Source organism: Xiphophorus maculatus, chromosome 5 (genome assembly GCF_002775205.1).
Source record: "Xiphophorus maculatus strain JP 163 A chromosome 5, X_maculatus-5.0-male, whole genome shotgun sequence".
NCBI classification, from domain to species: domain Eukaryota; kingdom Metazoa; phylum Chordata; class Actinopteri; order Cyprinodontiformes; family Poeciliidae; genus Xiphophorus; species Xiphophorus maculatus.
The window spans coordinates 886,159-1,028,943 of NC_036447.1; the positions used below are offsets into that span (position 1 = coordinate 886,159).

Genomic DNA, 142,785 nt, shown 5'->3' on the forward strand with positions numbered 1-142,785 from the left:
CTGGTTTTATTGTCTTGCATCAAAGCTCACAGCATCAAGCTGACAGTTTCTGTTTGCTGTGTGTGGCTGAGCTCTACTTCCTGTTGTAACAAAACTTCTGTTCCTGCAGAAACAAAAACCCTCCAGTCTGCAACAACTATGACTTTATGAAGACTCTCCGCCTGCAGGGCAATAAAAACATAATTAAAGCTTTTATTGCAACAACAAAAGGCTGGAAAAACTCTGGAAGGAGAAACAAACCATGTGACATATAACCAGGTTATAAGAGGGATGAGATAAAAACAGACCAGATCAACACCAGAAGTCAGAATATGAGTAAAGAAAAAGATAAAGATCTGAACCTGAGCTGCAGAAATCAGCAGCAGATCTATCACATCGAACATCTACGCTTAGAAACTAAACATGAAGAAACAAGAGCAGGAAAACAGGCATGAGTTCCTTCAGTTCTGTTTTATAACTGAAAGAGTTTCTCATGTTTTCATTTTTCATTTCACAAAGTCATCATGGATTCTGTTTTCAGTGTCAATAAAGCTCAGAGTTCAGGGTGACCTTTCCTGTGACCTTCCCTGTGACCTTCCCTGTGCAGCAGGTCTGAGGTCTGGATTTGACTCCAGATGTTTCTGATCTCTGAGGTTTGATGATCTGGATTGACGGAGGCGTCGCCGTGGAGATCAGCTGATCGTCCAGGATCATCATCATCATCACTGCAGACGCTTTCATCACTACTGATGATCGAAACCTTCTGCACACATTTCCTCTCATTTTCTCTCTGGACGTTGAATCCTGATTAACATTAAAATGTCGGTTTTGTACCTTTTGTTCAACATCTGGTTTTATTTTGTATTTTTAATCTTTGAGGTATTTCTTAGCATTATAGTTTTAGTTTCACTTCTTAGATCTTTTTCCTGTTTTATTTTGATCATCTCTGTCAGGATCTCGTTTTTTTCTGGATTTATAATTTTGTTAATTTCTTATTTGTATTTTTGCTTAGTTATTCTTCCTTTAGTTCATTCTTGTTTCAGTTCAGTTCATTTCTCTCTCTCTTCCTCAGCCTGTCTCCTGCTCTGCCCTCACAGCTGCGCCTTGTTTTCTAATCATCACGGCTTCATTGTTCGGTTCTGGTCTGCAGAATCTAAACCAGGGACGTCAAACTCCAGTCCTGGAGGCCCGCTGTCCTGCAACGTTTAGATGAGCCTCTGCTGCAGCACCTGAACAGAATAATCAGGTCATTAAGGTTCTGGAGAACCGGTCCACACCAGGAGGAGGTAATGAAGCCGTTTCATTCCAGGGTTTTGTTCCTGTGGCTCATCTGAAACCTGCAGGGCAGCGACTGGAGGCCTGGAGTTTGATACCTGTGATCTAAAAGATCCGACCGTCTCTCCTTTATTCATTCCTCTTGGATCGGAGCTTTATTTAAATATGTAAAATATTTAAATATTTAAAAATATTTAAAAATAAACCACTAAAGTTTTATTTAAATATTTCAGAATATATTTACTGTCAAAGACTAAAAAATGTTAGTTTTGTATATATTAGAAGATTTTGCGGAACAAAAGGCTTCCTGTTCCTGTTTGCTGAAAGTTTCGTTGTTTAATTGGTTTTTTAAAGGTCAGTTCCTCCTTTAACTGAACGTCTGTTGGAGGAAATGAGAAGCAGATCTTTGTTTATTGAGCAGAGCTGGATCCAGACTGGAGACGTTAAAAAGAAGATAAATAAACCATAAAACAGAGAAGTTATTAATAATCATCATAGAGTCACATGTTGAACTTTAACCAGTTTGGCAGGTTCACAACATGATTTGCTTAGATATAATATTTGCATAAAGGTGATTATGATCAGGGAGTTTATTCATGATGAGTTTGTCGGTTATTTAATCTGGAAGCAGCCAGAGGAAAAGATGCAGCAGAAAAACTGAAGTCATCAGATCCCAGCAGCTGGTCAGGATGGAGGAAACCTGAACTGAGCTCAGATGAAGCTTCAGATTTAAATGAATTAATTCATTTTCTGTTGCAGAGCTGCTGATTCTGCTGCTCTAATTTTACTTTCACAGTTTTAGTTTCAGTTCATCACATTTGAAACGCAGCGGTCTGAACTTCAACCAGAGTGTCGGAGCGTCTGGAGCCTCCAGGCCTTCATGTTCACAGGTTCACAGATTGTGGTTTGTCTCTATGATGTCTGAGTTAATATGGTGAAATGAAATTATATCATAATTATGCAGGAAAAGATCTTCAGATCTAAAACACAGAAAAGATTCAGACGGTGAATCTGAAGCTTCTGAATCCATGTTGGTCAGATCAGGAAGTTTCTGTCATATTTTCAATCTACTTAATATTTTATGGTTATATAATTTCTGCTTCCTGTTTCTTCTCATATCCATCCATGTTATTGGGCCATGAGTAAAGTAAAGTAATCGTTCTCTCTGATAGTTTCCACCTCTGTGTTGGTGGTGAGAACCGTCTGCTTGTTTTCCTCAGATGTTTCTGCTTCGTGTTTCGGTGTGAAACCTGAAAGCAGCTCTTCGTCTCTCTGAGGGTCTGAATGATGGGAGGAAACTTTGAGGTCAAACCTGAAACCGGCTCGGCTCAGTCAGGTATTGTTTCCCCCGGCAATGTGAAAAGAGACGTTAGCATGTTGACCACAACCACACAGACCCGGTTCTGTCAGAGAGCCGAAGCTGTTCATCTGTGAGGAAACAACTTTTACTCAGGTGCAGGGCCGCCGCCAGGAATCTGGGCCCCTGGCAAAAAGTCAGATTGGGCCCCTGCCAGCTGCTGTTACAATGTTTGAGTCTATTTGACCCATTAAAGGTTTAAAAGGTTTTCTTTGGTCCAATAATCAATCTCCTCCACCTGCTCCCTAAACTACTATTGCTAGCTAAAGTATTGCAACGCTCTGACCAAAACAGCCAATCAGAACCAGGAGGAGGGGCTTAGCGCTGTCAATCAACCTCATTCACTCACTGCTAAATGTGCTAATGGTGGAGAAACAACTGATCATAACAGGAAAAATGTGTATCTGCTATCACTGGTAGCTATGCTAACTAGACTGAGCATTCACAACAGGCTGCGCTAGCTACAGCATAGGGATGAGCAGCCACATGAGATTGATTGACAGCACTAAAACCCGCCTCCTGCCTCTGATTGGTTGTTTCTCGATGGGAGAAAGCAGAGGAAATAGATTTTTAACAGATTATCTGTCATCCTAAACTGTCACAATATAATGACAGTTTTAACAAATATGTGAAAACATTTTTCTAAAAGTTACAAACTGCAGCTTTAATTTCACTCAGGAGGTTTAGAGCTGCTGCTGACTGACTCACCTGTTAAGTAGTAAAAGGTACAGAGACACTTTAAATATATGAATATCTTGGTCATTTCTTTCCTTAATTCATTAAATGCTAGTGGAAAGGAAGCAAACAGTCTGTAGCTAAGCTAACTATGCTACTACCTCTCAGAGAAAAACTGGGTTATAAATTGACACAATTCTCTCTCTGTCTATTTTTCATTTTTTTATATTTTTCTTAGCAGCTTAGTAACACTCACAGTGGTTCTTGTTTTCTATTGGCTGCTGCTGAACATCGTCACCAGGAACCATTTCCTGCAGATCCAGGAGGTTCATTAATTACATTTTTACTGCTAAAACAATCTTCGAAAATACAATATGATTAATTTTGTAATTGACAGGGCCCCAATTTATTTATTTTTTGAACAATAAATAAATTGTGGAGGGCCCCTCTACTTCGCTCCTGTTCTGGTGACAGTCTGGGTTTCACACACAGACTGATGCATGAACAGTTAAACTTCTGTTGTCTTTTAAACTCAAATAAATAATTTTCAATATGTGTATTCCTCATGCCGCTTCTTAGACGTTAGTCTCTTCTTCCCTCTGGTGGACAGGAGGAGTACTGCAGGCAGCAGCTGCTGACGCCAGATCAGATTTATCATTATGTCCTAAGTGGCTGTAATTAGTAGTAGAGATTTAATGAAGTATAAATGTTTTTCTTTTTAAAGTTGCAGTTAATATAATGAAATTAAAACTCTTTAATAAAGTCATGCAGCTGCATTAATCGTCTGTTGGGTGGATTTGATCACCAAGCAGTTTCACGTTTTCAACTTTCCACCCAGTAAGAAACGGATCAGAACCAACTGTTATAAAATAATCTGCTGATCTGTTTATGCCTGATATGACGGCTCCACAGTCAGAACTAATATCAGAAAATCTTGTGATATTCTCTGATATCCAACTGTTTTCTTCTTTCCTCTTTGAGCTGAAAAGCAGGAATAATCCCGATTACTGAACAAGGAGCATAAAACTGAATATTATCACAATGTTAAGGTGGAAAAACAAAATCAATGATTTTAGAAAACAAACTTTAATGTCGGAAAGTTTATAATGTTTTTTCAACACCTGATGTCCATAAATCTGCTGAGATGAAGATGAATGGAAAACATGTCAGCTCAGGACAATAATAATAAAATCAGAATAATTTATATCAAAGTCTGAGCATTACTGAGAAAAACAGCTTCATCTGAGCCTCTTCAGACCAGATCAGCAGGTTAAGTGTCAGAACAAGTAGAAAAACGTTGAACAAGTTTGATTTGTTGGGAAGGAAACAGAAATCATTTTCACAACTTGAACTGTAAGTTGATTATAGACTATAAAGTCCTGAAGTGATTAAACAGTTGAAGCAAAACAAACTTTTTCAGTGCAAACTGAGCATCAGCATGTTGTAGCATGAGATTAATCTGTTAAAACAATTATATCAAATCCATAGCAGAGCTTCTGTCTAAAGCACGTGGCGACTGAGTTTAGATTCTTATCAGAGTTTGACAGAGAAAAACGTCCATGAGATTCTGATTTAACTAGGCAGCAAATCTGCAGAAAACTGGAGCATTTCCTAAAGACCAAGTCTTCATAAATCTATTAATGAAACAAAATAATTAATCAGGTTTAATAATATCTGCATGAAATCAGACACTGCTGTACAGATCAAAGTAAAAAATTCTCCAAACTTCTTTATTTTCTCTGCCACAGAAAATGCAAAGCCTGCAGAACGAAAATATTTTAGTCATACAAACATTCATCCATAGAGCTGAACCAGATATTTTTACACTGAATGAAAAATCACATTTCTTTCTCTGTCAGTTAGAGTCACCAGAATTATTTCTATTTGCCAAGAGCAAAAATTCATGGAGAGAAGACCCATAATAATCAATTTATATCATTTTTAGTTTCCAGATGATTTTTAGCTTTATTTTCTAAGATTAAAGACACAACTGTAATTCTTCCACTGAATCTGCACCATGAAATAAATCATCTAAATGGAAAGTAAACCGGATCAGTTCTTAATGTTACAGAACCAAGACATATTTTAAGGTTCTTAATAATATATCTTATGGCTTTAAAAAAAAAAAAAAAAAAAAAAAAAAAACCTCAGATACTTTACAGGAATCAAATTCTAGAACATTTCAGAAAAAAAAAACAAAAAAACACTGAACATAAAAAATATCTAGTCGGTTTAAAACTGACAGTTCAGGTTGATCATTTCCAGCTCCTGATTCTGATCGTGACCAGCAGGGGGCGTCTTTTTAAAACAAGATGCACCAGAACACGGAATAGTTCACAATATTTTATTTAAACAATTTCATTAAAACATTTCTTTTTAAAAGCATGGCTCTGGCCTACTACTGTCCCTGGAGAGGAAAACGGATCATGTGAAATAAAAGACAATTTGAATTATTCCAAAAAAATTAATGAACAAACAAAACACGTAATGTAAAGAAAACAAATTAGTAAATCAAAACAAATGAAAGCAAACTCATTAGTAATTTCAATAATAAGCAAAACTGTAAAAGGAAAAAACACAAACACTTTAAACGGTGGAACAAATCGTCGTTGTCCAATTTCAGTGCCTTTCAATGGGCCAGAGGAGTCGGTCCCGCTCGCTCAGCCGGTCCAATCAGCAACAGGTTTCCTTCAGAGCGGCCCAAACAAACACCAGCAAGACAAGACAACAGAGCGTCCAAGCGCTGCAACTCCAAGACAATCCCAGGAATAGCAGCACAGCCGACCAGGGAGAGAGAGGATCAGCAGGCTAGATGGAAGCAGCAACAACCTCCAGCTGCAGCCGCTAACGCCAGCAGAGCAACGCTGCAGAAACGCACTGCAGGTATAGATGGCACCAGAACCCAACCACAATCCCAGCCAGATGGTACAAAATGACACTTACGATTCAGATGAGCGGATCAAGCACACCAGCCGACATGTAGGGAAACAAAGACACACACCTGGCAGCGGCCTGCTCAGCTATAAAGCTATCTGCCCCGCCCACCAATCAACTGCACCTGGTGCACATAGTTGGGAGGGTGGAACACCATCCCACCACATGATCTTTCTGTATAGCTGAGTTCTGCAGATCTCTGTCTGGTTCTGTCCGTCACAGTAAGCCCAGTTCGCTGCTCAGATACGGGTCGTTGGAGCAGAGGGCAGAGGTCATTCTGGAGCTGGCCTCTGCTCCTTTCTTCCTCACCGAGTCAATCAGCTCTCGGGCTTTTTCTGCTCTGGGTTTGGTTCTGATCTGGTCCGCTTCAGCATCTGATATCACCCTGCAGTGCTGCAGCTCGTCCAGCAGCTTGTCCAGAACCGGGTTGGACACGTGATCGATGAAGTCCGGTCGGACGCTTCTCAGCTTCTCCTCCGCTGACAAACTTTCCCCGAGCCGCAGTCGCCTTTGGTCTGCCGGACCAGGAGAGGCTGGAGCTGCAGACAGAAACGAGACGACAGGAAGCAGAATCATCCAGAAATATTCAGAATCATCCAGAAATATTCAGAAATATTCAAAAATATCCAAAAACATCCAGAAATATTCAGAATCATCCAACTCTGATTTTCCACTGGAATATTACAAATATAACTTCATCTCCAAACATCAGAATGTGATGAAATATTCTGAGTTTTCTGTCCCTCAGTTCAGAAAGTAAAACGTATCTATTACGTAGATCTATTACACACAGAGTGAATTCTTTCCCATCTTTATTTCTTGTGATGTTGTTGATTGCAGAGAATGAAAATCCCAAATGAAATGTCTCAGGACATAAGAATATTACATCAGATCAATAAAATATGATACTTTTAACAGAAATGTCAGCTGGGAACATTTCTCTGGTCTGGGCTCCTTTTACTTCCTGCATCTGTGCAGCATGGCATGGAGAGCAGCCTCAGGTTCTGCTCAGGTTCTGGAAACCCAGTCTGCTCTGACAGGACCTTCAGCTCATTTTCTCCTAATTCTCCACAGATCCTCCATCAGGTTCTGGTCAGGAGAGTTTTCTGACCGATCAAAATAAAATAGTCCTCAGAATAAAAATACAGTTTTCTTTTTTAAAAGCATTTCTAACAGACTTTCACTGTGGATTCAATCATATTTATTCATGATGCTGCTTAGTTAAAAACATTCATTGTTAGAATTCAAAGATTCAGGATAAATGACGTGATTACCCTGCAGAGCCAGGTGAAGTCCAGCAGGGGGCAGACTTTCTATAGAAAACAGCTGAATGTTGAAACCAAACAGCTTCAGTTGGGTTTTCTTTTTACTGCTTCTCAGTTCATATCAAGATTTCGTTTTTCTTAAGTATCACTTGATTAATTAGTACCAACACACAATTAATATACATTAAACTGAGTAATTACAACAAATCCTGATTCTTTTCTCCGTTTAGCTGAAGCTGACAGCATGAAGCCTCTCCATTAAACTAGCAGACGGTTGGTGTACCTGGCAGGTGCAGGGCGTAGTCCCAGACGTTTTCCTCTTCCGGACTCTGGACCTTCACAGTCACGTCCTCCGCTCTCGTCGACAGCGTGATCTCAAACGTGGCGTGGTAATTTGGCCCGTAGTTCTCAAAGAACTGAGCTGTCTGCAAGAAGACGGGAGTCTGAGTGTATTTTAGCTCCAGTGGAACCGGATGGCGGGTCTGAAACTGACTTTGGGTTGGATGGTGAGGCCCGCCGGGTCACTGTGGAGGCGGTAGGTTTTCCCTTTGTGGAAGGAGCAGAAGGATGGAGCCTGGATGAACTTAGAGCCGCTGTGCTGCTCTTTCACCTTCAAATCAGAACCATGTGTTAGTTTTAAAAGAAACAACCTGGATCAGTTTTATCCTTTAAAATCTCGGGTTAAAGATTCACATCCTGCAGAGGAACGTTGCTGGGCAGCAGAATCACACTGAGGATGCTGAGAGGTCGCTGCAGCTGCCTCAGGAACAGCAGAACTTGGCCCCGAATCGGCTTGGTCAGGAACTTCTTGATCTGGTCCAACACGACGCCGAAGCCAGAAAGGTGTGAGACGCTCAGCACCACGTGGGTTTCTGTGACCCGGAGTGGCGGAAGGACGATCATCCCATCATCAGTGATGTGGCCGACAGAGAGGCAGTCAGGCTGCTGGGCTGTGGGGTGACAGAAGCAGAGGTCCATCAGAGAGGAACCAGGGATCCGGAGGAACCGGAGGAACCAGAGGAACCAGAGGAACCAGGGAACCAGAGGAACCAGGGAACCAGTGAACCAGAGGAACAAGAGGAACCAGAGAAACCAGAGGAACCAAAGGAACCAGGGAACCAGAGGAACAAGAGGAACAAGAGGAACCAAAGGAACCAGAGGAACAAGAGGAACCAAAGGAACCAATGGAACCAAAGGAACCAGAGGAACCGGAGGAACCAAAGGAACAAGAGGAACAAGAGGAACCAGAGGAACCAAAGGAACCAGAGGAACAAGAGGAACCAGAGGAACAAGAGGAACCGGAGGAACTGGAGGAACCAAAGGAACCAGAGGAACCAGGGAACCAGGGAACCAGAGGAACAAGAGGAACCGGAGGAACCAAAGGAACAAGAGGAACAAGAGGAACCAGAGGAACCAAAGGAACCAGAGGAACAAGAGGAACCAGAGGAACAAGAGGAACCGGAGGAACTGGAGGAACCAAAGGAACCAGAGGAACAAGAGGAACCAAAGGAACCAGAGGAACCAGAGGAACAAGAGGAACCAAAGGAACCAGAGGAACCAGGGAACCAGGGAACCAGAGGAACAAGAGGAACAAGAGGAACCAGAGAAACCAGGGAACCAGGGAACCAGAGGAACAAGAGGAACAAGAGGAACCAGAGAAACCAGAGGAACCAAAGGAACCAGGGAACCAGAGGAACAAGAGGAACAAGAGGAACCAAAGGAACCAGAGGAACAAGAGGAACCAAAGGAACCAATGGAACCAAAGGAACCAGAGGAACCGGAGGAACCAAAGGAACAAGAGGAACAAGAGGAACCAGAGGAACCAAAGGAACCAGAGGAACAAGAGGAACCAGAGGAACAAGAGGAACCGGAGGAACTGGAGGAACCAAAGGAACCAGAGGAACCAATGGAACCAAAGGAACCAGAGGAACCAGAGGTTTACCTGCTGCAGGCTGGCAGTGCGGCAGCTGCAGCTCTGTGATGCAGCCCTGAGGACATTCGATGCTGAACAAAGGTCCGCCTGGCAGCTTGTTCGCCGTCTGCAGCAGCTTCTCATCCCAGATTTGAGTCTTGTACGTCAGCTCTGCCTCCCGGGTCACTCCGAACACCAGACCAGTCAGAGAACACCGGAACAGACCTGAACCAGGAAACTGGAAGCTGAAAGAGACCCATCATCCATCCATCATCTCCAAGAAAAAGAACATTGTCTGATGTTTCCTCCATATCTCGAAGCCTCCGCCTGGATTCAGTGTCAGCATTAAGGGAAGAAATGTTAGATTAAGATGATTAATTTTCCTTACATGATTATTTCTCCTACTGAATTAAATGGTTACTGATCTGGTAACTAATCACAGAAGCATATAACATTTTGAGGAGTTGTGGACTTTTGCTTATTGTGTCTCTGTAACCTCATGTCCTTCAAACGCAGCATCCATGGACAGAAATCCTCTGAAGACCCCTCCCACCCCACAGCTATGAACTCATTTAGTAAAATCTACACACTTGCACCAGCTTCAGTTCGGTGGCTGGTTCCAGACATTCATGTTAAATCTAACATGTCTGAAGGTTTGACAGACATGCATGTCAAACCAAGAAACCGTCTCTTTAGTTTGGAGGTAAAATCCCATTTATGGGAGCTAAAAAAGAACAAATACATTATTTATATCCCTGGACTCCTTTTGGCTGGATCATAACATCGGCTGCTGCTAAAGTCCTTAAGATTAGCTTCTGGTCAAAAACTATTTTGATTACCAAATTTGATTGAAGATCTAAGAAAACCTTATGAAGTGCTTGTCTCACCTGTAAGAGACACCGATCGTCTCTCTGCTCACCTCAGGTGTGAAGCCCAAGGGAACCTTGAACACAAGAAGGTCAAAGTGAAGAAACTTCTCAGAGCTGCTCAGCCGTAGTTCAGGTTCAATAACACGAGATTCACTCACATGGTCTGGTTCCAGTTTCTCAACAGTCAGCAGAGTCAAAGAAAAGGCCTGAACGGTGAATGCTGGGTAAACAGGCTCAGTAAAAGTTGAGTGGAAGGTGTGAAGCAGAGTTCTTGTGTCACCAGACAGCCAGTAAAAACACAGAATACCTGCTGGCCAGTCCAGAAACAGTCCAACTCTCATGGGTCGGGGTCGGGCCACGAATTCTTGGTCATCAATAAATGTGATCGGAACGTAGACTTCCTGATGCCCGTGGCGAAACGTAAAACCATGCAGTAAATAGTTATGTAACATCCAGGTCTTATCGCTCCAGTCCATCTGAAAGTCGCATCCTTTCCTCTGAACCTCCTTAAAAGCCACTCCCATGTTTTGGACTGATGTCGCCTCCACCTCCCAGTAACGGCGTCCAGTCAGAGCTTCTCTGCACATCACCTGACCCTCATATTGAAACCTTTCTGGGTGATCAGGATACTTCTGCTTTTCCTGCATCAAACTAACTGTTCTGTTGCACTCAGACAGGATGAGGTATTCATTGGCAGTATTGATGTCAAAGGTCAAATCACAGGCGTCTGAAAAAGAAATAACCAGTTGCAGTGACAAACAGCAACATTTTATTAAGCACAACAAGCCTTACATTTGTTCAGAAGCTGTGGGTTGATCCAATAATCTTCATCATGGTCCAAACTGAGAAGACAGGAGCAGCAGGAAAAACTCAAAAGAGGAATTTCTGAATGATATTTTATTGTAAAATGTTAGAGTCACTCCAGACGGTGCATGTCTGCATGCGATTAGTGAAGAAGCTGTCGCTTTATGTTGGAGCTAAGTGGTCTGAAGTCATTATTATGTTTTAGCCACATGGAGATGGACAGTAGGATGCTGGCCGACACGAACTGCTGCAGCTGTACTTCTCCTTTAGCTTCGTCTTATGTAGCATTTTAGGAGAAACAGAGTCTAGTGAGCAACCAGACCCCATTAAACTATATTAATAGTGGGATAAACTAAACTGAGCGTTTAAAAAACGAACCATCTATGTAGTGTGACCTTCACTCTTTGTTTTGGTTGAATTCTAGATATTCATGCAACAGCTTATAGTATATTGTTCCATTCATGATGCCACAAACTCTATCAGTATTCATGTATAAGAGCATGAAGTGTTAACCTTATTTAAACAATCATCACTGATGCCCAGGATGTTGGACCAAATAAAAAGATTTCTTCAGGGTACTTTACTTCTTTTGTCAATGAGTGAAATGGAAGACTGTATTTCAGAGGTAAATAGAAAATAGGATTATTCCACAGAAAATGTAAAACTCTAATAAACATTTCTGTTAAAGTAAATACATCATTAGTGCAAAGGCTACAGAGGACTAACTTGAGTTTTTCCAGTCTGCATTTTGGGTCCTCCAGTCTCTCAAGGAGCATCTTGACTCCAAGCTGACCCGGGTGGTTATAGCTAACGTCCAGCTCTATTAGATGGACAGGGTTGGACTTCAGAGCCGAGGCCAAAGAGGCACATCCTTCCTGTGAGATCCCACAGCATGACAATCTGCAACACAAAACCAGATTAAATCTCTCACCAGCTACATCTGAGAAACTCTGAGGAAATGACAGGCAATAAAATTTCCTTCCTGCCAGAACCTGAGACTGCTTTAGCATCTCCTCTTGTTGAAATTCCCCAAACCCTTCTGAAGAAAGATAAAACAATATATGGCAAATTATAGTGCAATACATTAAGCAATGAATTCCCATATATGAGATTTATATTTTTATATGTTCTAATATATTGCAATTTAAGCATAGACCATGTATGTTAATAAAGATAAATATGTAGCTATGCAGACCAAAAAGGGCTCTGTATTTTTACATGTAATTTATATGTTACAACATACTGCAATGCATAGTGCAGTAAGTTTTTTATATATATGACAAAATGTAATAACTGATTAACATAATAATTAGAACACCCTTGAAGTCTTCCACCCCTTTGTGATACCGCCCTGGGCAACTGCCCTTATCGCCTTATCATAAACCACCACTCTATTGTGCATGTGTTCAAAAAATGTTGAGAAAAAAAAAGCTTTATTGTCTTAAACCAAACATGTCTGAAGATTCTCAGTTCTCCAGGTTTTATATTGAGGAAAACCTTTTTGTCGGGTTTCTTTGAATCTATCGAAAACTGAACCTCCAGGTTTGCTTTTCCTAAATGTCTCTGCAAACATCATCGGAGCAACAACCACAGCTCTGGTGTGATCAACTAATCTTCCATGTCATGACAACCTGAGCAATGGGGAATTATACCACAAAGATATAATGCATGACTAATGTTCTTTGTGATGTGTAGAGGAATCATCACCTGAGAGACTCCAGCTGACAGTCTGACTCGCCCAGACCAACAGAGAGGAGCTGCACTCCCAAATCCTGGATCTGGTTGCAACTCAAATCGAGTTTTCTCAGCTGGCTGTTGGAGCTCAGAGCCGAGGCAAACACCTGACAGCATCCACTTCTCAAATTACAGCTCTTCATTCTGCAATCAGAGGAAATATGTGAGCATAATGTTAACAAGAGATGAATACATGAATACAATGATCTTCAGTTTATTTACCCAAATTCCTTCAGTTTGCAAAGAGGCCCAATCAATCCGGTAGAAATCCGAGTCAACGGAGTCGCTTCGTCAATAAAATCTTCATATTTTTCCTTCTTCTCATGTTCTAAAATATTCCCAGAGTAATTCTTAACATAACTGTAAGTACAGTTTGTCAAGTCCAATGTTGTCAAGTTGGATTGTTTGGCTTGAAGCACGGTGGCAAGTTGGCGACACCTCATGGAGTCCAGAGGGAAACCAGACAATCTGTGAAAAAACCAACCCTGTAAGTAAACAGCAGGTTCAGTGCTGAAGCAATACTAAATTAATTCATTAGCTCAAATCAGACCAAACAGTTTGTAGGACTGACCTGAGGGTCTGCAGTTTACACACAGGCCTTTCCAGCACAGCGAAGAGTTCAAAAGGAAGAGCCGTCTGTACGGTATGAGAACCATGCAGACACAGTTCTTGTAAGCTTGAATCTTCTGACTGAAGGATGGACAGCAGTATGTGGAGGTTAAAGTCTAGCACATGTCTGCTCTTCAGTCTGTGGGATTTATACACAACAAGTGGAGTTAGGGTTAGGGTTTTCATGTCCTTTGAATGAATCTGTCTGTTGGTACTCACACAGCCTTCTTGCAGTTCCCTACTAGCTGAAGAAGCTTCTCAGTCCCAGAATCCAATATACAGCATCTCGTCAGATCGAGCTCTTCGATCACTTCACCAGACATCTGCAGCAGCGTTGACAGCACTGAGCAGTCAATGGTTGAGAGTCTCACTCCTAATTTCAGATACTTCCCAATGTCATCCTGAAATTCTCTTTCTTTGAGCTCAAACTTGCAGAGGAAAAGATTAATGCACCTCTCTGTTGGGATGTTATCAGCATGAAAACTCCTTATGTAGGCTTTTAAACTGTCAGTAGTGTCTGAGCTGCTCTCTGTCTGGGGAAGCAAAATTTGAATCATTTCTTGATTTGGCCTCAGTGAGAGTCCAAGGAAGAAACAGAGAAACAGGTCTAACTGACCCTTCTCACTCTGCACAGCTTTATCTACGACCTTTTTCTGCAGCTCCAGGAAACTCATATCTGTAGGGTCAACTCCCAGGAATGACCTCAGAGGACCGAGGTCGTTCGTCTTGCAGCAGTGGAAAACATAAACAGCAGCTAGAAACTCCTGAAAGCTCAAATGCACAAAACTGAACATCTTCTTTTGGTACAAACCAAATTCTTGCTTCAAGATTTCTGAGCAAAGCCCACAAAACAAAGAAGCGTCATCAGCATCAATGCCACAGTCTGTCAGGTCTTCCTCATAGAAGATGATGTTTCCTTTATGAAGCTGCTCAAAGGCCAGTCTGGATAGGTTTAACAGGAAACCAGTGTTCTGAAGATTTGATATTCTCTTTCGGGATTCTTTCTTGGAACTCTTTGACTCATATTTCTGTGTTGTTCTTTTGGTTTGGATCAGGACATAATAGATGTACAACTCAGTCATTGTTGTGATTCTTCGGTCACTCCATCCCTTCTTAAATACCTCAGCAATAACCCAACAAAACACAGGTATATGTCCCATTAAATGGAAGCTTATCATCCCTCTGAGACCTGACAGCAGTTCTTCAGCCTTCTGGACAGAACTCAGTCTCTTTCTGAAGTACTTGTTCTTTTCTTGGTCGGTGAATCCCTGCACTTCTGTCACCTGGTCAATGTATTTCGAGGGAATCTGGGAGGCTGCAGCAGGTCTGGATGTAATCCACAGCAAAGCATCAGGCAGCAGATTGCCTCTGATCAGGTTGATGAGCAACACATCAACCGTAGTTTTCTGATTTATATCAGTCACACTCATGGCTTCTTTAAAGTCCAGTAGATATCGATTTTCATCCAGGCCATCAAGGATGAACAGGATTTTCTCGTTAATTAGCCGTTTTGCATCTTTGAGTGGTTTGAGCTCAGGGTAGAAGTAAAGGAGGAGCTGCAGCAGACTGTGTTCCCCATCTTTAATCATGTTCAGCTCTCTGAAAGGGAGGACGAAGATTAAATCAATGTGCTGATTGGATTTGCCCTCTGCCCAGTTTAGAGAAAAGTTTTGGACGGCAAACGTTTTCCCGATACCAGCAATGCCTTTTGTCATCACTCGTTGGATGGATTTACAATGTGTTGATTGTTGTTGGAAATGTTTTTTTCCTGGTTTAAAAATGTCCAGACTGTTGATTTGCTCATAGTTAAACTCTGTATGTGGTGATTTTTCATCAGGGAGCATGAAATGATGCAGAATCTCATGTTGGACGCAGCCTGGTTGGTCAGCCTGTTGCACAATGAAGAGCTTTGTGTAAACATCCTGGAGTTTGATCCAACTGTCGGACGTTCCCTCGTATGTCCAGGTAAATCTTTTCTGAAGACTGGCTTTAAGATTTTTTTTAATGATGTCCATATGTTGGTCATGTTCCATGTTTACAGGTCTTTCTCCACTCTGCTCTGTTTTAGACATGGAAAGAAAACTATTAGTCTTAACCTGCAAATAAAACAAGAAAGCATTCAAATATTGTACAAGTGAAAAAATATCCATAGGTGTACAGTAAAACTCAGTAGCTGCTTCAGTTCTCTAAGACAGGGGTTTTCAAAGTATGACAGTGTGAGCCCCCCTCCAAGGAGCACAATGCCTGCTGCCCCCCCAATAATCAACCCACACAAACAAATGCCACTACAAAAACTTCTAATTGCTTTTATTTTAGAACCATCTCATCTTTTAAAATGACACTTTATCTGAATGAAATTTAACACATGAACATTTTAAAACATTTCCTCCCATTTTAATTATTTTATCAGGGCCTTTGTATGGTAAATACGCCCTTTTTTCATTTTCCTAATGATAAGAACAACCCAAACTCATTTTTAACCGTTTTCTCAAACAAACGTTACATCTGAGATTCTGAGTTTAATGTTTGAAATGCCAACAGTGTTTTCACATCTTAACAAAAACATTTCGATCAGATCTCTGGAACACATCTGTAAATGTTGCACATTTCCTTGAAATTAAAAAATAAATCAAAAATCTAAACAGTTGCAAAATCGTGGAGGTCTTTTTGTGGCTCATCTAAACAATTTATCTGGAGCTAAAAGAGCTGCTGTATGAAAGAGCGGAGGCATACAGAGGAAAAAACGATTACGCACGCTATGCGCACCCTTTATTTTTCTATCACGGTCCTGAATCACGTGCAACTCATTTTATTTATGATTTTAACTAAATTGGCAACATTACTGTTCAGCTCACCTTAGTTTTAGTGGGAACAACGTGCTTGTGCTTTTGATGCGCGAATCCGGTTAAGCTTCTTTCCCGGTTTATTTTTTCCCTCGCACCGCGCCTCCCCTAAAGTGCTCTGGCGCCCCCTAGGGGAGGCGCGCCTCACACTTTGAAAACCGCCGCTCTAAGACATTTCACTCCACATTATAAAATGTTACAGAACCAGATGAACAGAACCCACAGTTACTGTTTCACAATTATACAGGAAGTCAGCTTGATGGAGCAACAAATGAAGAAATCATGTCAGAATGTTTTACTGCCTCTTGATTACTGAGAACATTGTTACTAAGGTGGCAATTAAAACCTGATCTATATAAAAATATTCTCACTATAACAGCCTTTAGTTACTAGAAGCTAGAAGAATACTAAATGAAGCATCAATGCTGTATATTGTTTCATATTAACTTAACATTGAAAAGACAAACTTGCTCCTCATGCTATGCTTAATCAAACTTTATATCTGGTTGGTCAGTAAACTTTATATCTGGTTGGTCAGTAAACTTTATATCTGGTTGGTCAGTAAACTTTATATCTGGTTGGTCAGTAAACTTTATATCTGGTTGGTCACCTGCAGAACTGAGAACCTGCATGTTTTAGACCAGGAGCTCCAAAAATATCAGACTGGAAACTGGAAACCACCACAGGCAGCCGGCAGAAATATTTATATTATTTCCTAATATTTATTTAAGAACAAATATATAGAATAAATTTAGACATATTTTTAAATTTATTTCTTTTATAAATGATTAAAAACCATATTATTTGTTGTAGTGCACATTAGATAATGTAGCACATTAACTAATGTACATTAGATAATGTACATAGATAATAGACATTATCTATGTACATTATCTAATGTACTACATTAGATAATAAATATTAGATAATGTAGTACATTATCTATGTACATGTATCTAATGTACATTAGTTAATGTGCTACATTATTTAGCATGTTGTTGCTACATGTATGTTGCTTTAAATTTATTTTATTTTTTACACTTTGTGACCCTGGTCTGTGAAAAGCGCTATAGAAATAAAGTTTACTGACTTACTAGTAGTAGTAATACAATTTATACAGTATCACTACATAAATAAATGCAGTAGTGCATTTATTTATTTCATGATATATTTATTTAATTTTGTCCCTCTGGACCACATATACCTCAGGGTCACATCACTGTAATGCTGAAAATCAGAAATATATCATTTCTGAGTGATGTTAATCGCTGTTTTAGACCAGGACTGCCAAAGTCCAGTCCTGAAAAGCTAATACTTTCAAACTTAGATGCATCTCTTATGAGGGCTGAACCCAGCAGTCAGTCTCTCGGCTCTGCAGGTTTCAAACCTGCAGCTCTCCAGGACTGGAGCAGAGCGTCTCTGGTTCTGAATCCCTGAATCCGTTTAATGTCTCATTATCTGCAGAACCTGATGAGACACTTAGGAGGTAATTCAGTCATTTATTCAGCTATTTTATGTTATGCGATTCTCTAATAAGTTGCAGAGTTTAACAGTAAAGCTCAGCTACTCCATCAGCACCTTTTTCTGTTTTATCATTAAAGCTAAACTTTTCTCTGACATGTTCTGCTTTTATGAAACCTCACTGAGTTTTCTACTAAGCAATGAGGTTTACATGGAAAAAAGCTGCACAGTTGAACAAAACTCAGACACAAGTTTAAATTAAAATCTGAGACAGAGAGACAGCAGTGTGTTCTGCTTTCTGTCTCTCGTTCCTCAGGACAGAAAATGTTTCCACATAAACTTTAAAATGACAAAATGACTTGAAACTGAACTAAAGCTGAACAGGAAAATTTCTGACTGTTTTAATGAAAGCAAAAAACAAAAAGGACAATAGATTTAAACTCTGAGTTAGAAACAAAATCAGATGAGTGACTCACCGGATGTTTGTCATTCCATCAACATGTGAATCCTTCAGTTTTCAAATCTGGACATTTGACAGAGAAGCAGTCGTTAGCTGTTGGCTCAGACTTCCTGTTTCCATCCACTTCCTGTTAGACTTGGACCTCAGAACAAATCTACTGTCATCTAGCAACAACTTCACTTAATCACATTTAAATTACAACCATGCAAATAATTACTAAATGTATTCTGCTCATTCATTATATGCAGAGAAAAGTTGTATTTTCTTAAATATGTTTACTTGAGTCATTGTTTGAAAACCGTTACCTTTACGTGCCGTTTAGTGTTCATGCAGATTGTAGCAAGTTGGGATAAGTTTTTATATGAAATTAGGAAAAGTTGATGTTTTTCTGGACAAATTTTCTTTGAGGTTTTTGTTTCTCTGGATTACGTGTGTGATGTACACTCACTAAGGAAAATATTAACGTGTGTAATATTCTAATGATGTGGCTCAACAAATCACAGTTTGGTTAAAAAATGCTTTAAATATAAATTGTGTTTTATTTGGTCTGAAATAATGTCTTTTTCTGTAGACAGAAATTAAAATCTGTCTACAAATGTTTTATCTATGTTTGGCTTAAAAACACAACATGGAGGCACTGAGTCCCTAACATTAACATGTCATCACCAGACCAGGTAGGATTACTGGAGGTTTTTATGTGTTTCCAGTGTGGAGGGTGAAGCTCATGCTGTCAGGATCCTGGGTGGTGTGTGTGTGTGTGTGTGTGTGTGTGTGTGTGTGTGTGTGTGTGTGTGTGTGTGTGTGTGTGTGTGTGTGTGTGTGTGTGTGTGTGTGTGTGTGTGTGTGTGTGTGTGTGTGTGTGTGTGTGTGTGTGTGTGAAAATAACTGCAGTGTTTGTTTTATTGTCACTTCTGGGTGTTTTTGAGGGTTTTATTCATTAAACATGTTGCTTTCTGATATTTACAATCTTAAAATAACCAGAAAGGCTTTAATCATTCATATCTTTTTATCAAAATATACAGATTTAAAACCCATAGCACCTCTCTGAACCTTATGATTTCATCAAAATGTTATTGATTTTTTTCTTTCTAAGTGTCTTTAATGGAGGCTCTATACACCAAGCAGAGAGCAGCTCTGCTGCTGGGCTGATTTTCCACAGAGGAAATCTTTTAGCTCCTCCCTCGTGTTCCAGTAAACAACTTTCTGTTTGTCAGAGTTTGTTTTCCAGTCCAGCAGAACAAGATCTCTCTGCAGGTAGGAGCATCTGCATGCAGTTTACTGACTAATAAATGTGTTTTTCTGCGACATGCAGTGCTGTGATAAATGTTCGGTGTAAAGTTGGACCCAGTTCTCCAGTTTCTGCAGTTTGTTTTCAGAGCTGTCAGTTTCCCAGGAGTTCAGCTGTCAGCTGATCCGGTTCGCTGCAGGGACAGAACTCAGAGCTGAAGCTGCTGGTTTTGCATTCATGCAAACAGATTTGAATGTTTGATGGAAGAATTATTGATGATTCTAAGTTTGTTAATGTTTTGAGCTGCAGAAATTAGTTTTTCAATATGTGGTTTTAAGTTTATGTTCCTTGTTTTGGTTCTGCTGTTGGACAATCAGCTGGACTTCGACCTTGTTTTTCTTGTTTGCTGAATGAACCTCTTGTTGTTGCTGAGCTGCTCTGGGATTGGTCCAAACCTGCATGAAAGAGAGACTCTCATTGTTCCAGCCATGGGAAAATAAGATCAGTTATTATTCCTTCAGAAGGTTTTATATTTACATGTTGCTCTGTTGCTCTGTTGCTCTGTTGCCTGTTGCCTGTTGCCTGTTGCCTGTTGCTCTGTTGCTCTGTTGCTCTGTTGCCTGTTGCCTGTTGTTCTGTTGCTCTGTTGCCTGTTGCCTGTTGCTCTGTTGCCTGTTTCCAGGTTTAAATTCGTGTTTCTACCTGCATGTTGTCTGACAGGTTGGGCGGTTTTATTTCTTTGGACTTTTATCAGGAGATTCTGCTGACAGGCTGTTTGCAGAGTTCTGTTAAACTCTTCTCAGCTTTTTATGAATTTATCTTATGCGTTGTGTCTTGTTGGAAATATATTCATGTTTGTGAAGTTTTATGTCACTGATTTTTCTTTTCTTTTTGCTGAGATCTCCTTGATTCTGTCTTGGAAAACAGGAAATGTATTTTCTTGCACAATCACTTTCTCTCTCTTCCTCATTACTGTCAGAGTTTGTTTATGCATTAGAGAAGGAAATGCCTTCCACTAGATGGCGCTATTGTCACTGAATGTTCCTGCAGGCAAATCATTACTGAACAGTAGTGAAAAAGAACCATTCATGTTTTTATTCATGTTTTTATTCATGTTTTTATTCATGTTTTTATTCATGTTTTTTTCACTGGAACATAAAGGAAGTCATAATTACCACCAAGGACTGTCCTTCATTTTTCTACTTATTAATAGTAAATCAGATTGAATCCTGGGTGAAGGGAGTCATGTTGAGAAGAATCTGCTTTAATAGGTTTTAAAGGTGTTTCATGTGGAACAGAGTGACACTCAGGTTTCCTAACAGACTCAGAAAAACCTGCTGTTCTTCCATCCTCACCATAAAAACATCTTTTTACAAAGATATAATAAATATTCTGAGTGATGTTAAGCTTTACCTGAAGGTTAATTTGTTTTCTCAAACACCTGCTGACTGACAACATTAAGAAAATTCACTAAAGCTTCACATGTTAAGCTGTTAACAGCTTCATGCAGAAACTCAGGGATATAAACTCAGTCTGCTGATTCTGGGTCCACTTCTAGAAACGGATGGAGAAACTAAAACATCCTGCAGAACCTGCAGATTTAATGTTGATTATAATTTGCTTTGGGGGAAAAATGTGTTTGTTTTGTTTAGAAGTTATTTAAAATAACCACATTATCAAAAACTTTGATTTATAAATGAAAAAATAGAAAGAAAAAAAACACCTGTCTGAATATTCTTCAATCTGTGCAGCCACCTGCTTTGTTCATTTGTTGTTAGAATATTAATCTAATAAACTCCCAGATTAATTCCTGGGTGGATGAGGGGAGGTGGAGTCAACAAGCTGCTTCAGGTGATTCCAACCTGTGACGTGTTCAGAGTCCGGATGGCGAAATACGTTTCACTTTACTGTCAGGACAGGATTCACATGCAGTCTAGTGTTTCATTATTATTATTATTAGTTTTCAGGTCTATATTAGTATGACTAAATGACATGACGAAAACATTCAGAGCAGTTTGGTCAATTAGCCACTAGATGGCGCCATTGTTTAATCTCAAAATAATCTTCAATTTATTTCGTTATTTGGTCGTAATATTAATTTAAAGGTATAAAGAAGAGCATCTTATAATTGACTGTTTTTCTGAAAGGATTCATGTTATCAATAAAACTCCTGTTTTGTTTCGTGGGTTTGTTTTTGTGCTGCTCTGTGTCTTTATGACATAAAGAGGTCAGGAGATGAAGGTCATTTAGTGGTCAGAGCACTGAAACTTGTTAATGAGCTGAATGACCAATTAAAAGAAAAGGGGCTTTATCCAGCTTTAAAAGTTACATTTTTCTTTTTTTAATAAACTCATCTCTCTTTACAGGAACATAAAAATGAAAAACTTCCTTTATGTTCCTGTCGTGTTTTTCCTGTGTTTTTATTTGGAGTTTCTGTGTCTCTGAGTTTCCATGTTTCCTGTCTCCCCTTGATTGTTCCCAGGTGTTTCTCGTCCCGTAATTACCTCCTGTGTATTTAATGTCACCTGTGTTTCTGCGTTTTTGTCGGATCCTCGTCTCGTTTGGCGTCTTGTCTGAGGTTGTGCTCAGTCCATTCATGTCTCTTTGTCCTGTGAAGAGCTCTGGTTTCCGCTCTGCAGTGCTGCCTTGGTTGTTGGACTACAATTTTGGATCATTTCTGTCATTAAATATTCTTTATTTCACTTACCTGGATCTCCTGGCGTCTGCCTCACCGCTTCCACCACAACAGTTCATGACAGTTCCAGTGAAAAACATGAATGGTTCTTTATCGCTACTGTTCAGTAATGCATTGCCTGCAGGAACATTTAGGGCAGACAGTGTTATGATTCAGGTCAAAGGCCAGGCGGCCATTTTGATTCTTAAAAATGAACGGAGCAGAAAGTCACACTTTTTACTTTCACCTAAATTCCCCAAAGAAGCTGTGCTACTCAATCCGTTTTCAGCTTTTAAATTAAAGTTTGCAGCTTTTTGTAAGTTAATAGGATGATGTGAAAGTTGGAATCTGGAATCCTGGAAACTGTCCCCCCCCCCACCTGCCACATGCTAACGCTAACAGGCTGCAGCCTAAAGGCTTTTCAGTGGAAACGGATCGTCTGTTTATCAGATCTGCTTCTGACTAAAATCACTTCCCTCTGTTTGATTTAAGGTTTTGATCATTTGTCAAGAAAACTGGCATAGGGTGTGAGATCTTTCCGGGTGCATGCAGAAAAGGTGCATAGAGGCCTGAGAGAAAATAAGTAATCTTGTAGTTTGATTAAAAGCTAATTAAATTGAATATGAAGGAATAGTAAAATGAATACAAGTAATCACATAATAACCTTCTGAAATGTATTATCTGAAATATGATCTGTAATGATTTCTGTAATGAATTAACTGTGGAAAGATTATGGTTGATGAATTATAATAAGTAAGAGAAGTGATTGATTGTTAACTAAGGATCAAACTTGTGATAATGTGAAGTTGTAATCATTTGAAATTAATTCAAACAGGTTTAACAACAGATTTAATGTGTTTAAAGAGCTATAATACATAATAGTGGGTTATAGAAAAAGAGAGGAATACAGCACAGTCCTGAAACAGGAAATGTCGCAAGCAGTTCTGAACAGATGGTCAGAGCGCACAGGATGGTTGGAGTGTTGAGTTTGGCTGAAGCAACGGAGAAAGGGGAATTACGGGACTTTCCACCATGGTCAGCAGAAATAGATTGGGCAATGTGAGGACTTTTTCATGAGATACAGCAGATATGGAGAAAGTCACGTAGACCAAACCTCCCCATACACACACATGGTGGAGAGATGCATAAAAAGGGGCTGAAAAGAGGAACCAGCTGTTCCCAGTCCGACGGCGCAGAAGGAGAGACAACTTGCTGAAGCAGATTGAGCCACGGACCGCACTTCAGAACCACGGGAGAGCTCGGACTTCACACCGCCAAGGAAGGACTGGGTTCCATCGCCCCATCTCTGGTTCTTCATTCGATCGTCGGTCTCGCCTCAGCCCAGCAATTACAAACTCTGCAACAAGACTTGGAGGAAGGACAAAGCTCCCTCAGGGATGAGGAACTGGGTTTTGCAAAAGGATTCGGACCCGTTCTGCTTTGTTTCTTTTCTAAAGAGGGTTTTTTCCACACAAGGCAAAGACCTCAACCAAGGATGCTAGAAATTCCTGTTGCCAAAGATCCACCATCGTCTGGGTATGAGTTGAATCTGCTCATTGAAATTCCATCTCAGAACTTGCGACTTTAGTCAGGGAAAAGAGGACAGGGTAGTATGATTGTACATGTAAATTTTATTACACTGTTTTTGAATTATTTACGATTGATTATTGATTTGTATGTCGCATATCCTTGCTTAAGCTTGCTTAATAAATTTATACTATAAAATTCTAAAGAGGTTGGTGGACATTGGAATTAATAGAGTCATTTAACCTTCGTTCAGTTCTTTTAATTAAGGTAAAACTAATGTACATGATTCCAGTAAATAGGAGGCTTCATAATTTCCTTTGGTGAGAATAAATAATGACCCTGGGACTTACATCTAAGTCACTAAACATAATCTAGCCGGTTCCAAGTGCAAGTTATGATTTAGAAAGTGGGCTACCGTTAACAGAAGTGGTTATTGGAATTATGCAGCTGTGAGGGCTACTCAGCTGATTGTTTCTTAACTGTAAAGGGTCATAACTTCTGGATTGGAGGTAGTTAGAGCTAGACGAATCACTTTCGCCACCAGTTTAAATAGATTATCTCTTACAGAGTACTTTTAGGGTAATACCCAGGTCTCAGAGATTTTCCGGACCCGTTAGACAGAGAACTGGTCAGTAGGCAGCCCTGGGTAGTAGTGAGGAGTGGGCGGGGCTGACTATTGCAGGATAACCTTCACATTGAAACTAATTTCAGTTTTTCTTTTTTAAGAGAAGCAGAAAATTCATGTGCAAATTTAGGAGTGTTGTTTCGGATGTTTTATTATCATTTTATTAACTTTCAGCTGAGCTACAGGGAGTAAAAGAAAACTATGGAAAATTTAAACTGTGAGAAATGAGCTGATGTTGCATCAGAGCCTGAATGAGACGCATCACTTCCTCATGTTCATAATTGATCCTGTTATGGGTTTTTCTGTTCCTCGGTTTGTTTTCATGCTCCTTAATTTGTGCAGTAGATAATTTCAAGCCCAAATAAATGTAAACTGTTCTCTTATCTCAGACATATCAGCATTAGAGTCTATAATTTTTTTATTTAGTTAAAAATCTGTCAGGTGGAATGATTCCAGGCAGGGTAATTTAAAATCATATCTAAAACATCTCTGTGTTTCAGTATTAATATAGTTTCATAGTGAAATAATCTGAGGAGACGTGACAGCGCTCACTGCTCCTCTGGGATTAAACCGTCTCCTTAGCAACAACAAACCATAACAACTCAAAGGTTGGGATGATTTGGCTCTGAGTTCAGTCAGAAATAAAGAAACGAAGGTTTTCGCTGTCAGCCGTTGTTCTGGTTTCCAGGTTTGACCCGGATGAGATGAGGAGACAGAAACGCTCCTGAACTGAAACGTTAAAAATGTTTCTGAGAAGTTAAACCTGAGGAAGAGGAAGTGATGCAACATGTTCTAATCATGTGAAATACAGGAAAAGGGATTCATGTTTGTTTGTTAAATGTTTAATATCAGCATATTTTAGTTACAATTCAGACATTTTACATTAAAACCAAACCTAAATGATTTTTTAATGATTTAATAACCATCATCCTGCTGCGACATGTGAATGATCAGGTTAGTATTTTCATACTGAATGATTTTCCATCCTCTGACTGAAGGAAGCAGCTGAAATGTGAAAGTTTTCCTTTTCCTCTGCAGCTGCAGCGTTTCCTCCTCTTAACCTTCTAGAAATATGACTGAGGCTTTTTACGTGTTGTTGTGTCTGTAGTTCCTTAAACTGTAAGATCTGGAGATGAAAACATGAAAGTTGGAAGGATATAGAGTTTTCTCACCAAAACTAAATAGTTTTCTGTTTTTCATCATTACATGTGAATAAATTCTGCCACAAACGTCAGCAGCTTGGTCAACTTCCTGTGGCGAACAGCGTCTCCTGAAGCAGCAGCAGCCATTTTGTTTGCTTTTCATTGTTTCTCAGTCAGACGCTTTAAACCCAGAACTGTCTGCAGCTCATCTGAGATGTGTCCAGGTCAGACTGGTTTTAACTGGTTCAGGTCTGAACTAACTGGAAACCGTCCAGTTGTAAATGAATTCATGTTGATGCTGCTCTGCTAGAGCTCTGCTTCATTCCTGTGGTTTAGCAGAAACTCACTGAAGGTCTGAATCCTGCAGCTCTTCAGTTTTCTGCTCCTCTGTTCACATAATGACACATTTTCATGTTTGTTCATAAGAACTGATTCTGTTTCAAACAGAGGATGTTTAAGACAATAAATAATCTCACTGTACATTTTAGAATGGGGTTAGAAATTACTTATTTATTTTCTATTATTCCACAATAAATAAAGACTTATGTAACAAAGCTCACACTGTAAAACAGGAAAACAGAAACTGTTGGAATGAATCAGTTTGAAAATTACATCCATTTGTCACAGAATCTCTGTTTTCTAAAAATATTAATTTTGAAAAAAAAAAACAACTTCCTGAACTAACTTCAGGAAGTTGTTCAGTTTCAGCAGCAGAGCTGCAGCCTGTTAATCTGGTGGATTATCAAACATTCAGTCTGGAAACAAGTTCTGCATCGATTGCAGTTTTCTGGCTGATCCTTGGTTACTGATCTTGAAATATTCTGACCTGCCGATTCTGATTTTGGCCCATTTAGATCGTTTTGTCTGAAATGTTGCTAATTGTGGCCAGAAAGTCTCTGATTCAGAGTTTTGTTCTAGTTTAGGATGTTTTATAAGAATGTGACGACTCTCAGATTCCTCTGGTTGTAATTAAAATGCTCAGAGGAGGAATAAAGCAGTAAATATTACCGTCTTATGGATTTATTAATGAAATATAACATCTGCTGGAGGAGTTTGGATTGTTCACGTTCTTTTCTCCGGATGAGTGGAGGTCATTTAAACATGTTTCATATCTGCACATGTTTAGTTAGATCAACACAATGACACTATTTACACTCTGTACACTTTCACCGCCCTGCAGTACGTAACCTCACAGGAGCCGGGGAAATTACCCACAATGCCTCTGACTGTAAGCCGCAGAGGTCAAAGTTCATCCACAGGAGCATTAATCAGCTGCAGCCAAATGTGGCTCATTAAGTTAAGGAGGTAAAAACTTTTTCACCCAGCTCCTTTCATTAATAAAGACAATCATCTGAAAACTGCTTTTAGTTTTTGCTAAAAACGTTGATATTCTTTTTAAAATCAGTTTAATATTTATTTGATATGAACTTGATTTTAATATTTATTTGATGATCTGAAACATTTAGAGAAAAAACAAAAGGGTGTAAATACTTTTTCACAGCTTTTTACTTAATAGTTTTATACTTCGGTACTGTAGATCAATTTTCACTAGTATAGTTGCAATGTAGATGACTGTGGATTTTTTTGTATTATTATTATTATTATTATTATTAATGGATTATATGGAGTTAATTGCAAATAAAATCTATTTTACAAACTGTTGATTTTTTATGCACTTTATAGATGTGGACATTTGGCCTCTTGAACTTTTTCTATAAGTTTAAAGGTTTGTCCTGAAAAGTGCCGTAACTCTCCTTTGTTCTGGAGAGTCCTTTAATCCGGTTCTGCTGGTGGGTCCAACAGTCGAATCCAAACTCTGTAATCATCATGGTCTCCTGACGCCTGCGGCGCCCCAGCGGCGTCTCAGCGGCGCCCCAGCGGCGCCCCGGCGGCGCCCCAGCGGCGTCTCAGCGGCGCCCCAGCGGCGCCCCAGCGGCGCCCCGATGCCTCGGCCTCCAGGACAATAACTGGAGCCAAAAGGCCGAAGAGTCACTGAGGGGAGAACATGTGACCTTTAACCTTTAGCTACATTTAGAAATGATCGGATCTTTAAAGACTCCATAAAAATCTGGATCTGTTTCTTCAAAGAGGCTGTTTATGGGTCACTGCAAAACCCTGAAAAACTGCCAACATTTATTTTTATGAATGAACAGAAAGACAAAATGTTCACAAATCTTCAGGTTCTGGCACAGCAGCTTTGAGAGGAGTATGGCTGGTTGCCATGGAAACAATGCCATAAATACACACTGCCATCTGTGTGAGGAAAGTCCTAAATCCTGAACTCATGACTCAAAACTAAAACATCAAGTTTTAGTTTTTTTTCTGAAACTTGAAGCACGTGTTGTTTAAAAGGATCAATCCACTAAAATGTAAAGTTTAAATGTTTAAATGAGGCTCCGGAGCTGCAGCTCTAAACCATTTTGGTTCAGTTTGTCGCTGCTTCCTAAAAGGAAACAGTTTTATCAGAAACCTGAATTCCTGATCCAGGACCTGATGAGGTTCTGTCTGTTTGTTTTGGATCAGTTAGATGTAGGCAGCTGATGCCGTCTTATTAATTATAGCAAAGAACAAAAACACAGGCTGCACAAATATGTCAATAACTGGATTCAGATATTTCATATCTAATGCAGCTCCAGTCTGATTTGGAGACTGGGATCGACTGGAGTCTGGGCCGTTCCCAGTCTGCTGTGGAGTTTTACCCCCTGCAGACTGGTGCTTCCTAATCTGCCTTTAATCATTTAATGAACACGGCTGAACGCAGAAAACGTTTTCATAGAAACAGTGAAGTCATGTTCTTACTGATGAGAAGAGGATAAATAATTCCTGGGATAAGAAACTAGAAACTGGCTGCTGGTTCTGCTGCAGTTCAGGCTGAAACCCTGAAAGACAGAAATCCCAGTGTGATAAAGGCTCAGAACCAGTTCATGTTCAGATATTTAACTGAGTCACAGACAGAACTGGACCCAGAGGCCCGATGCAAAAACAGAAAATGTATGAATCCTGAACTGTGAATTCCTACTGAAAAGGCAAATAATTACACATATCCAACATGAAAATAGAAATATTGAAGCAACATTTATACAGCAAATATCTGAATTCATGACTCAACTAAGTTATTAATTACAGGAAGTGGAATTTAAACTGGAATCAGTTCATAAATATTTCAGTTTTATCATAAACTGATCCTCTGCTGCAGAAAATCCTGAAAACATTTTAACTGTTTCTATTGTTCATTAAATCCTCAAATCTGATTGGTTAACCTGCAGACCAATCACCTTTCATCACTGCTGAATGATTTCAGTTTGAGAAATCAAATAAATTAATGAAAAGAACATGAAATGCAAAAATAATGAAATATTTATTAATAAAATGGTTTAAATATGTTTTGTAAATCTAACCAGATAAATATATGTGATGGATGTTTCTGCATTTTGATTGAATTGTACAAATATTTTAATGAGCAATTTTTATTCTTTTAAATATTTGTGGTCTTTTGTGCTGGAACCTGTTTCTGGTTCTGGAGCGACGTGCTCAGGTTGGAGCCGGACCTTCCCGGTTGAGGGAACCGGTCCCTCTGGTTCCCTCAACACAGGCTGAGGAATCCGTACCCCGCCGCCCGAACGCTGGGAGTCCTGCCAAACGTAACCATTTGGAGATCGTTCTGGTGATGACATCATTCATCACCAGAATGATGTCATCATGTGGACTTCATGAAATCTCTCAGGAGAAACTGTTTATGGGGATATTAATCCCATCCATGATATTTATGATTTCTGTGAAGGTTTTTCTGGATGAACTTTCATCAGGATGAATTCAGAGCTGATTCCTATGAAACCCAAAAGTTTGGAAACAAACAGGAAATAGTTGCTTTTCTGAGAATTTGAGAATATTCAGCTAGTAAGTAAGTAAAGTTTATTTATAAACGCTTTTCACAGACATAAAATCAGAAAGTGATGTACAATAGAAATCAGCCTTAAAACCTTACAAAACATAAAACCAACATAAGAAACAGTGAAATAAAGAGATAAAATCCTGGGAAAATAAAATGTTTTTAGTTGCTTTTTAAAAACCTCCAGAGTCAGAAAACGGAGCTGGAAGGACAAACGGTTCCACGGCCTGAACGGCCCGGTCCAGTTCAGTTCTTCATCATGTTTCTGGAACAACCAGGAGGTTAAGAGTTTGAGAACGAAGACCATGAGCAGCAGAACCTTTAGTTAAGAGCTGAGAAAGATAATCAGGAGCCTGATCATGTGATGCTCTGTAGGCTGGATGAACGTTGAACAGGAGGGATATGAACTGGGTTTACTGGATCTGGAGAGAAGTCTGGCTGCTGTGTTGACTGGAACCGTGAAGGCAGTTAAAAAGGCTGTTACAGTCGTCCAGACCAGATGACACAAACGCATGAATGATTTTCTCTCAGTCAACTCTGGAGACCATTTGTCTAATCTTAGAAATGTTTCTTAACTGAAAGCTAAAAGCTGCCTCCACCCTGTTGGTCATTAAGCAGCTAGCAGCAGGTACAAGCTGAGAGTTCCTGTTTTTATGAAATGAAGTGAAAACATATTTATTTCTTTTTCAACCATCTTTAAAAAGGTGCTTTAAGGGGGAACATCTAACCGAGGACAACAGGTAACGTTTGTTTCTCCTCGGTTAAAACATCTTTAGCTTCACAACTGGTTTTTACGCTGTAGTTATGGACATTTTATTTGAGTGATAAGTAGATGTGTGTTCTGGCTGTGGCTCTGGTTGAGTCTGCGGTTTCTGAAGCAGCTGCAGAGCTGCAGCCTCCTTTAATGGAAAATGTGCTTCTTGTGGTTTACGGGGCATCAAACATTCGTAATAAGTTTCCTGTTCTCTGCAGGACTGCTGTGCTCCCATCTTGAGTTCTTTAAAAATGAGATTCAAAACATTTTCATTTTCTGCTGCCAACTCTTAACACAGTTTTTACTTTATTTCACTGGTTTAGTCTAAATCTGTTGTGATGTGTTTTATCTTAATGTACCTGGTTTTTAGCAACAGAAGTTTATTTACAAGTTAGTTATCAAATGATCAGGAGAGTCATTGTTGACGCTGAAGGTCCGCTGGCCCCTGGGGCCCCTGGGGCCCTGCATCCTGCTACGTCCATATAAGGACAGGAGCCACACCTGGGCTGAGGGGTGAAGCATGTGATCCTCTGAGCTGCTGCCACATGCAGCAGGACTTTCCTAAACAACAGAAACACTTTCAGTGCTCAAGTTTATCTTCATGAATTCAGGCTGGCCTTTTTTAAATATGTATAAATATGTACAAGTTAGCAGTTCAGAGAAAACAGGAAGGAGTTTAATGAATCATCACTGGACTGCAGGTTCAGTCTGAGTTTCCATTTTCTGCTTCCTGTTTATTAATCCTTCAGGATAATTGGAACTGAGGCTGAATGTTAACAAGGAGAGACTGTAAGGGATGTTAAAGTCAGAGTAAATAAATTAGATGTTCAGAGTTTTTAAACTCAGATTTTTCTCTGGATTTTAAACTGATTAAGAAACTCAATACTATTGTTGCCAAATCTGTCATCCACTTTTCCTTCTTCTTGACCTCACATGGAGCTAAAATAAAACTTTAGGCCAGAGGAGAGGAAGTATTTCCCACACTAGTCTAGAACTCATTCAGCTTTTATGACGAATACATTTTGATCATTTCTTTTATTTGGTGTCAGTAGGTCTGCTCCCAGACATAAATATGAAAATCATTTCTAGATTTGCTCTGTCAATTTAGCTTAATTTATAAAGCATTTATGAGAGCAAACAACCAAACTATACTGAAATGACACTGAATGAATTAAAAGAACCATGTAAAATTAGACACAGCATATTCTGTAAATATGATTTTCCAAAAAATAAAACATGATCAATCAAACCAAACAATTGTTCAGTATAAAGTCATGTACAATATGATCTGAACAAGTTCAGATTCACTTCATCACAGCAGAATCCAAACTTACAGACTATCTGACAACAGATAAAACTCTAATAGACTAAAATTACTATTCAAGTGATGTCAAAGGTCAGAGCAAAGAGATTAGTTTTATTATTAGCATTAGGCCAGTGGAGACAAGCTAACAAGCTCATATTCACTGTGTGAGTTTTCTGTATTTAACCCTCTGGAGCAGGTTCAATCGCTCCAGACGGTTTATCTAATAAAGTGCAGAAATAAACCAAAACATGAATTACAGTCTCAACGTGCTTCTGAGAAAGAATTTTAGCCAAATGCCTGAAAATAGGAAAGCTTTATGTGATAACTGTCTAATCTGAATATATTAAAGCAGTGCTGCTGTTAGTAAAATGTTGTGGCTCTACCCTCCTCCACACATTACAGAACGGTTTACTCTGAGTCACCATGTCAGCAGGTCAGTCTGTCAGTAAACCTGAGCTTTTCTAGCTGAGTGAAGCTGACACCCCACCCACCTCAAAAGATTCAGCAAACAGTCTGAGTGGTTAGCGCTCCGTTTGTGCAGGTTTGTGCCGTTAAAACGGTCGTTTGTGCAGCTTTGGTTTCTGAAATATTCAAAGTTATAATTTTGGCCGATGACATCATCATCCCCCCATGTTGCTCCGAAACAAACCAAACTGGGCTACTGCTCATTATGAGATATTACATAATTTTCTTTCATACACCAACTGACTTCCCCTAAACTGATGACTGTGTCCTGCTCTGGACATAACCACACAGCAAGCAGTTATTAATTTTGTATGTTATTGTGTAAGTTAAATTCTGCAGATTTTCAGCTGTTGTACAATGTGTTCCTTCTTTTGTTTTCAACTTCAATAAAGATTTAGAACAAGAAGAAATTTGTCTCATTTCAAGAAATGTTTTTAGATAGTAATGTTTTCTCACCAATATAACTTTCTCCACACATCTATCCGTGCTACGGCTGGAAAATCTGACCAGGTAGCACAGCTAGTCAGAACATCGGAGCAAAACATGGGCCAATTTCAGGGAATTGGACTAGGCCAGTAAAATCTGTCAGCCTGCTTGATCCACTTCTCGCCTCCCGTTTGACCAAAGTTATGAAATTTTGACTCGAGTTGGAAAAAAAACCCACAAATGTGTGATGAGAAGAAATGCAGCAGAGGATGGTTTGGTTTCACTGACAGGCTAATGCTAATGCTAACATGATCTGCAGTTCTGATCCAGGGGGTCGTGGATTAAAAAGCTTTTCCTTCCTGGGTAACGTCAGACCTCAGCCTCACACTGTGGGAGGGCAGTGAGGAGGTCAGGGGTCACAGTCACCTACAAAATACACAAGTAGGTGAGAATTTGTCTGAAAACACTTTTAAAGGCCTATTTTTATGGCTCAAACAACAAATATCTCCTGATAGGCTGTAACACACAGGAAACCATCTTAGTGCCACACAGAAGCAACATTCACATCACTTTCTGCTCTGGACTCCAGCCGAGCAGCACCAAGGAAACAAAATCTGGACTTTTGACAAACAATAGGTAAGGTTCTAACTTTACCATTAGAACTAAAGCTCCTTAGTGACGTGTTCAGGTTTGAGCTGAATCTTCCCTCAGGTGGAAACGTAAACCTGTTCCTCCGCTCTGGCTCAGAAAACCTTCATCAAGATGAATTGGAGTCGAACCTTCAGAGCTGATAATTCTGAGTATTTGAGAATATTCAGCAAAAGTTACATCACTTCCTGTTGATTAGCTTCAGGCTACATATTGTTTTGCCCCTTAAACCTTCTTTAAAAAGCTTCTTTTTAAAGAAGTTGACGACGCCACGTTGGGGATTCGCCCAAGGAAATAAATCGCCAGTAAGGCACTTCAGGTTCAGGGCCAATGAGAACAAGACTTTATTCTACCACAAAGTAGCCACATTTTATTGTTTCATGTTTTAAAAGATAATTAAAATGTAAAGAACCACAATGGGAAGGGAAGTGCAGTCCAAATGTGGGGAACTGGTTCCCAAAACAAATGATATCCAAATGAATCACCCTGAGCACCGGTCACTGGCACAGGTCCAGTTCCTCTGGACGCCCCCCCACCGCCTTCAGCTCTCAGCCTGGAGACAAAAGGGTTAAACAGAGCAAATACTAAAAAACAAGACACTACAATTTAGACATGAAGTGCTAAAATGACCTCTAACCTCTGACATCCAGTCATTAAAAATCAATGTTTTAATTAAGTAATCTAAAAAAAAACAGTCTGCTGCCCGCAGCCAGAGGACACACAGAACGATAGAATAACCCAAAAACAAATTTAAACAAAAAGTACAAAACTAAGAAACCAAACAAATAGTTGGAAAAAAACAAAGCAGGAAATAAAACCAACAAAGCAGCTTTTGTCTCCAGCAGCTTTCTGTCAGAGCTGGATCCTCCATCCACTTCAGGACTTTCTTTATATAAATATTTGTCATTTTGTGCTATTGATCTGCATGGATGCAATAAAAAAAACATTTTATGTTGCCAGCTGAACTGGGGAGGCTAAATTACAGTCAGACCCCAGAAACAAGCAGGAAACTTCAGGCAGTTTCTAAATTTAAACAATTTGAATTGACCAACTAAACCTGCAGATCTTATCCTGGAGGAGAAACATTAGAGTTATAACCACTGCAAGCTAAGCAAGACACCTTCCTGCTGAAGAGCCACCAAATGCAGGCATAAAGAAACCAGCTGAGTTTCCCTTCATGCTCAGACATCATCAGGTGATCAGCTGCCAGTTTCCCTCAGTCCTGCTCAGGCTTCATCCTGCTACATTCACTCAGTTTTAAAGTCCAACATCCCTCTGGGCTCTGAGGTGGAGCAGGAACAGCTTGATTTTACTCGTTTTAATGCTGTGCTGTAAAAACTGCATTAAATGTCAGTTTATGTTTAATATTGTATGAATAACTGAGATGATTTAAATACATCTGTGTTCTGGGTGAGACTTGTCTCTGGTTTCTGAAGGTTCAGCCTCGCTCCATTCTTTATCCGCTGGCCGTTTGAAATGATCTATGATTTTTAGTTCTTGTGGTTTAGATGGAAAATCTTCAAAACATTTCCTGGATTTTGGCCTGTTAGGATCAGCGGCTCTCTGTTGACGGAGTAAAGGTTTATTTCTGACTGTTTTCTCTCCTCTTGTTGTGTTTTCAGTTTTGTTCATATTTATTTATGTGAATTTGATTTTCATTGCTGGATATTATTGCTTCTCTTCCCCAGTTATCTGCAGGAAAAGTGACAGTTTAATCCTGATGATTTGTCTCTGGCTGTGGTTTTCCGTACAGACGGATGAAGTTCTGCCCAGCGGCTCGGTGAGGAGTGTGTGTCTGCTGCTCTGATCTCTGTCAGTGTGTTGTTCAGTTCCAGCGTGTGGGAATGTGAGGCTTCCTGGGAGGTTCTGGACCTTGTGTCCAAACTGCAGCCTGAGACCAGAACCGTTCATCCAGAGGACACATGAGCACTGAAAAACAAAATATTCTGTTTAATAAAACATTTCAGTTGAACTTAATCAACTTGTTTGCACTCAACTTAAACAGATGACTTGAAGTTTTGGATAAAAAGAAATGCTTGATAAGTTAAGCCATTTCAGTTGATTCAATGACAGTGAAATATTTGACAGTGTGAGGGTTTGGATTGTGAAGGGTTAATGCTTATTAACCAGGACATGTCCAGACATGAGCCCAGACAAGCAAACTGAGGAAAAAGTTTAATACGACTGACTGTTGTGGTGAAAAATAAAATGTAGGTTAGGAAACAAAATGCTGCTGCTGGTGTTCGCAGATTCCCCAGCTTTCTTCCAGTTCTGTTATTTTTGGGTCTGATTGTGGAGCTGATTTGTGACTCACACACACGACCAGAACCTCCAGCAGGACGGCCAGGAAACTCTCTCCTGTTTCCTCTGTCTGCGGTTATGTTGTTCTGATTCTACCGTCCAGGATCAGAGTCAGGAGAAACTGGCTTTGTGTGAATTTAAACCTCTTCCAGTTTATGGCTCCCAGCTGGTTCTGGTTTGGTGAGATTTGAAAATAGTTTCTATCTGTGATCATCACATCCTGATGTCAGAATCAAACATCAGTCTCCTCATTAAGTCAGAAAATTAACAGTTTGATTTACAGTAGATAATTTCTGTTATCAGTTCCACATTGTTCCAGTTTTACTCCATACATTGAAATGTTTGTTTTACAGCAGAACTCAGTTTTACTTTGGAAACCTGCAGTTACAGATTAAACGGTTTTGTTTTTACACCTGAAATCATTTTAGGATCCGTTTCTGATTGGTTATAATGTGTGCCGTATATCCAGTGGGCTGGTTCTGAGCCCGGATCGGACGGATTAAAGAACTGAGTGAGGGAGCAGAGGGGTTCAGTAACTCAGGAATGGTTCTGATAAACGGACCTCAAAGACGGAGGAAAACTGGGTCAGAAACTCAGAACTGCTGCTGCTATGGAGGACAAAATTCTGCACATGTGACCTTTGACCTTTCTCACCAATGGCTTCAAGTTGACCTTAGATTGAACCTGAGATAAATACCTGAGAACAGATGTCAAGGTGAAATTTCTAGTTAGTTTTTTCTGACTGGACGTTTATTTTGTAGTTTTATAAAAGAATAAACTGTTAGGAGGAGTGTGTGTCAGTAGATCTGGAATGAGACTCAGGTTCTGCTCCCAACAGAAACCCACAACCACCGCCATCACACACACACACACACACACACACACACACACACACACACACACACACACACTGTCAAGAAAACCTGAGCCCACCCCACTTCCCCATGCTGGAGATTTTAGTTTAACAGTAATAATAAATAAAGTTATCTTTAAAATGAATCACTCAAGTGACATCAAGGCCCAACAGTAGACTTAAATGTCAATAAAATAAATCTGGTTGTGTGTGTTGTTTTTGTCTCCTGCAAACTTTGCTTTAATTTTACTTTTTTCTATCTAATCATCAGAAATCAGTCAGTCAGTCAGAGAGAGTCATGAAGCAGGAAAAGCAGGTTTCCTGGAAAAAGAGGAAGTAAGTTCCCAGCCTGCAGATTTATAAAAAATAGCTGAGACTATTCCTTATTTTAAAGCATGAAAGTTTAAAGAATGAAATCTAAACATTTTGAGTAATTGGATAAGATTCAAAGTAAAATACTTATATTAATATTGGTTTACTTGTAATAATATTTACAGTTACATTTGTGGGAACACTTACAAGAAAAACAAGTAACTGTAACTTTAGTATTAAATAATTAGAATCATGGATTATTCTTGGTTTCTTTTCAGAAAAACATCTGTAATAACTCACATTAAGATTATAATAAGAGTAATTAATAAGTTATGGTTATAAAATCATAAATGAATGATAAATCAGAGAAGCTAAAGAAAATAAATGTGATTTTGACATTGAACTTGAAATGGTGTAAAAGGTGTAACTGCAATTAAACATCACTGATATGTTGGAGGTAGATGGTAGGTGAAAGGTCAAAGGCAACGGACACAGGAGGTTGAGCAACCCTGAGACATTAGCACAGACATCAGGACATAATGTCTGTAAGACACTGATGGATATGAGATCATCTGTCTGAGCAGTCAGCCAATGAAACAAGCACAGCATCAGTGCTAGCCAATGCAAACGCACCAAAAGGTGGATAAACCCTATAAAAGGTGAGTTAAAGAGGAACCTTTGGTTGGATCCTCCGGGCAGCTTCAAGCCAAGATCCAGATGGACAAAGAACTCTGCAGCTGAAGAAGAGCCGGGGCCACGGAGCCGAAGACTGTCCTGCTCATGGGGACCAACCCGTCAGCCCTACAACCTGTGGCTTCAAATCGCACTTCTCTCATCGGCTGGGTTCAGACCCCAAAGACAAAGATGAAGACAAAGACAAAGGCAAAGACAAAGAAGAAGAACTGGTGCCTTTTTTCCTGCCAGCACCAAGTCCTGTGTGACCTCACCATCCATGCGGAGAAGAAGCTCATCAGACCTACAGAGATCATGGCCTTCATCGATCAACATCTTCCTCCTGCTGCAGCACCTTCTTCATCATCAGGCCAGGTCTGGGGTTCGAAACGCCAAACTCTGTCCGTCTCTCTCAAAGGTTCCTTTTTTAGTTCTCAGTGTCAGCAGTAGGGAAAGACAGACTAGATGACTGATTTTACTTATTTGATTATTTCTGCTACTGAATTAAGCTGTACTGACCCTTGCAAAAATGCCTTACTAATAAAATATTTAGCATAAAGAAAATCTAAAAGATGTTGTGGACATTCAGTTAATGAGTCACCTTAAAGTTCTTTGATGGTTGTAAAATAGCTGTGATGTTTGATTCTGGAGAGGAAAAAGTGGAAAATGTTTTATAGGTTGCTGGTAGCCCAAATTTAAAACGTCATCCTTGGGACTCGCCCGAGTCACTAAAACCTACCTGGTTCAATAACAAATGCAAGTTGTAAAATAGAGAACGAGCGACCATTAACAGGTGTGCTCTGTGAAACTAGTTGGCTGTAGGCTGCTCAGTCTGGCTAATTCACAGGGGGAAGAAGGGTGGGACACCTGGATGTAGGCTGTCAAAAATCAGGTGAATCGTTTCTGGAAACCAGCTTAAACAGAGTTTACTTCAGTTCTGGACAGGGTAAATCCCAGCAGATTTAGGAAACTCAATTAACCCATTAGAAAGAGAGCTGGTAGCACATCTCCCCTCTCAGGAGAGGAAGCAGAGAGAGAGAGAGTAGAGAAAGGAAGGGGGGTGTTGGGCAACAACACACACACACACACCCTGTCAGAGCTGTTCCCTAACAGGGGGGAGTCTTAAAAGAGGAATGTGAATCACACAGAAATGGAAACGATTTATTTGTTTAGTGCCCTGCAACAGGAGGAAGATGCAACACACTTCTTAGGTGCTTGTACTATTTCTTCTGCCGGTTCTTTTGGACCTGGTTCTGGACCCGGTTCTTTCTGCCTTCATTGAGGCTGTCATGGCATCTTGGACTCAGATTTTTATTCTGGTTCTGTCTTCAGTTCTGTGTAAGTAATAATCTCTCTTAAAAAAACTGAATTCTTACTAAAGGTTTCTGATTTGATTGAAGTCCAGAATGTTTTAAACAAGCAGAAGTAGAAAATTATTTAATATATAAGTAAAGTCTTCTAACAGTCTGTTGACCATAATAACCTACCAAATCATGAATTCATGGATAGTGATGATGATTTAACCTGTTTAACCTTTAACCTGTTTAACCTTTGTCCAAGATGGCGGCGCGCGTAGACGCAGCGGCTCTGTGCTCACCGACTCGAAGTTCGTCTTTTCCACTTCGCGCGGTTAAAAACACCTAAAACCGACAACATTTACTGGCCATTGGTCAAGCAATCGGGGAAAGTCTGTCACTGGAGCTTTTCCGTGTCCACAACAACATTCCGGTCGATGTTGCTCGGACACCGGGCTCTCCCTGGATTACAATCCCAGTATCTATGACAGGGCGACGGCGCAGAGATGTAAACAGAAGAGGGGGCGTCGCAGCGGCGTGTTAGCGAGGCTCAGGAAACGGCCACACAAACCACCGCTACCAAGCATCTTTCTCTCGCTAACAAACTGGACGAATGGAAGCTGTGGATTGCAACTGACAACCTCATCCGGGAATGCTGCGTCCTGTTGATCACGGAGACGTAGTTAAATCCAACCATACCGGACCGGAGATCGAGCTAGCAGGCTACACAGCACATCGACAGGACCGATCAGCAGCTCCGGTCAGAAAAGAGGAGGTGGACTATGAGTTTATGTAAATAACAGCTGGTGTACGAACTCCACACTAGTTGTTAGCCACTGTTCTCCAGGCGTGGAGTTCATCACAATTAAATGCAGACCCCGATAGGTTTACATAGCACCGGATGCTAACGCTAGCTCGGCCGTGGGACTCCTGCATGATGCTATCAGCAACAACCAGAACCCCGAGGCTGTTCACATCGTCTCTGGGGACTTTAATCATGCTGATCTGAAATCAGTCCTCCCCAAATTCCATCAACACGTAAAGTGCACAACCAGGGGTGATTAAACTCTGGACAAGCTGGACACAAACATCAGACAGGCATACAGGGCTAAACCCTTAGCACACCTTGGCCAGTCTGATCACGTGTCCCTGCTACTGATCCCTGGTTACACCCCCCTGCGGAAACGTGTCCCCAGTACAACCCGGACTGTCACCATCTGGCCTGAGGATGCCTCTCACCAACTACAAGACTGCTTCCAGAGAACTGACTGGGAGGTTTTTGCACATCAGGACCTGGAGAACTACACCTCAGCAGTCTTGGACTACATCAGGTTCTGCACGGACAATGTCACCAGGAACAGACTCATCAGGATCTATCCGAATAGGAAACCCTGGATGACTAAGGAGGTCTGGGGCCTCTTGAAAGCCAGGAACGCTGCTTTCAGGTCTGGGGACAAAGCACTCTACAGTTCTGCCAGAGCCAACCTGAGAAGAGGCATCTGCCAAGCTAAGGCATCATACAGAGGGAGAATAGAGAAGCAGCTCAGGAGCAACAGCACCAGGCAGGTGTGGCAGGGTGTCCAGCACATTACAAACTACAGATCCAGCAACCAGCCATGCACGGAGGGAACCACTTCCCTGGCAGAGGAGATGAATATCTTCTTTGCCCGCTTTGAGGCGACACCTACCACAGCTCCATCACAGCTGCCTGTCCACAGCAGCTCTGCTCTCACAGTAGAGGAGAGTGAGGTGAGGCAGGTGATGAGGAAGGTGAACCCAAGGAAGGCTGCGGGACCTGACGGTGTGTCGGGACGGGTGCTTAAAGACTGTGCAGACCAACTGGCTGGAATCTTCACAAAGATTTTTAACCAGTCCCTGTCTCAAGCCACTGTCCCTCCCTGCCTAAAGTCCTCTACCATTGTCCCCCTGCCGAAAAGAACCAACATCAACACCCTGAACGACTACCGTCCAGTGGCACTCACACCGATCATCATGAAGTGCTTGGAGAGACTGGTGCGGAGTCACATCCTCGCTGGCCTGCCTGCTGAGCTGGACCCTCTCCAATTTGCCTACAAAGCAAAGAGGTCCCCAGAGGACGCTGTATCCACAGCACTTCATGCTGCCCTGACCCACTTAGAGAAGCAGGGGAGCTACGTCAGAATGCTCTTCGTGGACTTCAGCTCAGCATTTAATACTATACTTCCCCAACGTCTGGTGTCCAAGCTAGCAAACCTTGGGCTCCCATCAGCCACCTGCAGTTGGATCCTGGACTTCCTAACAGGTCGCTCCCAGAGGGTCAGACTGGGCCCCCACACCTCCACTGCTCTGAGCCTGAACACCGGATCGCCACAGGGTTGCGTGCTCAGCCCACTTCTCTACACCCTCTACACTCATGACTGTGTCTCCAACTACCTCAGCAACAAGATCATAAAGTTTGCAGATGACACGACTGTTGTTGGTCTCATCTCAGGCGGGAAGGGGGAGCTGGAGTACAGGGATGAGGTGAAGCGGCTGTCAGAGTGGTGCAAAGTCAATAACCTGCTCCTCAACACCTCCAAAACAAAGGAGCTGGTGATCGACTTCAGGAAGAACAAAACGGACATCCAGCCTCTCACCATCAGTGGGACCTGTGTGGAGAGGGTCCCAGTGTTCAGGTTTCTGGGCATGGAGTTGGAGGACAAGCTAACCTGGAGCACCAACACCAAGGAGCTGTTGAAGAAGGCACAGCAGAGACTGTACTTTCTGAGAATACTCAAGAAGAACCGTCTCCCCTCAGACCTGCTGCAGGCCTTCTATCACTGCTCCATAGAGAGTGTGCTCACGTACAGTCTGTGTGTCTGGTACGGCAGCAGCACATCCGCGGACAAGAAGGCGCTCCAGAGGGTTGTTAGGGCAGCAGAGAGAACCATAGACTGCCCCCTCCCCACTATGGAACAGATTTACACTTCCAGGCTCCACAAGAAAGTTTTGGACATTTTAAATGACTCTTCACACCCTGGCCATGGTCTCTTCCAGCTGCTGCCATCAGGCAAGAGATACAGAGCAATAAAAACCAGGACAAATCGCCTAAAAAACAGTTTTTACCCGATGGCAATCATGGCACTAAATTCAAAGGCATAAGAACTTCTGCTCTTGACACCACTTTGTTAAAAATGTCAATTCTGTTGCGACACCTCCAGGCGCTGCAACCATCTTCTGATGTCTGTTTATTTCTCATTTTGTACTATTTATTTCTTTATCTTTGTATATTATGTATATACACATAACCTGCATCTTAACTCGAGTCGAGCAAATCTCAATCTGTAATCTGTTGATGACAATGACAAATAAATCTTATCTTATCTTAACCTGCATAAGGAGGAAGTGGAATAGAGAGGAAATGACTCAGTTTTCTCAGTTTGTATTTAGAGCCTCAGATTGTCTTTGATGACATAAACCTCAGACTGAGCAGTAAAACCTTCAGCTCAGTTTCACTACGGAAAGTTATGGAACATGAACATGAATGTATGTTTGTAATAACTTGTTTGTCTTCTTCCTCTGTTTTCCCTGTGACTGATGGAGTCGGTGTTTTATAATTAGCTGTAACTGTTTCTGACCTAAAAGACGTTTGTTAAGGCGTCTGTTCATGTTCTCTACTTGGAGCAGTAAACCCTGAGGCTGGTCAGAAATGATCCAAAATGATGTGCATGCAAAAAACAGAAATGCATGTGCAATTAGTGACGAGTTGCAGATGATCTACAGATTTTAAAACATTCAAAAATCAACAGGAGGATCCAACAGTGACTCTGTTTCATCTCTGCTGTGTCGGAGCTTCAGGGAGGGAAGGTTTAATTCTTATTCACACCAGTTTAGTTCCTGTTTTACCCTCAGTGACTCTTTGGCTCCATGATGGGTTTTCTGGTGGCGTTAATGTTCAGTAATATGGCACAATATTTAAGTTTACTCATGGTTTTTTATTTTGGTTTAATTGCATGAACTTTGTTTGCAGCTCTGCTGCATTAATCTGTTCCATGCAGACATATTTTTACCTTTCTGCCACATTTTGTGGAACCTGCAGCAGATAAATATCATCTGCCTCATCTTTTCTGGCCGTTATGGACCCAGAACACCGAGACGTTTTATGTTTTATATTGTTTTATATTGTTTTAATGTTCCAGAAATCTGACTAGCAGTCTCTTCTGTCATGCTGTCCATCCTCACCACAGCCACCGCAGATATCTTGGCATGTCTGTTTCCACCTGCTCTGCTAACATGCTAACCTGCTCTGCTAACACGCTAACCTGCTCTGCTAACACGCTAACCTGCTCTGCTAACATGCTAACCTGCTCTGCTAACATGCTAACCTGCTCTGCTAACACGCTAACCTGCTCTGCTAACATGCTAACCTGCTCTGCTAACATGCTAACCTGCTCTGCTAACATGCTAACCTGCTCTGCTAACATGCTAAATACAGACACAAAAACAGCAGCGTTCTGGTTCATAATATTTCACATCACTGCTGGTCAGTCGGTACTTTACATCCCATTGTTTTGAGCTTTATGATGACCAGCTGCTCTGTTTTCATGCATTCTGACCTTCATGCTGGTGATTTTGTCCTGTCTGCGTATTGATGGTAGATCGACTTGTTTTTAAAAACTCTTGTTGCTCCTTTTTAACAGCTCAAAACTAAATATATAATAATACTCATTAAAACTCACATTAAAACTTTAGGACTGCTCCACTATGTCTTTGGGTTTGCAGCCAATCAGGTTCAGGGAAAATGAGTGGCGCTTTCTGATTGGCTGCTGTCACTTTGCTCCCAAACTGAATTTTCTTTTGATTAATTTATGTCTTCTGAAAAAATCCTTAAAGAGACAAATTTTCTGAGAATAGTTTTAATTTATGTTCCACAGAAAAATCCACAAACCGTTGCTACCAGATCCTGAAACACATAAAGCTTTAGAAGAAAATATTTATTATCCTGTAAATATTTGACAGAAATATTTGATATTTCTGCTTCTCGCTGCAGCAGAAACAAATCTCCAGCCTGTGAGACGGAAACCTGGGGACAAAATCACTCTGGACTTTGGAGACCAAAGGCTGAGAGAGGCGGATTGGGTCGTTTGGTCTCGTGGTTCGGACAGCGCCGTCCTGGCTCAGTCGAAAAAGACTTATTTATGTTATCCAAGAGGTTCCGGCTGGATACAGAAACCGGGTCACTCACCATCCTCAACCTCTGTGTGAACGACACCGGGACCTATCAGGGCCAGAACCTGAACGGAAACGCGGAGACGTTTTCACCGGACTGTTGACGGTGAGGAAACGGCGGGAAACCAGAATCCATCCGAACTGCTTTGAGTTCTCAGAGTTTCTACTTTCTGCTGATTTAAACAAATGTTTAAAACGGCTTTCTGTCTGTTTCTGGTTCAGAACCGGTCCACAGTCCAGTAACCTCTGAACCTTCACCAGGCAGGTCACACCGGTCCGGTGCCGCTGCTCCGTCTCTGCTGGTTCTGCTCGGCGCTGCTAACATGCTAACCGGTTTCTGACTGAGAACCAACGAGCTGAAGGGAAAAGGTCAGGGTTTGGTCCAAGCAGTCAGACATGTTCTGTTTCATGATAATCAATCAGCTTGATTGATGAATTTATCGCTTCTGCATTTTCAGCACGTTTCATAAAAACATTGTCCTCTGCAGCGGAGAACTGGTCAGCCTGAGTAATGTTCCTCTCTCCACAGATACAATCAGGCCAGTAACAGTCTGATCTGGATCTTCTTGGACAGAAACATCTGCAGCCTCCAGCTGTGACTCTGGAGCTCATCGTCCAAAACATGAGACGGATTTAAGGAGCCATGATTCAGTGATTTGGTCGTAAACGTTTGAACCTGAACAGAAACATTCACACTAATGAACAAAACTCATTTTCAGTTAGTTGATTCCTGCAGGAATCGAACGTTGAGCTGCTGCTGGGGAAACCGTGACGTTCCTGCTCTCTTCTCTGGGTCAGAACCGAATACAGTAATTATGGCTGGTTGTCATAACGGCTCCATCTGGAGAAATGGACTTTACTGTTACACTTATGTTTGTTTGATCCTTTAAAGGCGACATATCAAACTTTAAATCTTTTGTTTTCATATTTAAATCATTGAGTTGAAATGATTTAACTGAAGTGATGATCCTCCTGAGGATTTTAACATGTTACTTTTAAACACGTTACATCGTTATGAAAGCGATGAATTATCCACTCAACTCCTCCTGTGCAGAAACTGAAGCAGATTTCTTTGTTTCTGCTGATTCAGGAAATCTGATCAATTATCTGAACGCTTCAACTGTTAGAGATTTAATTTTTTCTCTGTTGTTTAAATATTTAAAGATAAGTTATGACTTTATTTTAAAAAAAGACTCCACAAAGCGAACGAGTTGTTCTGGGAGATTAAACTGATGAAGCTCAGCTCCTCCTCTTCCTCCTAAACGTTCAAACCTCCATGATTTATTGCCAGAATTTAACCAGCAGAAACTTTGAATCTTCATCTCATTTTGTTTTTTGTTCTCTTGAATTAATGTGGTTATCATAAAGTTCAAACCCTCTGCAGTCCATCAGGTTTCCACCTTCAGTGTGGAAGTCAGAGCTGAACCAACCAGATGTTTTCCTTGCTGTAAACATTCAGCTGCTCTGTGTTTTCACTATTTGTCCTGTTTTGCATTATAACAATAAAACGAGGTTGATTTTCATCTTTTCGGCGTGTTTGATTCTTTGCTCCGTTGTTCTTCAGATTTCTGTCCAGGAATCTGGTTGTATTTATGTCACATGGTGTTATGATGTAATGTGTGCCGAGCGTTCCCACAAATACCAGCAGCATAACAAAAACCAGTGACCATTCTGGAGCCTGAATGGGAGATCAGGGACTTTTTTCACAGACCTGGTCTCTGATTCCTCCAGTTATTTCCCTCCTCTGTAAAAACTGACAGACATGATTATTCTGCCTCTGTTAGTTCTGGAAAGTTTCTGAAAAAAGAGAAAAGTTCACTTAAACTGGTTGTTGTCGTTTTTTATTCATGTTAAACGAAACAGAACCAAAAGGTTCTGAGCTGAATAAAACTTTCTCCAGCTGCATGGTGTAAACTCAGGTTCTATTCTATGGTTCTGTTTCTGCGCTTCGGTTCTGAATGCAGAACCAGGAAGTCGTGTCTGAGCTCTCCATGCTCTCAGGTCCGATGATCCCAGGCTGCAGCGTTTCAGTTTTAGATCAATTCAAATCAATCAAAGCAACAAATGAGACGTTAAAGTTGATCAAAACACATAAACGTCAAAATGTTGAGACAAAATAAAGTTAAACAGGAACATTGTTGTTCCTCTCAGTGACGATCTGAGGATGATGATGATGAGGATGATGGTGAGGATGATGATGAGGATGATGATGGCTCACACAGTGAAACAGGCCCAAAGCAGGAGGGTCTGATGATGATGATGATGAAGAGTTTCTGTTGTCTTCCTGAAGGGTTTGAGTCGCTCCTCAGAAATCACTGAGGTCAGAGGTCAGAGGTCAGCTGTTCCAGCCATCAGCATAAACTTCCTCACAGTGGAAGTGGGACCAGCAGCTCAGCTACAAACTGGTTGACCACTTACTGTTGGTACTGGTTTATTCCAACTCCAGTCCGTCTGTCCAGAAAGTCCAGTCCGGTTGCTGTGAATGCTAATCTAACTCGGTCCGCCTCCAAACCTCGGCCTCTGATTGGTTGAAGTGAACTTTGGTTCAGTTCGGATGCATGCGAACACCAAGCGGACCGGAGCCCGCTCCAAAAGCAGGAAGTGGACTACAGCAAAGGGCATTCTGGGTAAATACAACCAAAGCTAACATGCTAGCCTAGCACTAGCAGCAGAAATGGCTCCTGGTCTTCAGCCAAAGACTAAAGAGAAATCCTCCAGCTCTAAAATCTGACGCCTCCATCTTGTTTCCATCTGGTGAAGAAGGAAGTTGCTCTCAGTGTCTTCAGAGGTTTTTGTGTCGTTTCCTTCAGTGGTTCTTGGTGCAGCGCCCCCACAGGCCAGGAGGGGAACAGGTTGGTTTGACTCAGAACCACAGCAGCTGGAGGTGGAACAGATGATGGAGTTCTGGTTCCTATAGAACCGGGTCTACTGAACTGTTTTGATGCAACATCTAAAGACATCAACCAGGAAGTAAAAGCTCAGATCCAGATCGGTCTCCCTGGACAGAGTCTCTCTGGACAACAAAGTCCAGGTTCTGCTGTGGCCGTCACACTGTTTGGTTTTACTGCAGAAAAAAAGTGGGCGTGTCTCTTTATTAACTGTATGTAAACTTCTGGTTTCAACTGTAAGCAGAGGTCATTTTCTCAAACCCGAGCATGTGGATGTATTTTTTCTTTTGGCTTAATTAGAGAGAAACTGTCAGTTTGTCCTTGAAGAGGCGCCGCGTCATATTTATGATGCAACAAAATGACCTTCATACCATCACTGAGCGCTGGCCGCCGGTGAATTCATGAGCTCCTGCCCCCCGACACGAACGGGGGGAGAGGAAAGTCCTTATTAATAGATCCGAGTCAGGTGCTCTGACCAATCACGGCTCCTCCCAACGAAATGCACTTGAAGTTGGAAGCCTGTGGGAGTGTCGGTGAGTGTGAGGCTGTGTGTGTGAAACCGTGCCGGGTGTCAGAGCTCAGGACAGACGGACGGATTCACCTCGCTGCTGTTTCTCGCATGGATTTCTGGAAGGTTCTGCTTCTCTGTGAGTTTTTCGGTTCTTATTTCTGTGTCTTTGTGAAGTCAGGTTCGGTTCAGATGTTGTCAGGTTCGGTTCAGATGTTGTCAGGTTCGGTTCAGATGTTGTCAGGTTCGGTTCAGAGTTTATGCGCATTTTATCTGCGGGGTTTAGGAGAGCTATAGGCTGTTGGTGCCGAACCAGAACAGAACCTGTAAGACACCGGAGTCCGATGAAAGTTTGGAAAGCAACAGAAACCTTTAAACATCTCCAGGGAGAGACGCGGAGTTTCTGGGTTTTACGGACCGATCCAGTTCGGGCTCCGTTGCATCAGCAGCAGCTCAGGTCGATGAAAGCCTGCAGGAGGTTTGTAGTTTAAACCGTGAATTGGATTCTGAAGTCATTCAGAACCTGAGAACGTTACATTATAAAACTGATTAAACCCGGATATTGTTGTTTTTAAAGCTATAGATACATTTTATTGTAATTACAGATAATTTTCAGCAAAGAGGCTCATTTTGTCAGATTAATAACAGTTATAAGCTTCTCATTTAACGCACAATTCTGTAGTAAATGTTTTAATTTGTGTAATATTATAACCTCAAACAATGTTTAAATTCACTGGAGGCAGAAAATGATCACAATAAACAACATGCATCATGTATGTCGCATGTTTCAGATGCAGCCGGAGTCAGAGGTAAACAGTGATGGACAAATACTGTAATATTCAGTATCCGGGATGAAACACGTTTCCTCCGTTGTTCTCACATCTTCTGCTTTGACAGAAACTATTAAGTAGAGAAAATGTTTCAGAATGAAATCATTTTTCTGACAGTGATTATCAGATCAGATTTGAGTCTTTTTGTGTTTTCTGCCTCATTTGTCTGATGCCTTGAATAGAGTTCAGGTTAGTTCAGGAGCAACAAGTTACATTTACTTGAGTGACTTTTTTGAAAAGAAAGTACTTTTAGGAGTATTTTTACTACGCTGTACGTTTTTACTTTTACTCCAGTAATTTTACTATGAAGTGTCAGAAAAATGTTTGGATTTTCAACCCACTGAATGAAAAACAAACATGTTTCAACCACAAACTCAGCAGACACACACCTGCAGTTTCTGTCAGTTTCATCAGTTTTTCACTGACAGAAACTAATTTGGAAAAATTTTCTTTATCCTGACTTTCCTTTTTGACACTTTTTGAATTATTGTAATTTTTGTCCTTAAATGATCAACATTTCCACTGAACTTTATATTTTGGTCAACATGATGATGTAAATATGAAATGATTGATTAAACGTTTTACCAAATACTTTTTCACCACATTTTACTTTTGCTTGAGTAACTTTCTGTTGAAATGCTCTTAAACATTTTCGGCTTCTTTCCCCTCCGGTGGCTGTGAGACGAAACGGACCGACTGGTTCTGTGAACTGACCGGGTTCTGTGGAGAAAATGTCTCCGTTCCCCAGGATCAACTCATTATCTATATGGAGAATCTGGAGCATTTAGTTTCTAACTCTGTGGTCTGTTTGTGTTTCAGTCGCTGCAGCAGTTGCAGCTGCAGCAGCTGCTGCAGTAAATGTAACCAGGAAGGTTGGTGACGACGTGACGCTCAGCCTGGGACACAAACTGCTGAAACCTGGCGACACGGTGGTCTGGTCCTACGGTCCAAAGACGGGGGAGGAAAATGTTCTCTTCTCCATCGACATCGGGAGTCACGATAAACTGACCCAACGGGACCAGTTTGAACTGGATCGGACCACCAGCGCTCTGACCATTAAAAATCTCTCAGCTAACGACTCGGCAGTCTATTGTGGACAGATCTTCAATGGCAACGGGACCAAACGATTCTTCAACCTGACGGTGAAGGGTAAGTGTCTCAGCTGGATCAGTACATACAGGTCCTAGTGGTGCTTTGACTAGGCCAGTCCTTCCACTGCCTCCCTGTAGTTCAGAGAATAGACTTTAAAATGTTTCGGTTAGTTTATAAATCACTGATTGGCTTAAAGATCTGCTGCTGTCGGATCAACCTTCAGGCCTCTCAGGTCTTCTGGTTCTGGTTCTGCTCGGCATCAGAACCAGAACCAAACATGGAGAAGCAGCTTCAGCTTCTATGCTCCACAAATCTGGACCAACCTTCCAGAAAGAGCCGAAACTCTGACCGTAACTCGGATCAGCAGACGACGAGCTTCTTCTCTCACCAACGGGAAAAACCTCTGAAACTAAAATGAACTAAATCTGCTCACTGGTCCCAGTTCAACCAGTCGGGTTCAAACCTTAGATTCTCTCTTAGCAAAGTTTGATGGTCGTCTAAACCTCCATGCAAAACGCTAAAAACATTTCAAACTCTAAATGTTTTGGAGGATTTTAACTCCTGAACTTTATTATTATATTATTTAGCTTGTAGATTAAAAATCTCTTAAATTGGATTTGGAAAAATCCTAGAAATGGAAACTTATTATAAAACCTGCTGCTGTTTGCTTCACAGGGCCTGATCCCATCCAACCCATCCAACCCATCCAACCCATCCAACCAACAGCTGAATCTCAACAACATTCAAACACCTGGATCATTATCTGTGTCGGCGTCGTTTTCATTCTCATTCTCATCTGTTCCCTCATTGCTTTTATAGTGAAGAAGAAAAAATTACGTGAGTACTTTTATAAGGTGTTTTATTTTTATCATATTAATGTTGTTTTATTGTTTATTTTTCTCTCCATTTGGACAAATGAAACAGATCCAGTTAAACTGTGTTTCTCTGAATCCCCTTAAAGTTTAACAACATAATCCATTCACCTCTCCCCATCCTGGACAGCAGCAGTGGATGGGTTGGGGATTCTCATGTCACCAAGACTTTGCTTATTGGGAGATCAGATAATGATGCCTAATATGTTAAAACCCCAAAGCACCGTGGTGCAGGCCGGTCACGGCTGCCAGAACAATCCTATGGAAATCTGCAACTGTTCTGAATATTAAAAACTGGTTGGAATTAATGTTGGAAATATGAACAAAAGCTGGCTAAGCTAAATAATGAGTTAGAAAACTTCACAAAATCCTGGAACGGTTTCCTCTCCTGCTGGGACGAGTAAATTCCTTTGAGCTGCTGTTTTGGAAAGTGCTGACGAGTGATTATTTCTGTTTACTGTGGTTGTTTCTGCTAACATCGAGGATATTTATAAATGCCAATTTTTTTGTGAAACTTTTATTAATTAATATGGGCTGACCTGGTGGTTTTGTTTTGTTTTGCTCCATTTGTGGTTTTTATTTCGGGGTTGGGAGAAGTTCTATACATGTGTTTTAAAATAATAAAAACTTTAATAACAAAAAACAACATAATCCAGCGGTGAGCAGAAATCCCTTAGCTAAGCAGCGTTAGCGTTATTTCAAACTTTAACATTTCACTTTACGTCTTCATTTATGTAAGGCCAATATAAAGTATTTAAATGTTATTGGTAAAAAAGCCCTGATGTTTGGTTCCTCATCCAGGGATCAGATGTTTGGATCTAAGCAGCTTAATTTAATTATTGTGATGGGAAAAATCCCTGAGATGCTTTTAAACGCAGAATAAACCGACGTCGCCTGAACTCATCATCACTTGTTCAGCTGGATGTTTTTCTCCCTCATCCTGAATCTGGAATCTTATTTTATCCCCAGTGCAAAGTTTCATTAGATCAGAAGAATCTGTTTAAACATACAGTAATTAAAAACAAACTTTTCTGATTAATTTATTAATTCATCAATATTCCAAATGATTCATTCACTCATTAAATGGTTACGGTTTCATTTCCTAACCTTTCTGACCGACCGATGCTCATCTCTGTCCTCTCCACAGGCAGCAATGATACGATGGTCTGATTCCCAACATTCAACCTTCTCTCCATTCCTCACCACCAAACCGACTCCTCACCACCGGGCCTCAACTGATCCAAACTGACTCCTCACCACCGGGCCTTGGCTGATCCAAACTGTCTCCTCACCACCGGGCCTTGGCTGATCCAAACTGTCTCCTCACCACCGGGCCTTGGCTGATCCAAACTGTCTCCTGCCAAAAAAGCCTCCAGATTTCCACTGAACTCTTTTCAGTTCTTCCGCCAACATTTCCTGCCAGCAGCAGTGAACGATGTATAGAGTCAGAAACTGAACATTTTAGTGTCATTCATTCATTTCTTGTTCAGATTCTGGGAGTTTTCTGTTGCTACTGATCATGGTTCTCCTTTCTCCTCAGGGAGAACCACTGGGACCTGGTTCATGTTTGTATCATTGTTTCATGATTCTGTCTGCCTAGTTCAACAGTTCAAAGACCAAATTTACCTTAATGTGCATTAATACAGTCAGTGGGAACTATCCCAGCGCTACAGCTAAAGCTAACATCTAGTCTGCATTCCTGCTGTTCTCAGGGGTTCAGCCAATCAGCACCAAGGAAAATAAATGCTGCTCCATCATTTGCTGCTTTGCAAACACCAGCCAGTAAAGAGTGTTAAGTAGCAATGCAGGTATTTCAGCTTCCCAGATCCATTTTCATTAGAATATTTTATTCTACAACAAACTAAACAAAGAGTGATATTTCACAGAAAACACTGAAACAACGTGCCTAACCTTTGATTTTACAGTAAAAATGTATTCTGTTCAGTTAGCATTAGCGCTTCAAAGCTAAATCCCCTAAAACGTTTTGTTGTTTGATGTTAAGAAGCATTTTTCATCTCAGGATCTCATAAGGGCTAAAAATGGTGAGCAGGTTATTAAAAGATTTAAAAGATCTAACAGTTGATCACCAATCTTTTAAAAAGCCAAACTTACCGGTTCAGATTTTGGCCGATACGTTTTGTCTGAATTTTGGCTCAAGTTGCTGAACAGTTTGGTCACTATTGTTACCTTAAACATGGAGACATGTCTGTCAGTCAGAGCTTTCTCACAGGAGAGCAGAGGGCAGAGGTCGACTTTTAGACCTTTGCTGACCTTTGGTGACCTTTGGTGAGGTCGATAACATCAGTGGATAAGATCAGCTTCACATGTAAAAATCAATCGATCACCCATCTCCCAAAATTCAGGAAATTGGCGGCAATAAATCGTCTGGCCGATAAATCGGTGCACCCTTAGAGAAAACCAAATATTTTGCTTAAACATCTTCATAAAACAGCCAGCATGTTGTCATAGGCTCTTATTTAATGCTTAAGGTTAAGTTATTTTATTTAAAACCAAAAATCTAATTTATTTGAAATGAACTCAAACTTGATAAGTGCACATGTAATACCTGCAAAAATCTGGACCAGGAGTTTGTTCAATAAATCATTAATGTCAATTTAAACTGAAATAAAAAGATCAAATTGTGTCTGGAGAACTTTTCTTTCATCTGAAACGGATTTTTTGTTCTGTTAATTTATTGTTTTAAGTTTTAATCTTCACAGATGTTTCTCTAACTGTCTGCTTGTGAAGCATAATAATCATAATTCAGTCTTTATGGTAATAATAACTGTGTCAGCATTTTCTGCCTCAGTCTGAACTGATTCAGTTTCCCTCTGGTGTGTGAAAGTTATTTCAGAGTGTTGGGTTTTGGGCCTGCAGGGCTGAGTTGCTGAGGTGTTTGTCCTTTTGCTCCGCCCCTTTGCAGGTGTTGTTGGTCCTTTAAGTATTTGAGCCTTTCTGGGCCGTCTCCACCTTCTGGGTCCGCTCTGCCGCTTGTGGTTCTCTGCTGTCGGCCTCGGCTCTCCTCCTTTTGCACATTTGAGTTTGTCTTTGTTTTTGCACCTTTACATCATACATCACATCCAAGCATTTGCCTCACACCACTGACTATCACAGTTCATTGTAATTTTTGTTAATAAATGTTCCTTTTTCTGCACTTTGACCACTGCATGGTCTCCCGTTTCTGAAAATAACGGGAAGGAGTAAAAACTGGAAAACAGATTCAGCTGCTGTGCTCTGGGAGTCGGATCATGTCTTGGATTTAAAAACTAAAGTAACGTGATTTTATAGTAAAAAGAGAGGACACATCGTGGCCAACTGTCCGGTTTTAAACAAAACAAACACTAAACTGGTTGCTCTGATTAAAACTGTGAATCACGTTATTCAGTCACTTTCAACAGAAGTCTTGTGAACCTGCTGATTGTCAGCCTGTCGTTGTGGACGAGTTTGTTTCTGTGTCTCTGCTGCTGAGAAAATGTGTAAAAATATTGCAGGATATCGTCGCCTCTCAGGCAAAACCTGATTTTAGGGTTAGGGTAACCCTTACCCTTACCCTAAGCATGGCAGTAGTTAGCCTGTGCTACACTAGTGAAGGATAAATGCTAACTAAAAGTGTCCGGGCATAACATTATGACCACCTGCCTCATCGTGCAGCCCGGTCATGACCCAGTGACCGGCTCTTCCTCTGGACCCCTGCAGAGAAAGAACCGGGGTCCAGAGGTTTTTCTTCTTTCATACTGTTGGAGCTATTTATTCTTTATTGCTTTATCCACTTGAATTTTGGTAGTTAATTCTTAAATTTCTATTTTTATTATTTATATTATTTACAGAGTTTATTTGCAGGTTAATAATTGTTGATTCTATTTATCTTTTGTTTTATTATTTTTTCTTTCTTTACTTTCTTTCTAAGTAAGACAGGAAGTAACGTGGGTCAGTCCACTTTCTATCAGTGAGGCGTAAAGACAGAAAAGGACCAGCAGGGATGTTGGTGTTTGGGGTTTATGGTTTTTACCAGAGCAAGAGAGGCAGCATGAGAACAAAGGAAAGTTTGAACTCTGACATTTTTTGCTGAAATAGGAAAATAAATCATCCAGAACAAACAACAAGTTTGGACAATGAACCTTTTTCTGCCTGTGTACAGAAACTGGACCCCAGCGCCTTATAATGGTTTGATGGAACTTTTGTTGGATGTTTGGCTTGGCAAACAATCATCACTAAACATATATTAATATTCAGCTGTAAGGCACAGATTCTAAGCAGCTGGTGTGAAGAACAACCGAGGAATTGCTGCAGCTGTGAAGTTAAAAACACTACAGTGAAAATGACTCAGCATTTCAGAAAGTCACCTCGTGTGAGCTTTTTCTTAGAGGAACAGAGAGGGAAGGACGGACGCCTCCTCCTCCTCCTCTTCCTCCTCCTCCTCCTCCTCCTCAGTCTTCACCAGCCCGTCTCTCTCTCAGCTTCAGCCACTCGGTGCCTTCTCCCATCATGTCTCCTCTTATCTGCTCAGGGATTTTCGCCATTCTTCTCGGTGAGTGCTCACCTCTTTACGGCTCCGTCCTGATGGGATTCAGACCTTTAGCTGCCATGTTCAGAAGTTTTACACATTTAGACATTTAGATATTTAGATATTGGCACCGGTGTTATGCCGAGAAACGCGCGCCATGCCGCAGCAGCGCGTATCTCTCTAAACTCTCCATATTGGTGAGAAAACGGACTGAAATCTGACCGAAGAGGAAACTTTTAAAACTTTTATTCGTAACATTATCACGTTTCTTAACCATGTAAGCCATAAAACGGTGGGTTTTATTTCGCGGATTAATTGAAATAAATCCGGTTTTTATAGCTTTATTGAGTCAAACGTTTTTCAGTGTCTGATGAAAATATTGATGGTTTGAAATTCTCCGATTTTTCTTTTAACACCATAATAGCTTAAAGCATTACAAAGCAGAAGCCCGTTATGTAGAACATTTTATATCATCCTTTACTGTCTAGTCTATTAATGTAGTGAGATGATTTTAATTTCTGAGCCTGCCAATATTTATATCCCCTGTCTTTTGTCCTGTTGATATGAAACTTATAGCAGAAGCTCAGAGAACAAGTGTCATTACGTAGAAAAGGTCAAATCCATCTTAACTCTTTATTTCTCCATTTTAGCAGGGGATGCATTTTTTGGCAAAGCCTATTATTAGCCTGCCGATATCTGCATGCCCCCTCTATTTTCCTCAAATATCATCCTATTGATATAAAACTTATACCAGCAGTTATGGGAACAAATGTGATTATGTAGAAAATTTTATTTCTTTATTATCTCTATTGCAAGGATACTGAAGGAAATAAATCTGACAAAACAACCTTGCTAAATGTAAAGCATGCACAAACATATTCATAACAAAAATGTTTGGAAAACTAATTACATCAAGGAAATTTATGCCACATGTTTAAACTGAAAATCCACTGAACTGCAGTCATTACAGAATTAGATTGGTACAAACATAAAATCTATAAACACTTTGCACAGCAGCAGTCTGTGTCGGTTTGTTGGACCTTAATGCAGCGTTGGTGGTACCACCAGTCCATCTGTCACATGTGATCTGTAAATAAATAATACAAAAATAACAACATAAATAATGTTTGTAGTTCCTTATCTGTTTACTGAAGGTGATTTTGGGTTTTGTCAACATAAAACTTCTTCTTAATGATCAATATATGATTGGTATAACTTTATTTGAGGAGATGACAGCATGTTCCTGACATGTATGGAGGTAAAATAAATTCTAGGATCATAAGCATCTGTGTTTAATGTTTTACGACTGTACTTAAAAAAACTTAAGCAACTTCCCACTTACCTGCCTTGGGTGTTTATTGATTTTATTATGGTTTATTTTTGTATATCTAAATACTTTGCAACTATTTTAAGGATGGTATATGATTTGCTTGAATTTATTTTTCACTGCATTACATTGTTGTCTTACCCATATTTATCTTCTTATACAATATTTAGTTAAACTTGTTCCTAGACACAGCGCCTGCTATCAGAGAGCTGCTCAGTACAGAGGATCCAATTATGAGTTTAATCACAGAGCGACAGGAACACGATGGTTAAGTTTAGTAACGGAGTGACGGTGAATTAGCATCGCTGCTAGCAGCTCGTTTCTCTGAAGAACTGACAGTAATAAAGAGAAAAGCAGAGAAGCTGGTCAGAGATCTGAGCTGCTGTTCTGTAAAACTACATAATATTAGCTTGGTGTGATGTGAATTTTATTTTTTGTTTGTATTTAAAATATAATAAAGTTCATGATCTGAGTCTTTATTATTATGTTTGGGCCAGGAACATTTATTTATAAGACAATAAATAAATAAATGGGTTCATTTAGTCCATCAGAAGCAGAACCTCGAGGTTCTCTGTTGAGAAATAACCGCAGCTGCTGCTCTTCAGACCCAGAATCTGGACCAGAACCGAACCGTATTTAATTAATTCACATATATGTCCATTTATTATTATTGATACTTTAATTAAAGATGAGTTTATGCCATGGCGGTGGGGCATGACGTGTTAGCATACACCTCAGAAAGTCTGTTGTGAGCCTGATTGCATGTTTAGTTTTCTCAGTGACTCCAGAAGATGTAAAACTTTATATAATAAATGTAGCAGAAGATCCTGAGTTGATTTACTGAAACACAGAGACGAGTTTTTAACAGAAACGTTTTCTGACTCTGAGGAGAAAAGATAAAGAATTGTTCAGTTTCTAAATGTGAGCTTTTTTCTCTCCTGTTTTCCTTGTTTAGTTGCTTTGACTGCAGCAGAGGAAGTTCAACACCTGACAAAGAAGACTGGTGAAAATGTCACCTTTGACCTTGGGGTCCAAGATCTGAAACATGACGACCATGTCGTCTGGTCGCACGGTGCCAGCAGCTCTGTGATCTACAACGTTTACATCGGAAAGGATCAGATCAACCAGCGGAGGAGATTTGACCTCAGCCTGAGAACCGGCTCGCTCACCATTCACGCTCTCTCTTCTGGAGACGCTGATGTTTACCTTGGACAGATCATCAACGGCAGAGGAACCAGAAAACGCTTCAACCTGACTGTAGAGGGTGAGTGACTCGGTTCAAAACCAAAACATGAGACAAAGTCTCAGAAACATTAAAGCCACAGTAAGAAGATCTGAGCGTTTCCTGTTCCTGATGAGATGCCAGAAAGTTCAGCTGAACTTCAGGCTCTGCATTTTTCTTTTGCAGATTTATGGATCATATTTAGCAGCACGACAAAGAAACGATCTGGTTTCTACTGGCAGTTTAACTTTGAATTAATCAGTTTAACCACAACTCAGTCTGGACTATCACCCTCCCTCTGTTCAAAAACAAAATCTGTCTGTCTGCCTGCCTGCCTGCCTGCCTGCCTGCCTGCCTGTCTGTCTGTCTGCCTGTCTGTCTGTCTGTCTGCCTGCCTGTCTGTCTGTCTGTCTGTCTGCCTGTCTGTCTGTCTGTCTGTCTGTCTGTCTGTCTGCCTGCCTGTCTGCCTGTCAGCTTCTGAGAGAAGAGGCAGATTATATAAGACTTATTTTCTTCAAACTACACATTTTCATTCAAAACTTTAATGTCAACATGTTCATTTTAAATACTAAATTAATAAACAGAAAATAAATCAACAACTATTGAATTTCAAAAAGGCAAACAATAAAATACAATTCAAATAAATAATATTTGCCACTTCATGTAATGTTGGTCACATCTGACAGTAAAATACATTAAAACAAATACTAACTAAAATGGACAATATGAGTATGCTCTCCTAAACACAACATGAAAGTATTTACTGCATTAAGTTTTCCTGTGTTTGAAGCAGGATTTTGATTTGCAGGTTGTGATTATTGATTGTTACTCTGGATGATCAGAGAGGAGCTGAACGAGTTCAACTCCTATAAACTTAACCTGTTAATCTGTTATAAGACTGTTATAACCTGTTAACCTGTTATAACCTGTTAATCTGTTATAACACTGTTATAACCTGTTAATCTGTTATAACACTGTTATAACCTGTTAATCTGTGCTGTCTCTGTTTCTGGTGCAAAAACCAAGAGAAATAAACATGATGCATTAATACTTCCTGTAATGATGGTGGAGCTGGTCAGGAATCTGACTCTAATCTGACCCTGACCCTGTTTGTCTCCTGATTGCTTCACAGACCCCATCCCAGTGACCTCTGACCCCCCTCACAGCAGGGAACCCTGGGTAATTGCAGTCATTGTGATTGGCTGCATCTTCTGCGTGGGACTCTTTAGTTACGCACTGAAGACATATTTCGGTTAGTATCATAAAAGTTGAGTCTTTTTATCATATAAATATTAAAACTCAGTTGTGATTATTTATTTCTATTCAACATTTTCAGTAAATCTCAACTCAGCTGAACATACAGATTTAATATTTGCTTTTAACTTGAAGAACATTTCAGGAATAATCGGACGGTTTTAGTGTGAAACATTTTTTATTTATGCTACCAGATGATATTCTGATCATAATCTTTGCTGCGTAATGCAGAGCTGTGTTGATCTTTGCAGAGAAGACCAGAGTTGATCTGACCAGCAGCAGCAGCAGTTTGTGACCAAAGCCAAGAGGAAACTGATCCACAGATCAGCTCGGCGCTCCGGGTCGGGACCGGCTGACGGATCCTTTCTGAAGAACTTTTCCAACTCATTCTGCTCTGATCCTTCTTTCCCACAAACGTTTCTCCATTTTAAATCAGAATTCATCACAACTGATATTAGAAGTAGTAGAACAATAAGTTAGTAAAGTTTTGTTTCTAAAGCACATTTTCACAAACAGCAGTCAGAAAATTGTTCAAAGGAAACATAAATACAATACATTCATCATTTTATTTTCATAAACTTGTACCAGAAAAGAAGTGTATTTTTAATACATTTATACTTCTTATTTATACTTCTTCTCTGCCTTCAACATGTTCCATCACTTCATTTTTATTGTTACTCCTTGGGAAAATGAACTTTTAGATGTAGCATCTTCAGTTTCTTCTTCTTTCTGTGAACTAAGACTTGATGTTGGTAAAGATGAAGCAGATCTTCTGGGATCCCTCAGGGCTCTGTGTGTGAACCGGCTGTAAGCTCAGAGCTGGTGGAATAACACAGGACTGGAAATAATCTGCTACTGGAAGATATTTTTAAAATGTTTGATGACAGACGGGTTTGGCTGGAGTTTAACTAACAGAACAGTTCAATCAATAGATGGTCAGGAAAAGGAGCAGCAATATTTATTTACTTCCTGTTTCTGCCCTTTGACCTCTGACCTCAGTTTCTGATCCGTTTCACTGCTGATGATCAGTTTAATAAGGATGTAACTGTTGGGTTTTCAGCACTCCCGGGTCAGACTGTCCTGCAGGCAGAACGATCTGGAACAGTTCTGCCTATTCCAGACGGGAATATCGGGAATAAATATTCCTATCTGGAATAGATATTAGACATGTAGAACCTAATTTTAGCTTTTAAAAGAACCTACAGCTAGGTTCTTTTAAAAGCTAATTTTAGGCCTTATTGGTATAAATTATGTCCTTAAGAGGAAAATCTGTGTTTAAAGACAAATCTGTTTGTTTTATTGACCCAGAAATGGACCAGGACCAGGAACAGGACCAGGACCAGGACCAGGACCAGGACCAGGAACAGGACCAGGACCAGGAACAGGACCAGGACCAGGACCAGGAACAGGACCAGGACCAGGACCAGGACCAGGACCAGGACCAGGACCAGGAACAGGACCAGGACCAGGACCAGGACCAGGAACAGGACCAGGACCAGGACCAGGACCAGGACCAGGACCAGGACCAGGAACAGGACCAGGACCAGGACCAGGACCAGGACCAGGAACAGGACCAGGACCAGGACCAGGACCAGGACCAGGACCAGGACCAGGACCAGGAACAGGACCAGGACCAGGACCAGGACCAGGACCAGGAGCTCCTGCTTTACAGACTTTAGATCAACATTGGATTATTTTTCTTCTTTTGCTCTTTGGTTTATTTTGTTTATATTTACTTTTAATTCCTGTAAAGTATTTTAAATTGCCTTGTTGCTGAAAATGTGCTATATAAATAAAATGACCTTTAGCTGATGAACAGAAAAATTTCTCTTTTTCTGTAAAAAGAGTTTTTCTCTCCTCCAGTAAACCGATCAGATGGGTTTATGAACAGTTTTACCTTATAATGTTCTGGTCCAGGTTTCAGGTTCTGATCCGGTCCACATATCTGAATAAAACCATTTTCCTTCCAGAATCACGTCGGTATCAGGTTCCTGCGATGCCTCATCTGTGTTCTTGGTCCTGGTGTCTCATCGTCTCCCATGGAGCATCTCTGGGGTTCGGGTCAGGAAGGGGTACCACTGTTGCCATGGTGACTAAAGAAATGTTGGTACTTTGGGCACCAGATCAGCCTCTCAATAAAGTTTGTGAGCAGAAGGAAGCATGAAGGTTCTGGTAGACGCTGCGTTGATGGTGGACTTCAGAACCCAGTGGACCAGAACCAGCAGTTGTCATGGCGACCAAGATCATCTCTGACTGGACTGGGTCCTGATCCTCTCCTCTCTTCCTTTGGAACCTTGATTTACAAATAAAAACTTTATTTTATGAAAAGAAAACTTTGGATCACTAAACAGCTCTCTCCTTATTCCTTTTTTGGACATTTTCTTCCACTCAACTTTCCGGTGTCAGTATGCTTGGGCACAGCAGGTTCGTTAGCTGCTGTAGTTCTGATGTTTTGTTACTTTTTCAGACGTTTTGGATTTTCATCAGCTGAAAAATGTAATCCTGACAGTTGAAGCTAAAATTGGTCCCTGTGCAGTAAAACTTTTCCACTTTCTTCACTTGGCTGTTGAAGTTCAGCTTTTCAAAAATAAACACCTTTAAATCTGGGAAAAGTGCAACAGCGCCATCCAGTGACGTTTTATGGGAACTGCGTGGCTTCATGATGAATAACCAGATATTTGTAATGAGTGAAAAATACATAAAAGTCAGAAGGAATAATAGATATTTTTTACCTTCTTCCATAAAGTGCAAACTACGACTGGTGTAAATGAATGTAAATATTTACTGAAGCTAAACTGATGCTCTTAATTGGCGTTTATTCATAAATGTCAGAGATTAATATCTGTTCTGCAGATATGTTGTGTTTTTATTTCCTGTGATTCCACTAAACCTCCGACATTCCCACCTTTATGGATCATTTTCCCTGATTTCCTTTTAAAACCGTGACGTTTTCGCGCCAGAAAGAGCGCTAAGCCCCGCCCACATACAGCGTGTTAGCTGTTCTAACTAGCTTCTTTGATCTCTGTGACGTATGAATCGACGTCACACAGACAGCAGCTACTTCAGTTCATTTGTTCTCTTCACGTCTCAGCATTCAGTTGTAACTGAACACAGAAAAGTGATTTTACAGAACCAGAACCAGAACCAGCCATGAGTTCCCCTTCAGAGCAGAACCAGGTGATTACCACGCAGACCGTGAAACCCGCCGTCCACTGCTTCTTCAGTGACCTCTCACCAGAGCAGTGGATGAGTTTGGCTTCAGGAACCCCAGATCAGAGAACCAGCTGCAAGCTGGCTCAGCTTGTGGGGGACATCATGGAGCTCTTCGTGGCGTCCGTTCTGGAGAAACTCCAGCGTGAAGAATTCACCTGTGAGATGGTGGGAGACGTTGTGGGCAACATCATCACTGAAGCTTTTACACAAAGTATGAAGATCAAACAAGAGGTCCGAACTGAGAGCACTGAGAATTTAAACAGGTTAATTGTGGAATATGTGACAGAGAGGGTCAAATCAAAGTTCCTCTCTGACGACGAGGATTCTGCAGAGAATTACATACAGAAGATCAGTGACATGTACAGAAAGGATGAGGTGGTTCGAAAAGCCACTGTTGTGATACGAGAACTATTTTCATTGATGTGCAAATCTCTGCCCAGGAGCAAAAGGATTCCACTTTTTCAGCTAGTGGACAAACAGCAGGTCAGGTCTGCCAGCACGGTTTCCCTGAAGAGCTGTCCAGGAAATCAGGCTGACTGTGGGACACCAGACTCCTCCGTTCAACCTGAGGGGCCTTCAGATGGCAGCGAAGAACTCAGGAACCAGAGCCAAGCTTCTTTCCCAGCTACCAGACCAAAATCCAAGGTCAAAGGTCTGAAGAGGAAGATCAAAAAGTTTTTCACTAAATGTTTTCACAGACGTCCATCTACAGTGACACCATCAAGTGTACCAGAAAGCCCAGAGGAGAAAAGCTCTGCACACACCCCTCCTGGAGAACGGTTTACTCCTGCAGATAAAGACTCAGACGTCTCACTGACAGACAAATCCTCCTCTGTGGACAAGGACGAAAACATCCCTTATTTGGAGAAAAGTGCATTTGAGGGCAAAGTCTCAGAGGTAACGTCTGTACGAGAATTTATATCCGATGATCAGCCAGTCAAAGTTACTCAAATAGAAAACTTACAGCCTCACTTGGACGGCTACGTAAACGAAGTCTGTCTGTCTGTTGAGTCCATCAGGCCTGAAACTCTGTCATACGTTCCCTCATTTGAAATGCAGCAACTCTCTGCAGATTTACAAGAGCAAGAAAAAAAGACTGCAGTGAGCAACCTGGTGCAAGAGCTGATTTCTCAGCTCATTATAGCATCCAACAGGAACACCAGCATCTCTTTTCTGGACACTCAAGCCACACACAGACGACTCGTAGACAAAATCTGGGCCGAAGTTCAGAAGGAAGAAGTTCATATCGACCCAGAAAGAGTCTTAAAACTTTACAAGAAAATCTACTGCAGCATCTGTAAAGTATTGAGGTGTCCAGGTGAACTTAGAGCCCTACTGCTTTTAGAAACGGCAACATTTGACAGTGCAGTCGTGTCCTGTTTCTTGAAACATCTTGTAAGACCTGTGGAGAAACCTTTCCTCACACGGGTTTTCTCAGCTGTGGGTAAAACCATATCCAAGCTCTTTAGGCAGACAGGGACAGAATGTGAGGAGTTCATCCCCTCTGAAGACAACAGCAGTGGAAACAACGCTGCAGAAGATGAAGTAAGGTCCGACTCTGATTCAACAGCAAGGAACCCAGAGGACATTGACTGGTGGCCGATGGCTCCGATGGCTCCGATGGCTCCGATGGCTCCGATGGCTCCGATGGCTGACAGCCAACAGAAAGAAAACCTGCAGGAAACTGACGAAAGAGAAGAAAAAGAGGTTTCATTTTCCTCTTCTGATTTTTCGACTGAAACTTCAACTTCAGTCGAAGAAACTGAGGTAAGTGAAAAAGAGTTGGCTGTCAAGATACTTATTGGTGAGCTGATTTGGAAGATCATTGAGAAATCAGGGCAGTGCTACCCGAGGCAACAGTATCATGCCATCTGTGAGCGTCTGTCCCAGAACCTCTGGGCTCAAGTTAAGGCCGGTCTCGATGACTTGTCTCCAGAGAAGATTAAAAGCCTGGACCAAGTCATTTACAAAGACCTCTGTAAGAGGTGGGACCACCCAGACAGCCTCCTGGTTCTGCTGGATTTAGGGCAGCCTCCAATGGACCAAGCCATTGTGTCTTGTATCAGAAAACGCCTCCTGAACCCATCAAGATGTTTAGTTTCATAAAGAATCTGTTCAGTGATCCCCAGAAAAATAACAGGTCTGTTTCACAAAAGTAGGTTTCAGAAATCTGGGATAAGAGATAAACCAGGCCCGATACATGACACGATCCGTTTCACAACGACCGAACCGGGCCGAGGAAGTGGGGCTGTCGAACCAGGCCTGATGAATTCAGATAAATCCACAGATTTATTCAACAGACCATGAGATCCATCACAGCCTCACTGATGCTACGCCAAACATCTTTTGATGGACGATTATGAAGAACTAAAAAAAACACAATACAATATTACAATAGCAAACAATAACGGACAATTCGATTCAGAACCGGCCCAAAAACACATTTTCTAACCATTTCTAACTAAAACATTAGTGAATATTTTCTTCCACATCTTATCAATATTCATACAGAACAAACATGACAACATCAGAACCTTTAGTCGTATCTGGATAAAATCCACTCACTGTTTCCAGCTGAGTGACCAGATAAAACACCAGGACCAACAGAACCGAACCAGAACCACTGTTTGCTCCGACCTCCAAACCTGGGTTTTCTTCGGGTGATCCGGTTTCCCCTGAAAAAAACCAACGAAACAAACAATCCAGTTACCTAAACAGCGTGTGTGTGTGTGCGTGTGTGTGTGTGTGTGTGTGTTTGCGTGTGTGTGTGTGTTTGCGTGTGTGTGTTTGCGTGTGTGTGTGCGTGTGTGTGTGTGTGTGTGTGTTTGCGTGTGTGTGTGTGTTTGCGTGTGTGTGTTTGCGTGTGTGTGTGCGTGTGTGTGTGTGTGTGTGTGTGTGTTTGCGTGTGTGTGTTTGGGTGTGTGTGTGTGTGTGTGTGTGTGTGTGTGTGTGTGTGTGTGTGTGTGTTGAGAAGACCAGGGGACAGTCAGCTTTGGAACATCAGTGACTTGATATTTATTAGACTTGAGTTTATTTTATGTTGCTCACAGTTGATCTTTCATTATGATTTTTAAAATATAATTTCGACTTTAGTTTTTTGGGATTGTTTTTATCCACTTTATTTTCTTGCTATTTAACATTTTATAAACATTTTCCATTTAACATATGCAGTTAAACTTTCTTCTGTTCTTTCATTGTTATAATTCAACATTTTGGTTTCAGCTAAAACCTATAATCTTCTGATTTAGACACAAATATTTATTACTACATTCAATATTTGGTAGGTTTTCCTTCATAAAAGTGACCAGCTGCTGCTATTTACTGTAAACTGTCAGAGGTTCTGCGGTCCGACGCTCATCAGAACCAGCAGCGTTAGCTGTTTCCATAATGACTCTTCTTTAAACTTTCCTCCTTATGTTTACTGCTCACCGTTACTCTGAACACAAATATTTCTTTATTGAATTTTTTGGATGCAATCTAATATTCTGTACAACAAATCTACAAAATATAAGATTGGATCCTCGTGTCTTCCTGGCAGCAGAGTAATGGTCAGCAGTTCATGCTTCTATGAATGTTTTTACATGGAGACACTTTTATTCTTTACCCTCCAAATATTGGATCAAATAGAATAGAAGCAAATTTCACTCATTCATCAGTTCATCTCTGATACACTTTCATACTTTCATCTGAGATCATTTTCTGTTTCTCCTTATGATATAAAAGGAGTCAGGAATAAACTTTTACGCTCAAAGTCTGTGGAGCGTCGAAGGCGCCGGACGCCCTCCATGCCCGAAACGCGCCGCAACGGCCCGTGAAGGGCCACGAAGGGCCAGGAAGGGCCGTGAAGGGCCACGAAGGGCCACGAAGGGCCGTGAAGGGCCGTGAAGGCTCTTGAAGGGCCGTGAAGGCTCTTGAAGGGCCGTGAAGGGCCACGAAGGGCCGTGAAGGGCCAGGAAGGGCCGTGAAGGCTCTTGAAGGGCCACAAATGGCCACGAAGGGCCAGGAAGGGCCGTGAAGGGCCACGAAGGGCCGTGAAGGCTCTTGAAGGGCCACGAATGGCCGTGAAGGCTCTTGAAGGCTCTTGAAGGGCCACGAAGGGCCATGAAGGCTCTTGAAGGGCCGTGAAGGGCCACGACCCGCCTCCAAAAATAAACATGTAAAAAGAAAAAAATTCTTAAGATAGCAGCAGTAATTCTGGGTTACAAATTTAAAGAATTAATTTCTTATCTTCTGTTGAAATTCCATTATTTAATTTTTTTCTCATTTTTGAGTGAAAACATGAATTTGTTTGTTTCTAACCTCATACTGTTTCTGTCTCATCCTGTCGCCATGGAAACACTGATTTGCTGAAGTTGTAATTCAGAAACAACTTTCTGAGACGACGACTGACTTCAGTTCAAGTGAATGAATCAACTTCAGGCTCCAGGAATCACTGAATCCCTTCGGTTTACCTGGAACCACCTGGATGGATCTGAAGTTTTGTCACATTAAATAACAGAAAAAACAACAAAACTAAACGGCTCATCTTCATTCTTTGAGTTGTTCTAAAAACTTTAATTTGTCATATTTAAAATCCAAACACATTCCTCACTGTTTGAGAAAAGCTTATTGAGTTGGGATTTCAAAAAGCCAAACACTTTACATTTATTGTGTTTTACATAAAAGCAAACAAGTCAAAAAAAAAGTCATAGATTTATTTGTGTATCATATTTCAGCAACAAGGCAGTTCAAAGTTTTTACATCATAAAAACAAAAATACAAAGTCATAAAACACAAACTGAAACATCACATTTTGTCACCGTTACACATCAGGATGTTGAATAATAATTTATAACGATTCAAAAGCAACATTACAGTTCTGATTAGAGCTGAACATACAGATTAAGAATTAAAACTAAAACCTATTTTCTGGACTTGACAGCATCGATGGGACATTATTACAGATGAATTTAATCCTAACCATAAACTTCATAACCTGCTTGATTCTGACTGGGAAGAAACAGCAGCAGGAACCAGAGGAACGTCAGAAAAATGGATCTGTGTTTTACATCAATAAAACCAAACACTCAAATGATCAGTTTCTATTTTGCACTTCAGATTTAAATTGTGCATTTTAAATTCAATGAACACAAAAGCAAACCAGTCAGAGCAACAACATTCCTGATCAACTGGCTGCACAAATCCAAACGTGTCAGAAGTTTAACAGAATCTCTGAGCTTTAAAGGTTGTGAAAACGATCTGAGGCGAAGCTGCACAGGTCAGCAGGAAGAAGGTCAAAGGTGAAGCTGCACAGGTCAGCAGGAAGCAGGTCAAAGGTGAAGCTGCACAGGTCAGCAGGAAGAAGGTCAAAGGTGAAGCTGCACAGGTCAGCAGGAAGCAGGTCAAAGGTGAAGCTGCACAGGTCAGCAGGAAGTAGGTCAAAGGTGAAGCTGCACAGGTCAGCAGGTCAAAGGTTTCTCCAGCTGGCAGCCGGTGACACGTCTCCTGTGATCTGCTGCTCCGCTCAGGTTTTCTCTCTCTCTCTCTGTGTCTCCATGGTTCCTGTTGTTTTGGTACTTCAGTTGGTTTTGCTGTTCCAGGATCTTTCTTTCCCCTGTCAGGTTTTTCTTCCACCTCTCTTCATTTGGACCCTCTGAGTTGTCGGACAGGTTTTCCTATTTTATTGTAAATAGTTTGTATTTTGTCAGTAATGGTTACTATGTGCTTGCATCTTGATTTTCCATTTTATCTGAGCATGCTGACTCCTCCCACCACAGAGTTTGTCTCTATGTTCACTGATGGCTCATTTTCAAGAAGGTAACCAAGTACTGAGTAAAGCATCACACAGCTAACTATTATTGGATGTGCCGGTGCTGAAGAAGTCAAACTCTTTAGTGATTTTAACACTTTTATATTAAGGCCTCCTGGAAACTGGAGCGTTTCCCTCTGAGGATGAGGAAATGTGGATCAGGGAAGTGGAGCTGCAGGTAACACCGGAGCTGCTTTCACTTTCAGTTTGCTGCTCAGCAGTTGTTCAGACGGTTCTGTTCGGTTCTGTAAACTCTGGCTCCGGATCACCAGGGCGTTCTAACAGAGTCTCTGCTGAACGGAGGTGAGTGAAACTCTTTACATCTGTCTTCGTTTCCTCTCAAACTCACCTTTTCTGTTCGGTTTCAGCTGAGTTCAAACATCCAGGCAGGTTTGTTGCTCGTGGAAAAGCTGAAGTGTTTCAGATTATTGTTGATGGGACAACAAAAGGATGAAATCCTTAATTGTTCCATAAATCAGATGATGTTTTTAGAGATCAGCAGCAGAACTTCCTCTGATCTGACTGTCTGCTTCCCTCCAGGTTCATTTTGATGTTTGTTTTTCGAACTGGTTGATTTTTCCTGCAGTGATATGATCGAATGCAGAGGAAGCAGCGACAGACAGAGGAATTTAAACATGTTTATAGTTTCATAACGCATAATTAGTCCTGTGTTTATGTTTTATCTGGACATTTTACTGAGATCAGAACAAAATGTTTAATAAGACTGAAGCACCGAAGCAAACGGTTTCTGAAATGAACCCAAACCTTTCACTGATTTGGGTCTGTAGAAAGTATTCACACCCTTAGATGTTTTACCTTTTTAATATTTTTATAAATCAATCATAATCAAAATTACTTTTAACAAAAACCCTTCAATGTCAGGGTGAAAACTGATTTCTAGAAAATGCTAATCTGTAGCATAAATTAGGTGATTGCAGTTTTCACGCCCGTCAGTCAGTGTTTAGTATTTGGCCCCTGGCTGCCGCCCAGCAGGTTGTCGGTTTGGATCCGTCTCAGTCAGGCTGCAGTTTGTCTGCTAAACTCTTCCAGCTCTGTCTGGTTGGGGATCAGCTGTGAAGAGCTGGAATATGTTTTAATTTGACCTCCTGCCCTCACCAGCCTGCTGCACGGCGTGTTTTTGGTGGTGTTCGGTGTCCACCAATCACAGCGTCCGTCCACTGACCAGGAAGTGTCTTTTGACTTGATGTGGGTTTTCTCATCACCTCTTTCCCATAATGGCTTCTTCAGCGTTGTCATGGTAACCTGGGGACGACCTGATGTAGCCGGATTTACGCTCCGTTCCTTTAACGTGTCGATGGTTTAACTGAACTCCTGGACCTTAGAGGTCAGTCTCTGCTATCAGCTGATCTCTGGTTGTGACTGTGGCACCATTTGGGAGGACCTCTGTTGAATTATGTCAGTCACATTAATAGTGGTGAATATTTATGCAGTCACCAGTTTTATCTTCCTTTTTTCTAACCCCCCCCCCAAAAAACAAGTTATGTTGGTCTTGGTCTCCCTGTGCTGTCTGGGTTCTCTCTGGGTTCTCTCTGGGTTCTCTCTGGGTACTCCAGGTTCCTCTTGTCTTCTGAAGACATGCCTGATTAATTAGACACAGTTAGCTGCCCTCAGGCAGTTGTTGTCAGTCCTGTGTGTCTCTGTGTTGCTGGACTGGTGACCTCTCAGAGTACTGACCAGCTGTGCTGTTGGGTTTCAAACATCTCACCTTCTTGCCTTCTTGCCTTCTTGCCTCAGGTCGCGGCGCGCAGGCATGTCCACGGCCAGCTGTCTCCTATCTGAGGACCAGTTTCGGTGCTTCATCTGTCAGAATGTCTTCACGGATCCGGTCAGCACACCGTGCGGCCACAACTTCTGCAAGACCTGCGTCACAGAAAACGTGTGTGACGATGTCCCGTTTCAGTGTCCAGTGTGTGAAAAGATGTTCTTCCCAAGACCGGAGCTGGAGGTCAACACTCTGATCGCTGAGCTGCTCGATGAGTTCAGAAGATCAGCTCTGCGCCAGAACGCAGAGGCAGAAATCCCAGGTCCAGTTAGCGGTCATCTCTTCACTAAAAACAGAAAGATTGCCATATTATGTGGCATGGTTCTCTTATTTATTTTATCCTCTCAAGTCAGTCGCAGCCCTCCTCTAACAGAAGAAACTGAAGGGAAGGCAAAGGGAATCATGGAGGACATTTGGACATTTAGTTCAGCAAAGAGATGCCAGAATCTGACCTCTGGACAGAACCGGACTGCGGTGGGTTTGCTCTCTGCCGCACAGCTGGAGCAGATCTTCACTGAGGTGATGAAGAAGGAAACTCCCAGGCTGCTGATCCGAGCCGAGCTGATGAGAGCAAAACGCTACGCCGTGGATGTGACTCTTGATCCGGATACGGTTCATCCCAAACTCATCCTGTCGGATGATGGGAAACAAGTGAGCTGTTGTAACCCAAGGGGGAATCTCCCGCACGACCCAAACAGGTTTCTGTATTTTAAATTTGTTTTAGGAGAGCAGAGCTTCTCCTCCGGCAGGTTTTACTTCGAGGTCCAGGTGAAAGGAAAGACGAACTGGACTATAGGAGTGGCCACAGAGTCCGTCTCCCGGACGGATCGCGTCAGACTGATTCCCCGGTCCGGTTTCTGGTCCCTAACTGTGAGGAACCAAAACGAGTTCTTTGGTCTGTCTTCCCCTCCCGTCCCATTATCTCTGAAGTCTGGTCTGGAGAAGGTGGGGGTGTTTGTGGATTATGAAGAGGGTCTGGTCTTCTTTTATGATGTAGATGCTGCTGCTCTGATCTTCTCCTTCACTGGCTGCTTCTTCACTGAGAGACTCCACCCATTATTTGGTCCAGGTCATAACAACGATGGGACGAACGGGGCCCCTCTGATCATCACGCCGGTCTCCATTGGCCCTCAGTAACAACCTGATAATCCGTCTGCTTCCTTTCTCCTGGTTCTCCAAATGCTTTTTGTCTCTGATGATCCACTTCAAGCTCTTCGCTCAGATCAGTTTCTACCATCCACTTCTGATAAATACAAAACACTGTTAATGAAATTTATCATTTTACAGTGAACCTACATATCGTTCATGTATTGTTAGGTGGAACATAACCAACGTATTAGTGGAAAATATGCCTACTGCAGAGCACAGTGGAAACTAACTAAAGTCAGTGGTGGTAATCCTAAAACATCAATCATAAACATTAGTTCCACAAACGCTAAAATGCTATGCTAATGCTAATGCTAAAGCGCTAATATCCTCCATGCGTTTCCCTCCACAGGACCACATTTGTTGCCTGTCACCTACCATAATGGTTAGTTACTCTTCTGGAAGTATTTCCTTGAGCATATCTTTCACTCATGGTTACATCTTTGTTCATGTAAGTGTTGGATTTTTCCGTATTTATTTGTCCAGTTGTTGTACACTTTCCACTTGTTCAATAAAGCTTTAAATGAAAAAAGAGAATATAATAAATTTTGTTCAACTGACAGTTTACAAAACGGCCAACTAAATAAGTGCTTTAGAAAAATGAATTTAAGGGAAGCGTGTGACGTCACAATTAAATAAAGTATCCTGTGAAAAAAAGGTTAACCACAGAGTAAAACATAAATTATAAAAATTATAAAAAACGAAATTATTTGTATTAGTATATGCACAGGTTTTATGTATTTTGTATGTATTTATTTTGTTTGTAAAAGATACCTGGGTCACAACTTCTGCCCGAACTTATAGAAAAAGAGACACAGGCTGTGACAGGAGACGCTGAGCTCCAGAACTTTAACCGGAGAAACATTATCTGGGTTTTGTTGGGGGAATGTTTGACCCACGGCTGAAGGAATAAAACGGACCTCTGGATGTAAAGTAAAGGCCACACGGGGCCGGATACCTGGAGCGAAGGACGCTCCAGGACTGAAAAAGGAGACCGCCCGGATATGACAGTCCGGTGGACAGCAGCGGTGTTGGATGCAGATCTCCAAGGTTTCGCCACTGTCATCCTCTCAGCTACCTCGAGTATAAATGTCTAGGATGTATCTGTGCACTCAGCGCTCCCTGGTGGTCTAGTGGTTAGGATTCGGCGCTCTCACCGCCGCGGCCCGGGTTCGATTCCCGGTCAGGGAACAGTTGTTTTCTCGAAAAACAGTTTTTCTGTAGGTGGTGAGGAGATTGTTCCTTTAGCCATTTTCAGTTTCTTCTTAACCCTCTTCTAAACGAGCAGCATAAAGAAAGTGTTTAAACAAGTTAATCTATTGTTCTGTGCTTAAAAAGATTTGTTTATTTCCAGCACTTGACCACGAAAAGTTTGTTGTTCTTATTTTTAGACAGTCATTCAATTGTCCATTTAATAATGTACAAATTGAAAGAAAGGCTCCAATAAAAAGAAATAAATAAGCAATAATAAAAGTATTAAAAACACAGACTGCTTGAAACGTGATCAACTTCGGGCATAATTTACATGCGGCACCGTTTTCACAACAAATGACAAAACAGTCGCCTCCTTCGAGCCGGATTCGAACCAGCGACCTAAGGATACCTGGCAGACGCCTCTACAGTCCTCCGCTCTACCAACTGAGCTATCGAAGGCAGCTTCCCGCCTTAAAGGCACCGCGAGGTATTTCACAGCGCAACTCCGTCCTCAGTTCAGCCTGTAATATTTTCAGTTTAGTTTTACTTTTATTTCACGGTATCGATAGATGACAGGACACACAAGTTTAAATTTCATTCATTCTTTATTCTTCTTCTTGTATTAATCATTCATACTCCAGCAATTATTTATGCCATATTTACACTTTTTTTGTTTTTGTTTAACATGTTTTCATGCTTTCAAATCAGCAGCCATCATCACGCGTCTCCTTCCACTGCCACCGTGGGCCGATAGTAATCCACACATTTACTGGTGAGGAGAGTTCAGTGGGGATGAGACATGATGGTGGTTTAAACAAATCCAAAAAATAAATCACACCGTGAAGTTACAGAAGAAGATTAGGGCCACTGAAAAATGAAAACACAATTATGAAATTCACCTCAGAATGTTTTCCCAAATCCTGAGATTAAAATGAGAATCCTAAAATTAAAGACAAGTTTAAAGTCTAAAACTCAGAATTTTGAGTTTATAGTTGGACTTCTGAGAAAAAAGTAAATGATCTGTTTTTCCAGAGGCTGTAATCTTTTTCCGTATGAATCCCATCTGGCCTCACGCTGCACACGCTCAGAAGGGAAAGCCGAGCGTTCGCCAAAGAGCAAGAAAACACTGATGACAAATCGAAGCGATTCTGGAAAAGTTTTTAAAACTAAGATTAAATGCTTCCAGCATCACGACAGACACTGACAGCATGAAGACACAGCTGCAGCTTTCAGTTAGAAAAACGTATTACAAGTCACACTCAGATAAAAGTCTACCATGAAATTCCTTTTCCAAAGAAAAGATGCAAATCAGCTTCATTTCTGTACAGAGAGCAACAAAAGACGACGTATTTAATAATACTGTCTTCGTAAACAAAAGGTAACATAAAAAACAGGATAATTAATACAACATAAATGTACAAAATAAGAAAAAAAGGCAATTTATTCTATAATAGTGTCAATAAAATGCTACTAAAAAGTAAATATGCAGCTAAAAAAATGTAATAAAGACGTTAAGAGTGGAGGGAGAACCATGATTAGGACAACCAGCATCAGGTAGAAGATGAAGATGAAGATGATGATATAACCCGGATTCTTCTGACCCGGGTCATTAACAGAACCTCACAGGTTGCAACAGCTGGGATAAAAAGTGCATCTACAAATGTTCTCATTGGTCGAGCTTAAAACATGGCAGCCAATCAGAAGCAGCAGACTATCTGTTGATACAAAGCTGCGTTCAATGTACCTCAGAGGAAAAAAGTCAGAATTTCTATCGTACCAGTTTTGATCTTTACTCTGATGAACAGGTAAATATTTTATCCTCACCAAAAAAGATAAAATTAAAAGATTTTACACTTGTTCAGTTGCCAAATAAGGTAATAATTTATAGAAAAATGTCAGAACATTTTTAGTTCCTGGACACTTTTTGTAATGGAGAAAAGCAGCTACTGGATGAAAATATATTTTAAATTTCTGTAGTAAACAATCAAACATGACATGAGGGAAGTTCTGACATTGAATGCTAACAGAACCATTTGGACCCTCCTAACCTGGCGGTGCGTTCACAGCCAGGTTAGGATGAGTTCACCTCAACAGAAGGAAGCATTCAATGACAGTCAGGACAAAACAGCGAGCGCCGGAACCGACTGATATGACTAAGAACAATAAAAACATAAACGTGGTTGCGACCCAGAGGCTCGGTTCTTCCGGATCTTCACAGAACAATCATGAACACGGCGCTCCAGCCCCTGAATCAAAGCGCAGAATGAAGTGATGAGGAAACGGTGAGGACCGCTTTGCTCCAGCTGCCCACCAGGGGGCGCCACCTCACCACAGCTTAAACAAAGCCAGCCCATCTGTTGGTCCCTCTAGCACCTGAACGTACCACACAAGTTATTTCACTCTACTGCTATCCTAAACTACATTCATACACCATCTCTCTCTTCCTCCTCCTCAACTTTCCCTCCTCTTCCTCCCTCTCTCCTCCTCTTCCTCCATCTTCTTCCTTTCAGTTTTTGCTGCTTTTTACCAACTTTTTATTCGTTCATTCAGTAAAGTTAACTTGTTCCTGTTCTAGATGTTAGTACCCATTCATTCTCACTCTTGTTTAGTACCTAGACCCACAAGCCTCCTCTTCCTCCCCCTTCACCTCCTCTTCCTCCTCCTTCACCTCCTCTTCCTCCCCCTGCTACTCGTTTGATGCGCTGGTTTAAAAAATTTGGAGAAACTTGCATTGAAAGGCTAAGCCAGCATTATTGTCTGAAGAACTCGGTCGCTGTCCTCCGCAACTCCTCCTAAGTGCTGGCAGAGAGTCTTCCTCCTCTTCCTCTCTCACTTCTCTACCAGTGCATCTTCCTCTGTGATGCCCTGAGCTCGGAGCTCCTCTAACACGTTGTCCAGGTGACCCGGGTCGGGGAATCCGTGGCCCGTCAGGTTGGACCCGAACTCCGTCTTGTGGTGGACCTGAAAGTGAAGAATGACATTCCTTTGTTAGCGTGGTTAGCATGGTTAGCTCAGAGGTTTGAGCGGACTCGGCACCTCGTTCCAGATGACGGTGTCGGATTCTCCCGTGGTGCTGGAGGTTCCGATGGAGAAGATGAGCCGGCGGTCCCATGCCACCAGCAGCAGCCTCAGAACCTGCAGACGGGTCGGAGAAAAGCAGCGTCAGCAGAACCGCCTCGCTTTGCAATGTCCAATCTGGAGATTCTTTGATTCTTCTATCTTTCTGTTATTTTGTTGTTAATTTGCTGCTGTGTTTGGATCATGGTTCTGTTGACGACCCAGTTTGGTCCCACATTTAACATAAATTGAAATACTTTATTCGTTCCAACGAACTCAGAACTGATCCGAGTTTCTTACAGCCAATCTGAAGAGGCCTCTGACTGAAGACTGTTGCTAACGCTAACTCATATCATGCTAACATCCAGGCAGCAGAGAAGATATTCCACAGTAACATGGATGACATCATCAGCTGTTAGCTAGCTCTGCTAATCCGCCTCCTTTCCTTCTGCTGCTCCTCCTTAAATCTCTTTCTGGCCGTTTGGTTTGAAAGTCAGGCACAGACGGTAGAGTAGGGGATGATCTTTCTTTTCTCTCTGATCTTTTGAAATGCTAATCAGCAGCATTGTTTCCATGGTAACGCATCATAAGCACAGTGTAAATAAAGGCTAGCGTTGCAGGTGTTGTTACCTTGCGTCCCTTCTCGCTGTCTGGGAGGTAGCAGTGTCGCGGGAAGCCTCTGGCAGTGAAGGGCTTCCCCGGGTTGGGGTGCTCTGGTCCCTGGAGGAAAAGCTTCCTGTTAGTGTCTGATGGCAGCGCGTTAGCAAGCGGAGTGCGCCGCGGGTCGGTACCTGGATCCCTGGCGGTATGTTGTAGATGATGCGGATGCTCTTGCAGTCGGGGTGACCCGGTAAGGAGTGGGGGATGACGTGGTACTCCATCTTCCCGGCTGGCTGGTTGCCGGTCTTCACGCCGTAGATGGTCTTACAGGTGGGACACTGGAGGCTGAGACAGGAAGTCGGGTTATTTTCCCGCTCAGAGACCTTCGGTCTGGTTCTGGACCTGGTACTGGACCGACCTGCCGTCCTTGTTGCCGTTGTTGTACATCGCCACCAGACACTGGAAGTGGTACTGGTGTCCGCACTGGGCGAGCCGACCCACCGACTCTGCCTTGGAGACGGGTCCAACGCCCGGACCTTTGTACCCGGACGGGCCCCCAAGTGGCTCCATGCAGATGGTGCAGTCCTGGAAGAGACCCACAGAACCAACGTTAGTCTGCAATATCTTCACAGATTCATCAGCGGTGGTGGTCAGAGGCAGGACTCACCTCCTCTGGAGGACTTTTTACTTTCTGCAGGTATTTCTTCACAACCTCCTCTGGAGTTTTACCTGCAGAAACACAAGAAATGAAGAGGGAAAGTGGAAACCAAGCTTTTTACAGACTTCACATAATTTAATGCAGAGGATTCGAAAAGATTGATGTTTCAACAGACTTCAACAGAAATATCAACACAGCTCATTAAATCACAGTATGATCAACAAATTCATTAATTTTACTAATTTAATTCCATGAAACATCAGTTCAGACTCTTTACACACAGAGGACTTTATATTATATACAGTAATACTGAATATTTCTGGTATCAAGCTGATATCAAGCTGAGGCCGATACTTCTAACAAAATATTTAAAAAACATATCAACAATATTTGTGTGTATTTTTACAAATGAACAAACTGCAGAAAAATGATCATAAAAACTGAAATAAAATCTCTTTAGAGGTAGAGTTGAGAAACTATAATACAAAAATTAAACAAAATTAAGAGGGAATCTGAAACTAAAGTTTGGTTCTTACCACATTATTATCGATCTGATACCGATATCAACTTGATATTGATATTATTGATCTGCCTACTTCTAATGCATATTATATTATATAAATTGTTTACAAGTTTTTCTGTTCATTTTGATGATCAAGACTTTCAGCTAAAGAAACCTGCAAACTTTTCTAACAGTTTTCCTTCCACCTAACTTCCAGCAGAAAGTTCAGATGAAAACACAGAAACGCATCACTCAGTGTAAAGATGATGATGATGATGATGATGATGATGATGATGATGATGATGACGACGATGATGACCTGAGCAGCGGTTGCCAGGTCGGAGCTTACCTTTGCGGACCTGCTTCTTGGTGGTCTTCCTGCAGGAGTGGTTGAAACCCGGTACCGGCTTGATGTCGCTCTTGCTGACGGGCGGAGGGTGCAGCACCAGCTTGGGCGGCCGGGTCAGGCACACGGGCAGCGCCGCGGCGCTCATCAGGATCCCGGTGATCCCTGAAACAGAGAGCGGATCGGATCGGATCGGGCCCTCGGCTCACTCTGCGATCCGACGGAACCGGCCGGGTGGTTCTTACCGGCCAGCGCGGGGTGGACCGGGCTGGACCCGTTCAGGTTCTTCACCGGCACGGTGGGAACGCTGCGGGAGAAAACACACGGTGGTTAGAGAGGAGCATCTCCTGCTCCCAGGCTGGTGGACTTCAGAGAAACTCACAGACAGACACTGATGACCGTCATTCCCAACATCTAAACCCGGTTCAACAGGCGGCGAGCCAGAAACAGACCGGGTCGACCGGACCGATCACCACGGAAACAGAACCGCTCACTCCTCTGACGAGAGCGACTTCCAGAGGCGGTTTAGAGCTAATCCTGGGAGTTTCCATCGGCTCAGAGACGGACGACAGCCAGAGGATTACCTGATCCGTCACCAACACGTCACCATCCTCTGAGATGATGCGTCCAGAGCGCACGGAGCACACACACCCTGTGGATCCCTCTGTGGATCACTCTGTGGATCACCCTGTAGATCACTCTGTGGATCACCCTGTGGATCCCTCTGTGGATCACTCTGTGGATCACCCTGTAGATCCCTCTGTGGATCACTCTGTGGATCACTCTGTGGATCACTCTGTGGATCCCTCTGTGGATCACTCTGTGGATCACCCTGTGGATCACTCCACAACCTACTCCACAGATCTACAGGGTGAGAGCAGTGAGTGTGTCGGGTCAGGTCTGGACTCCAGGCTACTGGACCGGGTCAGGCTGCTGCGTTCAATGGTCCTATGAAACCAAACGGTGCGTTCAATGTTCTTGTAAATGTTTATCTCTCATTCCCTCTGTGCTTCATAAGCAGATAATAAAGGACGTTCAGAAGGAGACGAACCGCAGGCCCCTCTGCCTGGGGGACGGGGACATGAATGGGCCCTCGATCCCTCCAAATGCCAGAAACACACACACACACGCACACACACACAAACACACACACACACCTCTCTCTCTCTGTCACACACATCCTCAGCTCTGTCTCACACTCCTCCTCCTCCCAGGAGCTGCTGCTCCGATTCCCTGGAGTCCAGATGGACATCAGCTGGACTCCTTTAGGCACCAGACAATAACACACACACACACACACACACACACACACACACACACACACACACACACACACAAGCGCGTCACACAACACGGTTTCCTGTGGGCGAGGCGACGGTTACTGAGGGATGTTGGAACTTCGTCTGATTAGTTCTGATGTGCAGAAGCAGAGAAACTGAAAGATTCCTTCAGAACGTTTTCTGGAGGTTCTGCAGCTCTGAACCGGATCAGGATGAATTGCTGAGCTGCGTTTGGACTTAGACACCGTCCGGGTTCTGACCCAGCAGCTGGAGCAGCAGTAACACTGAGTTCTGGTTCGGACCCAGATCCTCTGACTCTTCTCATTAACGGATGATTAGCGGATCAGAACCGACCCTCTCTGCAGCTACAGCTCCCCCTGCTGGCCTAAAGCTGCAGCCTGTTGCAGAACCAACAGATGTCTCCATGTCCCCCCCCCCCCCCCCCCCCCCCGTCCCATCATGCCCCTCTGCAGAGCAGAAAACACACATCGTTCGCTCCAGGCCAATATTTACTTCTGCAGTGAGAGCGGAGGGCAATGTGTGTTAAATGCCTTCACAGCTCGGTGTGTGTGTGTGTGTTTCTCTGCAGTTGGCCTGATCTCTTGCTCCACATCACCATCAATCATTGACAGTTTTCTGGTTTTCTGACACGTTTCTTCATCAACCCCCCCCCCCCGGCTCCTACATATATTTACATCCCCCGTATATGACCCCTCCCCCACCCTCTGGCATGTCAGCGGGGTGTGTGTGTGTGTGTGTGTGTGTGTGCGTGTGTGTGTGTGTGTGCGTGTGTGTGTGTGTGTGTTTGAGCAGTGATGCTGAGTAGAACAGAAACACTGTCTGCTTTCTGTAACCCAGAAATTATTCCCGTCCCTGTCCCATTTCACACACACGTCTCAACAAGCCATGTGTGTGTGTGTGTGTGTGTGTGTGTGTGTGTGTGTGTGTGTGTCCACACTGACTGCTGTGGGACGTTTAACAGACCGGACCTTTACATCTGCAGATTCTGGACTAAATTAGGACTGAGCCAAACATGGCTGAGGTTTAAATTAATGTTGCATCTTTACCTAAAATCTGAGATCTGCTGATCGGATCCGTTCTGGGATCTACAGCGAAACCCGATTCTAAATACAGAGACGAGAGGGGAAAAATGTCCCTCTCCTCCTGGCTCCTCTCAGCCGCCGGGGGGGCCTGGAGTACCCAGGGAGAACCCACACGTCCACAGAGAGAGCATGCAGAAAGACTCCCAGACCGGGATTCGAACCCGGGACCTTCTATCTGTCAACCCTGGACCTCAGGTTGCTATCGGATCCATCGCTGCTTTAACGTTTTATGAAGTCGATTAAATATGACGCATCAGACGGAAAAACGTCTGAAGAAGAAAAAGGAAGACGACCAATAGAGACGTGTTTTCAGGACGCAGACAGGAGAGGAAGAGTATGGACAGAATATAAAGCAGGGCTGGAGGGGGGCAGGCATTGTGCTGCTAATGTGTCCCGGGCCTGGCCCAGCCAACAAAGGTTACCGTGGAGACCAACAATGGGGCTCCGAGGGGCCCTGAGGGGCCCGGCGGCCGAGAGGAGCCAGGAGGAGAGGGACATTTTTCCCCTCTCGTCTCTGTATTTAGAATCGGGTTTCGCTGTAGATCCCAGAACGGATCCGATCAGCAGATCTCAGATTTTAGGTAAAGATGCAACATTAATTTAAACCTCAGCCATGTTTGGCTCAGTCCTAATTTAGTCCAGAATCTGCAGATGTAAAGGTCCGGTCTGTTAAACGTCCCACAGCAGTCAGTGTGGACACACACACACACACACACACACACACACACACACACACACACACACTCCCCCTACTGAGAGCTGAGTGGGAGGATTCATATAGCAGCTTTAGTCCCCAAGGTGGTGTGTGACAGGAAGTGGATCTGGTGTGTGACAGGAAATGGATCTGACTCGGTGACCTGTTTCCACTCTGAGCTGGTTTCTGACTCAAACAGCCGACTAGTCCAGGTGGTTCCTATCGGACCGATCCGATCCAGACTGAGGAGCCACGTCGTTACGTCAGGACCTCCTGATGGTGAAGTTCTAAGGAAGAGCTAAAAAAATGCTCATTTAACTCCTCCAAACCTGTAGGAGGCGCTGTGCACCAAGAATCCAGGTTAGCGGTAAACATCACAACAAAGCACCAGGAGTCTTTGTGTGGAGTTATGATGAAGTCATTTTAAAATATGGATCCTCTTCCTCCCACTAGCATCACAAATGAGACATTAAAGTTTCAACAGGAAGGATCTCAGGACATTCCGACGTTCCTCATGGATCCATAACAGATCTGAGGTTCTGGAGGAACTCCCGACCTTTGAACTCTGCTGCACAGATCCTACGCAGACTCAGAGAAATCTGGTTTAGCAGTTACGTGACCAGGGAAGCTGCAGCTGTCTGGACCTGTGGTTCAGAACCAGACTGCTCCAGCTGAGCCACTTCACTGCAGCTGGAAGCATCCGGGTCACCTGGTCCCGACCGGCACCATCAGAGGAGCTCAGCTGCATGTTGGGGCCTGCAGCAGGAGCATGTCTGGCTGCTGATCAGGACATGCTGAGGCACAACTAACATGTCTTATTGCATCATAGAGGGAAACAATGTGGCTGCTGCAATAACTGCTCAGGTTCATCAACTCCTTCATGTTAAAGGGCCAGAATCAGGTAAAACCAACTGCTTCCAGCTTTACATCATCTTATCATGCCAGTCCCTCATCAGAAACACACCTGGTGTGTTACTTTGATTCTTTCATGATTGAGAAACACTTTAATCTCCAATGAGCTGTTAAAACACCTGGTTGGACCTAGCCCCGCCTCCGAGTCGCTGCTCCTCCTCTGAGCTGCATGTTCCAAGCTTCCACCTCACAGAGGAGGGACCCCACACACACACACAAACACCCCCCCCCCCCCCACACCCCCCCACACACACCCAGAGCTCCTTCAGACTAGTCAGCAGCTATTAGCAAACAGCTGGTGGACTGCTGAGCTCGTTATAGGAGATACTTCTCAGAGCAACGCTGGTAAAAACGTTAAAGGGTTAATAGAGGAGCCATGTTGGGATGACTACCTGAAGGCGGAGCTTCAGAGAGAGCAGGAGCTTTTAAAGAGACAGAGGCCCAATTTCAAGGTGTTAAATTAGGAGGTAAAACTTTTTTTTTAAGTCATATTTGATATAATAGCATTTTCATAACAACTGACCGTTACATAGTTACTTGATTGTTCTATAATGGCACCATGTGGGTGGAGAACATGTAATAATGCCCCTTTAATAGATAATAATGTAACTTTAATAAAATCTCTACGGAGGTCGATTTGTCCAAAAAGGCTCAGCAAACAGCGAAACACACAGCAAACACATCAGTGATACAAAATCCCAAACAAAAAACAAAAAACAAACGCAACAGAAAATGCTGCAGAAGCAAAATGGAAAATGATGCAAATAGCAAAAACAGCAACAATTAAGAAGCACTGTAAATGTCAGAACAGTTCCACAAAACCGAAGTCCTCCAGACCACTAGGGGCAGCCTAGAGCAGTTAATATTGTCTACGTAAATATGCAGTTGTTCTGTTACATTGTAAAAGACTGCGTGTCAGAAAATTATGGATTTTTTCCAACTTTTGGTCATTACGTTAAATCATGACATCTGGTCTCTGGTGACAGTGTGAGCTCATTTGGTTTGGTTCTGACTCCCCCTGGTGGTCTGGAGTGAGACTGCAGCGTTTAAACTTGCTGCTGTTTTCCTGTTGCATTTGCTTCTCCTCTGTTCTGACTCACCCTGAGGCTATGAGCGCTCTGGACTGCGCCATGGCGATCCTCTGCAGCGCCGGCCTGCTCAGCCCGGCCAAGCTGGACCGCTGCGGTAAGGGGGCGTGGCACGCCGCCGTCGACGATGGTGTGCGTTGCGGCTTCATCACCACGGGCGATGGAGACGGCACCGGGGAGGGGGGCGTGGTGACGCCGCTGGCGGGGGTGATCAGCGTGGCGGTCGGTACCGGTTCTGTGGCTGAGGAAGAGGAGGAGGAGAGCTTGGGCGGAATAGTGGGCGGGTTCTGGTTGGAGGCGGGCAGCTGCGGCGGCGGCAGCGCAGGCGGCGGCGGCCTGCTGGAAGGCGTTGAGAGACCCATGGAAGAGGCGCCGGCGGTGAGGGTGGCCAGCGACTGGGCGAACAGCTGGGCGTTCCTCCGCGGCGACGCCGTGTTCTTGGTGATGGCGAGGCCATGCGGCAGAGTCTGGTAGTAGGCGGGGCTCTGCTGCAGGCCCCGCCCCAGAGTTGCCGACTTAGACGGGCTGAGGGGGCGCAACGCGGGGGGAGCCAAGTTCTTGGGGCGCTGCATGGTTAGAGCCCGCCTGTTCAGAGTCTGGAAGGCCGCTGCAGCGCCTGCTGCACCTCCTGCACCGCTCTTCACGCTCAGGACCAGCATGCACTGCTGGCAGGAACACGGCTGGCCCAGACCCAGAACCGGCAGGCCGCCGTTAGAGGTGACGGGGCCTCCCACCCCCATGCTGGCCCCAGATACCCCGACGCCCAGCAGGGCCCCTGTCAGGCCCCCTCCTCCTCCCACCGCGCCTCCTTTGGGGACGGGCAGCGGGCCGGACACCAGCGGGTAGGCCAGGTCGGCGCGCCGCTGGATCCGCCGGCACCGCTGGCTCTGCCGGTTCACCTGTGGGTCAGAACAAGACAAAAAATTTGTCAGAATCAAGAACTGATTTAATTTCAATCATTTAATTGAGATTCTTAAATAACTGGCTTTGCTGGATCCAAGAATATCACTGGAAAGTTGAGTGGAAGGAAAAAAACTTTAATTAATGCAGCTTTGTGAGGATTGTAAAGGGAAGTCCATCAAAGAGTTTGGATATGTGAAACACACAGAGATATTCAGAACATCAGAGATCCACCAGAACCAGATTTCTATATGAAAAACAAAATCATTTTAGTCTCTGAGCTTTTATCTAACCTGCTGCTTGAGATATTTATCAGAATCTGAGTCCAAATCCCTGCTGCGACACCAAGCTGGAGAACCAGATATGTTCAGTGAACAGGACACTTAAAACACTTCCTGTCAGCTGATCCAACCTGCATTCTGTAGCCTAGCAACACTTCCTGTCAGCTGACCTGCGTTCTGTAGCCTAGCAACACCTCCTGTCAGCTGACCTGCGTCATGTTCTTAAAGTCGATGAGGTAGCAGAAGCCCAGCGGCGTCAGGTCCAGGCAGGTCTGCTGGCGGCTGTGGGCGCTCTCGATGGCGATGGCCACCTCCATGTCGTACGGCGTCCAGGTTCCCGCATCGTTCTCCCACTCCCACTGCCAGCCCTGACCCGGGGCGGAGGCCGGGTCGTAGAAGGTCCTCCGGACCGGACGGATGGTTCCTGGAACAGAACAAAGGAAATAACGTTCCTGATTTTGCTTCATCCAGTGATGGCGTTAGGACTTCAGAGAAACATTTCTTTGGGTTTTCCTCTGAGTTCTGCTGGGACTGTTCCGACCCAGAGATCAGATTTCTGCTACAAATGAATATGTTTTAGGTTTTGTATCTCAGAAATGCAGAAGGACACAGAGATGTCAGTATTTGTCCCGAGTCGTGTCCTCTGAGGCTGCATGCATGACTTTCATTAACATACTTGGACTGAAGGGAAAACACCCTCCCAGCTCCATGCAGTCATTCTGAGATCACATTTGAAAGCAGGACTTTCATTTGTTCAGCTTTATTCTGCTGTTTCACATTCAGGCCCAAATAAATAATCTTAGAACAAGCCAATAAATATCCCTAAACCCCAATAAACCAACGGAACAATGGCTCTCTGTGTCGCGCCGGCGGCAGGACGGCGACTCGACCGACCAACCAGAAACTAACCCCGTCTCCAAGGCAACGGGCTGATCAGCCGGCAGCAGAAAGACGTGATCATGACGACATGAAGAGAACGACGGACTGAAGAACCGAATGCTGCGGCTCGGTTTGAACCAGAAGATAAAGATCCAAAGAAACCAGCAGAAGATCAAATGACGACTGAATGATGGACTTTATGGTCCGAATGGTTTGATATCTGGCCGACACCAACCACCTTGCTGCCCTGTGTGTGTTTCTGCAGGGGGAGGAGCTTGGTCACGTGGTGTTGGTTTGGTCATAATGATGCATTTTCTAAACCCAGTTTGTTGTCCTGGGTTTTATTTGGGGGTACCTGGGTGAAGGAGGATGAATTGAAGGATGTGAATACTTTAGGAGAACCAGCAGGAACCGGCCGTCCCTGCAAACCTGGCGCTTCTGTTTCATATCGTCTCCATTATGTCAACAATAAGGAGTAATGTGCTGCTTTATTGATCCCTGTGGGGATTTGTCTCTGAATTCATGAACAGCAGAACGTGTGTTCAGTCAGAGAGCACACACACACACACACACACACACACACACACACACACACACACACACACACACACACACGCACACACAGTCAGTTCATCCAGGCTGCAAAAGAGCGAGAGAGAGAAAGACTTACTCCTGAGAACAGTAAACTTTCTCTGTCCAGTTTAGGACTGAAAAAATTACTCAGATTAAAAGAAAGAATAACAGGGTTTTAAAAGTTTAAAAAATAAACTTTAAGCTGGTTGGTAATGGTTAATAGTTTGGTCCAAATTAAAAATAGGTTTTTGCCTCCTGTGTTGCTGCAGCAAATACTGAATGTACTATTCATGAATCTCATGCAGGGCCACATAAAATCAGTCCAGGAGCAGCAATTAGGCCCCGAGCCACAGCTTGGAAACCCCAGTAATTATTGTGTTTGTCAGGCTTTGACTAGACCGATATGCAGCCCCAGACATGCTTTCTCTAAAATAGCTTGAGACTGATTTAAATACTTTTTATCATAATTTTTTTATTGATGTGGATAGAAAAATACTACAAAATATGGTGCTAAACGTTTGCTTCCATGTCGCCTGACCCTGACATGCATTTCTACGAATATTAACTTCATTTCTGTAAGACCTGACGATTCATCTGCCTTTAACGTGACGGAGGTGAAGAGCGGCCTGGAGCAGGTGGAGGAGGAGGAGGACCATCTGGCCTTCATTGTTCTCTGACCCCTCCCTTCACACACACACACACACACACACTGCAGAGTGACCAGCAGGCAAACAGATGTCCGGTTTCTCTGGAAGAATCTTCCACTTCAACATTTTTCCTCCATTTCAGGAGTTTAGGGGTTAAAAGTGAAACCAGCTGAACAAACCGCCTTCAGTCCTCCAGGCTTCTTCTTCTTCACTCTAAAACATCATGACTGCATGACTTGTGACTTTTCTCCCTCGCGGCTCAACTTTCTCTCACTTCAAAACACGCTAATCGCTAATTTCAGCAACATTAAGCGCAGCGGTTGACCTGCAGTCTGACCTTTCTGGTCTTCAAAAGGTTCCTGACGGCCTGGAGCTGCAGACCGCTGAGGCAGCGCGGACAGAAACGACAAAACTCATGAAGCAAACAAGCCTTAATGAAGCTCCAGGGCTGTAATCTGCCCACTGGAGAAGGTCAAAGGGCAATCTGTGGCACATTTTCAGCTGGATCAGCAGAGCTGAGGCTGAGGCAGCAAACAGGAAGTGGGATCATCGTTCAGCTGAGACAGAACCTCGTCTGACCGCCGCTCACATCATCACAACAGGCTGAGTTCCTGGAATGAGGAAGACAAGAGTTCTGATAAAAACTCTTGTTTAAAGCTTTTAGTTTGAAACAAGCCGGTTCTGCACTGGCACCGAGTTTCAGTCGGGTCGACGAAGGATCCAGGAGTTCAGCTGATCAATCAAAGAGTTCGTCTTTACAGTGAATAGATAAACTATTTACTTCCTTTCTGTTACTGCCACAAATTAATTTAATACAAACAAATCGCTGTTTCACTCAGGATGAGACTACAAGCACCAGTTGACTGGACCTCTGTTGAATTAGGTCAGTTACTTTTAAGGAAGCGAATATTTATGTCATCACTAATGAAGGCCTGCAACTAACAATTATTTTAATAATCAATCATTTTGACAATTAACTAGACAAAAGAATCAGATTTTTTATTTAACCCCATAGAAATAGATTAAACATTGCTACTAAGAATTGGAATAGACCTGAATCTGAACCAGATGAACAAATAATTTAATTTCCTCTTTGAATAAGAAAATATATATTTTATTGCCTAAAGAGCAACAGCAGCATAACTTTAGTAAAAACGTGAAAGCTCAGACTGAGCATCAGGACGGTGTAGGGCTGATCTGAGGATTATTTTTTGGATTAACTGATTAGTACCTGGATAGCAAAAGGTGCTAAATAAAGTTTATTATACAGAATCTGAACCAGGTGAAAATAAAACTTCCACTAGAGGAAATTTGGGCCGAGCAAATTTCCAGAAAACGTGAAAATGTAGAAATGTTGAACAGCTTTGGCTTGATTGCTGCTCTGTTTATGATATTGTTTTATTGATTAATAAATTAGTTGAAGCTGAGCATTTAGATTATTCTAACTCCATCATGCTCTGGTTGCTGGTTCTGGTCATGTGACCCCTCCCCCCTGCTCCAGTAACCCGACATGCAGAGTTTCAGAACAACGTCCCAAGCAGAAGCCGTGTTCTGACCTCTGAGGGTTTTATCCATTCATCATAAAGCAGAGTTTCCTCTCTCCCTCACATTTTCACCCCTCTCCTACTTTTGACTTTGCGCTGACTCTCGCTGCCTTCAACTCTGCGTGTCTCTTTGTCTTTGTCCCACCTTGAAAAAGTCGGCTCCCTTGAGTTTTGGGTTCAGACTCAATTTTCAGCTTCAGAGAGTGTGAGAATAAAACGCAGGAAAAAAACAAGCGCAGTGGGAGAGAGATCAGGTGAACCAAAGAAGAGCTACATGTAAGAAAAGCTAATCCACACGGGCTGAAGACAGACACAACCGCTGAAATGTGTGTAAACGCTGCTGTGTGAGAATTCAGTCCTGGTTTCATGTCACATCCGTCTCTCACAGAGACGCTGAACTTTTCTCACCGTCTGACTTCACATAAAACCAAACTTTTCCTGTTTAGGTCAGTTACGATCATTAGAGGACGTTCTGACACGAGAACCAGAACAAGGATCCTGGATGAAGCTGATGGAGGTCATCCTCCTCAGAGAAACACGGGCTGAAGAGCCGCTCTGAGAGGAAGAAGCCATGAAAACAGATGGTAAATGTTCTCAGGAACAAAGTCCTTAGTTATTGGACACACTTTCTGTAATCTAGGGCTGAAATGTTTCATTGTGATGAATCAATTTCTTAAATAATCGACTAATTTTGTAATAAATTAATCATTTCTTAGAGTATACACTTAATGTATACTAAAAAAGAATAAAAAAAAGGCCATTTGCTGAGAGAACATCTCACAGTCAGAGCTGTAATTAAGACAAAACGGTACAAAAACATCAATACAGGTTGAACTTAAGATAAAGAACTGTCTATAAACCTTTTCTACCCTGAATGCCCAGCGTGGCAGTTTTAGTTTCACCAGGATCAGATTCTGAGACAAAAAAAACCTCCTAGTAAGCACCTTCTGATATCCAATTATTAACTGATTAATAAAACAACTGAATTAGACCTGTGCGATGTATCGAGTATACTCGATGTATCACGATTTTTTCAATTCATATAGTAGTATATAGTTAAAATCGCCATATCGCAACCATCGAGTATAAATTGTCTTTCAAATAATAAACATTCGACGTTAAATTCACTGCGAGTATGGTTTATCCGACACCCTATGAATGCATCACTAGTCCCTCCCCCTCCCAACCTGAAAATGTTCTACCAATCACGCTGCGAGAAAACAAACATCATGGACCTTACCACAGGGCCGCGTTTCATTGGCTGATGCCCATTCTACGTGGCCGTCTCACAAACACACTTAGCTTCCCGTTAGCTAAGTACAGCATAATGGCAGAACTGATACAACTTCTACACCTTGAAGCCTGTCTGCTACAGTCTGACATTAGCTAAACAGATCAATATGCAATGTGTCTGTATCTGACATACACTAAAGATTTTATTTTAGCAGAAAAGGCTTTGGACTAAACTGTTACTCGTGTTAGCCACGTTAGCACCAAGTACAGCTAGTCAGTCAACCATCGCTGTGTTCAGGGAAGCGCTGATTAATAATCGATAAATAAATATCAAGCCTGGAAACTTGATATCGTAACGGACTGAATGTTATGTTTTTAACGTAATCTTTGCTCGTCTTGCGGGGCGCAGGCGGTTGCCACGGTAACAGGTGTGTTTAAACTACACAGAGAGAGAGAGTAAAAAGGTAGGAGTGGTTCTGAGTTGATCACCTGTTCAGGTTATTTTACCTTTGTTTCCCTTTGCTGTGGCGATTTACAGCCGCTGTAGTTTCTAAACGTTGGACTAATTACCTCGTTGTTTGTGAGTTTACGTCATTCACAACAAACATCAAACAGAACAAATATATTTCATAAAATTTTAACAAACAAATGGCTTCTACCGCGGTAATTATGTGAAATTAAATGAATTATATCCCAACTTCAGAAGATTTTCCTTTACCTTTACAGAGCTCTTTGGCTCCTCCTATCAGTCTGTAGCTTCTCATATTGAGGTCAAAGTTCAGATCTACCATAATGGACTGACACCTGCTGGCCTCAGGTTTGCAACCAGCTTGTGACTGAGAAACCAGTAACCTGCTCCCAGTGGCAGAGTCTCACTGAGGAAGAAACTGCATTAGGTTTTCTATCACTTTAATATTTCTGCTATAACTGATGGATATTCGCACATAAAATCAGTCAATAGTTTAATTTACAATTCTTATGTCTTCGTGTCATGAGGTAGATCTCAGCCGGCTGGTGAGAGAAAAAGTAGATCTTGGTCTCAAAACGTTTGGGTCCCCTGATGTAGAGGGTGTGTGGATCTGCCGTTCTCATCGAACGAAAGCGTTTTGATGTGACGCTCAATGTTGGAGGCGTCGCGAAGCTCAAACACCTTGATCTCATCCAACAAGGATGACAAGAACTTGTTAGTTCCTCTGTCCATTTAGTAGCTGATATATTGTGAAAATCCGGTAGAAATGATGCACTAATCAGTCATGTTTACATAGAAACAATTCGCCGCCAGGCTTTGTTTGTGAGACTTGCGGTCACGTGGGTCGGTTGTGGGCGGAGCTTGGTAAGGTCCATGGTGACAGCGAGAGTTTAAGGTGAGCAGCTGAACGAGACGTAACTGAAGAGGAATCAGATGAACTGTCTAGTTCAGAAGAGAAACAGCAGGATCAATAATCTGGCAGCGGTTTGGATTTTATATGGAGGATGTCAAACAAAATTAGTTAATTTGCGAAACATGTTATGAAACTATTGCCACAAAAGTTTGTACCACAAATTTATTTCACCACCCAATGAGACTAATCTTTTACCTGCCGTCCATAGCCTGGTTTGTTAAAGTAAAACCTGGAGACGTAGATATGATTCATTTAGTGCTGTGCAATGGGAAAAATAACTCAAAACTACTCATTCTTTTTTTTCTCGCTCTGTCGGCTTTACGATACACGTAGACTCGTTGCCATAGCAACTGACAACAACGCAACTTTACCTATCAGGATTCAGGACCAAAAACACTCAAACATTTTCCACATAGAGCAGAACATTCAGTTCATTACAGTTTTATGCTTTTAGACTTGATGTGTATTTTGCTTTTATTAACAAGTGATCGCTGTGGTAGATTAGCCACCGCCGCTATTAGCCACCGCTGCTATTAGCCACCGCCGCTATTAGCCACCGCCGCTATTAGCCACCGCTGCTATTAGCCACCGCCGCTATTAGCCAAGCTAACAGAGCGGTGGTAGATTAGATAATTTAAACACCTGCTTTACTGATGACCTGTTAGTTTATGTATTTCGCCGTTTTTATTTTTAAGCTGAACTAAAACACACATTATTCCACAGCACAACTATATGTTAAGTTTGTCAAAGTGAAGCATAGCTGGTCTAGCAGAGAAATGGTGGCGGGAACGTGTTTGGGTGAAATCATGCTGCAAGGAGTCTAGTTTAAAAAACCATTGGAGTTCATTTAAGAATATCGTGATATATATCATGTATCGTAATATAGCAAAAATATATCAGGATATTAGATTTTCCTCATATCCCCCAGCCCTATGCAGAATGATTAGTTTAAAGTGTGAACAGACTTTTTTTGTTCTGTACCAATTTTGTCTGTTCATGGGTGCAATTTGGGGGTGTGCGTGCTTCTTCCTGTCAGAGTCCTGATGAACAGAGAGCCTCTGGTTCAGTTCATGGTTTGGTTCTGTGGATTCTGCTCACTGAACTCGTTATTTTTATTAATACGCCTTGCGTTTACTGAACCACACTCGTTCTCCTGATCGTCTCTGAGGCTCATTAGTGGCTGTATTTTGTTGCTGGCAGACGTGTTGCGCCGCCATCAGAGGACGCCGCCGAGTTATTCTTAGCTTTTCCTTCTCAGCTGTTAGGAGACAGGAAAGGAAATCCAAATAAACACAGCAGCGTTTCCTCTGGTGGGAAACTCAGGAAACGTGTCAGCTTCAACAACTTCCTGCGGCTGCAGCAGGAGAGCCTCTGCAGCCGCCCTGATCACCGCCAGCTTCCAGATGGAAACACACACACACACACGCACACACACACACACACACACACACACACACACACACACACAGGCAGCTGCTAGTTTAGCTTAAGTTAGTTAGTCCTCCAAACGAGTTAGTTTAAATCTTTGATGGCACTCCCATTCCATTGTTTGTCACCACACTTAGAGAACCCCCTGGTCTCTGGGGAGCGCCCCCCGCTCCCCCCAGCCCTGCGCCCCCCGACCTCTCAGCCCCCGGCCCTGCGCCCCCCGGCCCCGCCCTCCATCGTGACCCGAACGCCTCGCAGCTTTGTGTGTCTCTGGGAATGTGTCTCCTTCAGCCGGCCCAGCTGGAGCCCGAATAAAAAAAACCAACAAAGAAAGGAAAGTGACGACGAGTTGGTCTGAGGGAAACCGGTTGTAATATCTGGAGGAACACACAGATCTCCCAGGACCCTAAACGCCTCATCTGATCCACAGGACTGGCCGTTTGTTTTAGGGGTCAGTAAATATTCCACACCAAAGCACCAAATATAGGTTTTTATTCTCACTGGAATAAAAATGTCTTCAGTGTTTAATTGTTTCATTGAGAGAAAAATTCAGAGTAAAACTCTGACCTGCTTTCCTGTCCCACAGCATGATGCTGCCACCACCATGTTTCACAGTGGAAACGTCATTTTCAGGCTGATTTTGCTCCACATGAGGTCACAGGGAGTTTCATTTTGGATTCCTCTGATCAGACCACAATGTCTTCTCGCTTTCTTCTAGCTGCTTCTCCATAAAGGTCAGACTGATTAGACCGACAGCTTTCCTGTTAACAGATTATCTCTGTGAAAACTATCAATCCTCAAAGTCCCTCTTCATATTTCTGCTCTATTTTGTGTTTGTTCTGCTCTTTAAATCCCTATAAAGTCGTAGGACGTCCGGAGTTTCAGAATGACAAAATGTAGAAAGTACAAAGCACCACCACGGATAAAAACAATAAAACAAGTTTTGATTAACGTCGTTTCTCTGCGTTTTAAACCAAACCGGCTCCTTCCTGGCATCCAAACACACCCTGGCTGCCATGATGTCAGCCTGCTTCCTCCACTCTCACTGCAGCAACACGCAGATCTGGAAGAATGCAGCCAGTTAAAGAAAGAAAACAGAAATCTAAGTCCAGATGTAATAAGAAATTCCAGGATTCAATGACTAAAGTAAACCAGAAGGAAAATCAGGGAGCGCATCTCGTATCTCACCCAACTCTAAAGCCAAAGAGTCTGAATACCAACAAGAGACCCGACAGAGGAGCAGAGAGATGGAGAGAATTATCTCACTCCTTTCTGAGTCGCTCCATCGCAAAACAAAACCCAAAGGCCTTCAGGAAGGAGGGGGGCTGCGCTCATTAGACCATGAAATATTTCATTCTTCCCACAGAATCTGTTGGCCTTTTCTCTGCAGGAGGAGTTTGCAGCTGTTGGCCCGTTTGTAGCGTAAGAGCGCAAAAATGTCCGTCTGCAGCAGCTGCTGCAGCCCGTCACTCTGCTGCGTCTTCTCCACCCTGAGCACAGACCGGCCGAGAAACACACTGCTGGACCCGAGTCCGAGTCACGCAACGAGTCCGAGTCACGTAACGAGTCCGACAGGCAGCGAGTCCGAGTCACGCATTGAGTCTGAATCGCAGCACAGAACTGAGCAGAACCAAACACTTAAACCATGATCAACTGGAACAACAGTTTCCCTGGAACATCTGGACCAGACGCTCTAAAGGAACAATGAATTATTTTCCTCAATGTTGATCTTTTTTTACTATTACAGGTTGGAGAAAAAGTCCAACTTTCCCTGCAGAATCACAACAGTCCTTCTGTAGTCCATGTTTGCAGAATCAGGAAGTACCGTCTGTTAGGCCCAAAAACTGAATCCTGAAACATCTGAGCAAACATCTCAGGTCTCCTCATAAAGAAACGCAGCAGAAAATGCTAACTTAGAGGTGATGTCACCCGTCAAATCTCCGCCTCTCTGGAAGCAGCTTTTCATCCAGGAGAATATTTTTATGATTCATTCTGATTCATAAACCAGAATCTCAGACATTCCTGCTGTTTTTTTCATCCCACAAAAACCCCATAAAACAATCTTTTCTACTTTGCAAATCCAGATTAGCTTTTTTATAGGTCGGCATTTTGATGAATTATGGAAATAAATCAAATTACAAAGGGCTCAAATCTCACAGATCAATTATTTAACTGTTTTTGACTGAAGACTTTCAGTTCTGATCTCCATTATAAATATGAGAGTATGGCTGCTGATCAAACCAGAATACCTGAGAGTGAAATCCTGCAGGTAGCTTATCATTTATGGATGTAACTACTTTTATTCTAACATGCTTTACGGGTAAAATAAAACTTACTTTTAAAAAATTCCTTATTTTTTTTAACTTTTTGTTTATTCAAATTAAAAATGATACTCCTTTTAAATTCTTTAAAGAATTAAAAAACAGATTTAAAAGTAAAAACTTACTTTAAATCATCAGAAATGTCCCTGTGGTAAAATAAATTAGAACCCAGCCCTCCATCTGATTGTTGATTTCTGCTCTTACTTTTTTGACAGTTGTTATGAAGCGTAACCGTGGAAACAATGTGTTTTTACAACTGAGAGCAGCTGATTAGCATCTTAAAAGCTAAGAGCAGAGAGAGAAGGAAGAAGTTCAAACCATCATAAGGAACAGGGATGGTATCCCCTACTCCAACGTCTGTCTGTCACAGCCAGGCAGAGTTCAAGAGAAGCTGCAAAAGCTAATGAGATGGACTAGCAGTGCTTACCCTGCTAGCAGGCCATGACAGTCAGGAGAATGTCATACAGTAACCGTCTTCAGTCAGAGGCTTCTACAGATTCATTGCAAGACTGACTGCTACTGGAGATGTTTCCTGAATCACCATCCACAACGACTCTTTGAAGATGATATGAATTACAACAACATTTAGTTTCCTTTAGGGATAAATAAAGTGAACTGATCCTTGGTTTTAGGATGCGGGGAGTAAAATGCTGAAGTTTCTGCTCTGCTCACAGGACACGGACCAGAAACAGCCGTAAAACGTCAACAGGGAACGTCCAGTTTGGAGAGAAAACACATCTGCAAGATTCGCTGTCCAAAAATCACTGCTAACGTATGTGAAAACTCAAAGCTTGGTGTTGCCCCAACATATGGAGCTGTGTGCTGATGTTCCAGCAAAAACAGTTACGCATGAAGGGCGTGTGCTGAATATTTTACATCCAAAAAATGCAAAGTTTACTGCCATGAAAAACACACACGGTGTCATTTAGGGGTTCTCAAACTGCAGACTTGTGCAGGCCAACATCTGGCAAACAGCTGGATCACAGAGCAAAACAACTGGATTTATCCTCCAGAACTCACTAATTTTACACATATTGGTGTGTTTTGGAGTTAATTTCCACTATAATCTGGATCAGCATCAACAAACCCAGACAAGACCTTCATCATCTCCCAGCTCACCTGTGTCTTGTCTGAACTGGTGCATGGACTGGAGGTCGATGATGTACGGCGAGAGCCTGCTGTCGACCTGGCCGAGGACCACGCTCCCTCCGCGGGGGTCGCTGCTCCGGATGGCCGCCTCGATCTGGTGGGAGACGGCGGGGCTGTAGGGCCGCCACCGGCCGTGCTCGTTGAGCCATTCCCACACCACCACAGCGGAGGCCAGGAGCATGTTGTTACTGGTGGCCCTGGGGAGTAAATTAGTGTTAAACCAGGAGGGAAGACGGGATGAGGAGGGAAGTGTTGGCTGGGAACGGAGCCCGGCAGCTGGAAGCGGCGGCTAGCCGCCCAGCAGAGACACAAAGCGCTGTTTTTCTCCCTGTCATCTGATTTTAATCTATTATTCTCTGAGTTTGCGGACATATTTATACCTAATTCTGAATAAATAAAATCATACAATGTTGTAAAGCTAACAGATACCCAGGCTGGGAGCCTTACATGGAGCCGCGGAGGAGCTAACACCGGGAGGAGGCGGCACATTCTTCCACAGAGCTCCGGGTTTCTCTCATGGCAGCTGGGCGAAGCAAATCACGGTCCTCCCCCGTTATACCACCGTAATACGTGGATAAAACACCCGGGAACTGAGCAGGCACGAAAAAGTGGATATTGGCCCTGAGGTCGGCTTCTTTCCGGCCGATGTTTTTCCTTCCAGACGGGCTAACAGCAGCTCCGGCGAGTCGGTTGGTTCATAGCCCGTTTTTTGAGGCCTTCAGAGGGGCAGAAATCTCCGCGCTGTCGTCAGTGATGTTCCGCCTCCGTGCTGTGGTTCCCCCACGCCGCGGGATTACTCAGAACCAAAAGGGCATAAATACCCCACGAACACCTCTGTGTTTAAATTTGCTTTCAATTCCCCTTTTATTACCGACGTGTCTGGGATTTAGCGATCCGAAGCGGTGGCTTCGTCCAACGACTCCCCAACCTGGAGAGGAAAAACTGGTTCAACCGGTCTGGATCCCCGGGACACAACCTGACACATGCAACCAAAACCGAGCCTTTGTTCTCCGCTGGATGAACCGAACTAATCAGCCGTTACAACAAAATCACATTAGGAGAGTCTTAAAGCAACAACTGAGTGAAAGATTCACCTGTTGGACTCCTGCGTCCTCCCTCCTGATCCAAGACTTCTGGAGCAAACTTTAACAAACTCCTTCATGAATTAAATCTACCCTTTAGGCTCCAGCATGGTTCCGCCTGTCTCTCCCCTTCCACTCCACACAAAGAGAAATCCTCTCCAACTTTTATTTTATTTAGGTAAACCAAACGAGAGAGGAAAAACCCCTCCCTGTGAAGTTAGGAGGAGAAAAACGGTGTTACCATGTTTATTCTATCCTTTCGCGTCCATCTTCGCTTCATTGTAGCAGGAAAACAGTATGTGAGGCCGTGGAGTGGACGAGGACAACAGCCGCCCCCATCACTCAGCTCCCTCCACTCACCACGCCTAGAAATCCACTCGGTTCAAACAGAAAATAAACACTGCTTTTTTCAGTTTTCATTTTATTTCTATCTTATTCCACGCTCAAATAAAACAAAAGGGATAAATACACACTAACTGCATGTTTTTTGGGTTGTTTTTTTGTTTGTTTTTTTAACATTTTCTGTCTAGTCGTTTGCTGCAACGTTTGAAAAAGTGATGAAATGTCGCCACCCGGTGGAGAAATTGTGAGTATGGTGAATTTAAATGGTTCGGTCCGCCGTTTGATTTTTAAGATTTAATTTTCATATTTACTTAAATATCCTTGAATCCGAACATTTTACTTCACTAAACCACGAGAAACAAAGTATACACATCATCGTGACTATATTCCACTTGTTGATAAGATTTAAGTAAAAATGACGTCATGTCCGGTATCTCAGGCTCCATAGCTCAGGGGTTAGAGCACTGGTCTTGTAAACCAGGGGTCGCGAGTTCAAATCTCGCTGGGGCCTGTGGTTTCTTTTTCAATTAAAATTTATTTTACTTACCTGCACATGTTATCAACTGTGTACGTTTGGAGGGAATGATTTGTTATAGCGCAGTACACAGCTAAGGCCTTATGTTTCTGCTTGTTTCTGTTTAATATTTGTAACAATAAAATCTATTTCTGTTTTTGTCACAGAGCTCAAATTATAAATAACTGTTCCACACTTTACAATGAATATGCTGGCCTAAAATAGTCACAATTTGGATGCTTAGAATAAATTACCAATATTGATCATGTTCTTCTTTAACCTCCTGAGACCCTGCATCCTCATATGAGGACATTACATTTTTGTAAACACAGATGTAAATAATAACATTGATTGAATGGTCTTATCGTCACACAGATAGACCCAATGTCCTCGTCTGAGGACATTGGGTTTTGAGATAACCACTTATTGTAGAAAGCTGAAATTTCATTTTTAGGCCAATTGGGTCCTTATGATCCCAAATGACAAGGAGAAATGTATATGCAAAAACAGACCCATTGTCCTCATATGAGGGCATTGGTTTTGACATAGTTCAAGAGCACATAGAAAGCTAAAATTTAATTTCAACTAAAATTAGGTCATACTAATCCCAAATAGTAAGGAGACATAAAAAATGCACATCAAACAAAAGCCCGGGTCTCAGGAGGTTAAGGTACTTGAAAAAAACCTTTTTGGTATAAGTAGGAAGTTAATATGAAATCACTACATGGTGAAATCTTTACTGTAATAATTATAAAAGTACAATTAAAAACTAATTTAAAATCATTACTCCCATATTAACATTATGTGTTACTTTATTGCAGTCAACAGTGGACAAAATAGGCATATATCTTTATGAATATGAAGTTACTTACTAGCCTAAATCTGGCCTTACTTATGTTTACTCTTTAAGTCCATACAGGGATAACTGCAGTTTACACACCAGTCTTTGATTTTCTGAGGTTCCTTCTTTAGTCCTCAGGTTGTTCCAGGTAAATAATTATGTCATCTTGTGACTCCATATTGAGCCTACAGGTCTGATCCACCATTATTCTTTTTTCCTACCCTCTCCTACAGCTTTGTCCTCAGGTGAGTTGGTTTCCTTTTTTCGGTTGCTGTTGGTTGTAGGTTTATGCTACTGATTTCTGTGCTGGCAGCATTTTTGTTTGCAGTGTTTTTGGGTTGCATTTGGGTTTTTTGTGTGTTTTGGAGTTTCATTCACGTGTTTGCTGCGCCGTTGTTAGGAGTCAAAGACGAATGTATCGGTATACTATCCAACTATCTTTCTTGATACTTTCTGAAATTGCTATTTGAGTGTCAGAATGTTTAAACAGGAGAATGAACAAAATTATAAGACGAAGCGCAACATATGAGACGGTAGAGCTGATTGTAATACAGATTATAATGGATATGAGGTTTACCCCGCTCAGTGGCGATAGTTGGGTCAGAACCGAAATAAAAATACTACAGAATTCGCTGTCTATAGGAATATTTTCCATCATCTTCCTCACGTTGTTCAGAGCCCGGATAGCTCAGTCGGTAGAGCATCAGACTTTTAATCTGAGGGTCCAGGGTTCAAGTCCCTGTTCGGGCGGCAGCTTTTTTTCTGTCTGAGCGTCAGTATCGGCCTAAAATTGTTCCGTTCCGTTTAAAAACCTAGATTGGGAATAGTTCCGCTATTCCTGACCGTAAATTAACCTGCTAGGAATCAGAGCGAGAAACAAGGGCTTGAAATGAACAGCCAATCTCATGACTTTCCTTTCCAACACTTGACACTGATTTAAAGAAATCCTTTAGTGATGCCTTCAGTCACATGATCGACTCATCATCCGAGTGATGGTGGTTATATATAGTGGAAGTTACAGAAAACTCCACCCATCCGGCGCCCCGTTATCCTCACAGGCGTGGAAATGATGCGGTCCGTGTGTTCTGGACGAAGTAAACGGTCGAGAAAAGCTCCAAATACAGACCCCCAAAGAGATGTGATGTCGGGATAAAATACTAATCAGTGATTCTTGAGAAGTGGGACAAAATGGGTTTAAATTTCCCCCCAAAATGCTGCAATTGTTTCTCAAGCTTATGTATACAAATATGACAAAAATGTTTTGGAAGTGTAAAGATGCTAAGGTGCAGGCTCCCAGTTCTAAATTTCTTTTTTGAAAATTACATTTTTAATGGACCTGACCCAAAACTATCTGACAAAAATAAATATAAAATTAGTTTTAATGACCCCATTAGTGATATTTTTACTCAGTTTTACAGACAAGTGCTTCTCAAGAAATAAAATAAATATTTAAAACAAAGAACAACATAAAGTCCATCTGACGGAGTTAACACAGAACAACTGAAGGTGGTGACAAAGTTAGTAAAAAGAAAAACTTGATACATGTGAAGTAATGCCATTTATGTAAAATGAATTAAAATGAATTAATTACACATTTAAGTGAGATTTGTCAACATTATCACTGAAAGAGTCACAATGTCAGTTAAAAACTCTGATGGAGTTGACAAAATGACAAACTACCTCCATTTATATGATGTTATTCTGAAGGAGGCCATATTGTAGCTCATCAGGTCCAGGAAATCTTTACAGTTTACAGAAATTAAACATTTTTTTCACAAAATTTCATCAAAGTTTTGTAAATTGTCAGTTATGGTGTTGACACATCATGGTTGTGATGAACAAGTTAGGAATTAAACAGAAGAAAAAAACTAAAGTATAACATAAGCTAACTAGCCTAGCCTAGCCCTGTTAGCCTAGGAAGAGAAAGGAAGACGTCATGGGGTCCTCAGAGGTTCTGATGCCCCCCAATAATGCCTGAGTATGAACATATATTAAAAAATTATTTTTAATTCAATTTATTGATACTTTTATAATTATTTATCCAAATACTTATACTTAATTTTCATAATATATTATCTTAGTATTCCTTTAATTGTTTTAAACTATTATAATGTATTGAGTTCTGCTCCAGGACAAGGGATTTTACAGACACCATCCACCTACTACAATGTTTAAAATAAAAAATATTCGGCAAACATTGTTGTGCTCACATGGCCCAGGTTAGTTTAGTCAGATTTTTGAAAAAAATATATTTTGTGTATATTTTATTAATATTTTGTGCTTTATCCATAGGACCTGTTTTGTCTCTCTTCTCAAGAATCACTGTAATACTACTGCTGCAGCTACTACTACTACTGCTACTACTAATAATAATAATTAATAATATCTCTCCATTTCAAAATGAGGATTGAATTAATTAAAACAGTTGAATGTTTAAGTATGTATCCTGTTAGAATAATTATGTTTTGTTATCATTCTTACATAAGTCTTTAGTATTCACACCCTAGAGAGGAGGAATTTGTTAAACCGTGGGAAAGACAAAACTTGCCTTTTCCCTAAACCTTGAAGCTGCAGCTGCTTCTTATCTTGGGTTACTCCTTAAACTGCTTGTGTGTAGAATGTAGTTCTTCCTTGTTTCAGAATAGCCATTCTTTGATTTATCTCTCTCCCACATTTCACTCTTGACTCCCTTCTTTCTCCTGCTTAACAAAAAGACAGGCTCTGCTGCAGGCAGTCAGATGGTAAACACCTTGAAGAAGTGGTTTGCTATGTTTTCTCCTTCTGCAGAAGCTTGGTTGAAAACTCATGAACGTTGTCTGTGGTTATTTCTTTGTATTTAGGTAAACAAAATACCTATCATATCCCCGAAAAATAAGGGGAGGAAGTAACAAAAGGAAGTCAATACCAGAGATATCCTTCAAGCTTTTTGTTGGTTTTATATTGAATATCTTTACAAAGTACAACAAGTATAACAAATAAATAAAGTATTTTCTTGAGAAAGCTGCAGGCTTCGCTGCATTAAACTACTCACAACAAAATTACACAAACTAAATGCATAAATAAAAACACAAGCAAGAACAAAATACAAAGAAAATAAATAATATCCTTGTGATATTTGTAAGGACATAAACAATTTAGCCTCATAGTGGGTCCATATATGTGAAATAGGCTAACTGAATGATTGCAGTGTGAAAACTCGCTGTGCTGTGGCACCGTTTTGTATTTTAGTTGTTTGTTTGCTGTAGTTCCTGTTGGTGGTCTTTCTCTTCCTCTGTCTGGTTTTCCAGTGAGTGACGCAAACCGTCATAATCATAATCAGCAACCCAGAACACACAGCTGCAGAATACCAGTGCTGGAACAGAAACTGGGAGGAATCTGGAAGTGCACACATCCAAGGACACAACATTAACCTAAATGTAAAAATACACTGCTTGTTTACAGTTTATTCTAATAACAGTACCTCATAAAACAATGCATTGTATGTCATCTTGTAGAGTCATGGTAAATACAAAGAGCTATCAGGAGATAAAAAGTCTCTCCGCTTCAGAGAGAAAGTAACTAGGTTACTGAAATGTCTGTTTGTGGTTTTGATGGTGATGATAATCTAAAAACAGATTTTGTTATTCTGATTCTGATTAACTGCCAAACTAGTCAAAACAGAGGAGCAGTGTATGAAAAACTAAGTAGACCCCTGCTGCTTTGAAGCATGTGATTTAAGAAGGTAGCAGACAGAGGATCAGCTCTTTGAGAGCAGGAAGTTTGACAGATTGCTGCTCTGAAGCATTGTGTGTGGTAACACAATGCCAGGATGGAAAGACATCAGCAATGGCCTTAGCTTATGTTCACACAGCAGGCCTTCATGCTCAATTTGGATTTTTTTGCTGAAATATGTCATTTTTTGTGTGGCTCATGCATTAGTTCATGCTACTAATTAAATGCAACCGCAATCAGACTTCTGTGTGAACAGTTTACGACTCCCAAGCACAGAAGAAGAACGTTGGCGCCACACAGCAGCGCTCTGTTTACAGAAGTATTGATGGATGCTGTCATCTATAGATTCATGTCAAAGTTATTCAGCGATGTGAGTATCGTCACAAGATCATAACAAGATGCAGGAAGCTGATGAAAAGAAATCACAGCAACGGCGTTTAGTGGAGCACTGACTGCTTCTATAAAGACGTCTGGATGTGGAGTCGGACCAGGAGTGGAGGGATTAGGATGTGGTGCGCTTCACTGACTCAGACTACCTTCATAAGTTCATAATAATAATAACTTTCACCCATTGATTGCATCCAGATTTATAGCGTCGGGCTTCTTTTGGTGCAGAATAATGATGCATGTCTCAGATTAATGACGTAAAAGCTGTATTAAATGTACAAATCTGATTTTTTGCGAAGTGAAAAGATTAGAATTGTTCAAATTGTTTGTGAAAAAGTCAGATTTGGGTCACATTTTCCTGCTGTGTGAATGTAGCCTAAGAAAAGCAAACCTATAAATCTAGGAAGGGTTAGAAGAACCTGTTGGGGTTTGTTGAACTTTTCTTTAGCATTAGGGGAAACTCATTAACTCCACATAAACTGCAATTTTTTTGCATTTGTCATCCCTAGAAGTTCAAAACATAGATGTTGCAATCAGTGTATAAAGGCTGAAGCCTAATGATGTCAGCATATCAGGTAGGTTACTGCAGATAGGAAAATATTTTGATCCTTAAACAGTCCTCCAAAAGGAAATCCAAAGTTTTATGTTTCAGGAAAATCCAGATGTTCTGCATCATGCAATGTCATAAATGAGGGCGGGAATGCTTACTATGAATCCGTGTTCCTTTTCCAATGATCACACGTCCATTCATGTTGGCAATACAGTAATACAGGCCCAGATCCCCCACTTCAACACCAGTGATCTTCAGCGCTAGAGACCGATTCATGAGACTCGCTGAATGACGAAGACTGAGCTGAAACACTGAAAACATGGATTGTAGTTGTTAGTGTTTAGTTTGGACTGTCACAAACAAATTGAATCCTTCTGGATCAGGACTTAAAGTTCTGGCCTACTCTCAACCGGCCGTCCCTCCCGGAGGCTGGCGTGGAGGACCATGGTTGGAATGAGGTCTGGGTTTTGTTTAAGCCACGTTGTCGTGTCGTACAGGTAGGAGATGTTGCACCCCAGAGTGACGTTTGAACCAAAGTGGACCTGCTGGACCTCAGCAGCTGGAACCAACAGCATCCAAAAGCCGGACGTGGTAATAAAACCTGGAGGGGATCAAATGGGCCAAAGCAGAACAAGTTTAGACAAAACAAACAACTTTCTGACAGTACCAGAGAAAATGTGAAGAACAGCGGCTGGTTGTTATCGGAATGGATTTAAATGTAACATTCTTAGTACGTTCTGGACCCAAACAGAAACCATGACCCAGAAACATTTTTACTGACAATAGTAATGTGTAAGCAGGAATGGGACAGCTTCTCAGGATCGGAACTTGATTGATGGAGACCCGATAGATGGATAGGGCAACCAGGAAGTAACATTCAATCAGGAAGTTAAGGTTTACCCTGCTCAGGTAGTTTTCCAGGGTTTCCTCTTGGGAGAATTGAGGCTGTCTAGCCTTGAGTACTTGAGGTGATGACAGAGGAAGTGAGGGAACGGCTGGTTTACTGGGGATTGTTTCACCCACAGGACCGTTCAGAGACAGGGACTCCATACAGAGGAAATATAGTATTAAGTGTTGGAGAACCTGGTAGTTAGGTATGATGATCAGGCACCGACAGTCCCAGCCAACATGGCCGCTGGGCCCCATAGGTATTTTGGTCATACTGGGCCCTCAGTCATGATTTGTTGCTCCCAGTCGGCTTGACTACAAACTCAACAGTTGTTTACATTTCTGCTGTTGTTTGCACTGTTTTTATTGTCACAAATACACAAAACATTTGAACATTTTTACTTTTAAAGTTATCCAACTCAGCTTTGCATTCCTTGGGATCAGAGTATTCTATTTTTTATAACTACACAGTATTTTATATTATTAATTATTCCTGGTCTTTGTTTTTAGTATATTTACATCATTTTAAATTGTGCATTCCTCGATTTTCTGTCACTTTGCTGCTGTTACACCTGAATTTTCTCACTGTGAGAAAATAATTCTATTCTATCAACATAAAGCTGCTAATTTTATTGAACCCTAATTAACAGAGTACTTATTGCTTGGACCTAATATTTGATTATTTAGATCAGTAGCAAGCAATTCTATTTGAAGCAATAATATAGTGACTATTTTTTTCCTAAAATGTGATGGAGCTCTACATCACGACGTGAGGTTTTCACCAAATGTGAAATAGGTGAATGCTTGAAGACATTTGAGTTCTCCGATCTGCTCAGTCTTTAAATCATGATTCACTGAAGGCACCAAGTAGTTGGATAAAAAATGTTTATTAAGCCACCAAACTTTGGATCTTTTTGGTATTCAAAGAGGCTTTATCCATTTAATTAAAAAACAAATGCTGTTGTTCTTGTCCCTCAAGATCCTGGTTCTGTTTTTTCTGCTTCAGTTTGTAGATGTTTATTTAGTTTTAGATTTCAATATTTTTTAGAAATTCTTTTACATCTTCCTCATGGTTAGGATGGTAAAATGCATATCTTTATGCCAACTGCTGCCATAATTCAATGTTCTGATCCCACATCTTCATCAAAGATTGTAATAAAAGCCACATATTTATTAAAAGTAGCTGAGATGATCCCACTGTGTGGAGGTTTACTGATTCCACTGACTAAACTTGAATCTATCAGAAAGTAAAAGATTTTTGTATTACTTACAAATGAGAATCATGATAATCCAGTCTGCTTTCATCTGGTTTATTGTTGTGTAGGTGAGAGCAGCTTTAGTTTCTGCAGACCACACTGACTTCCTTTTAACAGCCCCTGAGCCCACTCTTTCCACTGAAAGCCCACTTCTCTATTCGGTTTGATGCCCCGTTCCTAAAACCTCCTTCAGCTTTGTTTGAGATAAAATCAAGATCAATTCAAAGTTCATGTCTGTGTTATGTTGTAGGTTTTTCATTTTGGGGTTTCATTTCTAGATAAACTTTTTTTAGGGAAGCATGAACTGGGTTTTGTTGTGCTTCCGTGCTTAAAGTGTGAAATGGCAAAAGAGGAAATGAAAGCCACAAAACTAGCAGGTATTTTGAAAGCTAAGTTATGAAAAACACATAACAGAGATATAATAGAACTAAATAAACAGAAATCTTTAAACCACAACTTTTGCTTTGTCTGTGTTGCCAATTGAAGAATGGGTGGGATGGAAGACGGATGATTCAGATTCATTTCAATCAAAAATAATTTAAATTACATAACTCTGACAGATGTGCTTTATTTTCTTTTGTTGCCAATGGTGATCTTCAAATTTGCAAATAAAATGTTATCCAAGGGTAATGTCTTTTATCAATCCATGTAGGAATAATTTAGACTGAGCTGGACAAATGTATTTAGAGAATACTTTATGTCAAATCCCTTCCTAGAACAGTCACAAGCTGCCCAGTCATTCCTGCTCTAATGGGTGAGTCTCTATCCAAACTGCTAGTAAACAAAAAATAAGTTCCCTGTATGTTCCTAAACTTAACAGAAATAAAAATATGTTCGTAAAATATGTTGGTCTGACAGGTTATGACGTATTAAAAGGCATCAAGGAACTCTTTGTAATTCTCCTTCTTTTCACGTTTCTCTAGCTAACATGTAAAGACGTCCATACTTTACAAAAGTTGTTAAAACACAAAAGTTACGCATTTTAATTAGACCATATGTAAATCGAGTAATTGCGTCATTACGCAACTACCTGCTACTTTTAGAACAACCAATCGCTGCCCTCCTTACTGGGGAGTTGTCCGCAGCGCGAAGCGGCTTCATGGCGTCCTGCTGACAGGAGTCCGACCAGCTGACTGCGCTGCTATCTGTTACACAGCGATGAAAGCCCTGCTGGTTCTGACAGTTTAAGAACTGTTCCGAATTTAAAGTGACGGACTGAGAGGACCGGAAGAGAGCGGAAGGCACCGGAAGACGGAGCGATCCGAGGTGAACCTTGGCATTAGCTTGTTGTCAGCTGTCAGTGCTAGCAGTTAGCTCGTTCCTGCCACTGACAGAGTCAGGAAGAGCAAGTTTTTATTACCAGTCGTCGTAATAACAGTTAATATTCTTCTCAGTCAGATACTTTCTATAGAAAACCCAGGAATATCAGCTTTTATCTGGTCTGTTGGGAGTCCAGTCCGAACGGAACCTTTTATCATGAACACGTTGTTCTGAATCTTCTGGTTTCGGTCCAAGTGACACCACCATATATTTTTGACTTGGTTGAAATTTAAATATATTATTTTCTAAGAAAAACACTTAAAATCCAAGTGTTTACATTTTTTTGTGTTTTGTTTATATTTTCCTCCATTTTGTAATTTTAAAATAGAGATTTAATTTACTAGTGATCAAAATCTGAGTAAAATTAGTTTGTTAAAGATTGAATAAAGAATTAGGGACTTGTGCTTGAGGGTTAATCTTGTAAAACCTTTTTTATTTTTAGTTTGATTTACAGTTCCTACCTCGAGGAAACTTGAAGCACATTGTAGCTTTTTGGGTTTTTATTTTATTTTGTAATTTAGTTGAATTTAAACTAAACTTAAGGACGAAAAGAAGCTGGAACCTTTAAAACGGAAGAAAACATTAAAACTGACTATGTATTTGCAGTTTTATACAGGCTGTGAAACCAGGTGAGCAGCAGGTGGGCGTGGCCTGTCAGTAGCAGGAATGCAGGTTGTTGTTTAGTGTCTCCACCTTTATGTCAGGTTCCTGCCTCTATTTTCACCTCCGGTTCTGTTTGAACAACTTGCTCCATGACCTGCAGCAGCTGCGTGTTGCTGCGGGCTGCAGTTTGTTTGTTGTGACTCTGCTGCTGTTTCTTTTTTTTTTTTTAAACAATGTACTCCCTGACCTCCACCTGAACCTCAGCTACTTTTGTGTCAGAAGGAATATTGCTTAGTTCTATTCATCAGCAGTCTGTGTGGTGCTACTGTGGCTTTCTCTTGATGTGGTCCAGTGGTGTCCATGTTACAGAAACATGATTATGTTTAGCTTTGATAAACTTGATTTTATTTGGGGTTTTTTCATCCTGTAATCAGAAATGTGACTTTGTCCTTGGCCGTCAAACATCACTGCTGTAGTTTGATTACAAAAAACACCCAACTCCTATTTTGGCTGACCTCTACCAGGTCCTAGAGTCAGTAGTGTGGAAATAAACCTTGATCCAATGCAGCGTAACATTAACTTTAGGGGGTTTTGCTACTATGCTAGTTTCATGTTCAAACCATCTTTTCTGTCCATCATATTGGATCATATCCCCTACTCCAACATCTGTCTGTATATTTGGCCAGATGGTGATTTAAAGAGGAGTTCTGAAATAGTTGTAACAAACCAAAGTTCAAATAAACTGATTTATGATATCTGATATGTTGTTTTTTAGGATGGCAGGAGTGTTTGACATCGACCTGGAGACGGAGGACGGCAGCGACACAGAGGTGAGCAATGATTGGATCACGCACCGCCGTGATGTAACAAAGACAAGTAGTGACCTCTAACCTTTCACCTCCAGGAGGACGCGTGTGAGGTGACAGTTGTTGAACCTGACAGGTGAGTTCAGACGAAGCCCAGACAGATGTAGATGCTGCAGCAAGCTGATTTCTCCTGCTGTGATGTCATGGCAGCGGTCAGACGGAGGAGGTGGAGCTGACCAGTGAAAACGTGAACAGAGACAGCGAGAGAGTTGGACCGGACTGCTTCGAGCTCCTCACCGTTCTGGGCAAAGGGGCCTATGGCAAGGTGAGCCGTGCTCTGCTCATGGTGTCTGGTTTCACAACACGTCTGTCATGAAGTCATCAGCTCAACCACCTTTAAAAAAAGACTGAAACGGAGAGAGAACAGTTTTGGCGTTTTGGTAGCACAACATCTCAGTGAAGACTTGTAGAACCATGCTGCTTTAGGATGCACACCACCAGCCCGCTTCAGTCCGGTTTATTCCAGCTGCAGTCCGTTTGTCTAGAAGGTCGGGTTCGTTTGGGGAGGTGTGAATGCGTAATCAAACTCTGATGCCGACCAAACTCCGGTCCGCCTACTAGCCTCGGTCTGGGTTCGGTTGAAGTGACGTGGATTGGCAGACTGGTCTGTATATTTATCACTGAATCAGGAGTTTTGTGCTGAACTATTTTAACATTCTTTAACTTCCGTCTTTCTTTAAGGTTTTCCAAGTGAGGAAGGTTCAAGGTCCCCAAACAGGAAAGATATTCGCCATGAAGGTCCTGAAGAAGGTAAGTTGGTGCTGGACCTGGGCTGTCTCCATTGTTTATTTTCGGTTCAGATTTGGACAGAATTGTGTCAATAACGGGAAAGTTTGTGACATAAAACACAAACAGTTTTAGAGAAGTGAAAAAAATAGGATAAATTACTGAAGGGAGAAATGCTCTGAGTCAGAAAAATGAGATACAGGTGAGTGAGACGGTAAAAGAAGAGCGTTGCAGACAACTGACAGAGAAATGGTTCAAAACATGAAAAGTGGACAGTAAAAATGAACTATTTAATATTTAGACCTTTGTTTAAACATTTCCCTGACTCCTGCAGGCTAAGATCGTTCGTAACGCCAAAGACACGGCTCACACCCGAGCCGAGCGCGAGATCCTGGAGAAGGTCAGACACCCGTTCATCGTGGACCTGCTGTACGCCTTCCAGACGGGAGGAAAGCTCTACCTCATCCTGGAGTGTCTGAGCGGTAAGCTGGTGACGCCTGATGATGATGATGGTGAAGCCTGATGATGGTGATGATGATGATGGTAGTGACCTTCAGCTGTTCTCTGGGTCACCAGGAGGAGAACTGTTCATGCAACTGGAGAAGGAGGGAATCTTTATGGAGGACACGGCCTGGTGAGATCTCTGTCTGCGTTGAGGTCAGAGAGCATCGTCATGGTGATCCTTTCAGGTGACGGGGTTGAACTGTTTTCCAGCTTCTACCTGGGAGAGATCACGATGGCCCTGGGTCACCTGCACTCCAACGGGATCATCTACCGAGACCTGAAGCCTGAGAACATCATGCTGTGTCATCAAGGTGAGGCAGGCTGCACAGGTTAATATCCATAAGCAATAATCACATCCAGATGATTGTATTGATCTCTGCGTGGTCAGGGCACATCAAGCTGACTGATTTTGGCCTCAGTAAGGAGTCCATCCATGATGGAACCATCACACACACCTTCTGCGGCACCATCGAGTACATGTGGGTAACTGCACACACTCCACACAAAAACACCTGAACCTGAAGAACAGAAAAATTCAGAAAACATAATATTTGGTTGTTTAAAATGACTGGAAGCACCAAGGGTCTGCTACTAACTGGTGGCTTTGGGTTTGTGATCAAGTTCAAACTCACATTTCAGGATGTTTTCTCTTCACCAGGCAATCAGAGATGAAGGTAACTGGGCTGGACAGCGTCTGTTAGCCGCGGTAGCTAGTGACGCTCTGCACTGAGTCGTGTTAAAACCAGACCGTTCCAGTGGCTGGAATCTGTCACAGAATATCGTCTGAATATCTTATTGATTTCTATAAAATAAAGCTAAGGAAACTGCAGATGTTCTGATGTGTAAAATATTCTCCCTACATGTGAATCTATAAACAGTTTGGTTTCTTTCAAGACTAAATGAATTTTTCTTTATTAGACAGTTAAATTTGACATACTTTCCATTGTAGGAGACATATTTTGATAAATATTTTCTTATTTGATGATTGTTATGAATATTGTGACGTTCTATGAATGAATGAGGCAGTTAGTCCAGTCTTTGTCATCTATTGAAGTTTCTGAAACTACAGCTGCTGCAGAGCGCCACAGCAATACCAGAAATACCAGAAAAAACCCAAAATGATCACAGTGTCCATCACACAGAGACACACTGGACAGAACCGTTCACTCTCATACCTGAGGGAGATTTACAGACCACTTAACCCAACAGTCATGGTTCTGAACCGTGAGAGGAAGTCAGCGTACCCAGAGAGAACCTGCAGACTATGCAGAAAGACGCTAGGCTGGGATTCAAACCCAGGGCCTTGGTGCTGCTAGGCACCAATGAGACCAGTGACTCCAGTGCGCGGCCTCCTGCACGGAGACGCCTCCACCGTTTGGCGCAACGTGAGCCGTCCCGTCCTTCCAAACAGACTCCAGGATGTCATGGACGGTGGCTCATGGGATCCTGCCGGTCAGAGCCGTTATGCTCCCGCGGCATGTCTGCAACGTCCATCTGCCCCCGACCCGGTTGTGGCGCGCCGGAGTCGGTGAGGCCCCTGCTGTGGGAGTGCAGCGCTGCTGTGGACCTGTGGGCGAAAACCGGCTCCTTGCAATTCCCACACTTGCCAGCAAGGGAGGTCCTCCATGCACAGCTAGTGCTGTACGGGGTGAGCCAGCAGAAAATGACTAAAAAAGACTTCGCTGAGATGTGGCTCACCCCAGCCACCATCAAAGACGCCATTTGGACCTCCAGAAACTTGCTGGTGAGCAGGCGCAGGCAGATGCCCCCAGTGGCTGTGATCCGGATGGCGGCAGCAAAAAGAACAACATCAAGGGCTGCAGGTGGCGCGCCAAGGACACAGCCACCAAGAAGAATCGCCTGCGCCTCCGTGGACGAAGGAGCCGGCGCTCCACGAGCAGAGGTCCAAGCAGCGGCGGCCCGGCTCTCCGGGTGAGGCAGGAGGGAAGGAGCTTTAGGGTGGGATCCCCTCTGAGCACCAGCGCTGTCTGGAAGGACGGGACGGCTCCGGACTTTGGAAGGAGTCACCCCGGTCCTGCTCAACTTTTTAACACACAGAGATTTTGTATTTTATATTCTTGTTCTTAGCTTCTTTTAGTCTGAACTGATGAAATTGTAAGTTCCTGAAAATTTCTGTATAACTGAAATAATGTAATTTTTTAAATGTTTACAGTAACAATAAATATTTTTCGAAAGGAAAAAAAAAAAAAAAAAAAACCAATGAGACCAACTGCACCACCTGCAGCCATCCACAAACACTGGTCTAAACACAAACCCAGGACTCGTATGTGTTTGAGCTTTTAGAGAAACTTTGTTTGTGCTGCAGGGCTCCAGAGATCCTCACCAGGTCGGGTCACAACCGAGCCGTGGACTGGTGGAGCCTCGGCGCGCTGATGCACGACATGCTGACTGGATCGGTAAGCTGAGAGAAGAAGCATGGAAACAGTGAATCAGTCCCACCTGCTGTGTCAAAGTCTTATTTTTATGTTTTTATAGTTTCTTCTGATTCCTGTTGCTAAGCAGCGTCTGTCTGAAATGTTTCCGTTTAGCCTCCGTTCACAGCTGAGAACAGGAAGAAGACCATCGACAAGATCCTGAAGTGTAAAGTCAGTCTTCCTCCGTACATCACGGTCGATGCCAGAGACATGATCAAAAAGGTCTCACACACACACACACACACCCACCCACCCACACACACACACACACGCCATTTAAAAATACACACCCTGTGATTTGACATTGGTTTTAATGCTAAAGTGAATACATTCAAACATAGAGCCCATAAAGTGAAAAAAAAGATATTTTTTTTTTACAATAATCAATCAATTATTGGACTTTTTAAAACTATTTCTCTGTTATATTTGGTTATTTACCAAAATGCTATCAATGTTTCCAGATTTCTGCTCCCTAATCTCCTTCAGAAAGAGAAACCTGCTCATGTTGTAACTATGAAAAATACATTTATTCCACATCCAGTCCTCAGTTTGATCCACTCAGCCTGGAGCGGTTTTTCATATTTCTGTTTACAGTAATTAGAAGTTATTGTTGAACCAGGAATGTGTTTATTGTTGCCACAAAGCAACATGAAAACAAAACTCAGATGTTATGAATCATGTCAGATTTCAGCACATGTAAGCTGTGTGTTTAAGATGAACATGAAAATTGAGATATTAAATTAATATATCTTAATATATCTAATACATCTTAATATATAATATATCTTTAATATATCTCTATATAATAAAAATGCTAATATATTAGCATTTTTTAGGTTTAAAATGCTAAATGACAGAAAAATAAGTTAGAATGATGTAGAGAAATGGATTTCTTCACATTTGAGTTTAAATAAAATATCATCATGAACTGAACAGGTCATGAACTGAACAGTTCATGAACTGAACAGTTCATGAACTGAACAGTTTATGAACTGAACAGTTCATGACCTGTTCAGTTCATGAACTGAACAGTTTATGAACTGAACAGTTTATGAACTGAACAGGTCATGAACTGAACAGGTCATTTAAACAAAATGCTTCTGCTTTATGCAGAAACACAGAGTTTAACATTTAGGCTCCAGCTGCAGCTCTACTCTGTATAGCTATCCTTTATTCACTACTGACTGATTCTAGCTTGATACAGATACTTGATACTGAGGCTCATTGTGAGAAACTGATGCAACGCTGCCACCTGCTGGCAGAACTGAATCCTGCAGCGTTACAGGTTTAAAATGCTAAGACAGAAAAATAAGTTAGAATGATGTGGAAAATCATTGTGAAGTAATTAATACACCCTCCCTCACACACACACACCCACACACACAGAGCTATTATAAGACAGAGTCTAAGCATGTGGCAGTCAGATGAAGTTACAGCGACACACGGCACTAAACAAAGTTATTTCCCAAGTTTGAGTTTTTTGAAGACAAGCTGCAGAAATCATTAAAAGTTTCTCTGTTGAATTTTTTTCCAGCTGCTGAAGAAGAATCCGGCTCAGAGACTCGGCTCTGGGAAAGACGACGCTGCTGATATCCAGGTAGTCGCTGCAGGTCGTGTTGGATCAGAAATGTCCTCTGCTGTCCCACTCTGGGGACGTTCAGGTGTAACAGCAGCATCTGGATGAAGGTTCACACAAAACATCCAAAATCTTCCAAATATCGATGAAAAACAACAAAAATAAGATCAACAATATACTGTACAAGATCACAACATGAAAAAATACTGTGCAGTTATCAGAAATACAAATATTATGCTTTTTTATTTTAGTGTACATAATGTTCATGTGTACTGCACATCAAGGAGTCCAGTTCAGAAACACCAGCAGCAGGGCTGTAAACATGTTGGGTTTGTTGGGAGCAGTGAAGGTTCTGGAGTCTGACAGCTGCTGGCAGGAAGGATCTGACTTAACGCTCCTTAATGCACCAGGATGCAGCTTCAGGCCTGGGCTGGGAATCGGGTCAGGAGACGCAGAACAACTGGATCCTGGATCCAAGCGGCTTCCTCCTCATAGAGGCTGGAGTTTAAAAAGTTTAAAAGGTTTCTGTTCCTCCTCTGTCCGTTCAGAACCGATTCTGCTTGTGAAAATGTTGCTTTTGTTTGTTTTTGTAGACTTTTAATTCAGATCTGCTGTTTTCTCCGTTAACTGTCAGATTTTGCTGTGTGAATCCTGGATGCTGTTTCAGTGTTTCTGAACTTCCAGCATCTTGTTTTTACCAACAGTGGAAAAGTTGATTTAAAGGTTGAACGAAGTGTGGCAGCATCGTTAACTTTCCCTGGCTTCTTTCCTGTTTCTTTGCAGAAACATCCGTTCTTCAGACACATCAGCTGGGAGGAGCTGCTGAACAAGCGAGTGGACCCGCCGTACAAACCGCAGCTGGTTGGTCTTCTTCTATGGTTGCTCTGACTTTAGTGGCTTCTTTCTCCTCTTTCCACACATTTGAAGCGTGTTCTGCTGTAACCGAGCGTCTCCCTTCCCTCCTGTCAGCACTCTGAGGAAGACGTCAGCCAGTTTGACACCAGGTTCACCAGACAGACGCCGGTGGACAGTCCGGACGACACCAGGCTGAGCCACAGCGCTGAGCTCGCCTTCGCCGTCAGTCCATCAGCCTCCATATTCTGGAACGTTTTTCTTCTTTTCTTTCAGCTGTTTTAGTTTTCATTTCCTCCGGCAGGGGTTCTCCTTCGTGGCGCCGTCGGTCCTCGAGAGTCTGAAGGAAGGATTCTCGTTTGAGCCGCGATCGCGTCACGTCCGCCGCCACAACAGCAGCCCGCGCACCCCCATCAGGTAGGAAGTGGTACTGCAGCGCACAGCGGCTGCTAAAGTATTTATCTGCTTCATGTTGTACCATTTTATTACTTCTGAAAATCTAAATGTTTCTGTTTTAATGTCAAAAATGAAAACTGATTTCAACAAATTAATTAAATACAAATATAAAATATGAATTGGGTGGATTTAATTAACATCCCAGAAAACATTATCAATGTTCAATTTAATAATGTCCACTATAGCATCTCTTTCACAATTTCTTTTAATAAAAAAAAATTAAGTTGCAGAGTTTGTAATTCTTTAATTTGTGTAAAATTAAGGCCTTAAAATGTCTAAAGTTCCTTTTAAAAACCAAGTTGGCCTTTAATGTGTCAGTCACATTAAAAGCACTATTTAATCTTGTAAAGTCTTTGTATTTTTTTCTCTCAGGATGTTTCTGTTAGACAAACATTTCAGTCTCACTCAGACTTGACAGGCTAATGCTAACTAGCTGCTAACATGCCTTTACTAGTTACCAGGCTAGCTAGCTTCTTTCATCTGTCCTGGGTAAGTGGAAATTTATTGCCTTTAATCTGGACGACATTCATACATTGAGAAATGGAGAAATGTGGAGAAATGGGTCTTAAATCCATCCATGGTGGTCTTAAAAAGTCTTAAATTCCAGTTTTCTACTGATTTTTGTGGAAACTGGTGAATAAACGGGTCATCACAATAAAGTCATACAACTTAACTTCGTATAAAGATTTTGATTTCCATTTCAACTTGAAAAAGTCATTTGAATCTTTATTTCAACAGCTACATTTTGTTTGAAGAAATAATTTTTTAAAGTTTGTCTGCCTTACTAAAGTCGAGGGATGAAGGAAATCCTTGGGTTGGTTAGAAGACGTTATTTCTGTTTTCTTCTCCTCAGTCCTCTGAAGTTCTCTCCGGCCGGGCCCTTTAAGTCCAGCATGGACGGGGAAGCGGACCTGTTCTCCCCCACGTCTCCGCCCGCCGCTCCGCCTCCCGGCCCGCTGGAGAACGGCGCGGCGAGTCGGCCCATCAAGACGCCTTCCAGGAACAAGAAGAAGAAGGAGCATCGCAGATGAGGCCCAGGAAAACCAGAGGGATTCTGTCTGCTCCATGGATCATCGTCTGTCGGCTCATTTCTTCAGGTTTCATTTAAAGCTCTGAAGAAACCAAACGACTAAATCCTGTAGACTGAGGCTCCGCTGTACAGGAACTCCTTCTAAATCTAATTAAAGGAGAAGAAGGCATTGATTTTCCTTTAGCAGCTTCCCTGCGTGTTTATGGGGTCGAGTTGGGATTTGTGATGGATGGACTGGAAACTGTGGAGTTTAATTACAGAGACAGGAAGCTCTGATTTAAGGTTTTCCAGTAATGAGTCTGTCAGAGGTCGACAGGAAGTTAAACTTTAACCCTTCTGTTCTTTTAGTGGCTTTTATTTATTTCTGCATGTAAAAAGAAAACGTGATGACATCAGTCTGCCTGTTGGTTCTGTTGAGAACATTTAACCAATCAGAGCAGACTGGGCCTTAAAGAGACAGGAGCTAAAAACTCAATAGGAAAAACAATCACTGTCTTCAGCTTTGAAATGATGAGTTTGTAAATTATAACACAGATTCTTTAATGACTGTATACAGAAATCTGCTGAATGATCCATGCAGCAGGATGTCATGTTTGTCTTTTCTTTTTTCTCTGGATCTTCATGTCTGTTACCAAACTTGTTCTGAATGGACCGATGGACCGGTCCTATCAGAAACCAAACCGTTGATCTCACAGAAGCTGTTACTACAACGTTAAACTGCGTTGGTGACGGATCAGAGGTGTTTAGTTCCCCTTCAGTCCAACCAGCAGGGAATCGCTCAGGAAGCTCCTCTAAACGGGAATCAGGACGATCCGGATGACCAGGGACAGTCTGGTTCTGGTCCGAATATTTCCTGTTTTATCAAAAATATTTTCTTCAAAGTTTTTATCTTTTTCTCAGCATTTGGCAGAACTTCCCTTTAAACGGACTTGGGTCGAAGGTTTTGGGTTTCCTTCCACAAGCCTCTCAGAGAAGTTTGCTGGAAATTTGAGCCGTTCCTCCCAACAGAACCGGTGGAACCGGGTCGGATCCGCCCAAACGTTGTCCTGAAGTTTGGTCTGCTGAGTTTTCTTGCGTTAGGAAGACGGTCTGAGCATCAACCTCCTCAGTCATGTTGCTTCAATGTTTCAAAATGACTCTGTTTACTTTGTGAAGCGCACCGGTTCCTCCTGCAGCCAAAGGTCCAGTTTTCACTCCATCAAACTTCACCAGCCTGAGGGAAGTCTGGCTCTGGTTCCACTTGGACTGGTGGCTTCTTCCTCTCTGAGCGGCTTTTCAGCCCAGGGGTTTGCTTCACACCCAGTCTCCTCCAGGTCTTTAACTGGACCCGTTTCATACCAGAACCTGTTGGTCTGTGGGAGACAGAACCGGTCCTCACCGGATCAGAACCATGGCTGACCACAGAACCGTCTGAACTCTTCTTTTATCTTGACTGATTTCTTATTTTTTTTGTAAATTGGTCATGATGTCACACTAGGAAGCGGTTTGTTCAAAGTGCCGTTTACCTCAGGTGATGTGAATGAACCAATCATTGGCTTATAAAGCTGTGACATCATCAGCTGGTCTTGCCTTAGTGCACAGGTATCAAACTCCAGTCCTCCAGTCGCTGTCCTGCAGGTTTCAGATGAGCCACAGGTACAAAACACTGGAATGAAACGGCGTAATTACCTGCTCCTGTGTAGATCAGTTCTCCAGGACCAGAACCAGAACCTGGAACAGGACCAGGACCTGGACCCAGAGTCTTAATGACCTGATTATTCTGTCCAGGTGGTTCAGCAGAGGAACATCTAAACGTTGCAGGACAGCGGGCCTCCAGGCCTGGAGTTTGAAACCTGTTCTTTAAAGGGACAGTAATCTGTAGGTGTATGTAAATTTCTGACTTCAAACAAAGTAAAATTAATCTGGATTTGATCAAACTGAAATGGTCATTTTAACCAAAAAATAAAATAAAATTCAGGGTCATTTAATGTCAGACAGTGAAGAAAAATCATTTAGGTGCAGATGAAGAGGTTTTCTTTTGTTTTGGCAAATTTCAGGAGGCATTTGCAGCCTAAAATATTTCAAGCATTAAAAATGCATTAAGTATTTATTTTAATGTTGACATTAGGAAACTTTTTCTCTACTTATTTTTCAAAATTCTGAATAATTTTAAGCTCTTCCTCTGAGTGAATCCATGAACTGATATTATTTATGTAAATGAATTTATGTAAAACTGAATTCTGTTTGCAGCAGCGGTAAAAAGCCGGTGCCGGTTCTGATCCGGCCTGGTTTTAGTTCTGGTCACAGAACTGAAACCAGTTTGAACCAGTTAAAACTCTTCAGATTTCCTGGGATGTTTCATCAGAGTTGAAATGGCAGAACAGCTTTCGCTCCATCGCTGTGAAGTGGAAAGTTTTTCGGCTGAACAGCTGCTCTGAATTTATCGATTAAACGTCAATAAAATAAAATCCGCCAGCAGGCTGAGAAACTTTTCACTATTTAATGTTTTTGTTCCTCCAGGATCAGTTTATAACCTCAGAGTGACGACAGGCTCATAAAGTGTTGTCAAGAAAACTGGCATGGGGTGTGAGATCTTTCCGGGTGCATGCAGAAAAGGTGCATAGAGGCCTGAGAGAAAATAAGTAATCTTGTAGTTTGATTAAAAGCTAATTAAATTGAATATGAAGGAATAGTAAAATGAATACAAGTAATCACATAATAACCTTCTGAAATGTATTATCTGAAATGTGATCTGTAATGATTTCTGTAATGAATTAACTGTGGAAAGATTATGGTTGATGAATTATAATAAGTAAGAGATGTGATTGATTGTTAACTAAGGATCAAACTTGTGATGATGTGAAGTTGTAATCATTTGAAATTAATTCAAACAGGTTTAACAACAGATTTAATGTGTTTAATGAGCTATAATACATAATAGTGGGTTATAGAAAAAGAGAGGAATACAGCACAGTCCTGAAACAGGAAATGTCGCAAGCAGTTCTGAACAGATGGTCAGAGCGCACAGGATGGTTGGAGTGTTGAGTTTGGCTGAAGCAACGGAGAAAGGGGAAGTACGGGACTTTCCACCATGGTCAGCAGAAATAGATTGGGCAATGTGAGGACTTTTTCATGAGAAACAGCAGATGTGGAGAAAGTCACGTAGGCCAAACCTCCCCATACACACACATGGTGGAGAGATGCATAAAAAGGGGCTGAGAAGAGGAACCAGTTGTTCCCAGTCCGACGGCGCAGAAGGAGAGACAACTTGCTGAAGCAGATTGAGCCACGGACCGCACTTCAGAACCACGGGAGAGTTCGGACTTCACACCGCCAAGGAAGGACTGGGTTCCATCGCCCCATCCCTGGTTCTTCATTCGATCGTCGGTCTCGTCTCAGCCCAGCAATTACAAACTCTGCAACAAGACTTGGAGGAAGGACAAAGCTCCCTCAGGGATGAGGAACTGGGTTTTGCCAAAGGATTCGGACCCGTTCTGCTTTGTTTCTTTTCTAAAGAGGGTTTTTTCCACACAAGGCAAAGACCTCAACCAAGGATGCTAGAAATTCCTGTTGCCAAAGATCCACCATCGTCTGGGTATGAGTTGAATCTGCTCATTGAAATTCCATCTCAGAACTTGCGACTTTAGTCAGGGAAAAGAGGACAGGGTAGTATGATTGTACATGTAAATTTTATTACACTGTTTTTGAATTATTTACGATTGATTATTGATTTGTATGTCGCATATCCCTGCTTAAGCTTGCTTAATAAATTTATACTATAAAATTCTAAAGAGGTTGGTGGACATTGGAATTAATAGAGTCATTTAATCTTCGTTCAGTTCTTTTAATTAAGGGAAAACTAATGTACATGATTCCAGTAAATAGGAGGCTTCATAATTTCCTTTGGTGAGAATAAATAATGACCCTGGGACTTACATCTAAGTCACTAAACATAATCTAGCCGGTTCCAAGTGCAAGTTATGATTTAGAAAGTGGGCTACCGTTAACAGAAGTGGTTATTGGAATTATGCAGCTGTGAGGGCTACTCAGCTGATTGTTTCTTAACTGTAAAGGGTCATAACTTCTGGATTGGAGGTAGTTAGAGCTAGACGAATCACTTTCGCCACCAGTTTAAATAGATTATCTCTTATAGAGTACTTTTAGGGTAATACCCAGGTCTCAGAGATTTTCCGGACCTGTTAGACAGAGAACTGGTCAGTAGGCAGCCCTGGGTAGTAGTGAGGAGTGGGCGGGGCTGACTATTGCAGGATAACCTTCATGGCGCCCAACGTGGGGCGGCGCACAACTGAGTAGGCGGGCCCCAAAGACACCAAGTCAGTGAAAACAGATGCGAGACTCTGAATAGCTCACTTGGGTTTCTAACTCTTAGGGAAGAGAGTTAGTGGTGACTGACAAGGCCATCAGTCACAACCCTCGCAGTAACTGTATAGCATACAGGTGAGGGAAAGCTTCTACTGAGGATAGAATGACCAGATCCAGACAGTGAAGCCAGTAGCCAACACAGCCTGGACCCATCCCTACTCGAAAGCGCAAAGAGAGGCTTTGGGGGATAGGCGACTCGAAAGACAAAGACAACTATGAGTGAAGAAGAAGAAAGAGGGGAACTGGAGCCCCTACAAAAGCCAGCAATGGAACAAGAGGCAAGCAACATCAGCCGGGATGGGAAGAATCATCAATCCCATCTTTCCAAATCTGCATTATCGCAATTTCCTGTAATGTTGATATTACTTGGTGATGGATTGGAATCCTGGACTGAGATAAATAAAAAGATGTTCTTTGATTCTCACTTCACCATGAGCAAGGACGTTGCTCGGAGCCCAATGGAAATCATAGTGCAAAAACGGATATACTACTGCACCCAGCTTAGACACGGCCACCGACTGGGGGTCGTCAGATGCCCAGTGAAAGTGGCTAAGAAGCCGGAGGTTAGAGGATGGCTGGAATGGTTCGCTGACCTCCTTGAAGGATGGGCGGATGGTGAGCTACGAATTGTCCACAGCCCCTCCGAAAAGTATGACCGCGTAGTAAAAACAGCTACCTTGGCGGCGGGCATCGATGGAATCCTGGTGGACCCAAACGCCAAGGGGGTGAACCAGTACAAAGACTACGCTGAGGCCATGCAGAGACTTTCAACCTACAAAGAGGGCAAGGAAAAGGAGCGAGCCCTCGAAGAGGCAGGGTCGGAGGTGGCTGAGCCTCCGTCCCGACTGCCCAGCAGAACCACGACACCGACTCGCCAGACGAAGCAACCTCCGAGGTATCTGATAGACCTGACGGGCGGCAGCGACGACAACGCCGGCGGTGACAGCAGCGACGACAGCGATGGAGGTCCCTCAGCTCCACCAGGTCCATCGCGGAACGAGGACATCCCACCTGCACCAGCCAATGAGGAAGACCCCGAGGAAGCGCTCGTCGGCGGCCTCACTGAGGAGCAGTTGGAGCAAGCGGCCAGGGACTGGTCCCTGCGACGAGGTCTGGAGCCCGGGTTTCATCCCCGAGCCCACAGCACGGAGAGAAGGCATCCACTACCACCTACGGAGACCCCAGCGGCCAGCAGTTCCGACGAGGACAGGGAGGAATCGGACGAGGAGCAGCGGGACCCCGGTCGCCCTAAGAAGAAGACTCAGAAATCGGACACCTGGAGGATGGCCCGAGAATTAGCCGAAATACCACCGGGGGCCAGCAACTTTAGACTGCAGACCGGCCTCCGGATTTATCAGGTTATTGGAAGAATATGGGATCTTGAGGGTGACGGACTGATTGTGTTCACCAATGACAGATACAAGATCCACAATCGAAAGTTCAGACGCAGCCTTGAGGACCAAGCAGGGCAATATTACCAAGCGGATTCAAAATTGCTAGAAGCCACCTGTAGCCCAAAGACAAGGGGAGAAGTAGTCTTGATGAACGGCTATAGTCTCCCTTATGGTGCTGTAATCCTAGTCCCGATTGACGTCTACCGAAAAGGAGAGGGTTTGGAGGAATATCGGAAGAAGATGTGGCATGGACTCGAGCGGGGCTTAGCGGCGGCCAGCAACGAATGCATGAGAAGAGTCATAGTGAGTGTACAAGGACTGAGATCGCCGGATCTGCCAAGGGACACCGCCAGATCAATAGCGGAGAACGGAGTGGTGAATATAGCCAAGACCAACAGTCATTTCTTTGTGTTCAAAGAAGTGGTGGTGGTGGTTGACCCCCGTCTGCATCGACTCCGCACTGAGCAAGGGGTGAAATTGGCAGCTGAGATGGAGGAGCAATGCCGCATTAGCCATCCATCGCAAGAAATCAAGAAATATCCCTTAAAAATTCCCCAAAGTGAGGTTTTAAACACCACCCAGATAGGAAAAGCCAAGGCCGTGCAGCCACCCAGGATAAAGATAAAGGAGACACCTGTTGAACCAGGGTTCTCCGCAGCAAAGTACGTTAAGGAGTTCTCGTTTGAAGAGAGCCACAGTGAACTGAAAAAACCCAATGCGGGAAAAGTCAAGAATGAGCAGCCGACGGTCCCGAAAGAAGAAGGACCGATGAAACCAGCCAAGATTCGACCGCTGAACTCCCCCAGGAGAGAACCTCTTCGACAACAGCAGTATGAGGACATCAGTGACTCGGAGGACGAAGAGGAGCAACCGGAGATCGAACATCCTGGAGAAGAAGAAGAGGAGAGCGATCACGGCAGCGTCTTCTCCGACCCAAAGCAACTACCGGCCGAGCATAAGACACTCCGAACAGGACAGCATCGGGGTAAGAAGAAAGAAATAGAAACCTTTGACATCGAAGGATCTTCTGAGAGACTGGCAAGAGACGTGACCTGGGGTCCCGTGCAGGCTAAGGACGGACGGCGTACGTATGTACCAGAGGTCGGCCAAACCGAGTACCAGATCCCGGCAGGATGGGCCAGCAGATTGGGAGACCGGGTGCAGCTCGAGGTGGAAGCAACAATCGGAGAATGGGCTAACATCCTGATGACACCATCCTGCTCCACTCTGACAGCACACTATTCCCTGACTACCAACTTCAGGAATGCATACATTGGAATTATGTATGATGTGATGCTGCGACGACTGAAGAAAGCTGCCTTCAAATACTCCAGGGAGGCTCGACAGAAGCTGGACGAAGTGTCGGCTGATGAAGAGGAACCTCAGGCGACGTCTTCGGAGCCAGGACCACAGATCCCGGTGAGACCACCAGGGGCGTTGACTCAGCTACCTGCCACTAATACGGGACAGGATGCTTACGCCGAATTGAAGAATCTAAGGCTGGTGATTAGGAGTAAAAACGCAGACGAAAACAATGAAGAATATCTAAAAGATGTTTGGCCAACTGTGTTGTCTACCACCAACCACGAGGGAGCCAAAAAGTTGTGGCTGACCAGCGTGACTGCGGACCCGATGGTTGGAACAGATTCAGCACAGAGCAACTATGAGAGGCTGGTGTTGGAGGACATGGATGATGAAGAGTCCCAGGTGAAGAGAGCCAGAGGACGGCTGGACAAGGGAAGCCGGTTGGAACCGCTTTGGCACACACTTAAGCAGACCGTTTCCCCTGCGAGATATGTGAAAGTACTGCGTGAGGTGACAAAAGGACGCAGAGGAGAGATCGTGTTCGTGAAGTTGCCAGTGAGAAGCACAACAGTCGCTCAGATGGATGTAGCAGTGCAAGGATTCGACCTGGAACAACAGTACTACGAGGACAAAAGGAAGAAGGAGGCTAGCCAACCGGCAAAGCCACCTGGAAGGGTTAACATCAGACAACCATCCAACTTCCAGGGTAGACCGTTCCAGCAAGGAGCACCGCCATCCAACTTCCAGAGCAGACCGTTTCAACAAGGAACACCGCCACCCAACTTCCGGAACCGACCGTTCCAGCAGAAACCACCAGGACCACAAGGGAAACCGACCAACCCTCCGGCTTCATCAAATCAGCCAGGGAAAGGTCAGTTCCTGACAGATGAGGAGTATAGGAAATTGAGCCCAGAAGAGAGGACGGCCCTCCGTGAGTCCCGTAAAGCCGGGGCCGGAGGGTCACCAAAGTAATGGCGTCCAGGTCGCGGGTCGTTTTAGACAATGCCTACTGGGAAGGGGACGAAATCTATGCTAAAGTGGAAGGAGTGCCCTACCTAGTGGACACCGGAGCGGAGGTGTCGATGACCCGCAAAGACCTAAAAACAGCAGGACACCTGAAGGTTCAGTTTGCCAATGGGAAAATAGAAGAAATGCCATATGGGACCTGGAAAGGAGTAGTATGGGTGAAAGGTCCCTACAATCTCCTTACAGTAAAAGACTTAGACGAACTCAGTAAAAAGAAAAGCACACATCGTAGGCTGGAGAGAAGGCTGACGAGCTTGAAAGCAAGATTGGTGAAAGTCGGCCCAACACAAACAGGATCAGAGAAGCAAGACTGGTACAAACCGGTCGACATACCAACGGTGACAGAACAGAAACTTGAAGAGAGTGACTTCTCCCCGGCTGGGAAAGAGGAGCTACGTGAAATCATCGCTACAGCACAGGTAGCACGGTTCAAAAATGATTGTGGAGATTTGGGCCCAAAGTTTGTTCATCACATCGAAGGTGGGGTTCATCCACCTGTTCGGCAGTACCCGTTGAACCCAGGAGCAGTCGAGGAGATGGACAAGATCGTGAAGGAGCTGGGCGCCCTAGAGATCATCAGAGAGGAGCTCAACCCGATCACCAACAGCCCCATCCAGGCGGTGAAGAAACCTGAATCGGCTGGAGGGGGTTGGAGGCCAGTCATCAACTTCAAGGCCCTGAATCGGAGAACAATAGCAAACCGAGCCAGTTTGATCAATCCACAAGGAGCGTTGAAAACTCTTCGAGTCAAAAAGTTCAAGTCCTGCATCGACCTAGCCAATGGATTTTTCTCTCTACGCCTCGCCAGACAGTCGCAAGGTAAAACTGCATTCACCCACAAAGGCAAGAGCTATGTGTGGCAAAGGTTACCCCAGGGGTACAAGAACTCCCCAAACGTGTTCCAGTCAGCAGTGATGGAAGTGTTGGGGGACGTGGGTGCAACTGTGTACATTGATGATGTTTTTATTGCTGATGACACAGAAGAAGAACACCTAGAGAGGCTACGAAAAGTGGTTAAAAATCTCACCAAAGCAGGTTTGAAGCTAAACCTCAAGAAATGTCAATTTGGACAGTTCCAAGTGAATTATCTGGGTTTCCAAGTCACGTCGGACTTGGGACTCTCGGATGGGTACAGAGAAAAGCTGACAAACATTCAACCACCACAGTCAGAAAATGACCTGCAGAAAATATTGGGACTGTGCAACTATGTCAGAGACCATGTACCCAACTATCAGAAATATGCCAAACCCTTGTACCACTGCCTGAGGAAAAGTGAGGACGACGAGAAAGACGGAAAAAGACCCTGGGTTTGGACAGCAGCAAATCAACAGAACCTAGAGGAACTGAGAAGGGCCATTCAAGCAGCTGTGAGATTGGAGCCAAGGAGTTTGTCAGAAAGGCTGGTGGCAGAGATCAGCTGCGAGAATGACGATGCCATGATCAAAGTGAGTAACGAAAATGGAGGCTTGGTTACCCTGTGGAGTTACACTCTAACTTCTGTTGAAAAGAAATACCCGCAGGAAGAAAAAGAGCTAGCGGTGTTAGCCCGCTATTGGGGTGTGCTGAAAGATTTAGCACAAGGACAACCAGTCAAAGTCATCACACAAAGCCAAGTTCACAAGTACCTAAGAAAAGGAACTGTGGAAAGTACTAAAGCAACCAATACTCGGTGGGGAAGATGGGAGGACATCTTGCTGGACCCGGAGCTTGAAATTGGGCCAGCACAACCTACCAGTAAGAAAAAACCACAAGAAACACTTGAGAAGCCAGGACAACCGGAATGGACAATCTACACTGATGGATCCAGAAAGGGGTCCGACCAGTCGGCATACTGGGGATTTATTCTGAAGCAGGACGGCAAAGAGAAAGGCCGCCAGAAAGGAAAGGCCCCCGGTAGTGCTCAAGCCGGAGAAGTGACGGCAGTACTGGAAGGATTGCTGGAGCTGGTGAAAAGGAAAATCAAAAGTGCCAGGTTAGTAACCGACAGTTACTACTGCGCTCAGGCTCTCAGAGAAGACTTGGCCATTTGGGAAGAAAATGGTTTCGAGACAGCAAAGGGCAAGCCAGTGGCACACAAAGATTTGTGGAAAAAAATTGCTGAGCTGAAGCTGCAGTTGGAAATAGAAGTGCAGCACCAAAGAGCACACACGCATGAGGGAGCTCATTGGCGTGGGAATGATGAAGTGGACTGTTATGTCCAACAAAGGAAGATCGTCTTTGTCGGTACCGAGAAGTGGGACAGAACTCCCAAAGGACGGGAGGTCCCAAAAGAATACGTGGTCGAGGTCGTGCGGAGCGTGCATGAGGCCCTTGGACATGCAGGCGTGCGACCTACCCGTAAGGAACTGGAGGAGCAAGACCTTTGGATCCCAGTGAAACAAGTCCAACGCGTGCTAAGGGACTGTGAAGTGTGTGGTCAATACAACGCAGGTCGCCGAGGGCAGCGGATGGATGGGTTGTCCATCAAAAGCACGGTCCCCTGGGGCTCAGTCTGCATGGATGTTGCAGGACCCATGGGGATAACAGGAAGGAGAGGTGAGAAGTACCTCTTAGTGCTGGTGGATTCCATGTCGGGGTTTGTAACTACAAAAGCAGCCAGGAAAGCAAACGGCAATAGCGTTGTCGGCATGCTGGAACAAGTATGCAGTGCCCTGGGAATCCCGAAAGAGCTGCGCACGGACAATGGGACTCATTTCCGTAATTCACAGGTTGACCAGTGGTGTCAGAAGTATGGAGTAATGCGAGTTTACTCGCCACCCTATACCCCACAAGCTAACGGAGTGGTGGAACGAGCCATAGGGTTAGTGAAAAGCTGGATAGCTAAAAATGCTAACACCAACAGTTGGAGCACCCAAGCGGTGGAAATAGGGCAGGCCCTGAACGACAGAAGCAGAGCCGAAAGACCCGCCCCTGCGATGGAACTCAACCAACGGCCGTTCACCACGAAGGAAGTGGGGCGGGGCTCCAGCGACAAAAAGGAGAAGCTGACGCCCAGAGTGCCATTCCGAGAGGGACAGCGCGTGTGGGTCAAAGCAAGAGAGCAACCTGTACATGCAGCAGTAAAACCCAAGTTTGAGACAACTGACATCGTCAAAAAAGTACTGGATAGGAACACAGTATTGCTGGAAAGAAAAGGGATCCAAGGAGTTGAGCAGCTCAAGCCGGTTCCTGACTAAAGCGAAACAGAAGCCGGTGAAATGGCCAGTGAATCATGTACCATTCCACCCTATCTCGGACTGGCCACCGTGAAAGGGGTGGTTGTAATTAGAAGAACCCCTTCAGGGATTTGGGCAGGACGAGCCCTGAAGAAATTGGATTGGGCCAAAAATGGAGTCCTGTCGGAGGACAGAGAGATGCTGGTTTGGAGAAAAGCTAAAAGCGGCTGCCCGGTTTGTTTAGCCGACCACCATCTTCCCATTATCTGGGAAGGACCGGGCCGTGAGAAGCCAAGACACCAGGAGGCTACCGCAGAGATGCTACAACACCTTCGCGTCTCCCCAGTCACGGTATTGAACAACACAGTCTGTGGGAACTGCCGAGTGGGTTACCTGCCCCGGCTTAAGTTGGAAACCCAATGGGGGTGGCTCCAGGAAAAACCAAGAACTTGTTATTGCACGTGGGACGGAGATGAGCTACACCACTGCCCTGTGTGCGAGGAACAGCTGAAGAGGGGAGAGGTAACACTGACAGGCGAAGCTGAAGGGTGGCAAGTGACAAGATTTTACAGCTCGCTGCGATATTACAGAACCTATGGGCAAGTGCAGCCGAACTATGGGAGCTCCATACCGATAATATTACCAGGACCTTCCGCCCCTCCGAACACTCCAGAGGAATTGGACCCATGGGTGTGGAAGAGGGAAGAAGGGCCCCATGATGTCCTGTGGGATTCTGTTCAAGCCGCCTGGCCATATGACGCTGCTAGAGCATCCCTGTCATGTCCACCATTGAATGCCAACCACTCTCCGGTGGTCTTCCGGGTACATCGGCCTCACGCATACCAACCATCAGCTGAGGAGCTAAGTGCACTCCCAGATGACGCCCGAGAGCAAGCCGTTAACGGTGGGTGGACAGGCCCCTGGGAACTAACCACCTGGGCACATCTAATTTTGGAGGTCATCAATGACTGCACGATACCCATAGTGGATCTGCCGGATGTACCAAGAGAAGATGGGGTGCGCAGCTCGGATATGTATTACTACACCACAGAGGTGGAAGGATGGGGCAGCAATGCGGTGAGACCAAAAGAGAAGTCCTGCCTGTACTGGGTGACAGCGGAATCCCAGTTTCGGGATGGAGTTTTGCAACACCCGGGAGGCGTGGCTCACAGGGCGAGTACGCCCTCTGATCCTAGCACCTCCTGTCATGTCCAGCTGTCAGTGCGCATGATCACCGTCCCCTATAAAGGGATCTACTCAGTCGGAGCAGCCATCAAAGTGGTACCAGACGAGCAGACTCACGCCACCGTGTCCAGTACGGAGCCGGAGCCTCCCAAGAAGAAATCCAAAACTCACGCCTGGCAGAAGCTCGCCTCAGCATTTCCATGGAGAAAGACAAACCAAGACTGATGGACGCACCGGAAGGAGGAAAACGAGTCGTCGAGTCTGCAGGTCAGCAAAAAACCAAAAAACGAAAGGGGAGACAGTGTTTTGTGACTAGATTGTTCAAAGTGGGGGTTGGAGTCTCATCGGGACTATCAGACAGAGGCCCGTTTTTAAAACTCCCTACCACCTCCATTCTACTAGATATGCCAAGAGAAGATTTCACTGTTTCCAATCCGCTCACTGAGGCCTATTTTCTTAAGTATCTCATATATCTCCGACCCACCAATTTCCAAAACGTAAAAGAGGTGGGGGAAAGTGAAGAATACACGACGCCCCCGGCCATGAAGCCACATTTATTTATCCCTACCGCACCGCCCGCTTGGAAAGGAAGAGGATCCGACAACACGGTTAATGTTGCATCAATCTCCCCTATGTGCCCAAGATCTCTACCGTGGACTTTTAATACAGTGTATTTCAGGTTACAGGGGATCGAGCTACGGATTAGGTGGGGTCCCCATTATCTTGAACCACTGCAAGGACTGTATTGTGAAATTTCACTCAATGACATGGTCATTTGGACCACTTCACGAAGTATGGCGAGAACTATAGTAAAGAGGGAAATAAATCCAGAATGTTATATATTTAATAACACCAGGCTTCCATTGAAATTGGAAATAGACAGGGTCTACCCCAATCCACCACACCAGAGGATTTTTACTCCGTCAACCTGGGGGTACCGCACTAGACTAACTCTGCATGGACAATCATTGTACACCTATATCTCAGTACCTGCCCCAATAGGGTACAAACACGAATCCTGGCAAGACCAGGCGCTGAAAAATGGAACCGCCCCAGGCCCATTCCCTAGGCCGGACTACTGGAGGGTGTTCCACTGGAAGTGGGTGTGGAGGGGGTTGGAGCCTGATTTACCCTACCCCTCTCCCATATATACAGCCCTGCAGCAGAGAAGGGCCACCAGACGGGTTGGAAAGAACCCTGCCAACCAAGGCCACCTCAACTCTTTGAGAAAAATCTGTACAGCGCCTGATACAGCGGATCCCAGAGAGGCACTAATCTGGCCAGGATGGATGCTATCGGCATGAGGCGCCGACCTACAGACCCGGAGTTGCTGGATGTTACATCGGAATCAGACAGCTCTACTGACACCGACGACGACTCGGAAATCTCTAACGAACCCTTGCTACGGAAAACGACTACGATAACCAGAAAAACCCTATGCCTGAAAGGGCTGCTAACGCTTCTTGCCCTGCTGTTTGCTGCTGCTGTTCTTGCTACTATCTTCTACTTCATCGGAGTTGGACCGTGGTATCTTACGCATACAAGGGTCACCTATGGACATTCTAAGTACGCTAACTTCAATTGTTGGAATACAAGCACCACGGCTATTTTTGTACCATGGAATAACGAAACATCTGTCCAGAACCGAACCGGGTTGTTCGCCAAAGACAACGGGAAAAAGTACGTGGAGCGCCGAGCCTTCGGATTGAACGACTCCACTCTGGACGACCTTCTGAATCGCACCTGGGAGATCTACAACTATGACTTCCTCGAGACTGGAGTGCTCTGCTGGATACGGGTTCTGCAAAACAAAGAACGACGGACCGTCAGATGCAACTGGATTCACCCGGACCGAGGTATGCCAGAATGGCATTGCAACATGGCTTGTCGATCGCTGCTATTGATGCCAAGTCAAGGGTACTGGGATACCGAAGTAGTATACCCAGCCCCACACAGGTCCTCAGGCTGTCGGGCCTGGCTTCCACGAGGGGAGTTTTGGGGAGACATCCACCTGAACTGCAGAAAGGATGACATCATCCCTACAGCACCAACGGGCAACTGGACCTATCGAAATGCCTCCCGAGGTAATCTTCCAGTCAATACAACGATGCTGCCTACATCAGCCAATTTGACCAACATGACGGCTTTCCTGATCAGACAAGGACCTAGACGGTTTATGTATGATGAGGAGCAAAAGCACTGTTATAGACACCACTTTAGTTGGTTGAATCCTTGCCTCTGGAATAAGTTTGTGCAATGTGCAGGACGGAATTATATAGTTACAGCCATAGAAGAATACTGGGCTGATTTGTGGCACTCTACACGCACAATCCGTACAGAGGTTGAAACCTGGCTGAACAACTCATTCCCATGGACATACATAGCCAAAGACCAGACGTTCTTTATGGGAGACTTCCCGGAGGGAACGGTTCGCTCTCATACTGGTTTGGAGGAGCTACACATTGCCAATTTGCGTACACAACCCCTTCCAACTCCTGATGACCTTCTGAAAGTTCCTAAAAATGACTTTGCAAAAATTGACAAATGTGTCGCCAAAAGAATTTTTGAGAGCCTTAATGACACCTGTTGGAGGAAAACCCACTCATCGCCACGTTGTGACCTCTGGCAAACGGGGAACGCTCTTCACTCCACCTGGAGGTACAACTGCCCTGATCCTGAAAAAGCACCTACTGCCAAATGGGCTTTGCGAGCCTGGTACGAGGATTACACTCGAAATTGGGACTACGAGTGGTGGGGACTCCAACAAGATGAGTTTGAAGCTTGGGTAACACCATGCCTCACGGAATCAACAAACTACTGGGTCAAGTACCAGTACATCGCCACGGTTTATTCGAAAGACCGCATGATATGGCCTGGAGTTTTTTGGAGACCTGACAGTTATGTCAACCCAAGACCTTGGCGCATGACCTGTAGAAACACGACAAGACGGGTCCTCGAATGCACGATCAGTTTGGCCAGGAGACCCTGCCAAACCGTTCGAGGTTGGGAAAGCTACTGCGAGGAACATTATGCAGAGGAGTATGACACTCACTCTTCTGAGGTTACTTGGCGGAAAATCAATGGCACATGGCGGAGGGCCATAGTGAGCGGACGGACATGCACCGACGCAATCCTAGGATATCATCTTCAGAAGCGCAAGAGCATTCTTGGACTACCCGTTCCGTTCATTCCAAATCCCCTTATAGCCATCGCCGAAGGACATGCTTTTCGGAAAAGTCTGTGTGAAGGGAACATCGACTCAGGGTTTGACTGGGTAGGACCCAACCTGTTGTATTCCAATCTCACCTGCTCCACCACTATGGAGCATTGGCAGCAATGTGGAGAAGGCTCTAATAGACATGACTGTTTCTGGTATGAGACTATGGGAGCAACTTTGGTGGCCGTCGCCACCGAGGTTGTGGAAGAAATTGCTCATGTGGTGGAAGAAGGCCTCAACATTGTTGAACAGTGGCTGCTAGACGCTTTGAGCGTGCTATGGCCATATCTCTTAGGACTCCTGGGCGTCGCCGTAGCAATACTCATCGGCAAAATCGTCTTGGAGGCGTGGCTGAAAGCACTTTGTCGTTGCAAAAAGAGGAACTACCAGCCCCTCCCCCCTAAGGAGGAGCCTACTCCTGCATAAGAGAGAGCTGCCGTGTGCCTGCGACCCATTCAACCTTCATCGCAGCTGCCGACAGGATCTGATCCAGAGCGACCATCATCTCACATCATGGAAAACAACTCTTCGACCAACTCATCAAATCCCAACTCACTTTTTGCACCGATTCAAGTGAGTACCATTGAGCACTTAGGGATTACCCTGGCCTGGGTAGTCTTCTGCCACACCGGTCCTTGGCCCAAGGGACATCCTATGAGGATCTTCGTCGCGCTACAAGGATATGCCAAGCTTATCCTCCGTCCAATCATTCTCCACAGATGGGGGTTGGCTTCGTCCCTCTTTGCCTGTTACTTGATGGGCCGTACTCGCATCAATTGGCGCAGGGGCGTTGTGGTCTGCCTGTGGCTCATCACCGACACCGCAGCCCTGATACTGGAATTGGTCCTGGGGGGCGCACAAGCTACACGAGCCGCCCCATTTAAGATTCTCACAGCCATTCTAGAAGGGCTTTTCGCAGTATCTATCCTCATCTACTTAGCGCGCCAGGCCTTGGCTATCAAGGGTCGAGGACGGCGAATTTGGATGCAAAAGTGGGTAATTCTGGCTCTTTGGGCAACGGTTTGGGGGATCCTGGTGGTCCTCTACTGGCTTCATGAAACCTCGGACCTCGCCATTGTTGTATGGCTGATGACCTACGCGGCAATATTCCATGATTCAGCTCATGTCTATGATCGAGGTGAACCGGCACCAGATCATGACATTTCGGCTCCTGTGATTAATTCACCTTGGCTCGCAAAACAAGCTGGCACACGGGCTTAAAACCAGCCTACTCTCTCAGCTTTCGCTTTAGCATTTTCGTCATTGTAAGTACATGTAGTTAATCAATAACCACTAATCATGAAGTTACCTGGGTTACTGTTTCTCCTCAGGCATCAACCTGCTGTGTGGGATGTGGGATCACCGCAGAATCCTATGGATTCATTTGGGTGGCATCGTCCGCCCGCTGGTGTCACAAATGCGTGAGCAGCCATTTTAATGATGTAACGGCAATTCTCTGCGCTACAGGGCTGGAGGATTTGCCCTACATAGCGGATTCCACATCTAGATCCCTGGAACGGGTGCACAAAATCGTGTGGACCTCTGCATTTGGCCTAGCCGACGACGACTTCCCAGCATATCCATTGTATACGGGGCTACGGCTGCCCGTAATTCATAAGTTGTGGGAACACCAACTTACTCGGCAATGCCTCCCAACTTTACATCTGTTGGATGGCCGAATTGTGGCGGTGGGCGATTATCTTCCGCCTACACGTCCCGTGTCTCCGGATTTGTTTATCGACGTCGGATGCCAAGCCAGCAGTGCGACTAACGAGAGAGGTACCCAAACTGAGAACCTCAGTTCATCTCCCCAAGCATGCCAGAATGAGGATACCCTTTCCCCTTCATCTCCATCACCAAGTGATATGGATTTCCAGAATCTGCTGGCAGAGTTGGACGACTACTGCAACAATCCATCAACGCTGCCCGACTTCGGCATGGACTTGCCTTCGCCTCTGCCGCCTCCGCTGGAACGTTCCACCCTTTCCGTCTCAGGTGACTCTACACTTGACAACGATTTGGGCGCAGAACGTTGGCTTTCTCCGCCATCCAATCTGTCGGAGTATGCGGTTGTGGATTCCTGGACACCTTCATTGTCTCCGGTTACCTGCTATGAGCGGGACATCCTCACTATCACTTGTGATGATGGACTTGATCTCTTTTGACTTTGGACTCTGTGTTTTCTGCGAAGCACCGTCCGATCTCATGGAGGGGGTGTCAAGAAAACTGGCATGGGGTGTGAGATCTTTCCGGGTGCATGCAGAAAAGGTGCATAGAGGCCTGAGAGAAAATAAGTAATCTTGTAGTTTGATTAAAAGCTAATTAAATTGAATATGAAGGAATAGTAAAATGAATACAAGTAATCACATAATAACCTTCTGAAATGTATTATCTGAAATGTGATCTGTAATGATTTCTGTAATGAATTAACTGTGGAAAGATTATGGTTGATGAATTATAATAAGTAAGAGATGTGATTGATTGTTAACTAAGGATCAAACTTGTGATGATGTGAAGTTGTAATCATTTGAAATTAATTCAAACAGGTTTAACAACAGATTTAATGTGTTTAATGAGCTATAATACATAATAGTGGGTTATAGAAAAAGAGAGGAATACAGCACAGTCCTGAAACAGGAAATGTCGCAAGCAGTTCTGAACAGATGGTCAGAGCGCACAGGATGGTTGGAGTGTTGAGTTTGGCTGAAGCAACGGAGAAAGGGGAAGTACGGGACTTTCCACCATGGTCAGCAGAAATAGATTGGGCAATGTGAGGACTTTTTCATGAGAAACAGCAGATGTGGAGAAAGTCACGTAGGCCAAACCTCCCCATACACACACATGGTGGAGAGATGCATAAAAAGGGGCTGAGAAGAGGAACCAGTTGTTCCCAGTCCGACGGCGCAGAAGGAGAGACAACTTGCTGAAGCAGATTGAGCCACGGACCGCACTTCAGAACCACGGGAGAGTTCGGACTTCACACCGCCAAGGAAGGACTGGGTTCCATCGCCCCATCCCTGGTTCTTCATTCGATCGTCGGTCTCGTCTCAGCCCAGCAATTACAAACTCTGCAACAAGACTTGGAGGAAGGACAAAGCTCCCTCAGGGATGAGGAACTGGGTTTTGCCAAAGGATTCGGACCCGTTCTGCTTTGTTTCTTTTCTAAAGAGGGTTTTTTCCACACAAGGCAAAGACCTCAACCAAGGATGCTAGAAATTCCTGTTGCCAAAGATCCACCATCGTCTGGGTATGAGTTGAATCTGCTCATTGAAATTCCATCTCAGAACTTGCGACTTTAGTCAGGGAAAAGAGGACAGGGTAGTATGATTGTACATGTAAATTTTATTACACTGTTTTTGAATTATTTACGATTGATTATTGATTTGTATGTCGCATATCCCTGCTTAAGCTTGCTTAATAAATTTATACTATAAAATTCTAAAGAGGTTGGTGGACATTGGAATTAATAGAGTCATTTAATCTTCGTTCAGTTCTTTTAATTAAGGGAAAACTAATGTACATGATTCCAGTAAATAGGAGGCTTCATAATTTCCTTTGGTGAGAATAAATAATGACCCTGGGACTTACATCTAAGTCACTAAACATAATCTAGCCGGTTCCAAGTGCAAGTTATGATTTAGAAAGTGGGCTACCGTTAACAGAAGTGGTTATTGGAATTATGCAGCTGTGAGGGCTACTCAGCTGATTGTTTCTTAACTGTAAAGGGTCATAACTTCTGGATTGGAGGTAGTTAGAGCTAGACGAATCACTTTCGCCACCAGTTTAAATAGATTATCTCTTATAGAGTACTTTTAGGGTAATACCCAGGTCTCAGAGATTTTCCGGACCTGTTAGACAGAGAACTGGTCAGTAGGCAGCCCTGGGTAGTAGTGAGGAGTGGGCGGGGCTGACTATTGCAGGATAACCTTCAGTGTCCAGGCCCAACTTTAAATAAATCCAGTTTTCTGTTGTTAATTCAGACTGAAAATCGATCAAACATAATCACAGGGATTAAAACTGGTATTTAAACTTTTTTTTTTGCATTTCCATCTTTAGATATTTTCAGGGTTTTGAAACGTGTGAGCTTCCATTTGGTTTTAATTTAGTTTTTTAAAGTTGTTTTCTTGTCTGCAGTGTTTGGATCGGCCTCATAACCTCTGACTGGGTCACGTCAGAAAATGATTTACTTAATTGGGTTTTGTTTATTTATTTACATAATTAATTGTTACTATGAAGAGGTTTTGTTGTGGTGACAAAGGAATAATTCACCTCTGGAATTGTACAGATCTGTAAACACTAAAGAACAAAAGGTTTTTATTTGGGATCGTTTTCTGGTTCCTCTAACTGATGAATGTTGTGAATAAATCTGATTTTCTGGGATGTTGAGACGATCAGTCATTCAGTGCACAGAAAGCAGCTGGCGACTGGGCAAAGGCTCCTACGCAGCAGGATTTGTGCATTAGTTTTAGGTCATTGTGCAGAGACACAATGTTCACAACTGGGTTTGTAAAGTTACAGTCAAAAATTTATAGCAATTTAAGGCATTTAGCTTTTAGAGGAAAAAATGGGGTTAATTTGAGTCATAATTCATTCATATCATGTCAGATTGAAACTATATTTAGTTCAGTCACTAAATAAAAAGCTGAAACGACTAAATGCTGAGAAATTCTCTATGGAGAGAAAAAAAATCAGAAAACGGTTAACAGTTGAAATAACAGCAAATAATGCAAGTTGGCGAGTAGTAGAAGAAGAAAGCGAGGGGAAGGGGTCAGTTTGTCTTCCTGTAGAACTTAAGGAATAAAACTTCAGAACCAGGCAGAACCAGGGAGATCCGTCTGCCCGGACCATAAAATCAGAACCTTTTTTTCTTCTCCAGTGTCCCTTATGTTAAAGTTGGCTGACAGGAAAGGAGAGGAGGGAAGACATGCGGCAAATGTTGCCGGGTCCAGGAATCGAACCTGCGACGGCTGCATCGAGGACTCAAGGCCTCCAAACCACAGCATGCCCAGTCAGAACTTTTTCATCCGAGTTTTGGTCAGGAAACTTCCCGGATCCGAACCCAGTTAGAAGCAAATGACTTTTTATGACCCAACATTCGTCTTTTATGGCAAAAGCTTTAAAGGTGTAGAAATAATGTTTCCTGTTACGTAAGAGCTGTGAGACCTCCCAGCTTCAGCCACGTTCCAGAACCAGGATCCGGTCGTTCTGCAGAACAATAAACCCGTTTCATCACAGAACAATAGGAGAACAGAACCTCAGTGGATTTCTGGAATGATAAGTGATGCAGTGTGGAAAGCTGCGCAATACGAAGTCCAAGCCAGATTCACTTATGAACATGTAAATGTTGACAGAACTGAGAGCTGCCTGAAGCCTCCAGCATGAGAGCAGCTCTACTTTAACTGTCAAACTCCCGTAAATAAACTCTGGAACTCGACTGATTTTTCATCAAACAGTTTGAAAAGTTACTGAAGGAGTTAAAGAGCTTCAGTTTGTGGATGTTTGGTTTTCTGCCTGCAGACTCTGGGGTTGAATCAGGAGACGTTCTGTGCTGAAAGATTTAATAAAACTGCCTCAATAATGAGGCTGCTGCTAAAGGAACCGGGCCAGCTTCACATCTTCATAACAGAACCATGATGAAGCATTTTGGACGAGCTGCTGCTGAGAAAATAAACTTTTACAGTAATGAAGTCAGCTGGAGGAAAGCAGAACTGGTTGATCTAAAGATAGAATAAAGCAAAGATCTGCTGGAAAGGACGAGTTAAGATGAGGAGAATCCATCACTAAATGATTTTGTTAAAGTATGAAAAGGAATGAAAGACCTACAGGGACTGTGTTTTTATTTTCTAATGTTCTGAACTGCCCTGAGGGACTCCATATGTAACAGGAGATCTGAAGAAGAGGAAATATTTATTGTCTTATTGTGTTTAAAGAACTTAATTTCTTCTGGAATATTTTTCCTGACTTTGTGAATCTCTAAGCCTGGAAGACGTTAGCGAAGGCCAGCTGGGAGGATAAACCAGGTCACTTCTTCCCTCTGAACAAAGACAGAAATATTATTAATTTTCATCATTTTGAGTCGGATGTGATCAACTGCTTTGGTTTTGATGCTTCACCAGATTCATCTTCCAGTCATTCTGTTAAATAATTTAGTGCAAATTAACAACAAATTGTTTTTTCACTTTAAACAAAATAATCTTCTAATTAGGACCACTCTGGGTAAAACCCATATGGGTCCCACAAACTTCTGCATGATACCAATGTGATACCCATAAAGGGACCCATCTGGTCCGGCCAATCAGGGTTAGGTTGAGTCAACCACATGGGTCCCATCCAGGACGCTTTGTGACAATGAAGGGATCCAGCCACACATGCTGGATCGGTGTTCAGATCCGGGTCGGTCCCGGACCGGAGCGTTAGAAACTGAGGAACGTGGGAGCCGAAGCCACTTTTCCTCATCTGTCTTTGATTCTCCGTTTTCCAGGAGAAAACGTGGCTTTTGTTTAAAACCCAGTTGCGAAACTCTTGAAAGCAAAGTTTTCACAAAGCAGTTGCACAACCGGCTCTTAATTAGCATTCCTCCTGTCTGCCAACATGTTGCTTTAAGGATTAAAAGCTGCTTTTCCTTCCCGCTCTCCTTATTTTTCACTAGAATTGTGCATCTTGTCACTTGTATGTGTTTTTAGATGCAGATGTTCAACATGCTCCTCCATGTTTGCAGAAAGACAGCAGAGGTGAAGTAGCGTGTAGTACCGGTGGTGACCAGCTGGCGGCAGCACAGAGCCACTTCAGCGACAAATTACAGGAGAAAAAGTGTTCTTGAAATAATCAATTCCATCTTTTAATATCATATTTCATCTTTCTTTGTCTTTCCTGTGTAGTTTGGATGAATCCTGGAAGATAACTGTTGTTTTCAGTCAACTTCCTGTTGCAGGAAGTTCTTGCAGTGACCTTTAACCTTTCTAAATGCAGGCTGCCTCACAGATGCAGGAGACCAAGCATCTTCATGGATCCCACATGGATCGGTTCTGGTTCTGCTCTCCTGCAGAGCAGCTCTTCTGTCTCTGGAGAAAAATGAATCTTCACATCAGAGCCGCCGTTTCTCTGCTCCTTCCAGCTCCTTCTGGGTCCGGACCAGAGTGGCCGACTGTGATGAGCTGGATTTGATCAGAACACCTGGTTCTGGTTTAGTTTTCACACCCGGACCCGGTTCTCTGGGTATTCGGCTCTGTTCTGCCATATTTGGACCTTTATGAGGTGAAGACATGATGGCTGCCAGCAAACATCTGGTTCTGTGTAGAACCTTCAAAAAGTATTCAACCCCTTCACCAGCCTGAAACTGTTTGGGTTTTATGTAAGTTTAAACCCAGATGTTCTGGTTCTGGTCTCAGTTGTTCTTCAGAGAACAACCAGCATCATGGAGACCAGTGAACCCAGCAGGTCAACACCGACCCACTGACCCACAGACAGGCTAACGGCACCGCGGTGATGAAACAGCAGCGGTTGTTCAAAAACACATATTTGACTCAGTTTCAAATGTTTGTTTGGGCAACATTAGCATAAATAAAATAACATGCTGAGATAAAAACACTGTCTTCATCCTTAAGTTCCTAATGTCACTAATTAGCATCATACCTAAATTTATACACTTGGTAGGTCAAATGTTCCGATTAATAATCTCTCAATCAATCATGTTTATTTGTATGGCACATTTCAGCAACAAGGCTGTTCAAAGTGCTTCACATCATGAAAACACAAAAATAAAAAGTCCTGAAAACATCAGAGAAACCAGAAACAAACATCTGGTGCCATCGTCAAAATTACTGATGCACATCAAATATGTTGATCAATGTCCAGGTTATTACAGTTCTAAAGCAGCTCTAACAGATTTAAAGAAAGCCACCGTTCTGGTGAGCTGCCAGGTAGCCTCTCCTCTCTGCTGCACCTTCTGCTTGTTAGTGATGAGAACCAGGTGGACTCAATCTCCTGGCGGTCAGAGACCAGGTACTTTTGGTGGGACTGACCCTCCACTCCTGTTTGAAAAAGTGCCACAGCATGAGAAGCAAACAGAGATGGTAGCACATGTACATTCAGAACCGTGCAAATGTTTTCTACAAACTGTGAAGGACCTGAAAAAGGCTAAATCACCATGGTAACCGTCATACGAAAGTAAAGATGGATCAGCTAAATTGAAGGAAATACAGTTAAAAGTTTCATGGTAGAGACGATCCCTTTCAAAGCCAACCTGACAAAACTCAACACTCAGTGTTTCGGCTGTTTTCCAGTTTTCTGGAAGTTTGTTCCAGATTTGTGGTGCATAGAAGCTGAATGCTGCTTCTCCATGTTGGGTTCTGGTTCTGGTTCTGGTGCAGAGCAGAACCAGAAGACCGTAATGTTATGCATATAACTACTGTTCCCTGAAGGAGAGGAACGAGGTACAACACATAGAGTATGGGATATCACGCCCTGCGTGGCCTAACTGAAGACACCTTTAATCACGCCGTAAGGCAAATGACGTGTGATGATGGGTGGCAGGCCCCGCCTGCATATAAATACACCCCCATCACAGTCATTATTCAGTTCGATGGCCGCTCTTCACCGAGCCTGGCTGACTGGCGGGGCAGAAAAAAGGTGTTGTACCTCGTTCCTCTCCTTCAGGGAACAGTAGTTATATGCATAACATTACGTTCCCTTTCAGTCGATTCACTCGGTACAACACATAGAGTATGGGACATATATACACGCCCCGCGGAGCAGCCATCAAACCTAAGACAAAAGCACTGAGCTAGTTTGAAACCTCCAACCCAGCAGAAAGAACAGAATGAGCCACAGAAGGGGCTGTCACATCCAGACGATAAAACCGAACAAAAGTGTGCGGTGAAGACCAGCTGGCTGCAGCACAGATGTCACTCACAGGGACCCCTCTGAAAAGGGCCCAGGATGCCGCTACACCTCTGGTTGAATGTGCTCTCACACCATGAGGTAAAGGGAGGCCCTTGCTGTTGTAAGCCAGAGAAATAGCCTCCACGACCCAATGAGAGAGTCTCTGTCTGGAGAGAGCCTTGCCTCTAGCCGGATTGGCAAAACACACAAACAGCTGATCACACAGTCGCACATTCTGAGTACGATTGATGTAAAGTCTCAGTGCACGCACTGGGCACAGAAAATGCAGCCTTCTTTGCTCTTCAGAAGCAAAAGGAGGGGGATAAAAACTAGAAAGCTCAATGGTCATTGTGCTGTAATCCAAAGGAATCACCTTAGGGAGATATGCAGCATTCGGTCTTAAGGTGACCCTTAAACCATCAGCTGAAAACTGAACACAAGAGGGGTGCACCGAAAGTGCATGCAGGTCCCCAACCCGTTTTGTAGTTGCCAAAGCAAGAAGCAGAGCTGTCTTATATGATAGAAATTTCAAATCAACCAACTCAAGGGGCTCGAAAGGAGTGCTACAAAGAGCGTCCAAGACCACAGTAAGATTCCAGGAAGGAACATTAGATTTTATCCCTGGTCTCAGTCTATGGACCCCTTTTAAGAAACGCACAGCCAGGGGATGAGCACCTGGTGTCCCTCCATCAAGACCAACATGACAAGCCAAGATGGAAGCCAAGTAAACTTTAATTGTGGAGAACGAGAGACCCTTATCCACTAGCTCCTGTAGGAATGTCAAAACATCCACAATGGAGCACTGGAAGGGAGAAATGTTTTTGCTGTGACACCACTGTTCAAAAACACGCCATTTATACGCATATAACCCCCTCGTGGAAGCTGCTCTGGAGCTCTGAATGGTTGCAACCACATCTAAAGGAAGGTCTCTAGCTAACAAGCTGGACCTCTCAGCAGGTAGGCATGTAGCATCCACAATTCTGGGTGTGGATGAAATACTTCCCCCCCTGCCTGGGAGAGGAGATCCCTGCGGGCGGGGAGTTTCCAGGGCTTCATTACCAGCAAGCTGATTATTTCTGCATACCATGACTTTGCTGGCCAACGAGGGGCCACCAGAATCAAGGACAGGCCCCATCTGCGTACTCTCTCTAGCACCGGCAGAATCATTTCCACTGGGGGAAATGCATACAGAAGCACATTGGGCCATGGGTGAGCCAGGGCATCCACTCCCAGTGGAGCGCTGTGATCCGTTATGGAAAAGAATAGGGGACAGTGGGTGTTGGCTTTGGTGGCAAAGAGATCCACTGAAGCTTTGCCGAACCTTTGCCAAATCTGTACAACCACGGATGGATGTAGTCTCCACTCCCTCACCAGTGGGCCTCCCCTTGACAGCAGATCCGCCCCCAAATTCAGGTGTCCTGGAACATGAGTTGCTTTGACAGACAGAAAATGAATGCTGCACCACTGCAATAGTCTGTGAGATAATTTCAGCAAGGGAAGTGAATGAGTGCCCCCTTGTCTGTTTATGTAGGACACCACAGTGGTGTTGTCTGTCCTTATCAGAACATGCTGGTTCATCAGAACCTTGCAAAAATGCCTCAGAGCTAGCAGGACAGCTCGCAACTCCAGGTAGTTTATGTGGAGCTTGGATTGGGATAATGTCCAGACCCCCCTCACCGCAACGCCATCGCATATTGCCCCCCACCCCTTCAGAGAGGCATCTGTGGACAACACTTTGCGAAAGGACACCCTGCCGATTGGAGACCCACGGTATAGCAGACCGGGCTCTCTCCATGGGCGAAGGGCTGACATGCAAGAAGCAGTTATCGTCAGCCTTCTGTGCAGGTGCCGTGACGTGCACAGCCGGTGAGAGCGTGTCCACCGCTGTATTGGGCGCATTTTCAACAGTCCGAGTGGCACCACTGCGATCATGGAGGCCATTATTCCCATCAGCTGCAAGACAGTCTGGAAGCACAGTTTGCACCCCAACTGAAACTGAGCTAGGCATCGATGAAACGCGGTCACACGATGCTCTGAGAGACGAGCTCGAGCTGACAGGGAGCATATTTCCAGCCCCAGGAATGAGAACTGTTGACTCGGGTTCAGTGAACTTTTTTGAAAGTTTACCGAGAAACCCAGCGCTTGAATGTGGGACAGCACCTGCGGCAGCTGTTCTGCAGCCTGCTCTCTGGAACTGGCTATTAAAGCCCAGTCGTCCAGATAAGCTAGAATGCGAATTCCCTTTTCTCTGAGAGGGGCTAGCGCTGTCTCCACAATTTTCGTAAATGTGCGAGGGGCAAGAGACAGACTGAAGGGTAAGACCAGGTACTCGTACGCTATTCCCTCGAAAGCAAACCTCAGAAAACGTCTGTGTTCTGGGTGTATTGCTACGTGAAAGTAAGCATCCGTCAGATCGATTGTTGCAAACCAATCGCCTGGGCCGACTGCGTTCAAAAGTTGCCTCAGCGTCAACATTTTGAATTTGAACTTGCGAAGGTGCTTGTTTAACACTCTTAAATCCAGGATGGGACGTAGCCCACCTCCCTTCTTCGGAACAACAAAATAGCGGCTGTACCAACCTCTTTTTGCTTCCGAAGTGGGAACCACACGCACTGCTCCTTTTGCCAACAACGTGTTTATTTCGTCTCTCAGAACTCTGGCTGCTTCGGTCCCCACAGTTGTGTTTATAACTGATTGGAACCTGGGCGGTCTTATCCGGAACTGCAACCGGTAACCCGTAGCAACGGTCCTTTCTATCCATGGGGAAAGTGCGCATGCGCGCCAAAAGGGTACGCGTGCAGCCAGACTGCTGACCTGATGCACTGTTGGGGAGGTGCTGCCCTCTGCTGGGATGGAGAGGAGTAGCTCCGTTTGACTGCTGTGCACGCTGTGGCACACAGTGCTTTGATTTTGACTTTTTGGCAAAGGAATTGCACTCTTTATTGAAACATGTGGAACAGTTACACAAACATTCAGAACATTTTTTCTCGTTTCTTGAGAAACATTTAGCCCACTTAAAGCTGGGGCTGAGAGTGCAAATTGTATGTGCGTTGGGGTGTTGTGCTTGGGAGACTGTGTTAGGAAAACGCAGCGCCTCTTGGGGCTGGAACCCTGAACAGAACAAACAAGATGCCTTTTGCGCATAAACGAATGAGTGGCGGCAATCAGGTCTCCCTGCTTCTGATGCCTCTCTGTTGTCACGCCGTCTCACGTCGTTAGGATGACTGAGGCTTTTTCTTCCGAGACGTCAAATCTCGTTGAAAACCCGGAGGGGGGCCTTTGCTCCAAGCCGACTGGCGGGGAGTATGCTTTTTCAACGGCTGTGAAATTGTAGTGTTCAGAGCTGCGGGGGGTGCTGCTCTCTTAGGTGGTGCCGGTGTCGTCACCGGCTTGCGTGCGCTCATGTTGGACCTGGACCTAGCGTCACGTCTGGGAATGATGCAACGAAGAGCTTCAGTTTGCTTTTTCTTAAGCTCGAACTTCGCTTGGATTGCATCAAGGGACTGCCCAAAAAGCCCATCTGTTGACACCGGCTCATCCAGGTATATGGCCCTGTCCTTATCGGGAACGTCAGAAAGCGTTAGCCATAAGTGTCTCTGAGCAACCACTGTGGAAGCCATCCCCCTCCCCAGTGAGAGCGCAGCACAGCGGGATGTGCGAAGAATATAATCAGCAGTGATTCTGATCTCATTTAAGAGGGGGATCAGATGGCTATCAGGAGGCATCTGAGCCCCTAGCTCGGACAAGCACATAGCTTGATAAGTTTGAAGCATGGTGGCCGAGCTCGGGGAGCGAGCAGTGGTTGCTTGAGCGCGATAGATCTTCTCCAACTGAGATGCGGAAAACCTGCATTGTTTTGAGGGCAAGGTGGCAGAGCCGCCCACACCATGGTTGTATGATGGCGCCAGGTAAGCTGCCAAGGACGCCTCCATCGGTGGTAAATTAACCAGACCCGCTTTGTCAGCACCCTCCAGGTCCACATACTGCCCGTAGCCAGGCACCGTAACACGCGTGGACAACGGTTTGTTCCAGGACGACGTTAGCTCCGAGACAAAATCTGGGAACATGGGCAGGCGGTTTTTAACCGCAGCTGGCTCCGTCGGAAGGTAGAATCCAGTGAAACGGGACACCTTCTGAGCAGGAGGAGGGGTGGGCCACTCGACGTCTAACTTATCAGCTGCACGACGGCAAAGGGAAAGGAACGATGTGTCGTCCTGACCCACCGGGGATGAAGCGGCCGCAGATGGACACTGACCCGCGGAAAAGTCGTCATCATCTTCCGAAAGACTGTGACTTTCCAGGCCGATGTCTAGCACGTCATCATCACCCTGAGCCTCGAGGTGATAATGAGATGGCGCTGCGTCCTGTACCGTTTCGGCTAACCCGTCCACATACTCCATATGGTCTGCCCAGCTGGAAGCAGGGGCTGCCCAGCTGGAAGTGGAAGCTTTGGCCCCTTCATCCTCGTCAGACTCGGACGAAACCGGATTCCTAGACTCGGACAGCAAGGGGTCTTGTTGTGACACGGTAGCCTCTCCCAGCACTTTCTGCACAAACTTGACCCGCCGTTCAAGCGTGGAGCGCCGAAGCTGGCTACAAAAAGCACAAGCGGTCGGCTCCAACAACGCTCTTCTGGCGTGGAC

At 43.3% G+C, this 142,785-nt stretch overlaps 5 protein-coding genes, 1 long non-coding RNA gene and 4 other non-coding genes across 13 annotated transcripts; 7 read left to right on the top strand and 3 right to left on the bottom strand.

Moving 5' to 3' along the window:
• Positions 1–5,438: 5,438 nt before the first annotated feature.
• Positions 5,439–18,282, bottom strand: LOC102223250 (NACHT, LRR and PYD domains-containing protein 12-like). Of its 2 annotated transcripts, XM_023333252.1 has the most exons (14): positions 18,194–18,282; positions 13,633–15,472; positions 13,376–13,552; positions 13,027–13,272; positions 12,778–12,948; positions 11,797–11,970; positions 11,059–11,108; positions 10,425–10,993; positions 10,285–10,340; positions 9,428–9,642; positions 8,179–8,435; positions 7,979–8,095; positions 7,769–7,910; positions 5,439–6,759 (listed from the first exon to the last, which is right to left on the bottom strand). In XM_023333252.1, exons 2-14 carry the CDS (start codon positions 15,444–15,446, stop codon positions 6,437–6,439), a joined length of 4,311 nt encoding a protein of 1,436 aa, XP_023189020.1. In that variant the 5' UTR covers positions 15,447–15,472; positions 18,194–18,282; the 3' UTR covers positions 5,439–6,436. The 2 variants fall into 2 exon arrangements, with proteins under 2 accessions (XP_023189020.1, XP_023189019.1); XM_023333251.1 differs by lacking the exon at positions 18,194–18,282 and having other exon boundaries at positions 13,633–15,536.
• A 24,388-nt stretch (positions 18,283–42,670) lies between these two features.
• Positions 42,671–45,004, top strand: LOC111608637. The gene is made up of 3 exons (XR_002752783.1): positions 42,671–43,587; positions 43,704–43,850; positions 44,011–45,004. It is a non-coding gene; the product is annotated as an uncharacterized LOC111608637 (long non-coding RNA).
• Positions 45,005–46,323: 1,319 nt separating this feature from the next.
• On the top strand, positions 46,324–53,498 carry LOC111608636. Its single transcript, XM_023333987.1, has 4 exons — positions 46,324–47,016; positions 48,527–48,856; positions 49,475–49,636; positions 50,819–53,498. The coding sequence occupies exons 1-4, from the start codon at positions 46,869–46,871 to the stop codon at positions 50,839–50,841; spliced, it is 663 nt and encodes a 220-aa protein (XP_023189755.1). The 5' UTR covers positions 46,324–46,868; the 3' UTR covers positions 50,842–53,498.
• A 13,498-nt stretch (positions 53,499–66,996) lies between these two features.
• LOC102231027 (E3 ubiquitin-protein ligase TRIM21-like) lies at positions 66,997–70,415 on the top strand. The gene is made up of 2 exons (XM_005815765.2): positions 66,997–67,282; positions 68,735–70,415. Exons 1-2 carry the CDS (start codon positions 67,131–67,133, stop codon positions 69,897–69,899), a joined length of 1,317 nt encoding a protein of 438 aa, XP_005815822.2. The 5' UTR covers positions 66,997–67,130; the 3' UTR covers positions 69,900–70,415.
• Positions 70,416–71,027: 612 nt separating this feature from the next.
• On the top strand, positions 71,028–71,099 carry trnae-cuc. Its single transcript has one exon. It is a non-coding gene; the product is annotated as a tRNA-Glu (tRNA).
• A 374-nt stretch (positions 71,100–71,473) lies between these two features.
• On the bottom strand, positions 71,474–71,561 carry trnay-gua. Its single transcript is given in 2 exon segments — positions 71,474–71,509; positions 71,525–71,561. It is a non-coding gene; the product is annotated as a tRNA-Tyr (tRNA).
• A 127-nt stretch (positions 71,562–71,688) lies between these two features.
• On the bottom strand, positions 71,689–95,187 carry LOC102231288 (E3 ubiquitin-protein ligase DTX1-like). 3 transcript variants are annotated; one of them, XM_023334022.1, is made up of 12 exons: positions 95,003–95,187; positions 93,650–93,876; positions 82,733–82,947; positions 81,355–82,241; positions 76,511–76,572; positions 76,269–76,430; positions 75,427–75,488; positions 75,178–75,344; positions 74,951–75,104; positions 74,790–74,879; positions 74,139–74,237; positions 71,689–74,063 (listed from the first exon to the last, which is right to left on the bottom strand). In XM_023334022.1, the coding sequence occupies exons 2-12, from the start codon at positions 93,858–93,860 to the stop codon at positions 73,932–73,934; spliced, it is 2,241 nt and encodes a 746-aa protein (XP_023189790.1). In that variant the 5' UTR covers positions 93,861–93,876; positions 95,003–95,187; the 3' UTR covers positions 71,689–73,931. The 3 variants fall into 3 exon arrangements, with proteins under 3 accessions (XP_023189790.1, XP_023189788.1, XP_023189789.1); XM_023334020.1 differs by having other exon boundaries at positions 94,774–95,187; XM_023334021.1 differs by lacking the exon at positions 95,003–95,187 and adding an exon at positions 94,127–94,750.
• A 354-nt stretch (positions 95,188–95,541) lies between these two features.
• Positions 95,542–95,614, top strand: trnat-ugu. Its single transcript has one exon. It is a non-coding gene; the product is annotated as a tRNA-Thr (tRNA).
• A 1,521-nt stretch (positions 95,615–97,135) lies between these two features.
• Positions 97,136–97,208, top strand: trnak-uuu. Its single transcript has one exon. It is a non-coding gene; the product is annotated as a tRNA-Lys (tRNA).
• A 7,114-nt stretch (positions 97,209–104,322) lies between these two features.
• Positions 104,323–114,189, top strand: rps6kb2 (ribosomal protein S6 kinase B2). The gene is made up of 16 exons (XM_005816126.3): positions 104,323–104,516; positions 105,949–106,003; positions 106,078–106,115; positions 106,190–106,304; positions 106,721–106,789; positions 107,100–107,247; positions 107,342–107,399; positions 107,480–107,580; positions 107,658–107,748; positions 109,596–109,686; positions 109,819–109,926; positions 111,239–111,301; positions 112,064–112,141; positions 112,250–112,357; positions 112,437–112,549; positions 113,442–114,189. Exons 2-16 carry the CDS (start codon positions 105,950–105,952, stop codon positions 113,617–113,619), a joined length of 1,413 nt encoding a protein of 470 aa, XP_005816183.1. The 5' UTR covers positions 104,323–104,516; position 105,949; the 3' UTR covers positions 113,620–114,189.
• The last annotated feature ends 28,596 nt before the right edge of the window (positions 114,190–142,785 follow it).

What these genes read in the sequence shown, in the direction of transcription:
- LOC102223250 (XM_023333251.1), bottom strand. Translation starts at nt 15,485, where the DNA reads ATGTCTAAAACAGAGCAGAGTGGAGAAAGACCTGTAAACATGGAACAT. An exon ending in TGCAGACTGGAAAAACTCAA is followed by an intron (nt 11,109 to 11,796) that starts GTTAGTCCTCTG and finishes CTGTCTTCTCAG; the next exon opens with TTTGGACCATGATGAAGATT. An exon ending in CCCACAGCTTCTGAACAAAT is followed by an intron (nt 10,994 to 11,058) that starts GTAAGGCTTGTT and finishes TTTCTTTTTCAG; the next exon opens with ACGCCTGTGATTTGACCTTT.
- LOC111608636 (XM_023333987.1), top strand. Translation starts at nt 46,869, where the DNA reads ATGCACTTGAAGTTGGAAGCCTGTGGGAGTGTCGGTGAGTGTGAGGCT. An exon ending in CTGGAAGGTTCTGCTTCTCT is followed by an intron (nt 47,017 to 48,526) that starts GTGAGTTTTTCG and finishes TTTGTGTTTCAG; the next exon opens with TCGCTGCAGCAGTTGCAGCT. An exon ending in AGTGAAGAAGAAAAAATTAC is followed by an intron (nt 49,637 to 50,818) that starts GTGAGTACTTTT and finishes TCCTCTCCACAG; the next exon opens with GCAGCAATGATACGATGGTC.
- LOC102231027 (XM_005815765.2), top strand. Translation starts at nt 67,131, where the DNA reads ATGTGGATCAGGGAAGTGGAGCTGCAGGTAACACCGGAGCTGCTTTCA. An exon ending in AGAGTCTCTGCTGAACGGAG is followed by an intron (nt 67,283 to 68,734) that starts GTGAGTGAAACT and finishes TTCTTGCCTCAG; the next exon opens with GTCGCGGCGCGCAGGCATGT.
- LOC102231288 (XM_023334020.1), bottom strand. Translation starts at nt 94,841, where the DNA reads ATGAAGGAGTTTGTTAAAGTTTGCTCCAGAAGTCTTGGATCAGGAGGG. An exon ending in AACGGCAACAAGGACGGCAG is followed by an intron (nt 75,105 to 75,177) that starts GTCGGTCCAGTA and finishes TTCCTGTCTCAG; the next exon opens with CCTCCAGTGTCCCACCTGTA. An exon ending in ACATACCGCCAGGGATCCAG is followed by an intron (nt 74,880 to 74,950) that starts GTACCGACCCGC and finishes CTTTTCCTCCAG; the next exon opens with GGACCAGAGCACCCCAACCC.
- rps6kb2 (XM_005816126.3), top strand. Translation starts at nt 105,950, where the DNA reads ATGGCAGGAGTGTTTGACATCGACCTGGAGACGGAGGACGGCAGCGAC. An exon ending in TGCGGCACCATCGAGTACAT is followed by an intron (nt 107,749 to 109,595) that starts GTGGGTAACTGC and finishes TTTGTGCTGCAG; the next exon opens with GGCTCCAGAGATCCTCACCA. An exon ending in GCGCTGAGCTCGCCTTCGCC is followed by an intron (nt 112,358 to 112,436) that starts GTCAGTCCATCA and finishes TTCCTCCGGCAG; the next exon opens with GGGTTCTCCTTCGTGGCGCC.